The sequence below is a fragment of the Cyprinodon tularosa genome, unplaced genomic scaffold (genome assembly GCF_016077235.1).
Source record: "Cyprinodon tularosa strain WSP-4 unplaced genomic scaffold, ASM1607723v1 ctg66, whole genome shotgun sequence".
Lineage (NCBI taxonomy): Eukaryota > Metazoa > Chordata > Actinopteri > Cyprinodontiformes > Cyprinodontidae > Cyprinodon > Cyprinodon tularosa.
This window is the reverse complement of record NW_024039407.1, coordinates 1,346,008-1,488,640: the sequence shown is the minus strand read 5'-3', so window position 1 is coordinate 1,488,640 and position 142,633 is coordinate 1,346,008. Positions and strand designations below refer to the sequence as shown.

Sequence of the window (142,633 nt, the reverse complement as noted above, 5' to 3'; positions counted from 1 at the left end):
AGTCTGCTCAGATGGATTTGCTATTTCCCTCCTCATATATATTAAATCTATAAGAAATAATGATTTCAAATTGATTAATAATCCACACTTATCTCTTAATAACGTTGGTTGCTTTTATTATACCTAAAATCCTATAGTTTAAAATGCTCTTGAATGAGAGTTATACAAAGTTATCCTTCCCATACTACTGTGTTTTTATCTCTATGTTCTATTATATATCCATATATATAAAAAGTCAAGAGATTGTTTAACCAGTTTTTTTTTGTTTTGTTTTTTAAGAAAATCAATGTTACTTTAACCTGCTGCTTTTTCAATAAATTATGTAAATACTTCCCTATCAGGAAATAAGATCCTACTATTCCACTGTATTATCAGCAATACCACCAACCTCATTACTACATGGTTGTTTGACTGTCAGTTATCTCTGCTGTCAGCACAGCATTTATTGACAGATACCTCCTTCATCTCAATGTACTTTTTATCTGCTTTTGTGGTTATTTCTCATTTGCTCTACCTTTCTCATACCTTATCCAAAATAGTTAGGTTATATTGGCCCATTTTCATATTTATGCTTCTATATGTTTAAGCTCCTGGAGGGCATAGGGACCTGTTTTCATCATTCTGTTTCATTCTACCTCTATTCACCCATTCTGCAGTATTTGTTAGTTCCACCCATAACTTTATTGTCTCTGTGCTTTTTCTTGTCATAGCAGCTTCATCTGCCTCTTCCTGCTTGACTGTGATTCCATCCTGGATTGAAATATGAGCTGAGCTGCTGCCATCAATACCTTCACTTATACATTTTGGAGTTTTACCTGTTCTTTTAAGAGTGGTCCTGTTATTTTAATGTAAATATCTGTAAGTGATTTCTCTAATGGTCTGACATGGGAACTGGCTTGAAGCTTGTCTGCCTAAATGTATCTTTCCTGGATGGGGCCATGTGTGGAGCTAGTTAATAGTTGCCATTTGTATATCTACTTCTTTTCGTATGTCTGTTCCTATCTCCGTGAACCCCAGTTAGCCCTTACAGAAGGCCTCTTACACTGAGGCTGGTTCTTATAGAGGTTTCTTCCTGTTAGAGAGAGTTTTTTCCGCTCCAATTTTGCTGCATGCATGTTCAAGTTGAGAGATGGCTGAAGAGTCAACGACAAAATGCAAGTGAAAATCGTTGCCACAAGCTTATCCAGGAGGAGCAAATCCTGCAAGTCAATGACTTATTGAAATCAACTAGTTTTCCCCAATAGAAACTTTTAACCATTCTGACTTTATTGTTTCTGGAAAGTGACTTAAGATGACATGTGTTTTGACTTGGCGGTATATAAATAAACAGAAGTGAATTGGATACTATCTAGTCTCTGTTGAGCCCTTCATTGCTTCATCTGTAAATGCAACAAAATTCTTCTCTACTACCCATGTATTTCCAGAAATTATTCATTACAATGGTTTGACATTTGTCTGAACTAAAGGGTTGGGAGGAAAAGAAATTGCTCTAGCATTAAGCTCTCATTTAGTGTTGACTTTTTAATCAAATTATAATAGTGCAGATAACTTTGAATTGACACTGCACTGTTGTATGTATTCCACAGCCTTTACAAGCAGCTCAGTTGTGGCATTGTGTTTTTGTCCCTTAGGGGCAGTTTCCATTTTAACGTTCCCCTAGATTAGAACACTAGACTTTAGCTCTCAAAGTTGCAGCAGTAGTCGTTTCAAGCATCCTGTTGCTGGAGGTCTTGGGGATAACTGAGGCTGTGTCCGAACATCCTCCCCAACCCTTCAATCATTATATAAAGTGAAGACTATAAACTGTAGTGGAGTTTATAGGGCACTCGGTTAACTGACCATTCGTACAGACAACCACTCATTTCTACTTCACCTCGGGTCATGGTGCCTGCACCATCTTTGTTCTTTCTTGCCCAAAAACAAATCCCATTATGTTTTGCACTGAGACCTTTGGCAAAGCAATCTGGGATATATCTGTCCGTCAAGTGACGACCAACATAAACCCATATATTTTTCAAGGTATATTGTGGGTCCATTACTTTATCATCAACCACACATTCAGATGTTCGGACACAGCATGATATACCCAATCCTAACATTTTAAGGTATACAAGTCTCTTTCCTTTATTGACTTGAACACTTTTCACATTTGCTCTGATAACTTCAGTTGTTATCCCTACTCCAGATATCACACCCATGTGCTTTCCCATTTTCTGCCAAGCTTGGGGTTTGATCTCTTTTCCTGAAAATGTCTTGCCCCTGCTGTTTGTCTTTACCTCTACATACAACTGTCAAAAATGACCTTACAAGTCCATTTGATACACAGATTCAACCCAAGATTTAACTGTTCTATAGTTGAGGTGGAAACTCGCCTGCAGAAGCTGTTACACTGCATGGCCACAAGAGAGCAGCATGATGCAAAGATTATAAGGAAAGCACTAAGTAAAGGTTTAAGGCTGATGGTGTTACAATTTTAAAATTCAAAATTATTTTAAATTCTTAGCTGTTGGGACTGTGCCTTGGTAACTGCTAAACTCTAAATCAGAGTTTTGCTTAATTATAGTCTCTATTGGCAAATCCCCCCCTTAGGGTTGTTGGGTATCATATTCTGTCTTTTATCTTCTGTTGATCAGGCAACTCGAAAAATAAAAACAAAATACATTACTGTGGTGGCAATGCTTATTTCTAACCACACCTTCATTATGGTCACAATTTGTTTTAAGTTTCTTAAGATTATATCATTTAGTTTATTATCATGTCAATCGTGTGCAACACATTCAAAATATTAGAATTTGAGTTTTAGAATTCACAAAACCCAATCTTAAATCACAGCGATTTTATTAAGAACAAAGCCAAACTTTACATTTTTAGACGATATACTCAAACCTTATACTTAGATGGAAAAGCATCTGTTTGAAACGCATTCAAGAAAACATATTTGATCACTTTCTCCTCAACTTAATTTCTCTGTATATTTTGTCTGAATATAGTAAGTGGAACCGGAGTGAGATTCTCGAATAGAATAGAATAGAAAATCTCTGTATTGTCCCACAATGCGGAAATTCTGGTGTTTACAGCAGCAAAAAGATTATAGAAAAATTGGTCACACAAATGTGGACCTTAGAAAAGTGTATAAGAATATCATAATAGTGAAAACATAGATAAACAAATGAAATACTGAACTGTTAGGTGTTTTAACAATATAAAACTGCACCTGGAGAAAAATAACCAATATACAGCTATGGACATTTTATACATTAATGGATTTTTAAAAATAGCAGCAACATCAGAGATGTGCAAAATGACAGCAGCATGTTATTTAGCTGACTAAGGTAAAAATTGTGCAAAATCGCATGAACGTAACAACTTGTTGAGGTTGTTGGGAACAGAGGTGGTTATAGAGTCTTACAGTTGCTGGGAGGAAGGATCTGTGATAACACTCTGGTGCATTTAGGGTGCAGCAGTCTGTCACTGAAGGAGCTCTCCAGTTCAGCACCAGCTTCTTGCATGGGGTGGAAACATCATCCTACAGAGATGTTAATTAAGTTAGGATCTTTTTGTTTCCCATCTCCTGCACTGAATCCAGAGATTATCCAATCACAGAGCTCGCCTTCCTGATCAGCTTATCCAGCCGATTTCTCTCAGCTACAGATAAGCCACTGCTCCAACAGACAACTCCATAGAAGATGGCTGATGCCAAAACAGAGTCATAGAAGGTCTTCAGGATGTTTGGTTTGATTTGATGTGGAAATCTCAGCTGGTCTAAGTTGTTTGTACCGTTAAGAGTAATACCAAGGAGGAAGCTCTGAATGAAAATGATCTCTATGGAGGAAAGAAGAGCTGAAGGTGACAAGAAGACAACCTGCATAAAATAAAGTTCCTTTATTTTTGTCCTTTGGAGCTTAAATCCGGTATCCACCAAGGCACTTGTAAGGAATGGAAATGTTAGTTACATGCTTAAAGATTTTGACACCTAGTAGAAAATATATCATAGTGATATATCAAAATATATCACTATGAAGGTGTGGTGTTGCGTCTGGGAATAATTGATTTATAACCTTTAACTTTCTACCTTTCAGCATCCATTATATGATGCTCTTATAAAACCAAACGAGGCTTTTAGCCCAGCTTTGGACTGATGCTATTGAGACCCTTTTCTCACACTGGCTATCTCGTGGTCAACGGGGTAAAGTCATCCTTTAATTTGAACTATCGTTTCACAGACACCATAGCAGCTCAGCACAGGTGGATTGGTGCACATCTAACAAGTTTTTAATCAAAACCCCTCAGAATCTGTACATTTTGCTCCAGCAGTGGACCAAAGTATTCTTGCTTGTGAGGCTAATCCTGATACATTTAAACAGGAAGCCCTTCCCAGGCACAGAAAGGGCTAAATGAACTCAAGGTCATAAGTCTAGATGTCTAACAGGAAAGAGAGATTTAGGGTTATTTAAACCATCGCATAGGTTCAAGTAAATGTTTTAATTGCCAGCTACAAACATTTCAGGTAAAACTTGCACCTGATGCACTGATCTCTATTAATTCACTGGATTGCTCATAGCCTGTTGATAGTACAGGGTTAAAGTGAAGCCACCGGCCACCATATTGGTACTCCCTAGCTAGACCAGTCGCAATGTAAACTGTGTGCTACAGCATCGAACGATGATGATTTTCTCATTTTTACTTAACATTTTCAAAATAAAGATAATTTTATCACTTTGACAGTGTTTCCTAGCATAAGTAAATTACTTTAACTTATAATAAAAAAAATAGGCACATCACATTGTCATTATGAAGATAATCTCTATAAATCATATGATAAAACATATACAAATCCATCACAACAAAATTAATGTGTTAATGGAGCATAATAATACAGATGTGCCAAAAGTGCTAAATTGGTGTAAATGTAGACATTATAGTAATTACATATACACTTCACTTTTTTCGGGCCATCAGCAATCCAGTGAATAGAGATCAGTTCTCCAGACATGTAGGTTTTAAAACCAAAGCAGTTCAATAGCCTGCATTGGTAGCACCTTACATTTATATACATTTGAAAATATACACCATAAAGTTTGGGTAAACTCACCCTACATTTAAAGGTCAGTAGTGCTGGCCCATTGTGGGAGCCGGTACTCAAAGTTAAAGACCAAACCAAAATTTGTGATTGCTTCCATTGTTAGTTGCAAATTATCAGCTGTTCTTTTCAGCAATATCTAACCAGCATTACTGTGAAAAGTTCAAGAAGGTTACCAAGGATATTAATTTTACCAATGCTCTGGATAACAGGTTTTTAACTGAATCACACAAACACAGAAGAATTAGTGGAGCCAGAAAACTTTATTGGGAACATTCAGAAATGATTTAATATTCCTCTCCCTCATCTTCCTCTTCCAAGCTATCAGCCCCAACCTCCTCATAATCCTTCTCCAGAGCTGCCATGTCCTCCCTGGCCTCGGAGAACTCTCCCTCCTCCATTCCCTCACCCACATACCAGTGGACGAAGGCACGCTTGGCGTACATCAGATCGAACTTGTGGTCCAGCCGAGCCCAGGCCTCTGCGATAGCAGTGGTGTTGCTCAGCATGCACACCGCCCTCTGGACCTTGGCTAGGTCCCCACCAGGAACCACAGTGGGTGGCTGGTAGTTGATGCCAACCTTGAAACCAGTGGGACACCAGTCCACAAACTGGATGGATCGCTTGGTTTTGATGGTTGCGATGGCAGCATTGACATCTTTGGGCACCACATCGCCACGGTACAGAAGGCAGCAGGCCATGTACTTGCCATGACGAGGGTCACATTTCACCAACTGATTGGCTGGCTCGAAGCAAGCGTTTGTGATCTCAGCAACAGTGAGCTGCTCATGGTAAGCCTTCTCTGCAGAGATCACAGGGGCGTATGTGGCCAGAGGGAAGTGGATACGGGGGTACGGCACCAAGTTGGTCTGGAACTCTGTCAGATCAACGTTCAGGGCACCATCAAAGCGAAGAGATGCAGTGATGGAGGACACGATCTGACTGATCAACCTGTTCAGGTTGGTGTAGGTGGGACGCTCAATGTCGAGGTTTCTACGGCAGATGTCGTAGATGGCCTCGTTGTCCACCATGAAGGCACAGTCAGAGTGCTCCAGGGTGGTGTGGGTGGTCAGGATGGAGTTGTAGGGCTCCACAACAGCAGTGGACACCTGAGGGGCTGGGTAGACTGAAAACTCAAGCTTGGACTTCTTGCCGTAGTCCACAGAGAGACGCTCCATCAGCAGGGAGGTGAAACCAGAACCGGTTCCTCCACCGAAGCTGTGGAAAACCAGGAAGCCCTGCAGACCTGTGCACTGATCCGCCTGTAGAAAGATTCAACATGCTTAATATACAGTACATCCACAACATACACGTAAAATAAATCCCACTGCCTTACCAGCTTACGAATCCTGTCCAGAACAAGGTCAATAACTTCTTTGCCGATGGTGTAGTGTCCTCTGGCGTAGTTATTAGCAGCATCCTCCTTCCCAGTGATCAGCTGCTCAGGGTGGAACAGCTGGCGGTAGGTCCCAGTGCGAACCTCATCTGAGAAGACAGGTTTTCATTTTACCAATCGTTCTGGAATTGGGTCATTTTTCAAGAATTTCTTCATCAAGCTTACCAATAACTGAGGGCTCCAAATCTACAAAAACAGCTCTGGGAACGTGCTTCCCTGCTCCAGTCTCACTGAAGAAGGTGTTGAAGGAATCATCTCCCCCACCAATAGTCTTGTCACTGGGCATCTGTCCGTCCGGCTGGATCCCATGCTCCAGGCAGTAGAGCTCCCAGCAGGCATTGCCAATCTGGACACCAGCCTGACCGACGTGGATGGAGATGCACTCACGCTGTGAAAAAAAAAAATAAATAATGATGATGATCACAAACAAATAACCCAACAATCACACCTTTATCAGACAATAAGGCTTACAAGTAAAGCCATAAAGTAAACTATGAAGTGGTTTCTTTAGAGCTTGAGCAACGTGGATGGAGATCCACTGACTCATTGTGAAGGGAGGGGTTAAAAAAAAAATCTGACACCCTTAATAGGTTTCAAGGTCAGACCACATGGAGTCTGCAAAAAACAAAAACAAAAAAACATTTAATTAATTAATTATATGTAATAATATCCTTACTACCACACGGTTAATCACAATTAGAAGTAAAGCCATAAACTTAAATGTATGCGTTTTTTTTTTTTTTTTTGGAGTCGGCTAGTCGAGAAAAAAATAAAATAACTGTCTGCAGCGGATTATTTATTAAAATTGAGCTACATAGTCTGGCAGTTCAACCATGAAAATAAGCTGAAAGGACAAAGCCTTTGTTGGAGAGAGCCGCCCATGAGGCCTCTTCAAAAAGGCGCTGAAACAGAGGAATGCGTCACAGGCTGCCAGGCGGAAAAAGGCTAAAGTACAGCAGCCGTTGACAGGCCCATGACTCAGCTTCAATATGGGCGGACGCCTGGAAACCTCATGCTCTGCCTTCATTCGACCCATTAATAATCCAATACATTTAAGAAACATATTTTAATCCTAAGGTTTGTTTTTAATTGTCCATATCTCTCCTAGTAAGCTCGATAGAGATTACCGAATTAAACACAACCAGTTAAATAAACAGAATCATAAAGCCGCAGAATAAAACTTACCATTTTTCCAAAAATAAGATAGGCAGTATATTTCACAAAGAAGAAAGAAAGTAGTTTTCTCCCACTTAAAGACGATAAAGCGTCATGTGCAAGAGGAAACTGATGCATAAAGGGAAGCTGGGTGGCGTATTTGTAGTTGTTTCAAATACAGGGTTTGATCTGATTGGCTAGATGTCACATGACACTCATTTCTATTGGTTAAATCCAAACACCATTGTCGCATAATGTGACGACATACCCAACCCGCGTCTCTGAAAGCATAAGGATTCTTAAGTAAATGTAGATTTAACCGGTTTTTATTCATATACAGGGCTCTACATCATTTACAGATCCAAATGTGAATTCGAAGGTAAATCGTAGATTTTACTTTGTCGTTGACGTTAGACAGGAAGACACCGCCCCTAAGAGCGCCCGCTTTAGCGTCAACCTTGCCGCCATATTGTGAGTGGCATTTTTAAAAACCGCAATCTGCAACTCGTCTGTTCCGGTTTTGAATTAAAATGTGCCCGCGTTTTGCTGCAGGGCTGAATTTTCAAGCAAAATTTGAATAAAAAAAAAAGATATTTCCCGCCAAAAAATTGAACCTACTTAGACACGGTTTTGTTAATTATCAACACTCGTTTAAATCAACTAATGAGTGAACAATTAAGATGATATTTATTAATTTATATACGTGTGTTGAGAAAGTGTATGATACCCATTTTTCAGACATAAACACTAAATTATATACATATACAATTATATTATAAAATGAACATCGTTTTCCTCATATTCAACAATTTGTTTCTGTCAAACCATTTTTCTTAGCTTATTTATTAATTATTTATCAATTTACACTCACTTGAAAAGGTGAAAATATTTGTATCAATTGCAAATCAGTGAAGAGGAGAAATAGATAGATAGATAGATAGATAGATAGATAGATAGATAGATAGATAGATAGATAGATAGATAGATAGATAGATAGATAGATAGATAGATAGATAGATAGATAGATAGATAGATAGATAGATAGATAGATAGATAGATAGATAGATAGATAGATAGATAGATAGATAGATAGATAGATAGATACAGTATTTTATCATTGTGTTTGGGGTTTCTTTTACCTTAATTTGTCCAACATACAACATTTTGCTTACTCCAAAAGATTTTCAAAAGACTTTAGTTCTTTATTACATTAGGCATTTTTCACATATGTTTAGCACACTCTGTTACTATTTAATGCTCAGTATATCTTTATTATGTACCCCAATCCAAATAGGATAATGATCACTTCCCAATTAAGTGTAGTAAAATAAAAATAATAATGATTAAACTTTTTTAATCTCACACTGGAGCTATTTACCTCTGCATTTAACCCATCTCCTTGGGGAGCAGTGGGTGGCCATTGTGCGGTGCCCGGGGAGCAGTGTGGGGTTAGGCGTCTTGCTTGCAAAATCAAGAGATTGTTTAACAGGTTTTATTTTGTCAGAAAAACAATGTTTACTTTAACCTACTGCTCTTTCAATACATCATGTAAATCTCTGTCCATCAGGAAACAATATCCTACTACAGTATTTTACTATATTATCTGCAATACCACCAACCTCACTTCCACATAGTTGTTTGACTTTCAGTTATCCCTGTTGTCAGTACTGCATTGATTGACAGATACCTCCTTTATTCCAAGGTACTTTTTAGCTGCTTTTGTGGTTATTTTTGCTCTAGCTTTCTCATACCTCATACAAAATAGTTAGGTTATATTGGCCTATTTTCTTATTTATGCTGCTATATGTTGAAGCTGCTGGAAGACATAGGGACCCCTTTTCATCATTCTGCTTCATTCTATCTCTATTCTCCCATTCTGCAGAATTTGTTAGTTCCACCCATAACTTTATTGTCAAGCTGCTTTTTCTTGTCATAGTAGCTTCATATGCCTCTTCCTGTTTGACTGTGATTCCAAAACAACTTTTAAAAAAACAATCCACTGGACTTAGTTTCCAAGTTTGAAGAGGTTTTGCTTCCCATTCAGGAAGCTTTTTCAATTCAAAATGTCAGAAATAGCATTGAGCTATTTCTGTTGATCAGCCAACTCAAACAAAACTAGATTACTGTGGTAGTAATGCTTAGATTTTCCTATACTAAACACACCATCATGATGCCCACAATTTGTTAATTTTCTTAAGATTATATTATTTAGTTTATTAATTCCTTTCAGTTCGGTTTATTTCTATAGCGCCAATTCACAGGCACTTTACAGTTCTACCAGATCATATAGTCAAATTGATTAAAAGTTTTCTGTCTAAGGAAAACCAGTTGATTGCATCGACTCATTGACTGAAGGCTATCCCTTATACTAAGCATGCTTGTAGCGACAGTGGAGAGAAAAACTCCTTTTTAACAGAAAGAACCCGCCAGCAGAACCAGACTCGTGTGAATGGCCATCTGCAGAGGCTGACTGGGGTTCAAAGTGACAGAGGCAGACACAACAGAAAGCAGAGATACTAAATGCAACTGTCAAGCAGGCAGCCCCATCCAGGAAACACACAGCCAGGCAGATGAGCTCCAAGCCAGCTCCCACTTCAGAGAACAAAAGGAGCACATCCAGCCAGTCACAGTCAAAGAAACACGACTACACTTAAAAACAGGCCGAGCTAAAACATCTATAAGCAAAGGTGTTGATGGCAGCAACACAGCTGATATTTCTCTCCAGGATGGTGTCACAGCCAAACAGGAACAGACCAGATGAAGCTACTATAAGAAAAAGCAGAGAGAGCATAACATTAGAGAGTGAACTAACAAAATCTACAGAGTGGGAGAATAGAGATAAAATAAAAAAAGAATTCTAAGTCTAAGCCTATAGCAACATAACTATAGAGATAGCTCAGGATAACCTGAGCCACTCTAACTATAAGCCTGTCTAAAAAGTAGACAGTAGACTGTCTGCGTCACGGACCTAAGATGGTAGTTTGCTCCACAGGAGAGGAGCCTGATAACTAAAATATCTGCCTCCCATTCTATTTTTAGAAATTCTAGGAACCACTAGTAAACCTGCAGATTGAGAGCAAAGTGCTCAGTTAGGAACATAAGGAACAATCAGATCTCTGAGGTTAGGCTTTATATGTGAGAAGGAGGATTTTAAATTCTATTCTGGATTTAACAGGAAGCCAATGAAGATAAGCTAGGATTGAAGAGATATGATCTCTCTTTTTAATTTTCATCAGAACTCTGGCTGCAGCATTTTGGATCAGCTGAAGGCCTTTAACTACATTTTGTGGACTTCCTGATAGTAAAGAATTACAATAGTCCAGCCTTGAACTAACAAATGCATGGACTAGTTTTTGCAATATTCTGCAGATGACAGAAGAAAATTCTAGAAACCTCTTTGATATGGGATTTAAATAACAGGTCCTGATCACAAATAACACCAAGATTTTTTTTACTTTATTATCTGAGATCAATTTAATCCCATCCAAATGAAGTGACTGACTAATCAGCTTCTTTTTCAAAGACTCAGGTCCAAAGACTATGACTTCTTTTTTGTCTGCATTCAGGAGCAGAAAGTTAAAAGTCATCCAGGTTTTTATGTCTTCAAGACATATAATAACACTACCGATTGGGAGCATATATATATACAGTAAAGAGAATTGGTCCCAGCACTAATCCCTGTGGTACTCAACAGGTAACCCTGGAGCATGAGGAAGATTTGTCATTAATGTTAAGAAACTGAAATAAATCAGGTAGATAAGATTTAAATCAGTCTAGCACTGTTCCTTTAATTCCTACAAAATATTCAAGTCAAGAACATTATGATCAACTGTATCAACAGTAGCACTGAGATCTAACAGGACAAGTACAGATACAATCCATTATCTGAGGCCATGAGAATATCAATAGAGACTTTCACCAGAGCTCTTTCAGAGCTATGATGAGCTCTAAAGCCAGACCGAAACTCTTCAAAAGATTCATTATGGTGTAAGTGGTCGCACACTTGTTTGGAAACTACTTTCTCAAGAATTTTAGATAAGAAAGGAAACTTGCATATAGGTCAGACCAAAGCCAGACTTGACATTTTCATATTATTTACTCAAACCTGATACTTTGATGGAAAAGAGTCTGTTTGAAATGCATTCAAGAAAACATTGGATCACTTTCTCCTTAACTTCATTTCTCTGTATATTTTGTCTGAATAGAGAAAGTGGAACTAGAGTGAGACTTTTGTTTGTAAGCCTTTGGTGAATAAATCTAGTTAATTGAACTGTTGGTTATTTTAATGCCAACATTTGATGTGGAAATCTCAGCTGGTCTAAGTTGTTTGTACCGTTAGAGTAATACCAAGGAGGAAACTCTGAATGAAACTGATCTCTACAGAGGAAAGAAGAGCTGGAGGAGACAAGATAACAACCTGCATGAAATAGAGTTCCTTTATTTTGTCCTCTGGAGCTTTAATCCAGTTTCCCCCAAGGATTTGTAAGTAAGCAATGGAAATGTTAGTGACATGGTGGAAGATTTAGTAGAAAATATAAAAAATCTACGACAGTTTGACGCTCAGCTAGGCAAGTATTAATATCAGAGCATCACATGCTTGTGATTTTCTGCAATAATGGAGCTATGAAGGTTGGCCGTTTCCTCTTGGAATAATTGATTTATAGCCATTAGCTTTCTACCTTTCGGCATCCATTATTTCATCCTCTTGTAAAGATGAAAGAGGCTTTTAACATAGCCTTGGACTGATGTTATGGATGCCCTTTTCTCACACCGGTTATCTCGTTGTCAACAGGGTAAAGTCATCCTTAAATTTTTAACTGAGGGTTTCCCCATCGTTTCACAGACACCATAGCAGCTCAGCACAGGTGGATTGGTGCACATCTAAAAAGTGTTTCCCCCAAAACCCCTCAGAATCTGTACATTTTGCTCCAGCAGTGGACCAAAGTATTCTTTCTTGTGATGCTAATCCTGATACATTTAAACAGGAAGTCCTTCCCAGGCACAGAAAATGCTAATTGAACACTTGCTCAAGGTCATAAATCTAGTTGTCTAATCAGAAACAAATATTTATGGCTATTTAAACCTTAACTTGGGTTTAAAAACATTTGTAATTAAGCGTGCTTTATTCAATATTACTCTCCATCAAATATTTGGTTTAATTTGTTAATTTGCTCTATATATATATATATATATATATATATATATATATATATATATATATATATATATATATATATATATATATATATATATATATATATATATTTAAAATCCTATAGTTCAGACTCTTGAAACAATATAGGTTCTCCTTGCCATAGTCCTGTGTTTTTATCTCTAAGTATGGTATATATCCATTTTATAAAATCAATAGTTTTTTTAAAGTAATGTTTCATCTCCAGAATGTTGCAAAAAGTGGAATATTTTGTGCTAGGGGTGATTCTGATAAACTATTTGTTACTTCAAGGCTTGATTATTGTGATTCTTCATCAGGAAGTCCATTAACTGTGGTTAAAACCCTTCAGCTGATCCAAAATGCCCGCAAAAGGCAGTTCAGCCTGGTTCTACTGGAAGTTTCTTTTTTAAATGGAGTTTTTCCACTCCACTGTTGCTGTATGCATACTCAGGAAGCTCATGAGGGATGGCTGTAGTCAATGACTCAATGCAATCAACTGCTTTTTCTTGGAAAACTTTGATTTAATCTGATTGTATTGTCTCCTATATGTGTTGAAATAATGTGTAGTGAATTGGCACTATATTGACTTGAAAATTGAATTTAACCTACTGCTTTTCAACAAATTTGATTAATCCTTGTCCATCAGGAAAATGCTAGTATTTCACTGTAGTATCAGCAATACCTCCAAACTACCACATTGTTTGACTTTCAGTTGTCCCTGTAGTCATTACTGCATTTATTGACATACCTCCTTTATCTCAAGATACTTCTCAGCTGCTCCCCAGGTTGTAGCAGTAAACATTTGAAGCATCCTCCTGGTGAAGATCTTTAGAATAACTGGCATACCCAATCCTAACCTTTAAGGTAACTTGTCCTCCATGTAACAATATTTTTATTTCAGTACTTGAAACCCTTTTCATATTTACTTTGATCTCTTCACTCGTTAGGCCTACCTCAGGTCCCTCCCATGTGTTTTTACAATTTTCTGCCTTATTTGGGTCTTGATTTCTTTCCCAAAATTGTATCGCCGCTGCTGCTGGTCTTTACCTCTTCATCTAATTATCAAACATGCCCTTTTCGTCTGAATGGGGCCACTGACTCCACCCAAAAACCTATTGCCTTAGCTTTAGTGGAATTTGGGTACAGAAGCGGTTACTCTTTGCATGGCCACAGGAGGACAGCATTGTGCAAGATTTGAGGAAAGCAATAACTACAAGTTTACTGTTGTGAGATAAGACAGGTGACATTTTCTTTAATTAGCTGCTGAGATTGTCCCTTGGTATTCAACATACAGTACATCCCTAAAGTAGACAGTAGAATTTTTCCTAATTCTGCTCTTATTTTTGAAGAGAGGTGCCTCAGTACCCCGCCTCTCACCCCATGAAAACTCTACAGACATTACAGATTCTCTACAGCACTTTCAAAATATTCTGGGAAAACATTGTTAGATTGAAAAAAAACACCAACAACCTTAAGTCAGAGATTTTATTCAGAGCAAAGCCAAACTTGACATTTTCAGAGGACAAAGATCTCTGTTTGGAATGCATTCAAGAAAACATAACTGATCATTTTCTGCTCAACTTCATTTCTCTGTTTCTTTTAATACTCTTCTCCTTCCTCCTCTCCCTCACCCTCAATGGAGTCGACCCCAACCTCCTCATAATCCTTCTCCAGAGCTGCCATGTCCTCCCTGGCCTCGGAGAACTCTCCCTCTTCCATTCCCTCACCCACATACCAGTGGACGAAGGCACGCTTGGCGTACATCAGATCGAACTTGTGGTCCAGCCGAGCCCAGGCCTCTGCGATAGCAGTGGTGTTGCTCAGCATGCACACCGCCCTCTGGACCTTGGCCAGGTCCCCACCAGGAACCACAGTGGGTGGCTGGTAGTTGATGCCAACCTTGAAACCAGTGGGACACCAGTCCACAAACTGGATGGATCGCTTTGTTTTGATGGTGGCGATGGCAGCATTTACATCTTTGGGCACCACATCACCACGGTACAGAAGGCAGCAGGCCATGTACTTGCCATGACGAGGGTCACATTTCACCATCTGATTGGCTGGCTCGAAGCAAGCGTTTGTGATCTCAGCCACCGAGAGCTGCTCATGGTAAGCCTTCTCTGCAGAGATCACAGGGGCGTATGTGGCCAGAGGGAAGTGGATACGGGGGTACGGCACCAAGTTGGTCTGGAACTCTGTCAGATCAACGTTCAGGGCACCATCAAAGCGAAGAGATGCAGTGATGGAGGACACGATCTGACCGATCAACCTGTTCAGGTTGGTGTAGGTGGGGCGCTCAATGTCGAGGTTTCTACGGCAGATGTCGTAGATGGCCTCGTTGTCCACCATGAAGGCACAGTCAGAGTGCTCCAGGGTGGTGTGGGTGGTCAGGATGGAGTTGTAGGGCTCCACAACAGCAGTGGACACCTGAGGGGCTGGGTAGATGGAGAACTCCAGCTTAGACTTCTTGCCGTAGTCCACAGAGAGACGCTCCATCAGCAGGGAGGTGAAACCAGAACCGGTTCCTCCACCGAAGCTGTGGAAAACCAGGAAGCCCTGCAGACCTGTGCACTGATCCGCCTGATAACAAAAATTACAGGAATATATTAATTTAAACCTCCACAAATTCTTAATTACAATCATGCCATGTTCTCCAGCAAATCCCTTTTCTGCTCCAAGCAGAATGGTTAGAGTATCTCTTTATACGTTTTCTTCAAAAAGGAATATTATGAAAACAAGTTTCTCAGCTATCTTTCCAAATTTACCAACCAGTTTACGGATCCTATCCAAAACCAGGTCAATGATCTCTTTGCCGATGGTGTAGTGTCCTCTGGCGTAGTTATTGGCAGCATCTTCCTTCCCAGTGATCAGCTGCTCAGGGTGGAACAGCTGGCGGTAGGTCCCAGTGCGAACCTCATCTAAGCAGGAAAATAATAAGCACTGAACTTAACTTTAGGTTAACAGATATTATATGATATTTACACCTTTTTTTTTTAGCTTACCAATGACAGTGGGTTCCAAATCTACAAAAACGGCTCTGGGAACGTGCTTCCCTGCTCCAGTCTCGCTGAAGAAGGTGTTGAAGGAATCATCTCCCCCACCAATAGTCTTGTCACTGGGCATCTGTCCGTCCGGCTGGATCCCATGCTCCAGGCAGTAGAGCTCCCAGCAGGCATTGCCAATCTGGACACCAGCCTGACCGACGTGGATAGAGATGCACTCACGCTACAGAAGAAAAAATATTTTAAAAGTGGAGAAAAATAAAAACTCGGATACCACGTTTCACATTAATTAATAACATACATAATTATATATATATATATAATTATTTTTTTTATAATATCACAAAAGAGCACACAAATCCAATAAGATAAATAGACGCATCTCTGACATGTGGACTACATATCAAACTTTTCTTTGGTTCAGCTCATCTGTTGAGTTTTCTTCTTGCTCACTGCAGTTGTGTCTCAGCTGCGTTGCTAAGCAACGGCCCTTCACTAGGGAAAACGGTGACGTTTGTTTGAGCCCTTACATTTTTTTTTTACAAATAAATCTAGTCTTCTAACGGTATCAGAGATGCTTCATGCATATAGTAGTAAAGTCTATTAAAAACCGCAGCGCTCCCCGCGCTCTGTTCGTCCGGTGAGCAGACAGTCATTAGTGTCCGTTACTAGCTTGCATTTTTAATGGCCAGCGCCATGCTGATGGTGCATTTGATCCAGTTTCCCTCAGGATAAGGTATCACTTGGGAGTGGGTCGTGTTCTCTGCCATTGAATTACGGTCACAGCCTCCAGCTGTCACCAAAGGATGGCGACTAAAGGGGTTTTAGTCGCGCTAAAGGGGACGATAAAACCTCCGATCTTAGCATTGCCCATCGAGGAGGGGGGTGAGAGGGGGGCTCTTTGTTCAGACTGCCCGCCACGTCTCCATCCGAACCGCGCCAGAACCTCTCATTTGATCAAATATGACATTTTAAATTACATTTTGCAGGATTTTTGAAGCGTTTGTGTAAAAAAAAATTTAAATAAAAAAAATAATAAAATACAGTTTGCCTAAAAACTTCATTCATCCACCATTTATTTACTTTTTAACTCAAGTTATCAATAAATAAACCATCTAAGAACAGTAATTTATTTCGTTTTTCCAAAGCTGCTTGAAGGTTCTTACCATGTTGTTTAGCTGAAGTTGTGAGAGAGGATGGAAGAGTCTCCTCGGAGAAGGAGTCTTACAATTCGACAGTTATGGGGTCGATGTAAGAGATAATGGCGTACATGCTGATGCGGGAGCTTTATATGCGAGGAAGGCTTGGCGCCGGCAGCTTCTGCGCTCCTATTGGCCGAGTTGCTGTCACTCTAACGCTCTGAATGATTTCCCGGATTTCTATTGGAGGATTTAGAAATCTAGCTTAGTCTCCGCCCATCAACCCCACCCAGCTGGGAGCCACCGCTCCCGTTATTAAACTGCAAGAATCATGGCGTTTCTGCCTGAATGGAAAATGCTGCGTAATTTTTCAATAATGCTAAAAACAAAATTATGGGCAGGTTGAAGAATTGCATTGAAACTCATTCTGTGTTGTCTATAATCAATAAAATCCAAATATAGCCATATATAACAAATATATCCATATATATAGATCCATATCAAAATTTAAAAATGAAATAGTCACAGAGTGAATTGTATCAAAAAGCATTTAGTCAAAGTTGTAGCCTCAATAATTAGTTATCAACAGGAGTCAAACATTAAAACAGGTCATTTCTTACACTTTCTAATAAAAACGTTTAATTTTCAGATATATTTTACAATGTTCATGATACCACATGTTCCAAAGAATTCAAATATAGTATATCAGTAATATCAGTAGTAAAGAATAGAGACAATATGCGCAGTTCTCTTTTCAAATCATGGTAAAGTGATTTCTGCTCCAAAAGTCTAGAGAATAATTGCATCCTAGAAAATACAAATTCCCACTGAGAACATGTCATGTCTACAATTACTTACTGTGTCCCTTTTGGTTTTCATGTGTTTTAAAAACAGAAAAATATCTTCAAAATACAAATTTTAGGCCATGAATTAAGCTCCAAAAGAGTAATCAGAATTTGAGATTGTTATTTTTTTTTTCACATTCTTATTCATTTTATTTTCTCGAAAATTGCCTCGAGAATTTATACACTAATTTTCAAATCTTCTGCACTTCATAATGATATTTCAGAATTTGATGAACCTTAAAAGAAAAGCAAAGCATAAGTTAATCTAAAGCATTTTCAGCTTATGTGACCCGACATACAGTTAATATACAGCTTATAATGCATGTTTACATCCTGTTGTTTTACTTCCATGCATTAAAAATTCCCTGCTATGAAATGACGGGTGTGGCCTTTATCTGTTTGTATTTCCTGTCATTTGGCTCAAATCTACAGTCTTATTAAGTTAAGAGGTCAAACTGGCCTGTCTTACATGGGGGATGTAGGCCACAGAGAGCTGCAGATGCCCAACCCTTCCCCCTCCATCCCTGCTCCTAAGATTTAACGACTCCTACTAGCTGAATAAAGGAGTTGCCTGGAAACAGCCTGGTAACCACACACAGAGAGCGCCTTTATCTGAGTGACACGTGACCCAGCTTAAACTGCGGCAGCACTAGGAGGATGTGCCGTGTGCACCAGGGGGGATGTGATCTTACTCTTTCTCCCATCTCCATTTCTTGTCTCTGTAAGGGAAACGCCCTTTTCCACTCCCTGTGAGGTTGGTGTGCTGTGACTTAAAGATGGATGAGACAAAGCAGGTCTTTCTTTTTGGGTTAAGTGTTTTTTATTATCCCTAAACCTTTACCTTTCAGAGACAACAGCCATAAACTATTTTAGTCCAACACACTGTTAAGACCCTTAGTTGCTAACAACAAAATGATCTCCATGTCAACAGTGTGTAGAGTCATGCTATTCCTCATACAAAAAGAACAATCCTGCATTTGATGTGAAATGTCTACTGTTGGCCTAGTGGTTAGAGCAGTGCACTTGTGCTCTGAGAAGGTTGCACGGACCCGGTCCGATCCCCACAGCCTCCACTCTTAACCCCACACTGCTCCCTGGGCACCACACAAGGGCAGCCCACTGCTCCCCAAGGGGATGGGTCAAACGCAGAAAGTTAATTTCCCCATTGTGGGACCATAAAGGGATTTAAATTACTAACAATAAAAAGATTTTTTTGTAAAGAAACACAACAATCTTTTTATTGTTACTACAACAAAATGCTTAGTTTTTAAAAGCAGATAAAATTAGCTTATATGTTTTGGCTATGATGACACCAGATTCTCTCTTTACCTCCAATCAGTCCCAAACAGCAAAGATGTTCTGAAAATGTTTTTTTTTTTTTTTTTTTTTTTGCACATTGGTCAAGAGTATCAGTTTGTTTTGGCTTATCTGAATATTATCTTGATCCTTGTTGTCTAGCACGTAGAATGCCATTACCTTCTATAATGACAAATGAAGGGCATTGGAAAGTCCCAGCCCAGATGTTTGGGAACTAAGGGCTCTAAACTCTAGAGGAGCAGAAATTCACAGCTAGTGTTAAAAAAATAGATTAACGGGACAATAGCTTTCCGCTCCACAAATCTTAATTGAAAAGTGGCAAGATGTTGTTGAAAGGACGTTGTTGAAAGGACCTGCTTTTATATTTGTCAGAAGGTTTATCAGGTACTCAGCCAACATTGCATGGAACAAGTTCTTACATGACACTAACATAGTCTTCACTTTACAATAAAAAGGAAAGACTTAAGGAAAAAAAAGATTAAGAAAAATCCAAAAATAAGCCTTCAAAAGACTTGAGTTTGGGTTGTTGGTTCACCTACAAGTACGATAATGGCCCTGAAAATACAGCCAGAGCTATAGCGGAATGGTTTAGACCAGAACACATTAATACTTTTGAATGCTCTAACCAAAGCCCAGACTGAAACCAAAGATGAATCTGCAAAACAAAAAAGAACATGGCTTTTTCATTGATAATCCTTATTCAGTCTTTATAAGCTTCAGTTAGTTTGCAAAGCATAATGGGCAGAAATCTCCGAGTTACAAAGCAGGTGGAGACATGCCCCTTACAACTCCAACTGAAGTAAAAGGTGATTCTATGAAAGTATTACTCCATTATAAACTACTTTGTGTTAATCTATCCTATTAAATGTTAACAAAACAAAACACAAGTTACACCCTTTGCTGCTGTAACCTGATTACCTTGCAGGAAAGGTGATTTGCCTCAAGAATCGTGTGTTTACAAAACACAAAAATACATTTTGTCAGAACCCAATAGATTCATTAGCCTTGAATCCAGAAATGTTTAGAACTAATGAAATGAAGTGACATGTATGATGTCACCAAGAAGTGGGATGCTGAAGCTATGTGTGTTTTTATTTTTAAACTGGTAAAAAGGCCCTGATTTGTGCCTTTGTGGACAGGAAAGATGCTTACCGGATTTTTATCAGTTAATTTAGCTAGTTGTGAAACAACACAAGAATATGATAGCTGCTGGGATTAGCCAAAAGCTGCACCTGCAGTGGTGATTAGCTAAAAGCTGCTACTGCTGCTGTGATTGTCTAAAAGCTGCGACTGTTGTTGTGATTGGCTAAAAGCTGCGACTGCTGCTATGATTGGCTAAAAGCTGCACCTGCTATTGTGATTGGCTAAAAGCTGCAACTGTTGCTGTGATTGGCTAAAAGCTGCTACTGCTGCTGTGATTGGCTAACCGCTGAGACTGATGCTGTAAATGGCTAAAAGCTCCAACTGTTGCTGTGATTGGCTAAAAGCTGTGACTGCTGTTGTGATTGGCTAACCACTGCGACTGTTGCTGTAAATGGCTAAAAGCTGCTACTGTTACTGTGATTGGCTAAAAGCTGTGACTGCTGCTGTGATTGGCTAAAAGCTGTGACTGCTTCTGTGATTGGCTAAAAGCTGTGACTGCTGCTGTGATTGGCTAAAATCTGGACATGGAAGGCAGGTGCAACTTGGGGATTTACCCCATCACCTTCACACTTAACAGGGGCCTTTCCAGATGGATACTGAGTAGAATTCATACACGTATTGATACACGTATCAATCTAGCTTATGCTAGGTTAGTATCATGATGTAATGGAGATAATTCCACAAGATACTAATACCTTTGCTTGGCTGTTAGACCTTCAGACAAATTGTAGTTTTGTCTTCAAATTTCCGGCAAGCTTTTCTTCCTTTTAATTATATCAAGTGACATTGATTGATTTTTTTACTTCTGTCTCACCAGTTCCCTCACCAATTCTTGACCCTTCTTGTATAAGTATTCTGCTGCAGTTTTTCAGTTGGTGGTTCATTATTCTTTCACTATTGATTAAACGCATTACAGGAGTACAATGATCTTAACAGCATTTTAATAGATGAATAGCAGTTTTGCTCCTTGTGTGTACGCATTTTTTTCAGGCTTACATCAGTATCCAAGTGGCAAACATAATTGTACATAATATTCTTCTATCTATTTCCATTTTTTCTGCATTCTAATGCAGAAAGCATTCTGTAACACATGGAGAATATGCTCTGTCATATTGTTGGGTATCAGGTTGTGTCCCTGCATCAATGTAATGCAGTCAGCTCCATGCCCCGAAGGACCACTCCCATCTCTAGCATTCCCATCCTCCTCCCTTCATACTCAGCAGCTGCTCTGACCCTCCCTGCTTCACAGCTGCTGGGGAGGGAGAAGTACAGGGGGAGGAGGAGATGAGAATGTTCTCAAATATTCCTGGCTCACAGCCTCCCCTGTTTCCTGCTCGCCTCTTTCATCCCTGCTGTCATATCGAGTGTCAAACATCCTCAATCCCCTTACTTTGGATTGAGAAGGAAAAACACATTCCTGTTTGGAAGAAAAAAAAAAAAGCTGTGATTTACCATTCCATTATTCCGGCTTTCATTCCCAACAGGATTTAAGATTCCTTGTAGCATTTAAATCTGGAAATCCCTGATGGCCACTGCTCTGTACTACTTCAGATGAACTGTGCATGATTTCACATACAGGCTCCTGCTTTTCAGGCAGTTTCATTTCCTCACACAGGCCAGAACCACAAGAAGCTGCGTGAACCCAGACACGGGGAGACAGGCGGTCACGTGATCGGCCCACTGAATGACATCATTGCAGAGGATCTGGGACAAAAGAGGGAGGAGAGGAGAGGAGCTGCCATGCTGGACTGACACCATCACAGCAGACCTGTCTCTGCAACATGCACGCCCTGCATGTGATGGAAGCTTTTTCACCTGAAACATTTCATTATTTTTCTGTTTCAAATGAAGTGAGAAAATGTCTCACGCAGGTGGATGCTGATGAATAAAGGTTTTTCGTCTGAACCACCCATCACTTTAAAATTTACATTTCAAATTATTGCATGAGCTTTAAAAAAAAGGCTAAATATCTATATTCCATAATAAATTTTGAAATATAAAATAAAGTTCATATTATTTTAATAATTTTATTCTATAATTGAAATGGGTTTCTATCCAGATTTGTTCTCCTCCGATGATCTTCACCATCATCACCAAATGGCGGCGGTAGAATGGTGTTTTTTTCCACTCTGCCCAGAAGCAGATCCGCTGCCCTTCCTGCATAAATCTGCCTGCACCGCCCTCCCATTCAGCAGTTGTTGCATCGACCCCGTTGGGTACAACACGCAACGCAAACACCCCGTTTTTACAAAGACCTCTTCTTGGCATTTTTCCCCTTTCTCCTCTTCCTCCTTAAACCTCAGTCGGAAAAATGGTAAGTTTGTGTTATTATTTGTGATAAATAATCTCGACTGGAAGAATTTATGAGGGAGAATCTGATCCTAATTCAGCGCGAGCCGGTGTCTCGCTGTCACACGACGTCGTGAAGGATTTTCTTCTTTCGACGCGTAACGTTTTTAACACGTGGGTGTATTTCATGTTGCGTTTTCAATCTTAACTGTATATTTTAGTTATATTTAGAAATGAATGGAACCGTTAGTTCGTAAAAAGGATGCGCAGATTGGTGCGCAATTGTGGCACAGTTTGATTGTCATTGTTTGGAGATGAGAACAATGCACTGACTGGCTGCATTTACGCACAACGAGAGCGATAAGCAGCCTTTAAATGCTAATAAGCAACACTTTTTTACATTTTTTTCAGTAGATTTTACTTTAAAATAATCTAATGTAACTTTTTTATTAAAAAAATATGAATATTTACGTCTTTATTACAGTGGGGAGGGGCGGGTTGTGTGTTCTGTAGATGGATAGAGACTAAGATTACTTTTATTTTTCATTATTAGGATCCAATATGCAATTTAGATAAATAATTGATGCATTTGATGGTAAATATGACAGTATTCTGCTGTGTACTATTAACAAAATTCGTTGTTTTTAGCAAAATCTCCTTACCTGATTAAAAAAACATAAGTATAAAACAAATTTGTGGGGGGTTTGTGTTTTTTTTTTTTGTTTTTTTTTTTTTTTTTGTGTCCAATCATCCGCTCTGATTGTGCATCTCCAGATAAATCAACTGGAATATTCCAGACTCACCAAATGCCTGCACCCATGCACATGCAAATTAATTTGCATGTGGGCTTATGCTTGCAAAAGAGATGCAAGAGTTGGAGAAAAAGACCAGAGCATGAAAAAAAAGCGGATCAAAGACAGGCGCGGGGGTTGCTGCTGGCAGGCATTTCCATGTCCCCTGCCGATTGTGGTGCAGAGTGGTGCCTCCTCCTGCTGCATTCCCTGCAAATTGCAGACAGGGGGAGCAGTTATTTATTTTACCGAAATTAAGATGTATTTATGTTGCAAAGATGTTAATGGGTTTTATCTAAATTGGCGTGTTTTTATTTATTTTTTGCTCTACAGCGTGAGTGCATCTCCATCCACGTCGGTCAGGCTGGTGTCCAGATTGGCAATGCCTGCTGGGAGCTCTACTGCCTGGAGCATGGGATCCAGCCGGACGGACAGATGCCCAGTGACAAGACTCTTGGTGGAGGAGATGATTCCTTCAATACCTTCTTCAGCGAGACTGGAGCAGGGAAGCACGTTCCCAGAGCCGTTTTTGTAGATTTGGAACCAACTGTCATCGGTAAGCACAGTCTTATCTGGTTGGATTTTTATAGATTATGTCTGTTAAGCAACCACAAATTTAGCCTAATTTGATGCTTTATTTTCTATTCAGATGAGGTTCGCACTGGCACTTACCGTCAGCTGTTCCACCCTGAGCAGCTGATCACTGGGAAGGAAGATGCTGCTAATAACTATGCCAGAGGACACTACACCATCGGCAAAGAGATCATTGACCTGGTTTTGGACAGGATCCGTAAACTGGTGGGTAAAACCAATACCAGTGACTTTGAAAGGTTTGTGTAAATCTTTTAAGTTGGTAAGCAATTGATTTTGGTTTTAATCTTGTTCTTCAGGCCGATCAGTGCACAGGTCTGCAGGGCTTCCTGGTTTTCCACAGCTTCGGTGGAGGAACCGGTTCTGGTTTCACCTCCCTGCTGATGGAGCGTCTCTCTGTGGACTACGGCAAGAAGTCTAAGCTGGAGTTCTCCATCTACCCAGCCCCTCAGGTGTCCACTGCTGTTGTGGAGCCCTACAACTCCATCCTGACCACCCACACCACCCTGGAGCACTCTGACTGTGCCTTCATGGTGGACAACGAGGCCATCTACGACATCTGCCGTAGAAACCTCGACATTGAGCGCCCCACCTACACCAACCTGAACAGGTTGATCAGTCAGATCGTGTCCTCCATCACTGCATCTCTTCGCTTTGATGGTGCCCTGAACGTTGATCTGACAGAGTTCCAGACCAACTTGGTGCCGTACCCCCGTATCCACTTCCCTCTGGCCACATACGCCCCTGTGATCTCTGCAGAGAAGGCTTACCATGAGCAGCTCTCAGTGGCTGAGATCACAAACGCTTGCTTCGAGCCAGCCAATCAGATGGTGAAATGTGACCCTCGTCATGGCAAGTACATGGCCTGCTGCCTTCTGTTCCGTGGCGATGTGGTGCCCAAAGATGTCAATGCTGCCATCGCCACCATCAAAACCAAGCGCACCATCCAGTTTGTGGACTGGTGTCCCACTGGTTTCAAGGTTGGCATCAACTACCAGCCACCCACTGTGGTTCCTGGTGGGGACCTGGCCAAGGTCCAGAGGGCGGTGTGCATGCTGAGCAACACCACTGCTATCGCAGAGGCCTGGGCTCGGCTGGACCACAAGTTCGATCTGATGTACGCCAAGCGTGCCTTCGTCCACTGGTATGTGGGTGAGGGAATGGAAGAGGGAGAGTTCTCCGAGGCCAGGGAGGACATGGCAGCTCTGGAGAAGGATTATGAGGAGGTTGGGGTCGACTCCATTGAGGGTGAGGGAGAGGAGGAAGGGGAAGAGTATTAAAAGAAACACAGAGGAGAAAAACACTCAAACCAGAGATGTTTGTCCACCAAAGTATCAGTTTGGGCTGTTTGAATTAAACTCTTGAAATTGCCAAGTTTGACTTTGTTCTGAATAAAATCTCTGTGATGTGAAGTTGTGTGTCCTCTTTTTATTCTGTCCAAACACTTATCATAACATTTTCTTTCTATAAAAAGTGAACATTGGCGAGCCTATGAGTAGAAACAGACTTAAAATTCTGATGTAATCAACAGCATAAAAAAATGTGTACCTACAATGAACCCACATTTTGTTTATTTTGAAAATTTCCAAATCCAGTTATGTCCAAGTCCAGTTTGTCTTCATGTAAAAAAAACACCAAAAAAACCATCCAAAGTGTGATTAAATGAAACAGTTACTACATATTACATATTTGTAAGGCTTTTTAGGAAGACATTTTTTAAAAGAATCCATGGGCTGATTATGTTCTGTATTGTCTGATGGTGTAGATTTACAGCGCCCTGTCCTGCAGCAGGGGGCTGTTGTCAATGGCTCCAGGTCTGTTCAGGGAGTTCCAGAGCATTGAAGCTGTAGAATGGCTGCGGACCTCACTGAGCTGAGGGCTTTCGGATCCGGCTTTGTCTTCCTTTAAAGGACGGTAGGGTTTAAGACGCCTGTCCAAAGAAGAAATTAAGACGGCATGTTTACACTTGCACCCTTTGTAATCCAGCAATCAGAAATTATTCAACTTAACCCCAGATAATCATAAATGTGCTTTTAATATGTTGTAGTGATGACATAAATGTTTTTGCCACAAAAAAAAAAAACATAACAATCCTTATCAGCTATCATTTATCATTTACCTTTTTAAAGAAAACAATTAAAGTATTACTAGTTATATAAAGAAAAATGGCTATTTAAATAAAAAATCAAAACATTTCATGTCGGTTCTAAGATTTTAGAAGCAAGGTTTATGAAATCTCAATGAAAACACTCATTTATTGAGATTGCTTTTCTGGATTTTGTCTCTTCAGGAGCTGAGTGACGTTCAGAATATAAAATCCATGTCTGGCTTTATCTAATTAACCAGTTTAAAGACAGATAAAACATACTGGGTATGATTGATTTTAGAGAAAATTAAGCCCACGATTGGGTGTTTAAGTTCACAAATTCAACCAAGGGCAATCCTGGAGTCAGTAATGTTCATAATCAGGGAGACAGATGTAGGAATAAGAGTCTAAAAGTGCTATTAAGGGACGAAAAAGGTCATTTGTAAAGTAGTCTAACAATGATTTAATAAACTAGATGTTAATAGCAATAAACTCCAAAGTATCAGAGATTTGGCTACACATTTCATACATCGTTATTGTCTTGTTATTAAAGCTAAACCTTACTGCCAGCGGAATTTCTACTTCTTGTCAAAAAATATTCTAATTACCAATGATTCATGTTTGAACATATAAATGGTTTGAAACATACGCTATTGATAAAAACGCTTAGCCTGGTCACCGAGCAGAATTTTTTTTTTATATCTGTTTTTTTTTTTGTCAATGTATTTGTAGAGCAAAAGCACTCAGAGAGGGCAGACCTCCACCAAGTGGCTAATTTCCTCTGACATATTGTCATTTTCACCTTAAATTGTCACCTGTATTCACTGAATATTTAGAAAAATTCCTGGATCCCAATGGTGATCCAAATTACCAAAACGTAAGCAAGTATTGCCAGACACAGTAAGAAAATCCTCTGAAAAATTTAGCAAAATCAGTCCATAAATTTTCAGCTATTTTCAAAACAGACAGACAAACAGATACTGATGAAAACATAAACTCCTTGTCGGAGGTAATAAAAGCTCAGCATAAGGTAAAGGTCTTACTTACATCCCGTAAACCATTTTAAGAATAGGAAGAGGAGTACAACTTAAGCAAATGTTAGTTCATAACAGAAAACCATAAATACACCTAAGGAAAATATAGAGAGCCAAATGAACCGAACATGCTGGTGACACCAGAGCTTTGAGGTAAATATAAGGTTTTCTGTGGGATGTAAGAACTAGAACATGCTAAGATTGATGCGATAATTCCTTAAGCATGCACAACCACTTCACTCAACTTTTAAAGCTAGAAGCACTTATACAATATTTATATTAATCCATTTGATTTAAAATAGGAGTTGGAACACCTGTGGGACTGAGCCACCAATATTTAGAGGCAGGAAGGGAGACTCTTCCTACATTTAGAAACAGGAAAGCAGATGAGTGCAGATAATCTACAGTAAAGGGCCTTTAGGTCCTGCTGTGTAACAATGAAAAGGCCCTTATCCACTGCTGCTTCCAGTTCTGAGGAAGAAGGATACATGGATAATTTTAATATGTTCTTATCTATGCAAATTAAAGAGGCTGTGGAGATGGATCTTATTTCAAGCTTTGGAAAACTTGAAAAGTCACTATAGAACGAGAGAAGATTTTTAAAGTGACAGTTCCTACTTGTAGGAGTATCCAATGATTCCAACTGCAAAAATCAGTACCAGGAACCCCAACAGCAAAGCGATGGTGCCGGAGGAAGAAAGATCTGAGTCTGCAAAAAAAAAAAAAAAATATCAGAAGGCCTGAAAAAACTTCTTGTGAACTGGTACATTGCTAATCTGTTACCTACCCATATCAACAGTGAATTTGGCAGTGGTGGCAGCCAAGCTGACATCATTTGCCATGGAAACGTTGATGCAGTAGACCCCGGAGGAATTAAAAAAGTGACGCAACACCAACTGGCACTCCTCTGAAGGCTCGACCATGTTGCATTCCATGTGAATAGGTTTCAGGCATTTTGAATCTAGAATCACACTACAAACCTCTTTGGGAAAACTGTGTAAGAAAACAAAAAACACAACGAATGAGAACTCTTTTGAAGTCCCACGCAGCCTTGATTTATTCTACACTGGAATTACATCAGACATTCATTACCTTCCTTGGCAGGTAACAGTAATGTCTAAAACATTTGTGCCTTTTTGAGGTGTTGTCATGAGGACATTTTCCATTTGCACAATGTCTACTTTTTCAATTCCCTCTGAAAAAAAAGATAAGCATTATTTCTGATCATTTTAATTCTTTAATGTAATTAGTAAAAAAATATTTTTTGTTCTCTCAGGTGGATGCTTCAAAATAACTTACCAAAAATTTCAATGCCAGTACAGAAGGAACCATATCTATATATCACACAGTCGTCATCGGATGGTTGGTCTTCTGCATCCCTCTTAGCAACAACAATGGCTGAAGCTCGCCCTGAGAGCCTCGCTGTTCTCTTTGCATCTTTTCATCACAAACAGAACATGTATGTTGTTATCAACTTAAATTGCATGCATTTATTTAATCAACCTGTTGTTTCTGTGTCTCTCACGTATCTCCCAATAACAACTGTTGTACTTCCAAGCCTCAATTTCAGAAACACCTTGTGCATCAATGAAAGTCAGAGAGTAACTGCTCAGGGACGACTATGTACTGCGTAAGAGCTCTTATCTGATGAGAGTTATGGGTAAATAGCAGTAAAGTACTTTACTGTGAACAAACGCAGAAAAACACACAGAGTATGAGCGAACACAGTACTGACATGGCTGTCTTGGAATTTGCGGAGTCAGTTTTGAACAAGAAGGTAAACATTTTTCTTGTAAAGGTTTTAGGTGTTAATGTAGCATTTAAAATGCTTTATTAATACCAATGATCAAAGAAGAACCTTTTCTTTCCTCCTTCAACCATTATGAGGTAGCAGAGACTTACTGGATACCATTCTGTTTCCTGCCTTGCTGGCAACCGGCAGCTTGTTTATAGGGGAAGGAGTCTTTGCCACTGTTGCTGCTTTCTGGACATGCTGAATGATGGAGGCTGTGGAAGCTTCGCCCTCAGTGGTGTCCTCCTCAGTGTCTGAGGGACCCATGTTGATGTCCAAACCAACTGGCTTAGTGGAAACCAGTATTGGAACTGCAGAAAACCAGATGAGTTTTCAGACAGCTGTGTCTTTTAGGGATACAAAATTGTTAGATTATTTTGTTATATGTTTCTAATTATATTTTCTGGAAATCTTGTAATTAACTATATACTATATACAAAAAGGTGGACATATAGAAATATAAATATCTCTATTGTTATGATGCTATAGGCTTATGCTGCTGGAGGACATAGGGACCACTTTTCATCATTCTATTTCTCGTTTCCCATTCCCATTCTGTAGTATGTGTTAGTTTAACCCCTAACTTTATGTTCTCTCTGCTTTTTCTTGCCATGGTAGCCTCCTCTGCTCTATTCCTGTTAAGCTGTGACTCCATCCTGGAGAGAAATATCAGTACTGCAGCCAATAATGCCTTTGGTTCTAGATTATAGAGGTGTTTGTCTGCTTCTCTCTCTTTGAAACCAATCAGCCTCAGCAGAGGAATGCTCACTCTATGCCTGATTTTGCTGGAGGTTTCTTTCCGTTAAAAGGTAGTGTTTTCCTCTTCACTGATGTTGCATGGATCATCAAAGTGAGGGAGATGACAAGAAAATGCAAGCAAAATCTGCTCTCACCTCATGCTCATCCAGGATGAGTGTGTTGCTGTAAGGGATTGCTTTTGAGTCAGTGACTCGATGCAATCAGCCGTTTTTTCGTAGAAACAAAACTTTTAACCAGTCTGACTGTTTGATCTTGTTGAATTGTATCTATAATGTGCCTTGAGATGACGTGTTACGAATTAGTGCTGTATAACTGAATTGAATTGAATTGAATTATACAGTCTCAAATCATATATATTTATATATATATTTATACATATCTTATCAAGAGCTCTTTATTTGCACCTGGTAGATACAAAAAATAAAATAGATAAACAGGCAGAATCTTACCTGTGGTGCCCTGGTCATTAGCTGGTCCAGGGGTAGAGGTTGTGATGTCAGATGGCGGGTTGCAGGCCTTATCAGGGATTGCTGCCTGGATGACCACCTGAGGTTTGAATGAGCCAGAGCTTACATATGTGTGAGTGACAGTCAGCTCTCTGGATATCAGGGCTCCGCTCCCATCCCCAAAGTCCCAGTTGAAGGTGATGTCAGCGTTGCCGAGGTATGCACTGGGATCGTGGAGAGTGACTGTGAAGGCTATCGCCTTGTTCTGCATGAAGCGCAGGTCACCAGCCACAATGTCGTCAATTTGATCCAAGGAGACAGTGAAGGGGATTTGATCTAAAGAGATAATACAGTTTTAGTCCATTAACAATAACTTTGAAATTTCATTGGGTTAAGTCAACCCTTCTTTGTTGCAAGACAGTCCCAATACAACATAAAATCTTATTGATTTTAAACAAGATTTGGGGGAATATCAAAATTAATCATACTGATTTAATTACAAACACCCCCCCTGGTAACTAGGTAAATGCCCTTCGATTAGTTGCACCCCAGAACACTTCCTGTAGTCAATAAAAGGTTTTTTTCCAAACATTTAACCCCACTACTTGGCACTGTTTTTTTTTTTTTATAAAATGCTTTGATGAACCTCTTTCATTCAGTTGATGTTTGGTGGAAATTACTTCTGTTACATAATGTTAGCATCTTTTATTTGTTCCAAAACCAGCATTTAAGTATGTTTGTCCTTTGATTTGAAGTTAAACTGAGGGATTCGAAGTTGGTCATCCACCTTCATTTTTCCACTCACTATGCTCCAATGACACTAATAGTAAAACAAAGGCTCAACATGATAATGCCACTACCATATCAGAATTCTGGTTAGAGTTGGTCTGAATCATAAATAAAGATTTTAGTCATTCTTAAAGGTGCTTTTTTATTTTATTTTTTTTGTACTGCCTCATTCTGTGTTGATAATAAATTGGCGTCTTTGGGCTTTTGAGTTTTTTGGGATGTTCCTAAAAATGTTAACCAGCCTTTATTTCTTAGAGGAGGATAGTGTTACATGCTGGCCTGAAAAGAGAACTCCATACCATAACATTAAGCTATTTAATCAACTTTAAAGATTGTACCAGAACAGGGGCCAAGCGTCAGAATAGCCGGACGTTGTATTGTATTGTTTTTTCATCAGACGCATCATTGAAATATCATTTTGACATACAGGCAATGTGAAGGTCCTTCCTTTGCACCTTAGCTATTTCATGTTAGGTACTCTGTAAACCCTGCACCACTTGTCTACACTGTGTTTATGAACATACATCTGACCTTTCTGAGACCAACGTTGCACTTTTCTCTCCAGTTAAAGTAATTTTCAAGTATTTAAAACGGTATTTAATGAAGTTGTTTTTTTTTGTTTGTTTTTTTTTTAAACAAGTTCAGTGTTTTGTTTTGTTTTTAAACTTTTTTAGAATATACATCCTAATCCTCTGCACCTTCACTGGTTGATGATAGCACACATTATTCTAAGTTTCTTCCCAATTGTGCCTTCCAGCTGTTCCTTTCTCCCTGTTATTAGAAATATTTTCCCTCCCTGATGATTCCTCAAATCCCAAGTAAAACTAACACAAGGTAATTGAGAACAAGGCAACACCTGAATGCAGCCATTAGCCAACAACTCTGAAAAAGTGCAGCATCATTTCTAGGTTTTTGTCCAGCTTCAAACATACCAGTGATGGAAAACTGAGTAGAGGCATATCCTAAAGGAATAAACTTTTCTTTGCTCCGGTAGTGATAGATAACAATGTCCATGTTGTAGGAACCCAGTGGGAGCTCATCAGTGTTAATAGTCAGAGAGGATGAGGGCCCATCTGCTACCTGCCAGTACTGGCCTGCCAAAGAAGAAGACAAAAACACATTAGTCAGCAGATGTGATCCTGTTCATAAAGATTTGGGTGATTAGGTTAAATTGGGCTGTTGTTGTTTTTTTTAGGGTCTTTGGCTCCACTCACCACAGGTCTTCCACACAAACACATAGGCTGGCTTCTTGTCGTTCTTTATTGGTGTCCCGTCAGGAAAAACAGCCTCCCAGTCTGCATCCTTGGTTGGGTAAACTGGATCTGACTTTAAATACTTTGTTCCTATTAAGAGAGAAACTGAAATGGTTATGAAAACACTGTGCGTTAAAAAAAAAAAACATTTTCAGAAGGGTCCCAGTTTGTATGCTACTATTCTAATATACTAACCTTTAAAAATCAAACATAAATTACTACAAACTCGGTTTTGTAAAGCAGGAAGGCAAATTATCGCTCTAAAATGGTATAGAAGTGAAAAATATAGAAGTATATATATATATTCTTTTACTTGAAATAAGGAACTATTTTCGTGATAGGAAGGAACATCAGAATATTCTGAGTAGATGAAGTCATTAATAAATATAGATTGGGGGTTTGTAAACTTTACAATCCACATAGATAATTTTACTCCCAGTGCAGTAAATAATAAGCAGTTTAAAGATGCAAATGTTACATGACCTTTAGAAGACCTTTAAAAATGTTTTATAGTTATCTACCACAGGAATTTTTGTTTTTTTATTTTTGAATAACCTTCACTTTTTAAATGTAAAAAAAAAAAAAAAAAAAACCTAAATTAAAAGAAGTGAAAAACATATATATACAAACAGGATGGATATTTACGGAAGAGGATAAGGGCCACTGAAAAAGTCAGAATTCTGGGAAGAAATTCTGAATTTTGAAATTAAAGTCAAAATTCTGAATTTGTTTCCCATATTAAACTGATAACAAACCAGTTCCTCCTAAAAAGCTTAAAAAAAAAAAAATAAAATAAAATAAAAAAATTGGTTCTATTCAAACCTTATTTTTTGTGATCAGGAAAGCCCCCCTGATCTCTCAAGATCTTTTTAATTGCTTCTACTAATCTTTCAAGCTGCTCCCAGCAGAGAGACAGAGAGTCGAAAGTCCCTCTAGCCCATAAGCCACTCAAAAAAAAAAGCATTTCCATATTCATTTGAAGCAAGTTGAAATAAGAATTAGTTTTGCACACTTTTGAAAGCGTGCTTTTTAATGTTTTTATATGTGTCTTAAGGTCTTTGGCATATTTAAAGTGGAGAAATTGTGTTTTCCGAGCTTTATCAAGATCCTTTTATTCAATTCTATTCTACTCTATTATCTTCAGAATAAATCACATAACTCCACATATACGTCCTCTAGTGGCCATTGTAAACATATCACTTTGCAAGTCAATCTGCAATCCCTGGTTTGCATATGGAGCAATTTACTGCTCTATTTCCAACGAATGCAACAGCTGCTAATTATTTCGATTTCTCAATGAGTTCACTGACATGATTTGAAGTTAAATTCCAGCTTCTTTAGGGATGGGTTAAATGAAGAGAACACACATTGTTGTGATGTATAATTGTATTGACTAGTGTGATTTGGATCGTTATTAAGAAATGTTTATTTTATTTATTGCTATTTTTATTGTAGACATAAATCCTATTTAAAATGTCTGTCTGTCTCCCATTTAGCTTTAAAAAAAAACATTTTTAGAAGGTTACAACAGACCCAAATGTATTTAGTTTGGATTGTATCAAAAATCAACACAAACTATCGTTTTGCTGAGATGGAAATAATGTGTCAATTATAATTTTATTTATAAATAGGTATCTTAAAATGTTGATTTATGTCTATCTGTATTCACTCCCTCCACATCTTAACACTCAAAGAGGTCAAACCCTTTTTTTGTGTCCAAGCTCTTGCACATGGATCTGGTCATTCCTTTTAACATAATAGTAAACAATAATAAAATATATATATAAATATATACATATTTATAGCCATGCCAGTGCAGGGACTGACTGCAGTTCTACTGTATGGTGCCTTGGTTAAGGTCAATGACTGGCGCACCTGACATGTAACAACCATAACATGCAAATTGCTTTAGGTGAATAGATTATATTAACTAGGCTATGTATGCCTAAAAAAAATCCACCATCCTCTTTCTTTTTTTTTTTTTTCTTTTTTTTTTTTACAACTAGACTACATGGTACAAATATAACAAACTGTGTATGTTTGTTACCATTGACTACACAGTCTTCAGCCCAAACCACTTCTCCACCAGGCAGCACCTTTTGGCTGTGGGGGAACTGCAGGTCGATAGTGAACGTGACTTTGGCTCCAGTCAGTGTTGGTGAATCATTTCCAACATTAAAGGTCACCTTTCCACCTTTGCAAGAAAACAGATGGGAATATTTTTCCATCAGTGCTGCACACATGTTAAAGAGCAGCTGTGAGTGTGCAGTTCAAATCCTTACAGCTTACCTTTCCAGCAGTCTTGATATCGTGGGTCACCATCTTTCCAGGTTGGGTACAATTTATTGTTCCATGATGGGAAGCGAGTAAAGCGGTTTTTAGTCTCTAAAACACAAACAACCAGCACACTGATTACCTTGAATAAAACCGAATTTAAATTTTTTGTTGAAGTTTACTCGTTGATTTTGTTGATTTTACAAATTCTGTCCTGTGCATGAAAGGAGTCGGAGTGAATTTATTTGAGCAGCAATGAAAGTGCATGGTACCAATCTCTCTCATGTGATGCTAATCTGAGTGTGTGGAGGATTATATTACAGATAAACAGCGTTTTGGGGCAGAATTACCCAACCTAGAAATAGAATTCAGTCTAAATAAAAAAGTTTTGCTATGATAATTAAAAGGACGACAGGGAAAGGGAGACGCTAGTGATCATATCAAGTGGAAAACCCCAATATAAAGCTGGTTTTAGTCACCATGATTAGAAACATGTTGGATTTGATTTTGGGTCATTTTATGGTGACCATGTTCTTTCTCATATCTGTTACATTGCTATAGAGGAGGTTCGGTTATTCTACAAAGATGCTTTAGTTCACTGAGTTTTGCAGATATTTCCACCAAATTGTTCAAAGGTCCCATTGCAGGGTTTTAGTCAAACTCAAGTCTGTGTGTTGACTGAACTATTGCAACACCTAGATGTTTATTTCCTCAGTTCTGCAGTAGATTAGCTGTTGTGTTTAGGATCATTGTTGGAGAGATGGCCCGACGGTGGCGTCTGGAATACGTTTGGTTTTATCCAAACATAGAACTGAAGTTTTGTGGCCAGACATTTAGTCTTTAGTCAGATAAAACACAGCAGACCTGAGCCAAACTGTTATATTCTTTTCTAAAAGAGAAGATATTTTGCCTGGAAGTTATTCCAAACAAGTTATGATTATTTAGTTACATTGATCTTGTTGGGAATTGGAACAATATAAATGCTAATCGAGGACAGTAGCAACTTAGAAGGAGATTTTTATGATTTGTTCATTGTTTGGATCAATTTACTGGGATTTCCATTCCTAGAAAGATTGGCTGTTATCTTCAATATCTTTCAAAATGTTCTTGACAGTTTCTGATTGCTATTTGTTTTCCACCTTGGCTTTATCTTAACAATAACCTGACACAGAGCAATAACTTTCCCCATATCTGTCTTTTAAATAAATAGTTAAACACATGTTGATGATTTGCAGCAGTTCTAATGAATGAACAGAAGTATATTTATCTGGTCCTCCATCTGTAATGATAGTCATAGCAATGCCAAACCACCCCAACATTAGTTTATCACCCAGGATTTTCTGATGGCAATTTGTCATAGATTGTCTGGTAAGTGGAAACATTTATGGCCAGTTATTGAATCTCTGTGATATCATGTCTGGATCTCTTAATGATTGCAGTTTCAGATTCCTACCAAATAATAAAATTTCCTTCATTTCTTTCAATTGTTTAATTCTTCATCGGAATAGATTTATCTCAGGTAAATTCCTTTAAAAAAATAACAGAATAATTACCTGTACTTACTTGCCCAAGTTTGTGGAGTTACTGTCAAAAGCAGCAACAGAAGAGTGGACGTCCGCATCGTCTCGTCCCTGTGACACGTCCCCCACTGAGCAGGAGGCAGCCTAAAGCATGCCTTTATAAACTCCCTGAGGTGTTTATAAAGCTGCACCTGAACCCCCCCTCAGAACCCCCATCTGGCAAGATCTGAGGCTTTGTCTACTTACAGTGCATGTAGCTCTGGAGGATTACTGTGGCAGCAGACAAAGCGTCATATATTCACACAAAAATGTCCAATTTCCACTGAGGGGCGACGGGTAAATGCCATGAATGAGGCTAAAAAGCCAACATCTAGGAAAGCAGGATGATAAACAAGAAGCAGCTTTTTGGATCCTGTGGTTCCAGATCTTGTGTAGCCTCCAAAAAAAGTAGTAGTTTAATTTTTTTCATTTAGTTTACTACTTAACACTTAAAAACGTTTTTTTTTTTTTTTCTACTTCTTTGGAGAGAGGATTTTTGGTTTTGGAAAAAGACAGCTCTCAATGCAAAACACATTAGATAAAGTTAAATGCATCTAACTGCCTTCAAAAGTCACAGAACTATCTACAGTCTGACAGAGAATAATTTAATCTCAGCATAAAACAAGCTGTTTAATGAAATCATAAGAGATTTGGTAAAGAACGTTAAGCTCCATAAGTTGCATCTATAGGTCAAAGTAGGAGCTGAGTGGTCCACGATGACCTTTAGGGACCTGCAGAAACCAGCTGCACTGGTGAAAGACCTTGTAGACAGGATCACCACAGAACACAAATCTGTCCTTCGTTGTTATGTGGCAAAAATAAGTTGAAATGACACCACAGTTTTCACCTCACATCATGTTGATGACATGTAGATTAGACAAAAGTCTTAACTTTTTGGCCAACATGCAAAACAACATCTGACAGAAAACCAACCTCACACCACTTATTCGCCCCATGGTAGTGGGAGTGTCATGCTGTGGGGATGCATTTCTCCATCAGCAAGAGGGAAAGTGGTCAGTAGATGGATGGAATTAAATCTAGATAAATTTAGACGGTAAAGTGTTGCACTTTTAGCTTACTGTCACTTGTAAACCTGAAACGAATGAATGGTTAATGGCCAGGCCTTTGCTAAACTTACTAACATGCCAAGGAGGTAATGTGCCCTTTTGTTTTAGGTGTGTATGAACTGGAATGCATGCAAAAGCAGCAGGAGAGAAGCACTCAAGGACCAACGTTACCTACCCCTGGGTTAAAGGTTGCAAAGGCTTGAGAATACGGGTTCACAACAGCCATAAAGATACAAACATCTTTAGCAAGACTTAAAAACTGATGTTCCGAGCTGATCTGACATAGCTGGGGAGCTATTGGGCTAAGATTCAATAGCAAAAATGATGCAGGTCAAACTGTGGAAGGATTCGTTTTAATATATGTTTTCAAAGCCTGCTTTGTTGCTGGTTTGTCTCATAAATGTCATTTAAATATACTTAATACAATGAGTGGATAAAATGTTACAAGATGTGTGAAAAAATCCTAGTTTATAAATATTGTTCTGGGATGACTTGCTTAGTCTATGCACAGTTTCATTATACTATAACAAGCAAAAATATAAATATACACATGTGGTTATAAACAAGGGAATATTTAAGTAATGATTAAGTTTGCATGTATGGATACCTTCCAGTACAGTGTAAAACATTTTCTTCTACAATCATCTGACCCACTTTGGTCAGCCTCTCTGATTAGCGCTAATTACGGCCAGATTTATTTTCTGAATTCGAATCGCTCCAAATGCCTTTAAGTTCTCCACATGTCGAAAGTCTTCAGACTACCAAAAGCTTCATCTAATGCTTTAATACTTGGAGAAAATTAGTCTGTCTGTAAGCGTTGGGCGCACAGCAGGAGGTTATTATTTTGTTTGAACAATGAGTTACACATGCCCTAGGTAAAAAAAAAAAAGAGATGGAGGAATGTAAAAGTTAATGAGGATTACTGAGCCACTTGTGACTCTTTACATTCCTCCAGCTTTGTCCCAAACCACAAAACTTAAAAGTCACAATATTAAGCTTTCTATTATCTTCGTATCATATGCCTAACTACAGAGCTATTTAAACCTCTTTTCAAACAATGCAGGCATTCATAGCAAGTCCTGCCCTGGTGTGTTGCTCCTGACATTCTGCTGAGGAACGCACTGTTACTGACAGGACCGATTTCTGACACATAGAGAGATCCATCAGTCCATCCCTCCGCTTCCAGATGTAGACGATGGACATTTTCCCCTGTAAACACAGGAATTTTATTTGGGGCTTCATTAGTTGCAAATCAAATTTGTGTGCGTGCAGAATGCAAAGCTGTCCATTGGCTGAGTGAGTAATGAACTCATGTAACTGAGATGGAAACTAATACGTAAAGCATTACAAAGGATACACTCTTTTTCCTGAAAAGAGATCACTTGGGAAAAACTCTTTAAATAACATTTCATAACTTATATGCATTGAATAACCAGGAGACATGACAAAAGATTCTGATAGAAATTGTAATCTTACTCAGATTAGGGAAATTGCTTAGAATGTACAAGAGGCAGCTGCTCACCTCCGGGCTCACCTCTCAGGAAGTGGCTCCGATTAACAGTTAAAAAGGCATTTTATACATCTCCAGTCTGCCACATCATCTTATTTTACATCATACTTGTTAGTAGATGATTAGACATCCTTGGCTCCAGCCTTATCAAAATATTACACTCCGTTCTTAGCTAAAGGACACCTCTCTCATTCCATTTCCAAATCTTTGCCACATACAGAATGAAGATTATAACTGTATATCCAGACAGAAGAACTGTCTTAATTAGATTAAAACATCAGTTCCGACACGCAACAGGCAGCCAATACCAAGGAGTAATAAACTCACACATCTTTAGTGATAATTGTCCTAACAAGATACACAAAACATATTAAAGAAAGAGAGGATGCAAAAAGATAGGGTTGTACGGTAAGAGGCAGAAGCAACCGGTAAAATGAGAACACACCAAACTTAAAAGCCTGCATATTGGATATCTGGAATTATTTTGATATGTGGGAACGGAACTCTAAGGCAATATATAAGCTATGGTCAGATGGTACAAAAATGATATGGTAAAGCTTTTATGTTTTATTTTTTTGCTTTGTTTTAAGATAGTCAACACTTGTGCAAATAATTATTAAAAAATCTACAACTGGGTATCATTACATTATTGTTTAAATCAACACTCAAATGAAAAAGTGACTGAATGATCAGCTAATTTAGCACATATAGGGATTAAAGGAAATGAAATTGTAGACAAGATTGCTAAGGAAGCAAAATAAAACCATTGAAATGATGATTAACTTAAGTAAGACAGAAATTAAGAGTATCATTAAACAAAGGATGAAGGAAAGGTGGCAAAAACAATCGGAAGAAGAAAGGAGAGGAAGAAGGTTTTATAGGATTCAACGGAAAGTCGGAAAAATTAGGATAGCAGAAGGAAGCAGAAGAGACAAAACAGTTATTTCAAGACTTAGATTTGGGCATACAGGATTAAATAATACATTATTCAAAATAGGGAAACATATATCAGGCAAATGGGAATTTTGTGGACAAGACGAAAAAAGTAGAACGTGTTGTACGAAGTATGAAGAAGAAAGGAAGAATTTGGTTAGAGACCTAAATAAGGAGAATGTAAAATTGAATTTGATAGACATTCTGCAGAAAAGGTCAAAAAGTGTTATCAATATTTAATAAATATTTAATATTAACAGGAATAATTAGGATGATTTACTATATATTTATAGTAATAATATATATAAGTAATATTATAGATAGAGATTATATATATAGACAAATAAATACGAGAGTCTTTATGAATAGGGACATTCTGATTCACACTCCTCACCAGTAGGTGGCGGTAATGCGCACCGAAAAGTTGTTTACGAACCGCCATGTGCGGCAGGGGGCGCTGTGAGGAGTCAACCCACCGTCGAGTTCAGAAGGAGAGCAGCTCCTGTTTGATTGGAGGAAGTGGAGCATACACAGAAAAAGATGGCCGAAGTGATAGAGCTGCAGAAATTGAAGGTTGGTTTAAGCTTTAAATGTGTATTTTATTTTCATTTGCTGGGCTTATAAGCGGGGAATGCGTTGTATAAGCTTTGGCCATGGAAGAATATTCCGGAGTTATGGCTAAATAAAGATTTTTAAGGGTTAAAAGGATCCTCCCGCTGTGAGGGCTCCGACCGGCGTGTTTTCAATGAGCGCTTGCTAACAATTAGCCAGGCAGGAGACGAATGAACAAATACTGGGATTTAAAATTCTACCAGAAAAAATATTTCCATAAGAACCAATGGATAAAGCAATTCTCAGTTGGTTCATTATAATCAACTTAGAGCTAAATTTGAGTAATAATAAATATTGTGCCGCTCTAAAGTTGATACAACCCACATCATTTTACTCTGGAAATACACTTCAGAACGTTTGCGTTTGAATTAAATCTAAAATTGAGAACACCTTTAAAATAATTGATGAAAATGTAGCATAGTAAATGTCAATATTGATAATGAAAAATGTTGTAGGATTTATTTTTTGATCCTAAGCTTCTTTTTTAGTCCAATAATAACCATCATTGAATATGTTCCATATATTTATCTTATAAGAGGCTGCTCTAGGTAGGGTTGCTCACTAGCCACTTTGTTTTCCTAATTTCGTACCCATTTTTTATCCATACATCCCCATCTCCCTTAATATAATTTTAATTTTAAATCCTGATTCATACAGGTGATGAGTTATGATTTCAATGAGAGATCTGTTGGTGCATTAAAAAACTCACACAGACAGAATTCACACCTGCCTTTCAAACCTTTAAAGCAAAGCACTTTGTGATCTAGTTCTTTACCATTTTCTTCAGGTTTTTCATTTTTGTTGGTATTAATGCATATATTAGGGCTACAACTTACAATTAATTTACATATCGAATAATTCAATTTAGTTTATATAGTGCCAATTCACAACACGTCGTCTCAAGGCACTTTACAGTTGTCCAGGTCATACCGCCGAATGGATTCAAAGTTTTCTATCTGAGGAAAACCAGTTGATTGCATCGACTTATTTACTCGGATGCAATCCCTCACAGTAAGCATGCTTGTAGCAATAGTGGAGAGGAAAAACTCCCATTTAACAGGACGAAACCTCCAGCAGAACCAGGCTCAGTGTGAGCGGCCATCTGCTGAGGCCGACTGGGGTTCAAGGAAACAGAAACAGAGATACAGAAAAGCAGCTGTAAAAGGCGGCCCCATCCAGGAAACACACAGCCAGGCAGACGAGCTCTGAGCCAGCTCCCTGATAATCTGTCTATTATTTTCTCGGATAGCCAAAGGGTCCTTAAAGAATATTTTTTAGGAAATTAAACCAGGTGAAACTAAACTTTTCCACTGCAGGAGTTCCCGTTAGAGCATATGGAAAAAATGTCTTTATCTTAAATGCAAAATGTTGATATGATTACTGCTCTAAGTGGGTTGCTCTGTCAGCTAAAAGCATGTTTTAGAGTCTCTATACTCCAGTAAACAATTAATTAGTAGCTAAATTAGTTGATGATTATTTCAATATTTAATTAATCGTGATTAATTGTTTCAGCCCTAGTATAGAAAGATTTTTTCACATAAAAGTCAAAATTCCGTCCTAGATGTTATATGCCCTGCATTTGTGTAGATTTAATATTATGCTGTTTCTATAGATTTTTGCTCTGATTCCTGTTGGGGTCTTCAGAAATCATGACCCTCAACATTTACATTTATTCACTGCTGTTTACTATGTTGACAAAAAAAACACATCTGTTTGCAGCTTGCTGAACTGAGGCAAGAGTGCGATGCCCGAGGTCTGGAGACCAAGGGAAATAAAGGAGATCTGATTGCCCGACTCCAAGCCTATCTGGACGAACATGGTGAGGCTAAGCACCATTCACATTGTAATATTTAGCAGTTGTAAAGACATGTTTCCAGGATTACTACTAGGACTGAACTACATCAAGGAAACATGACATGGCAACATTTTGATTGAATAATTGAAGGGATTTATGAAAATAAGGTTAATTTATATTGTTATGTTTATATTTTTAAAACACTTTCAGTACCATATTTTTTTTTCTTTTAACTCTCTAAGGTCCATATTTCTGTGACCATTTTTTCTATAATCATTTTGCTGCTGTAACACCAGAACTTCCCCATTGTGGGACAATAAAGGGATTTTCTATTCTGTTAATATGTGATAATATGAAATGCTTTGTCAAAAATCACTCAGCGTACTTATAAAAATGTAAGATAAAAAAAATAAAAAATAAAAAAATAAGCCAGGCTCTGCAAATATAAATAATGTAGGATAACACAGAAACTGTTCAACTGTTAGTTTATCAGTTATGACTCTACATCTAAGCACAAAAAATAAGATGGGGTGATGTCACAGAAGCATAAGATGAAAATTAAACAGAAAAAAATAAGATTTGCCACAAATTAAGTGAATTAATCTATAAATTATTTCTTTCACCCATCACTAGCTACGGCTATTGATAATCAAATGGGTTTTGTGTTTCGGTTAATCTATAAAGAATTACTATAAAGAATCTTAATCTATAAAGAATTGCTCTAAATTAACACATTGAATAGACCAATATTTATAATTAAAAAGCAAAGAGTGGTGTAAACATGTAAATTACAAATGCTCAGAAATGGAACTTGAGGAGTTCTGTAGAAATTTACAGCTAATGTTTCTTCATTCTAAAAGCAAGGCAGATTTCTTGACAGTTTTAGCTGTTCTTTCAGCAGAAAGAACAACTCTGTTAACTAAATTAGCTAAAGTTAATTAATGGACTATTTAATCCTGTTAATAGTCCCAGCCCTGTTTATTTTATAGCTTGCTGACTGTGTTTAGGTTAATCTCTCTCTTAATAGTTTTATCACTATAAACTTGCTAATGTTTTTTTGTGTCCTTTATGTCTTTTTTCACTGTTTGAACAACAGAAGAAGACGTGGATGTAGACGAAGTCCTGGCTGAGGATTCTGTGGTAAAAGGACTTGTACTTATGTGATATTTTACTCTGCCTCCTTTACGTCTGTATCTGAGTTAAGGTTTCTGTTTTATTCAGGACTTTGGTAAAGTGGAGAGCACTGAGCCCATAAATGTGAACAATGGTTCTGAAGCGATTGAAAGTGAGCCGTAAGTATCTCAAAACAGTCTGCACAAATCTTTTTCGTTCACATTTTCGTGAACTTTCCTCTCTGTTATAAGAGATATGTCTGTCTTTGCTTTTGGGGAATCGCGGTTTCTGAAGAGATAAAGTTAAAGCTGCATATCCTGATTAAAATTCTGTTTTGTTTTTCAGGCCTGCTGAGAAGAAGGTGGTGAAAATATCTCCTCCATTATCTGCCAGTGAGGTATGTCTTCTCATTTAGAATGATTAAAGTTTTCTTTTCTGTTTCATCTAATGGAATTCACTGTATAGGTATAGGGCTGCATGGTGGTGGAAAAGTCCTGCAAGCATTACCCATCATTCAAAGTTTTAACATTTAATTAAATTTACCTCTATGCACAGATGTAACAGATTATTGTAAAAGTCAGTCAGCACATCAGTTTAGGTCAGGGAGGGGTACAAAGGAGTGTTTTCCTGCTGCCCTCTGGGAATAGGCTTTGCTGGATCTGCTTCGGGTCCAGCAGATTCTGCAACAGTTTCTTCCCCACCGCCATTAGACAGCTGAAAAAAACTCTAAACCATGCCACAGACTCTGCATCACAGTGATAACACCAAACCAAAAATACTGCATATTGGCCCCACTTATATTTAATGCTCTGAACTTCCATATCAATACATTTTTGCACTGTGTTTTTTCTCCCACACTGTTTACATTTGATCACTGCTGGACTTTCTGGAATGGAAATGTTCATTTACTTTCTGAAAACTGTACTAAGCAAAATATTGTTTTGTTTACACACAGTGTATACAAAATGACAATAAAGGTTGTCTAAGATGTAATGCGGTAGAAGGGGGAGGGTAGGCCTGGTAAGCTGGGTCTTCAAGGCGTAAGATAAAAGGCACCTCTCTGCTCTAAGAACTCAATTTCGGGGGAAGACGCATAAAACGAGTCTGGGTTTTCCTGGGAATTATGATCTTAACGTACCTTTTCTTTTTTAACAGAGACTACAGAAAAGAGCTGAGCGTTTTAATGTGCCAGCATCAGCTGAGAGCAAGAAGGCCTTACGTGCAGCAAGGTGAGTTCCAACTTTACATCACATTATGTTTGCTCACTATAGTTCTAATACTGTTGTCTTAACTGTAAACGTTTATTTCATTCATTCTTTTTACGACACAAAGCTTAGAATTTGGAAGAATTTGATCTGTCAATGAGAAGTTACTGTGGGTAGAAAACATAAATTGAGATAAAATTTAAAAACCGCAAGTGCCCGTTTACAGTTGCTTCTTTCTGTGTAGGGATTCAAAAGCTATTGCTATTTTATTAAATGACTTGCTAAGCATGTACATTTTCTTAAGGTAACAAAAGTAGCTCTCGTTTTAGTTGACAGCTGTTTGTATTGAAAAGGAGGGAAACTATTGATCCTTTAAGTCAGGGGTCTGGAACTTAAATCATTTAACTTTTAAATGCGTTTCAGCTTTGACACATCTGACTTCAAATTGGCCCCATTAGCAGAACTTTACTGCTTCTTAGGAGGTAGTTAAGGTGTTTATAGCAAGGGTTACATCTAAGAGTAGCAGAAAATATTTGATACTCGATACCTTTTTCAATACCACTTGGATAAAAAGGACAAATAGTTAAAGGCATGAAAAACAAATGAACTGGGAAGGCTCACCTTTTTCAATCTCCCCACGGAGAAACGCCTTCTCAAGAGAATCACAGACCGAAGTTCAATGAATATCCCAGAAATGTAGAAAAGCAATAGCAATTGTATTATGGATACATTCCTAATGAGTTTTGTATCCAGGTACAGCGCTACAGTATCGCTCAATTTTGACATTAATTAACAGGCCCCTCCATACATCACTTAAATGTTGATCCCTTGTTCTTTCTTTGGATCCTAAAATCCAGTTCAAAACTAATGGTGACCTATCTCTGTGTGGGCGAATGTTGATTCTTTAAAAAATGTATAATTACTTTTTTTCCCCCGACAAGCTGTTAATGATACCATCTCATTGTTTTTATTATTTCTACATTCTTTGTTTGATATTTATATTATATTCAGACTTATTTAACTTGCAGTCTGTGAAGCACATTGTGGTTTTATCTGTGCTATATAAACAGTGCTGTATAAGTGCAGTTTATTTAAATATTGCTGACTTTACCCTCTGCTTTGTTTCCCCAGGTTTGGCATGCCGTCCGATTCTTCTAGCCCGTCCCCAGGTATGTCGCTGTGAACACTAGATGTAACAAATGATATGGCAAACCTTCAGCAATTTAATTTTACTCAGAAATCGTTAAAAGTAAATAGTTATTTGAGGTCTCATAGACACATTGGAAATTATTAGGGCTAAAACAATCAATTTGATTAATTAATAAATTAATAAATAATTAATTAATGTTTATTTGATGATTGAAATAATAGTCAAATAATTTAGTAATTGGTTAATTGGAGTATAGAGACTCTGTATAGAGATTATGCCTTTAGCTGACAAAGTGACCCCATCACAGGAGAAATTGTACCAAAAAAGTATCAAAAAAAGGGGAAAAAAATTATAATAAACATTTAAAATATATTTGTGTACGAAAGACAAATTTTGCCTTTAAGAAAAAATTACCTTTTGGTCCGTCTATATCTTCTATCCAGAAGTTACCAAATGTTTCACCTGGTTTAAAGTCTGTGATCTTTAATGAATGTTTTGCTACCTGATTACTGATTAATGTATTGAAATAAACAATGAACAGATTGATTGATTAGTAAAATGGTAATTAGTTGCAGTGCTGGAAAAATATTTCCTTAAACATGCATAAATCTGTTCATAAGGAACCAAATCACAACAGACATCAGAGAAAGCAGTGCTCTTCAACCCTGTGCTTTAAGGTACGCTGCCCTGGATGTTATAGAGCTTTCCTTACTTCCACTACTCCTGTGTGATTAACAGGCCCTTTGCTGAACAAACATCTAATTCTGATGTACTAAAGAAAGAAAAACATTGAGCACCTTTAGGAGCAGACTTAAAAAACATAAAATCAATTTTTTCCTCCAACTTTTATTGTCATACTGTCCCAAGTACAGAGCAACAAAATTAACTCTCTGCATTTAACCCATCCCCTTGGGGAGCCGTGTGGGGTTAAGGATCTTTGCTCGGAGACCCAGAGTGCAGGCAAACCCTATTTTTCAGTTCTTGTACTTAATGCTGTAATATTTTGGATCATAGGAGAAATGCAGACTCTTTGTATATGCCCTTTAATTTGTGTCTTTAAATAATTAAAAAATAGTGGATAATTTTCAGTGTCTTGATCTTTTTAATAGTTTGTAATAAACCTTATTGTGTCTAATTTGCATTCTGGAGAAGGAGAGGGATCTTTTTTTTTTTCAGCTTCTCTCCAGTGAATTTGTGCTATAAAATGACAACATCTGCACTTTTCATAATGTATAATTATTATTTGTGTTTTTTTCTGAACAGGCGTTGTTGCAAACAGCAAAACTGGCGTAAGTTTTTCACAAGCATCCTCCTGCTTCAGCTTATCATTGAGGCTCCAGCTGATGCAGAGATGACGTTTGGTTGATGGCTTTTTTTGTCTAATTTAGGTGAGCGCTGACCTGCTGAAGAAGCGAGCAGAAAGATTCGGCATGAACGTTTCCTCAGTTTCACAAAAGGTGATAAAGTTTGTTCCTGGAAAAACTCCCATTTCAGTTTTCAACACTCAACTTTGGCATACACAGCAGATCTTTTGTTTTTAAGGACACCGTCAGGAGATATTTTATATTTTTTTTCACTTCAATATTCACAATTATTCTGGATCTTTAAAAAATAAATAAATCTGTTGGAGAATAATGCTTGAAAATGTTAAAAGCTTAGTTAACCTGCCTGCATGCTTCTCAAACAGTACTTTTGAGCAAGTTTTCATGGATTCATGCCTTTTATTATACATTTAAAACCCTGTTTCTTTTTTACTTAGATTGTGGAGGATGAAAAGCTGAAAAAGAGAAAGGAGAGGTTTGGGATCTTAACGAGCGCCCCGTCAGTTGGAGGAGAGGACGTTGAGGTAGAGTTTGGTTTTTCATCTGTAGCCTTTAGAAAAATTCATGAAGCAATCTGCTTATTAATGCCACCACTCCTGGGATTTTTTTTCTGCAGGCAAAGAAGATGAAGCGTGCAGAGAGATTTGGAAATGTTTAAAAAGATGATTGTCTTTTTTTTTTTCTTTTCTTTTTTTTGTAGTGTTTTGTTTAAGGCTGTACAACCGATAAAGTCTCAACGACTGGAATTTTATCAATCAAAGGTACACTTAAATGCAAGGTCATATCTGAGAGGTGGATTCTGGAAATGACTGTTTTCCCAGAAGGCTAAAAGCTAATACTGTATTTATCTGTTTTTACTCGCTATAAAATTTTGATGCATAGACCAACTTCTTTTGTTTCTTTTAAACTAATCTATAAAATTATGCAGCAATAAACATTTTATTTCCTGCAGCTTTTTCATGTTAAGAACTGGTTATATTTCTTTGACCCAAGCCAATTAATAATTTAAAAAAAGTGCTGCATAGAAGTTGAGCGATGATAGTGGCCTCAGATTAGGAAAAGTTCTGTTAAAGGTTGTTTTCAGGTTCAGTTTTTGGCCACATTAAGACATTATTTCATTACTCTGAAAGACAGTTGCAGGATTTTTTTTTATGACATCATCCAATGTAGCTAAACAGCAAATGGTTCATTTGAAAAATGTTCTTTTGTTCATGGCTTGAAAAATCAGTTTTCTGGTTGTTTACTAAATTTCAGGTGACAAGATGTTTCCTTGTATGTTTATTTTGTTTTAATTTACTTGTACTTTTGATTTAGCACACAGCCTTTTAATTCTTTGTCATGGAGGAGGCACCATGATACTACTTCAGGTTATCTGTCCATTTTATAACATTTTGAAATTTAAAATAAATTGTTTTGAATTTTTGGAATCTTCTGTCTTGTTTTCTATTTTTTCCTCTTGAATTGAAATAACCCACTCTTTGTTGGGGAATTGTTTTTATTCAGCCATGTAAGATCAAACACAGCATCTCAATTGGAATTTAAGCCAGACATTGATTAGCCATTTCAAAATTCATGTCTAACCTTATACATGTGAAATAACTGGTATTCTGTCATTTCTCTCCTCTATCCCACTAGGCTTGAGCTCACAAACTGGTGGTTATTCTGCTAAGGGCCTGCTCTGAAACATTCTTAAATATTTTAACAAACTTTCATATTTAATATGTGTTGATAATGACTGATTAATTATTGCGACACTTTTTAAAAATGTACATTAACAATCCTGAAGATGCAATAGTGCAATAGAATCATGTGATATTCTTTGAAAATTTGGTTAAAGGAAAATTTCTAGTGACTCAGCCAAAAAGACCTCTACCTCCAATTTGCCCTCCATCTCTGTTGCTGATGCTAAATAACTTTCAATCTGAAACCTCGGACATCATTGTCTCAATTGCTCCAGTTAAAGACAACTTTGTTTCTAAGAAGAAACATCTCCATGGAGAAGTACCCTACTAGCTAGAATTGAACAAAGAAAAAGTTGAAAAGCTGAACACAAAAGGCTGGACTCCCGGTTCATTGTAACATCTATAAAAGAGACGCCAGGTATCTTAAAGCTGAAAATACTAGAGAATATTTACTGTTTGAGATCATAATAAGGGTTTTTCTGTTTACAATACTGGTGTTTCCTGGACACCTGACGCCAAAGCTAAGGTTTTATAATCCATTCCATAATGGATGTCAAAGATGTTTCTCATCTGCTTTTGGATTGATTGGTTTTGGACACTATATTCTCTTTTAAGATTAGATAAAGCTATTTTAAAAGGTCTCAATTTATTTGACTTCTTAATTTCACCTGTCAGACTATGAAAAGGCTAGCATTTGGTTAGGGAAACTAAATAAAACCATGTCAACACAGTTAATCCACTATTTATTGTATTGAATTATTTTTTTAAATGAGCCCAGGATGGAAATCCTCTGAAAACTTTTTTTTTTTTTTTTACGCAAAATACCCTATGGGACCTTGACCTTAAAATGTTTGTGAAAGATTAATGTGACAAAAAAATTATTCAAAAACATTTAGGAGGCAAAAACTCTTTAATAGCAAAGCTTTTAGGTGTTTTGTAGCCTGATACCTCTGTGCTTCTTTTGAATGTCAGATTCTGTTTGTTAAATAGAATAATGAATATAACATATGAGCACACCAAATAATAATAATGCGTTTTTATTATATTTTCAAGAAATTAATATAAGATAAACATGCACTTTATAGTGTTAAACATCATTTACCTTTTAAGGTATGTTTTACAAGGCTATAAATTGAAAATCAAGGCGGTTAACAGAGACACCTGCTGTTCATCAGTGGGACTGCACCCCTCCCCTGGTGTGTGACGTATGTTCCTGTGACGCGGAGAAATTTTAAACTCTCGTCCTTCTCAGTGATGGCGGCTTCGTTTCGTTCTCTCCCTTCAACCTGTAATAACAAATGGTACTACACCCGCCAGCAGATCGAAAACAGCCCATCTCGGCGAGCTGGACTTGATCCCGACAAGGAGCTGTCCTACAGACAACAGGCAGCGAACCTCCTCCAGGACATGGGGCAGCGGCTCAATGTGTATCTTTTGTCGTAGTGCGTCGCACGTAGCGAACATTAGCGTTAGCTCGACTGCTAGCAAAGTATAGCTTCTCCCGAAGCCGGTACCACCAATAATTTGGTCATTTTATGTAGTTGTTATGGTGTTCTTGACGAAGCTTCCTCTTTGTTTGTATGTTTCATGTCTGTATAACATCTACACTGTGGATTTTAATCGACTACCGGCTTGTTAATGTTTCCCGACAACAGCCGAACATGCTAACCGCAGCTAGCATGGCCTGTGTGATCCACAGGCCTCCAGAAGGTTAGCTTTAGCTTTGTCTCTTTAAGTGTTAGTCATTCGAAAGAAGGAAAAACAGTGGAGGTAACCTTATAATATCCATAAAAATCGTTTTAAATGGACTGTCTTTAACAACTTAGTAATAACTTATGTGAGCTGTGATTTAGGTCTGAGCTGTATTGCTTAATGTTCTAGCAATCGGCTGACGGTAATTAGCTTTGTTTGTGTTTTCAAGTTCTTCCTATCTCGGAATATATTCTTAGCCGTCGTTAAAACTAATTTCAGCCTATTTCAAGAAGCTGACATTACACTTTCAAAGTAAACAGATATAGTATTTTTAAAGGCTGGTATTATAGAGTGGTTTATGTTAGATTAAAGGCTATGGGAGCTTTAACTTAAATATAAAAGGGATGATGTGTAATAAACTGTATAAGAGACAAACCCTATTTTGTCTAAATTGTTTGCATTGTTTTTGTGTTCAGTTGTCCTTAACTGTCTTGTCTCAGATCACAACTAACTATTAATACAGCTATTGTCTATATGCATCGGTTTTACATGGTCCAGTCATTTACAAGGTTTCACCGAAATGTAAGTATTGTCTTTTTCTTTTTATGTGTTCGGCTAATACTAAAGTAAATCTGATGAGCTTAAAATTTGTTCTTTCTTTAGGTTATTGCTCCGGCTGCCCTTTTCCTCGCAGCAAAGGTTGAGGAGCAGCCCAGAAAGTTGGAGCATGTAATCAAGGTGGCACACGCATGTTTAAACCCTCAGGAGCCTTCACCAGACATACGCAGTGATGTAAGTGTCGGCTGACCACGTAGCTAAACTGGAAATCCACAAAAAATAGTCTGTGAACATATTTGTTTTAATTCGGCTCAAAAATGTCTCTTTGTAATTTGTCTGCAAACTTTAATAATGACGCACAAGGCCTTTCTCGCTTTAAATTTCAGCAATCTCATTGAAATTCTAAATTTGTTTCCCCAATTCTATGGTACTTTTATCTTTTATTCCTGCCTCAGGTTAAAGAAGAGAATAAATCTGAGGTCTTATTTACAGAATTTAAGTATTTTTATTTGGGAGCGTTGGACAAATTTCTTGCCCAATCATATCTAGGAGGCTTGATGCATGGGTTGGGAGAGAAGAGTGAAAACAGAACTCTACAAGTTTCGGTTGCCCAGGTATTGTGATGTCTAGCAGATGTAAAACAAGAGTATCCGTTTGTGCTATGTGGTGGTAATTATGTAGTCTGCAAGGCATCCTCAGGATAACGAGAAAGACGAGTTGTAGGACGGGGCACCGCGTCGAGTGCTTATTGCCCGATCCTTGGTTTAAATGATTGAAGCCTTTCAGATAAACAGGCTAACATCTAAAAACCACAAAGCATGTTCTGTACCTCTTGTTTGACATCAATTAGAGGCCTCCCAGTGAGTAACATGCCTGTCCTCTCAACCTCAGGCTTACCTGCAACAAGCCCAAGACCTGGTCATTCTTGAGAGCATAATTCTCCAGACCCTGGGTAAGTTTAGAGGAAAACAAAAAAAAAAAAAGAAAACAACTGGGTCCCTTTGTTTCTCTCCAGAAACGTGTGTAGACTGTAAAGCTAACCTTCTTGACTTATGTTCACAGAAACGAAATGTGGTTAGCAGCACTGGAAAGAGACTTTTATGTCAAAAGGAACCACATCATTGTTAAATGACTGAAACCAGCTCCTTATTTCTCTTGTTCTCACACGAAGGGCCGCTTTTTCCCCACACATTACTTCAAATTTGAGATGGGATTAATAAAACAAATTTTCTGAATTTTCAGGGACTTTAATGTTACGTTTCGGGTGGAAGCTGGATTTAATGAAGGGTTCATGTGTTCATATTCCATATTCTGTGCTCACTTTACTGAACTCTTCCACCCTTTGTCACCTTTTCATTCCAGCTTTTGAAATCACAATTGATCACCCTCACACTCATGTTGTCAAGTGCACTCAGCTTGTTAGAGGTGAGTATCATATTTAAAGCTATGGATCAGGGGTCTGCAACCTGTGGCTCTTTGGACCAAATGCGCTGGCACTTATTAACTTAAGAAGTCATAATGCTTTTAGATACAGATAGGCTACTAAAACCCCATATTTATTGTTCTTTCAGCTTTACATTCATGTGGTTTTCACTGTCCAGTAAAAGAAAAACAAATGTATTAATCTTTTTTTAATATTTTTCTTCCATTTTAAAACCTAAAGTAAGAATTAAAATGTTGTTTTTATAATTGAAAAAGATTTTCCTAAAGTATTACTATATTAAAATATACCCTCCGTTAAAAAAATTTACATTATGGAAGAAAGAGTCAGAATTCAAATTTTTCTCTTTCGTTGAGCAAAATACTCTTCCGTACTTTAAATAGTGTGGCTTTAAAAGATTTTCCTCAGCTGGATTCGGGGCAGAAATGCCCCTTTGGATTGTAAAGGTTGCAGACCCCTGCTATAAATGTTTGTGGGAGAGCTTACATTCTTATTTTGACAGTAAACGGTTTTACCAGGTTTAAGTGTATTTTTGTTTTTCCTTTCTGTTATTCCAGCCAGTAAGGATCTGGCCCAAACATCATACTTCATGGCCACAAACAGGTATATGAACACTTAAATGCGAAAGCTTAATTTACAGTGCCTTTAATTCATGCCTCTGTGACCTTTTGGTCGCATACAAACAAACTTTAATGTTAGTTACTGGGATTTTATATAATAGAATAAGTGGTGCTTTTCTATAAATGATCCATAACTTTTAGTAGTGTGTCAAAATTCCCGATCAAAAAATTCAGTTGAACAAGTATTTGTTGTCTGCCATGGGAAAATCTGTTTTGGGCAAAAGCACTGAATTACATATCAAATCAAAATGAATTGTTTCGTTGTCAAATATCAATTTAAAAACAGTTCAATAATGTCATAAAATAAAGCATTAAAAAAAGAGGAAGTAGGCAACAGTATTAGATTTAAAGGTTTAAAGACAATGAACTAACCTGTCTACTGAAACTAAACCTAAAACCAGAATATCTCTGGGGAAGTGGTAGCAGTGACTGTCCTGCTTTCATTTAATTGAATAACAATGTTTTATTTATATATATATATATATATATATATATATATATATATATATATATATAGCTATAGCAAAGGGAACTTAAACAAAAACAGATTCAGGGAGGGACATTATAAAAGTCAACATACTGTGTGTTTGGTCTATTGTGTGAAATCCCAGTGACGTGCGTTCAAAGTTTTTGGGTTTCAATGTGAAAAAATTTCTGTAGATGTGCTCCAAGTATTCTGCCATTTAGATTATGCAGTTTTGATTTTACTTTTGTGTTAAAAAAAATTTTTTTTTCTCTTTTTCTCCCTCTGATTTTTGTTCCTCTTCTGGATATATGATGCCACCCAGTCTACACTTGACAACATTTTGCCTGCAGTATAGTCCGCCTATTGTCGCTTGTGTGTGCATCCATCTTGCCTGCAAATGGTCCAACTGGGAAATCCCCGTCTCTACGGATGGAAAACACTGGTGGGAGTATGTCGATCCCACAGTTACCCTGGAGCTGCTGGACGGTATGTGTTGGAATCTTATCCTGTTCTGTTTGTCATCCAATAAAGGGCAGATTAGGTTCAAAGACGGACGTGTGTATATATATATATATATATATATATATATATATATATATATATATATATATATATATATATATATATTAGTGCTGTCAATCGATTAAATTTTTTTAATCGCGATTAATCGCATCAATGCCTGAGTTAACTCGCGATTAATCGCATTTTAATCGCACATTTTTTTCCTGATTGAAAATCATTTAAATACTCTCGATGACATACAAAAAAATACATACAGGCTAGGTTTGTGCCAATGTTCTTTTTTTAAAATGAAAACAGGTCACAGATACTGATTTATGCCAAAAATAACAAATACGTAGGCAAAAAAAGGCCCTGAAAACAGGCTGATGTAAAAGACAGTCTTTACAGTTAATACAGTCTTTTGAACAAAGACAAGCATTTTACCCTACTGCTATAAAATTTAGTAGAGTTAACATTAGATGTTAATTAACCAAGGTAATAATGAACAATTTTCAATCAATACATCAAAATCAATAGACCGTCATCACTAGATGGAGGTAGTCTATACTCTAGAAAGTTACTTTTCAGCCTCTTAACAAAAATGAGAACACACACACACACCCACTCACCCACACATACACACACACACGATACCGATCTGTTGCGTACACAGACGGCAAGAGTGCCGTAGCAGGTTCCATTTCACCTCAGTAATCTGTTTTCTCAGCGTATTTCAGGTTGCTACTAGTTACCAGACACTTTACTTGTTTGTTGGTGGTGGGGCTTAAAGAAAAGGCACTAGCGTCACCCAGTGTATGAGCGTCTTTTTTCCTTGAGGAGCTCCGCTCTCGAAGCCTATGAGAAATGCATGGACTGGGGGGAAATAGCCCCGCCTTCCCGCAAGCTGCAGCGGGATGTACTTGGAAAATTGTACCATAAAACCACATAGTGTTAATCTCACGTTAAAAAAATTATCGCCGTTAAAATGGCCTTGCGTTAACGCGATAATAACGCGATAATTTTGACAGCACTAATATATATATATATATATATATATATATATATATATATATATATATATATATATATATATATACACAAAACATAATTGTTATAACGGAACTGTCTGTTTCTTAACTTGGTTTTTTAGATTTCTAAACTTAATGTTTTGCAGAGCTAACCCATGAGTTTCTTCAAATCCTGGAGAAAACACCCAGCCGTCTGAAACGAATTAGAAACTGGAAGGTATTTTTGCCTTTTTTTTTTTTTTTCTCAACGCATTTTCTATTAGCTTTTCTGCAATTTAACTTTTATTTACAATTTTGTTCTTTCTTTCCCTCCTCTCCTTCACCTGTAGGCTGGTGGTCAAACGCCAAAAGCTAAGCCTAAAGTCCAGGAGGAGGGAGACCAAAGGGACACCATGATCAGCATGATCTCCATGGTGTCGCCAGAAAGTACCGTGGCCGGCTTGATGAGTCTCTCAGCTCCGCCCTCTGCCTCCTCTTCCTCGTCCGTGGGTGACAAGGACCGGGCGGTACCAGGCAGTGCTGCGACGTGGAGCGGAAAAGGTCAGGTTGGAACTGAGCCACAACAGCCACCCAACAATGAGGTCCACACCCCAGCCAAGGTTTCACTGAGTGAATATCGGGCCAAGAACGCTGACGTCCTGGCTGCCCAAAAGAGGAAGCTGGAGAACATGGAGGCCAGTGTAAAGAGAGAGTATGCCAATGCAGCTCAGGCTCTCATTGGTCAGCAGAGGAAGCATCATCACCAGCAGTCCAGCTCCTCCTCTTCCTCTGACATCAACCCCTCACCTATAGTTCTGAAAATCCCTTTGGAGAAGGAGCGCTCCGACAAACATTTGAAAATGCGTTTTCCGATGCCGGTAGGCGGCAGCAGCGGGCATGGCGATAGAGGCCAGGATCCAGACATTAAAGTCAAAATCCGAGTGCCGGAGAAGCCAAGGGGGGGTTTGGGAGAGGAGGGCAAAAGCAGGGACAAGCACAGGGACCGGTCTAATCATCATCATCACCAACACCATCAACACCATCATTCCTCTTCACACAAACATTCATCCAGCTCCAGTGGTTCACTGGGAAGCAGCAAAAAGATCCCAAGTGACTCCTCTAGATCAAGTTCTTCATCCTCTTCCAGCTCCAGAAAGAGGACACATTCCCAAGATCCATTAGCAGGATCCCACCCTGCCTCTAAGGTTAGCAAGACCTCCAGGAACCCCTACCAGCTGCCGTCCTTGTCTTCCTCATCTGGACAAACTCTGGGTCACGCTTCTGACGTTCTGCCTTCTCTGGGCCTTTCCCACCACCAGGGTACTTTCCCACATTCAAAAGGGGACAAGATGGACACTAATGGGCACAGTTCAGCAGGTGGGACCCAGTCTAATGAGTACCAGGACACTTTTGAAATGCTGAACTCACTGCTGAGCGCGCAAGGTGTCCAGCCATCGCAGCCATCCATGTTTGAATACAGATCCCAGTACGGGGACCACCGGTTCTCCAGTGGCTCTAGAGGGAACAATCCCAGACCTCCACCCCTGCCTTCAGAACCGCCTCCCCCTCTTCCACCACTACCCAAATGAGTGTCTGATCAGGAGGCCATTTTTATGTAGATTTTACTTGAAATCACATGCATTCATTTTTGTCATGTAAAGTGTTGTAAAGAAAAAAACAAAACAAACATAAGTTTAGCTTTTTTTATTATATTCACCCAACATGTATATTTTTTTGTAAGTATCAGGGTGACAGCAGAGAAATGTAACAACACGTTTAGAGGTTTCTGGTTTTACATGCGGCAATAATGAATTTAGGAGCCTTGCAAAAATGTAAAGAACAAAAAAATGTGTATTCTTTTCCTTCTGCTCAATTCCAAGGAAATATGATGATGGGATTTATGTTGATGAAATTGAAACTGCCAGCGGATATATTTTAGCCCTTTTTTGTACCGTTTTTTTACAGTGTTATTTATTGAGTGCTTTTTAAAGAAAAACGTCGAACTTAAGGTTCCTTCCTTCCTTTTTCTGTATGCAAAGGGAGAGATGTTTTCATCAAGACTGTACAGGCAAGTTAGACAGTGCATGTCAGCAAAGCCATGTTTTTAAATTTCATTTTTTTAAAAGATTTTTAACCTGCCTCTATATCTAAGAGCTCCTTTATTTGGGTTACTTGTATGAAGATTGTATTGTGGAATCCTTTTTCTATTATTTTCATCCTAAAAATGATAAAAAAGAGATGTAATGAAGCTTGTACTGTTTAGTTTTTAAGTGTTGCAGTCATTGTTTTAAATGGTTGTAAAATGTTCATATTCAGTTATTTGTTAAATACACTAGCTTCATACACTGAACAGACACATCTTTCAAAGGTTTAATCATATCTACCCAGTCACAGTCATGAAGGACAGACATGTATTGTCATCTTTGATGGTTATTAGGATGTTTCAATGTATAATCCCTTGCGTTAACACTGTTCTGTTTCAATCGTATTGCAATTGTCTGATTGCTTCTGACATACAGATATTAATCCAAGGCTTGATTATTTTTATTATTTTTTTTTATCTATCCAAAAATGACCACTCTTAAAAAACAAAAAACGTTGCACGTCCTCTAAAACTATCTTAGATGAGCATACCTCCATCCCACGGCCTTGAACATGCAGTCCCAAGGAGAATTTAAATTGAATTCTTAAGCAAAATGGCAGATTTTTTTATTTATTTATTGGCTGTATATTTTATTCACAAAGATTTATGTGGGTATTTGTCATATAAACAAACTTGAATCTGCCTCCTATCAGTTTATGTAAAATAATGTTTATGGTGATGCAGTACAACAAATCAGCCATGTAAATTAATTGATTCCCCTCATAAATTATAAATGTACTGGAAAAGAGGCTTTTAGTTCTAACAGAAATGGTGAATGCACTGAATATTTATATTTGTGGGGGAACCTACAATGAAATTAAAGTGTTACATGTATAGTGGCGAAACTACTAGTTTATTTCCAATATATTGTCATTTAAAAAAGAATTGGGACAACTGTTTCAGTTTAAGTATTAACATGCTGTGAGAAAGACTCATTTTATATTTCATATAGGGTGAATGGAAGACACTCATGCAACCTAACAATGCAAAAAATTACAATAGCCTACGTTTCTTGTTTAATTTCTTGGTGTTTTTATGGACACTCAGGTCGGGAAATAAAATCATTGGATTTTTTTCATTAAGTTATATGTGAACAATGTTTTTGATAAAATGTGGTTGCTTTATTCCGGAAGTCAATAAATATTTTAATGAACGTGCTTGACTTTTTTGTGGGGAGAAGAAAGTGAGTTGGCAACAATTTAAGTGGCAGTTGAATGAGCCAATGAGAACCTTGATGCGTTTTTTTTATTCTGGCCAATTGGCGCCCAGATTGGGCGAGGCTACACAGAGGCAGTCGTAAAGATCTGGGAATTCGGTTCATTGTACTTCGGGACTCGTCGTCGGCGCCATCGTTATTGGAAGGTAAGCAGTTTTAAAGTTACAAAGAAGGCTCTGCCTACAGCACAGGTTCTATATGCGTTTTACGATTCAACCCCCAGGGTGTAATTGTTTGGCCGTAGTTGAAAGGGCAGTTGTTTTTGCTTCGAAGCTATCAAAATGTAGCAGTTAGCCACGATGCTAAAAGCCAGACAAAGATGGCGACTCTTCAACCGAAACGGTGACGCTGTAAGGAGGCGGATTAAAGCCTGTAGCGCGCGTATTTGGATTCCTGAAACGGCACTTTAATTTTTTATCACGATAAATGTCTTTAATATTTTATTTTCTTCAAATAATAGACCAATTAAGGTCACTTTTATATAATAAAGATACGAATGGGAAATGGTTCCGCTTTAGAATTAACTGGGTCTACAACTGAGAATAACTGCGGGTAAAAACGACTTCTAACTGGCTATTTTTACGAAATGACTAACGTATTTCGAAATATGTTCGATTTAAATATATTTCCAGCCAAATATTGGCCCTAATCAGTTGTGTTTGAGCCTATGTATGGCGCATACCAGTTTGCTGAAGGTCTGTATTTGGAGGTCCGCGGATTACAGCAGTCCCACAGCCCAGCAAACACATGGCGACAAGGAAAAATGGACTGGAGGTTGTGGTGTTTAGCGCTCATTAAGAAAATGGGGGTGATCACAACCGACACAATTTTCTGTAGATTTTATTTTACTGACTTCATAATATGTCCAAGTAGGGCTGGACGATATAGAAAAAAAGCTTATCGAAAAAAAATGCATATTGATCGATATCGATAATTATTGAAAAGATTTGAAACCATATTTTATGCGCAGCTCTGCCTGGACTTTTTATGATATTGCTAAATGATTTAATTTTAATAAAGAACACAAACACAGACTTCCAATTAAATAATTATTTAACAAACTTTTTTAACCATAACAGAATTGTTTTAAAGCTAGTGTGTAATAATTACAGGGATATACAGTCAGAAATTTAATATATTATACATAACTGTTATTTATCATCATCTATGAGCTCAGCCTCTTGACCTTAATATTTGCGTTGCCTTAGAATTCGTTATTTATAATTACATAGGAGCGGGTCTCGCAGCCATGGAGGCAGACATCTTTGCGCTACGGCAGCGCAGAGCCAACAAACTAGCGATTGCGAGATCGCCTATTACGCTCGAAAGTAACTACGGCAAGTTGAGAGAGATGAACTGAGACGGTACTGAACAATATACCCTACACAGACTAATAAAATACTATCTGTAGAATTATCTATGTAAACAAACCTCATCACTTGAGAAGGTAGGTGATGCGGACGTCGTGGAAGACATTTTGTCCCGTAACACTCGCCGTACTGTTGGGGGGGAGATGTTCATGTTGCTGCAGTCTGGACGTTAGATGTCGCTGAAAATTACACACTGTAGCTTTAAAGAAAAATAACTTAAGAGACCTGAGTTATGTTATTAAATACTGATAAAGAATAAACTAAAGTGACCAGAAAAGTGACCAAAATAAATATAACAAATACATAAATAGCCTATTTGGGTGGGAATAGTACACCACCAGCTTGTGGTAATTAAAAGATTGTAGGACTAGGCTACCATGTAAACTCCACTCAACAAGAACAAAAACCCAAATCAACTCACCCTTTAGCCTAACATTTCTATGGGGTATTTTTTCTCACCCCTATTCTTCTAGAGGTGCTGCTGGCACCTCGTTACGGTTCAGCTTAGTTTCCTGCTTTAACCTGAGTTATTACTTTGAAGTTGATGGCACCTCAGCATTTTTCTCTGGATTGTTAGAACTATGTGGGAAAAGGTGGGAATGGTGCCTGCTGCTCTTATAAATAGTGGTGTTTCAATGCTGTTGTCAGAGATGGCTGTGATCACCGCGCAAGTCAGTGAGCTCATCAGGAGTCTGCGGAAGAAAGGCTGGACGACTTCGTCCATCGCCAAACATCTGGAGACGAGTGGGATTGAAGCTTCATTGGGCACTATTCGACGTCATTGCCGAGGTTCTCCTGTGAAGAAGCAAATCAGAAAGCCACGAAAACTGACCAGTCAGGTGTTGGAAATAATTGACACGATCCTGAGACAAGATGACACGCTGCCGGCAAGGAAAGTGAGATCGCTTCTACAACGAAGGCACAACATTACGATAGGGTTATGCACAATGAGAAAGGCCCTGAAGGAACTTGGCTGGAGTTTTGGGAAGCCCAGATTTACTCCAATGACCCAGGAAAAAAAAAAAGAACTGGAAATTCTTCTGGCCGAGAGATCAGCGCAGTTGGCCGAGAGATCAGCGCAGCTGACTCAGAAAACAATACAGCTTGCAGCAGTGTCTGAGCGAGTAGCCGAGAGGGATGCCGCGATTGTCCGTTTGAAAGAGGAGAACGAAAAGCTCAAACAGGACATTGAAGGCCTCAGAACGACCAGCCACTTGGGTAACCACAGAGGGGGACTGGACATTTTACAGGAGGTGAGAGCTGGGATTGGAGAAATTCAGGCGACTTTACGTGAACAGTCAAGGGATTTCACACCTGAGAGACCAATGCCCAGATGCACATCGACACTTGTAAAAGAGTCGTCCACCTTGCAGATGTCAGAAGTTCCTAGTCAACACGCAGATGTGACTTTGCGTGATGTTACCCCCGAAGACCTCGCTAGGATACACAACCAGAGCTACGGCCAGGTGGGCAGATACGGATGCCTGCTCTTCAGGTCCATCATCACAGAGGAACATTACATGGCCTGGAGCAAAACCACCAACTGGGATGGGGTGAAGGGAAAGCGAGCGCTGCCGCAAAATGTCAGAGACTTTGTGGTTTCAACACTGCAGCAAAAGTTTCCTGATATGGGAAAGAGTGACATGAAGGACTGCATTGATAAGATCAACGAATTTCTCCGCACAACACGCAAATCATCCCAACGACTTTTAATGTAAACCTGTTCAGCATTCATCACAATAAACACATTTTCTCTCATGCACTTTGTCCACTTTGTATTGTTTTAAAGCCTAATCTGAAATATAGAAATATAGCTATTGTAGGACTGTAGTTACCATCTCCATCAGGCACAGCCTTATGAATTCATTAAAATGCAGGCCTGGTGTTTGTCACCACGCAGTGCACAGTAACGATGAAATTAGCGAAATGTTTCACAGCAGTTTACCTTATAATTTACTTTTTGTTAAATATTCAAATATTTAGACTTTAAACTAGCAGACAGGTTTTACAGCCTAATCAATAGAAAAATAACGACAAATGACTTCAGCAAGTTATTCAGATGTGACACGGTTGTTTTACACACAATTTACGTGTTTCCCGGATTCAGTTGAGAGGGTCTTAGTGCTAAAATCTTCTTAAGTACATTCTTTTGGCTTCTTCCTGTGTTTTGAAGAAAAATTACCTTTCTCTTAAAAAAAAAAAAAAAACAGAAGGGGACAATTGGCCTGGTCACACGGTTACATAACAATTAAATATAGAAATATAGCTATTGTAGGACTGTAGTTAACATCTTCATCAGGCACAGCCTGATGAATTCATTAAAATGCAGGCCTGGTGTTTGTCACTATGCAGGGCACAGTAACGATCACCTTAGCATTCAGAGTTGACGCGGTTGTTTAACAGACAGTTTACTCTCTTGTTCTCTGACAATAGCATTCAAGCACCACTATTTACAGTAATAGCGACATTCCTGCATTAAGTGGTTTGCTTAATTAATTGGCCGAGTAGGGTAATCTCTTGCATTTGATAAAACTTCTGTTAAAATCAGACAAACCAGAACAAGAGCAAGGAGGAGCACACATGAGCTGATCTAAATAAAAGAAAGAATAAATTACGTGAAGATTAATAAGTTACGTGTCAAACAGCATAATAGGCTAGTATCTGTAAAATATATAAATAAGTTAAATAAGTTATTGTACAATTTTTGATATCATAGGCCATCAAGTGATTAAAAAAAATAGAAAAACATTTAAGGCAACAATAACCAATTCAGCCACAGCTGGGACTGAACCCTCAACCTTTTGCACTGCAAAATCTGGCAAATCTCTACGTTTTAACCAGTCAGTGAGTTATGGATGTTTTAAAATGTTGGATGGGTGGACAATTGGTCCGAAATTGGAGTCCAATCGCAGCTCAAGTAGGACATTACAAGGAAAGGAGACTTATGTCCTCTGAAAGCCACTGCTGTTTTCACCTCAAAGGAGCTTTTCATTGGACTAACTATGCGGTTTGTTGGCTATATCAGCAGGTTAATAACAAGTACTGTATTATGATATTAAAATAGGTATTTATTTAAATTTTATTATCATGTTTAATCAGACCTCAAATTTTATATTTAGTTAAGAGTGAGATCGTTAATTTTCAGAGGCGCGGATGACTTGACCCTCGAAGAGAAATCTTTTTCTCCTGACTTCTATAAGAAAATCAAAGTCAGGATTTTCTCTGACTGACAGCCCTGTGGCTGCAAGGCTATCAGTCAGAGCTGCAGCACTGGGGCCTCCAGGGCACCGTCCTGTCTCCATTTCTCTTCACCCTCTACACCTTCACCTTGTGGGCTGTGTGTCTGAGGGGAATCAGCTGGAGTACCAGTCAGTCATCATAGACTTTGTGGACTGTTGTGAGAAAAAACACCTGTGTTTAAACCCCAGTTAGACCAAGGCGATGGTGATCGACTTCAGGAGACGACCCCCGTGTGAACATTCAGGGGCAGGACATAGAAACTGTGGAGAGTTTGAAATACCTGGGTGTTCACGTCAATAAGAAAGCTGACTGGACACATAACACCATAATAATAATTGGAAATAACTATCCAACATTTTAACTTTTCGTAAAAAATGTATTTTTCCCCCTACATACAGAAATCAATACTAACAAAGTATTTAAAGATAATAATTTAATATGTCGGTTCTTTGCTTTTGTACATAACAAACCGCTAATTGTTTAAAATTAATTCAGAATTATTTGGGTTATCCATAAGTACTGAACTTTGCTGAATCGAGCCACAAAACTACTGTAAATAGAAGTTTCAGTAGGGTTAAACAAGCGCACCCTTTCCGAGGCTGTCGTTCTATTGGCTGGAAAGGTTGCTAGGCGACGATCCAACTGCAATGCGAGAGAGAGCAAAAAAAATCTGCAAACAGAGCCTACGGGTTTGCGAGCGTATCTGAGACTCGTGCAGAGCGCGGTTTGTGCGTGAAGAGAAGGAGGCGGCAAGCAAGAGGAGAAAATATCTGTGCAAGAAGCATTAAATCTGAGAGAAGAAACAGATTTGAGAGAGAGCGCATGTTTTGAGTGTGAGCATTATAAGTTTTGAGTGCAAGAAGATGAAATTCTTTTCTCAAATTGAAATTATGTGCTCTTGCATTATGGCAGGATAATTCTCCCATACATGTGCTCTGTGTTGTGGTTTGAGAGGGCGGCGCTTTGTGACGGCGTGCCTGGGTCCGCAATTGCGATTAGTTGGGAGGAAGTAGTGACTAGCATAAACCTACATGCTAGGCTACAATGAGAAGGAAGGAAAACTGCTTTTCTTTATCGAACTTTTATTGACCCTCTTTTTTTCTATTGCGCCACACGTCTATCGATCGATATATATCGTTATTGAATTATCGCCCAGCCCTATGTCCAAGTCAAATATAAATGGTTTTAACTTTAGTTGAACAGAGACAGAAGTGGGGGGTCTGCACAGATCAGATTACCCTGCCTAATCGGAGCCTCCATATGCAGGAAAAATGAACATGGGGAGAAAAAAAATGGGATCAGAGATGATAAATTCCAATGCAAACAGTGTGACCAATATCTGACAGGGCCCCGACCCAGCACTAAAATGGTGGTATCTGTGAGTACTGAGAGCCAAAATTTTATTCCACTATTGTCCACTTTGTATTGGCCTTTTTCCTGCTTCACAAAGCTAGACAGCAGCTTGACAAAGCCATGATGGCAATTATTTTATATCCAAGTATGATATATATATATATACACACACACACGCACCTCAATTTCAAACAGATGGTATCGGTATTGACCGATACTTCACAGCCAGGTTTTGAGTATTGGTATCAGGGACAAAAAAAATGGCATTAGTGCAACACTGCATAAAACATTCACACATCTGGTCATCAATTTGATGCATAAGACCAAAGCTCACCTCATTAAACGGTACCCACTTTGTGATAAAGCTTGTGTTCCTTATGATGTTTTATTGGTAGATTGATGCCATCCTAGTTGGACTGCAACCTCTATAGCCTCCTACACAACTCACTGTAATTCTGGGTGTATTCCGAAACCTCTTCAACTGACCTAGCATAGACTTAATCAACAATCCAAGCTATAGTGGCACCCTAGTCGGTTCACCATTTTTTCCCCCAACCACGTTGGGTAGATGATTCGCTTTTGACAATCTGTGTGTTAAGTCCTGATTTACATTTTTTGATTTTGAATTTTTTGTACCATTTTGTTGTTTGTTTTCATGCTGAGAGTATCATAAAATGGTTTCCTTTTTTCTTTAGATTGAAATGAACAGAATACGAATACATGTTTTGCCCTCGAGTCGTAACCGGGTGACTCAAACGGCCCGGCCTCAGGAGCCCCAGGCCTGCTCCTTCACCCAACGACCATGTTCACAGCCTCGTCTGGAGGGCTTCGAGTTCTGTATCAAGCACATTCTGGAGGACAAAAACGCACCATACAAACAATGTAGCTATGTCTCTGCAAAGAATGGCAAGCGCTGTCCCAAACCTGCTCCTAAGGCAGAGAGGAAAGACGGGTATGTCAAAGATCACGTTCCATCTTCTTAGGTGCTGACTGATTCCCAAACTAAACCCTTTCAATGTATTGTGCCTTCTTATGTGTTTTTCCTCCTGCAGGGTGACGTTCTGTGCTGAACATGCTCGTCGGAATGCGATGGCTCTACGAGCTCAGATGAGAAAGGCTTCCTCGGGCCCGACTCCAGAGGCTTTGTTATCCCAGCTTAGCTGCTCCAGTCGATCTGAGACGCACAGTCTGGACGGAGGAAACTCTGAGGCCAGCCGCATTTTAGGTAAAACCTTTAGTGCGAATTCATACAAAGGTGCAGACATTACTTTAGGATCTTAAATAAAATTTGGATGCGGTATGTTTTACATATTTGGTCATCTAATCTGTCCTTGTGTTGCAGATGAAGAAAGTCTGAGTGAAGAGGAGCAGAGCCCCCTGGTGTTGGACCAGACCTGGAGAGGAGATCCAGACAGTGAGGCTGATAGTGTCGACAGCGATCATGAAGATCCACTGAAGTAAGACAAATAATTCAGATGTGTTTTGGTTATCTAACTTGTACTTAAAAACAATATTAAGAGCATTATTGTACAAGGCTCTTAACCTTAACGAAGGAAGAAAAACAAACAATTTGACTTTACAAGTACAGCATGTTTAATGTTTTTTAACTTGTGTACTGACATATGAATAATTTGTTACTGTTTTGTGTTGCAGACATGCAGGGGTTTACACAGCAGAGGAAGTGGCACTGATCACCAGAGAAAAGCTCATCAGGCTACAGTCACTCTATATTGACCAGTTTAAACGTCTTCAGCATCTGCTTAAGGAGAAAAAGCGCAGATATTTGCAAAACCGTAAACTGGAGCATGAAACTTTAGGTAAAAAACAGGCAACCAATTTCAGCATTTGAAGGAATGCAATCATTTGGTGTCCTTTCATAAGCTCTATTTTGTTTTTGATGACAGGAAGTAGTTTGTTAACAGGGCCCGAAGGTCTTTCTATCAAGGAGAGGGAGAACCTGAAGAAACTCAAGGCTCTGCGTCGATACCGTCGTCGATACGGTGTAGAAGCCCTCCTGCATCGACAGCTCAGGGAGAGGAGGCAGGCTATGACAGAAGGAGCCTCTCAGGTAAACAAATCATTACACGCAAACTGGGGAAGGCAACCATGCCTGAACCTGGAACGATGTGCTCTACACAAGGAGTTCAGTGGCTCTGAGGGTTCATGTATGACTCAGGATTTTAGCATCCTTTAAGAGAAAGTAAAGGCTTTCTGTCAGTGCAAATTCATTCTTTAAAAAAAGGTTTATCTGTTACATTTTTCAAACATTTATTTAATGTTTATCAACAGGCAAAAAGCTTCTTCACAATAAAATGAAAGTTTTTTTAGTATCTCATCTTTTCTGGTGACTTGGATAATTTGAAAATTTTTCAATACCTGAAGTTTATTTTTAATGTGTAAGGTGGAGACAATCAATGGGCGTGTTGGTTCCTACATCCTTATAATCCATTTTCTTTATAGAAGCTTATTTTGATCAGAAGTTCATGGTTAGCAGGAGGAGCTAAAATCTTGGTTTATTTTACTTTTTTGTGCCTTTTCTCTTATTGTTTTTTTGTTCAGTTTCATTATTTTGTCTTCTGATATTTTTCTTGTAGCTCCACATGAGAGCAGTGAGTGAAATATGCATAGCCTTCATCGATGGAGTCCGATGTACTAATCCCAGCCTCCCGATGGCCAGACACTGTCTCTCTCGTATCCTTCAGTTTTCATATAGAGTACAACTGTTCAGACTGCTTCAGCTGTGCTTTGCAGTGTCTTGTGTTTCTGTGTAATTAACCCCACATCTGTGAAGTCAAACTAGAGAGCTGCACCCCCCTCCTTTCTTTTCTCTCCTTCTTTTGGCTCAGATCAGAAGCAGCAGCTTGCAGTAGCTGTTAGTTTTTTTAAAAGGGAGCCTAAATAAAACCTTCCCATGGTCTGTTGATTTTTCCCAAGATAAAAGGGATTCATCAATTCAGTTGGAAGGAACATTTTCTAAATTTATATTTTTATATTTAGGAAAAAGTATATTGTATAATATAAGTACTTATTGTATTTAAGATCACATTAAAATGCAATGTTTTCTCTTTAAACTACAATACTCCTACTAGAGTTAAGTCAAATAAAAGCTTGTATTGCTGATTTAGGTTTTTTGTTTTGTTTTTTTTCTGGTTTGTTATTCTTAAACGTGTCTCTATGTAAATTTAGCTGATTGTCCTTAATGATGCGGCTCTCAGACATCTGCCAGGACAGCAATCAGGTGCTTTTTAAAATCTGCCCGGGTCTGAAAGATGCTCCATGCGACCGTACTGTCCACATGGGTCAATCCGATGATCCTCGCTGTCCGCTCCACCTCACCCTGCCGCCACCCATGTACCAGCCTGAGCAGGAACCTCCACCACCGGAGCACTTTACCCCCACCAGCAAAGATATGTACCTGAGTGCAGCAGAGCTTCAGCCCACTGAGAGCCTCCCCCTGGAGTTCAGCGACGTATGTAGCACTCACTGGGTTACAAGCCTATGATCTTTTTTTAACAAGTTTTTTAGTGAGGAATGGATGACTGATCAATAACAACCCTTATTACAGCTTGGGAAACTGCTCATAAAATTTTTTTTTTTCCCAGGAAGCAGAATGGGAAAGTAGGAACGTTCAAAATCTGACGAACTGAGTTAAAATAAACCTATGACATTACACTTCACCTACACTTCTCATCGCCTGATTGAAACATGTCTAATTCGCATTTTCTTTTTTCAACATTTTAAAAGTTCGCTTTAAGTTCGCATGACGTTTGTATGGAAACATGGCAGAAAGGCCTTAGAGGCCATTATTCAGCTTTTCTGCACCAGCTGCCGCAGTGCAACCAGATCTCATCAGGTTTTCCAGAGCTATATTATAAAATAGCTTTTATTGATAATGTATTTGGGTAAATTATAGTGTGACACGTGTCAGATCTCCACATTTTTAACAATACACCCCCAGTTAACAAGCAGCTTCCATTTTTACCTCAGTAGCAACCATTGCCCTCAACTAGATGAGCTTAAAGAGCAGAGATAAGATGAAAGCAAAACGGGTTGTATACAAAACATTTTTAATGTGGGAAAAAAATAATTAACAAATGATTCCTGGTGCATTTTACAGTTAGATACTTAATGGAGAAAACTTTTAACATTCCTTCAAGTGCAACAATAACCCCATGTTTGGAAGCATGGCTAAAGGTACGCTTCCTTTCAGAGCGTCTGATCTTTCTTTGAATGATAGATCTACATCTCTGTTGGTAGGGGCTTAAAATTGTTTCACATATTTTATTCTATTTATCAATCCTAAGTTAAAAATTTTTTGAGAAAATCTTATATTTTGTATCCAGTCAATATTTAATGCAGCCTGCATGTTAACACTATGATGCCAAAGAAACCAGCTGATCAATAAATGGTGAGATCAATGAACTCAAACTCGTTAATGGAAAACCAACATCCCTAAATCTAACAATGTTGGTTTCCTTAAAAAATAAAGTAGGACATCACCCCCATATTGTTAAAGTACATCTGTTGTCCCTCAGCTGCAAACATCTGGTCGCTTTAGCTAAAGCACAGTACAAAGAGCAGTTTTCTGCAGGATTTTAACTCTACGCAGGTTCACCTGGTATGAGAGTTCACTTTGCTAATTGTTCTAATCTGAAACTAGTCTTATCAAATGTATGCTTATTTTCAAATGTATTTAGTTTGCATCATAAATACTTAATCTGCAAATAAATTTTTATTGCTATATTTTGCATTGGGCTAATCCTTAAAATCCTCAAGTCTATTTTGTTTGGGCAGTAGGGGGCAATGGCGAGTTGTTGACCTGTGCTACTATGTTTACAGTCATTCACCATATTTGACACTTTGAACATGGACTTTTTGATGCATGTACTTGTTTTATTTTCACATATAAAGTCTTGATAAAGTGTGTGTTTTTGAAGGACCTGGATGTGGAAGGGGACGGGATGCAGGGCCCTCCTTCCCCTTTGCAGTTTGACACGGCCCTCGCCTTGGAGGACCAGACCATCAGAGCCATTGCTGAGGCTCCAATGGACATCTTAACAGGAGAAGACCCAGACCAGGTGGACCTGGACACCTCGGGGCAGGAGCTTTCAGAACGAGATGTGGATGGCATCATGGATGATCAGGTCAAATATTAGTTTCAAGTTAGACTGGTGCACTGTGATCTTTAGTAGTTACCATATTTTTCTGTCAATAAAACAAGACAAAAGCATTTTCCCCCTTCTCTTTGACTATTCAGTTATTAGCTTTTATCATTTGTGTTGTCTGTGAAATGCAATGCATCCTGGAAAAGACGGATAATCTAAATCTGTTCAAAATTTCCATTTTGCATTAGAGTGTAGCTGTTGAAGAACAATAGAAAAAAAAAATCCATAGTGCACACAAACTACTCTTCAACTATCATCTGCTTTTGGCATTAAGATGATAGACCAGACCTGCTTTCTAACCTTCTCTTTTAAGGTTCTTGGTTCTAAAATATCTCATTGTTTCCTCTGAAGTGCGTATTTAGGAACTGTTTTCTCTTTGATTCATGATCCAAAGTTAGAAGACAAGCTGAATTGTGGTTCATTTTAAGGGCTGCTCTGATGGAGAAAATTAACATTAAAAAATGTTTAGTCCATCTTAGTTCAGCTATCAGATGTATGCAAATGTTTTTCCGTTCTTGTAACTCCCTAAAAAATGTGCTGAGTCATCTTTTCCTCCCCTCAGGCGGTGTCGGACGTAGGTGGAGGAGAAGACGACGCTACTGACAGTTCAGTGCAAGACGTGGCCATGGTAGCAGCTGATGCTCCTCGATGAACCTGCTCCACAAACTGCCTTGTTTCTTTTATTAGGTTAAGCATACCGATCATTCGGTAATCTAAAATACCTGATGGTACTTATGTGTTTGTTTGATGAAATAAATGATAGGTGAGGAATGAAGCACAAACAGCTCCCTGTGTTTCTCTGCATACTTTGGTAACAACTGATCTTTTCAGACTGATAAGACATAATGATTCCTCCTGAATCTTCAAATGGTTTGAAGCACTGGTACATCACTGCTGTGGTCCTTACAACTTTCTATAGAGCAGCAAGAAATAAAAAAGCTGAATTCTTTAATAATGCAAGTTTTACCTAACAGTCACACCACAATCCTAATTTATCTCATCAGCTGCAGTTCTGGTAAGCTATCATAAGGGCTGCAGCTATGCGACAGAGCTAGTGCTGGTTGATTAAGCATGGAAATGTTTTAATTACACAGCCTCTGTTACAGGATGTAGCTGCTGACTTCACTGAGCTCTTCTAGAAAAGTGCATTAATCACAATAACTGAAAATTAGATGATACATTTTTGAAGGTTATGAGGGGGCAATGAAGATGACTAGTTACTTAAAAGTTATGTCATTGAAATGTGGATGTCAGTTACCCTGAGAGACCCAAGGATCTCCTCAATGCAATGATTCAGTTTCAACAACTCCTAAAATAAAACAATATTTCAAAAAATAGCCTTGGATATAAACAGAGACAATTACCTTTATAGGAAAGTTAATACATATTTATTTGCATCAGTTGAAACTACTCAGCATCTTACCATTTTGGATTTTACAAGCTTTCTACTTAAAAACTGAACGCTACCTTCCCTGGTTTAAGTCTGCTTTAGGTCATTTTTTTCTGATGACTTCAATGATTTAAATATTTATCACCAGCATCCAACTTTCAGATTTTTTTTGGGCCAAAACCATCCCGTGATTTATGGTGATTTTTAAGATCTATTTTCCTAATGGAGTCGGATTAAAAAGCATCTGATTTGATAATCATGTGAGATGCTGTGGTATGATCTTAAATGTTGCTTTTGATCTTTTTGGTCAAGTCTAATCAATTACATTTTTTTTTTTGCCTTGGTTGTCTTTGACATTAAATCCAGTTAATCCGAAACAGTTATGTGACAAAAAAAAAGAAAAGCTAGACTGTTAATATTCTGAGGCAGAGCTAGATGAGGGACCATGGCCACCCCCCATTTTTTATTTCCACAGGTGTCGAGTAACAAAATGCAAATACCTTGTTATCTTAAGTAGAATTTTTGGCTATTTATACTTACGTGGAGTACTAATTTTTTAGACAACTTTTTATATCTATGTCCTTACATTTTAAAAATAGTCGCACTAGTTTAGTTTCATTTAAGCTCATTTCCGTTATGGCCAGTTGGTAGAAAAAAATAAATTTTTCCTGTATTACTTTTATACTCTTAAGTAGTTAAAAAAAAATGTACTTTTAGACTTGAGTAAAAAGCTTCAGTTGATACCGTAACTTCTACAAAAGTGTTTTTAAACAGTAAAAACTATACTTCTACTTGTTTAATTAACACTAATACTTATGATACTTTGTTTATTACCATGCATGCCATTCACTCTCTGGAACATGTAGTTCCTCTCCACGCCAGATGGTGGCAGCAGTGATACCATCACATTGAATATCCTATGCTGACATAGTTAATATTTGAAGCAGAAACTTAAACACAGAAATTAATTAATCAAACTCTGTTTAAAACAAAGATATATGATAGGGATTTATCTTTTAAGAATTAGTTTACCATGTTTTATCTGTGACCGTTTGCAGTCGTCAAGGAGTTTCCTGTGTAATTAAGGATGAAGAATTACTTTACCATTTTAACTTCTATATAATGTAGAGCCATAGATTAATTTAAACAGCACAGATGTATAAATATCTGAATTGTTTAATCTGTAAGGGCCTCATGAAAATCTAGTCTTTTCTTTAGATATTTATTGGGAAATATAGATGTGCTTCATTTATTTTCCTGTTGGTTCATTATGATCTATAGATTGACCTCAAACTGGTTTCAGCACCTATTAGTTTTCAGCCACCTTTCACTGCTCAACAGTCCCTCCCTGCCAACACCATTACATTTTTCTGGAACTGCCTCAGTATGTAGTGTCTGATATATTTGACTTAATTGCTGTTTGTGTTAAAAGAAAGACCCAATCAATTAGAAGTGTAAAGATGTGTTTTACCTGATAAACTAATCTTTTTATTATGGGGATTAAAACTTTAGGGCAGCATGTAGGGAAAAAAGTGGTTTAAAAGTGGAGCCTTTAATAACTCCACCTAATTTATAACTCCCTACTAGATGATAAATGCCAAATTATTTAACTTTTTTGTTACACGATTTATATTTGAACAAGTTTATTGCATATCTGGATGTCAAAATATGTCAAAAACATAAGCCAGATTCATGTCCATTTAATTCTGGATTTCTGAAATAAATAAAAAAAAAAGGATGCAGGAATGTGTACTCTGATCCAACTCTTGACCCACTTAAAGTTTGTAGGTTTACAGTGAAGCTCTGTCTGGTACGGAAGAGTATTAGGTCCACTTAAAAAAAAAAAAAAAAGGTTACCAGATTTTTTGATTTTATTTCAGTATAATATGAGGGAAAAAAACAAATTTTTTCTCAAAATTATGACTTTGATCTCAGAATTCTGACTTTTTTTCTCAGAATTCAAACTTTAATCTCAGAATTCCGACTTCAATCTCAGAATTCCGACTTAAATCTCAGGATTCCAACTTTAATGTCAGAATTCCGACTTTTTTCTCAGAATTCTGACTTTGATCTAAGAATTCTGAATTTTTTTCTCAGGATTCTGACTTTGATCTCAGAATTCCAACTCTAATCTCAGAATTCTAACCTTAATCTCGGGATTCCGACTTTAATCTCAGAATTCCGACTTTTTTCTCAAAATTCTGAGTTTGATCTCAGAATTCTGACTTTCTTCCCATATTAAACTGAAATAAAATGTAAAAATATTTTTTTGTTTTTTTTTTTTTCCAGTGGCCCTAATCCTCTTCCGTAGTCTGTAGCCACCTTAAAGCCGGGGAGAAAATGGGGCGGGTTTGGCAGTTTTCACGCAATGACATCATTTTTCCTCCGACCCAAACACGGAACACATCTCCGAGGCAGAGGAGGGGACAGCAGCCGCTGGCTGCAGAGGAGCGCCGCTGCGACAATGAGCACAAGCCGCCTTTAAACACCAACATTCTGGGTTTGTTCGTCCTGATCGGCCATGATCCGCTGGAGACCCGCTTCTACCGAATGAGGTGAGTCTGCAATGGGAAGGAAAAGGCAGCTTATGTGTGGAAAAAGGTTCGCCTGACCGTGATTTGCGAGAAAAAAGCCTTTGCGAATTATATCCTGGTCCAACGTCATGATATTTTATCATGACTGTTTATCAATAACCGTCTTGTTGTGTTTCTCCTGTTAGTGGCTGAAGGTTTAGGGCGTTTCAGCTCTGCTGTGGAGGAGACTCAGTGTTTGGGTCTGCAGGCCCGGTCCTTAAAGAGAAAATGCTAAATTTTTACCAACACTTTCACTAATAATCGGTTGTAATCAGTTTGTTTGCATCTTGTATGATTTATTTAGCTTGGAACCAGAGAAAGAGGAACATGAGGAAGGAACTGGTGCTTGTTCTGCTTCCATCCTGCGGAGAGGAAAGGCAGCTTATTTATGATGGAAATCAGCTGCGCCTGTGATGATGGCAGCTCCTGCAGGCAGTGATGGTCCATAGTCAGAAGAAGGACATTTCTAATAGAACTCACGACTTGAGCAACAGTGAATGACTCCAATTAAATTTAGATTCATTTCTAAGAACAAAAAAATTTGCTGTAATTTCACTTCCATCTTGTGCAGGGGTGCCTCCAAAAGCTTTTTAAAGGGGCAGACAGTTTGGGGGCCACCAAAATGCAAAGTCGTCCCAGCATATTTAACCGGGGCCAGATGAGTTGTTTAACAGCGTTTTCTCTAAACTTGATATTCTTTTTAAAAAGAAATGCACATTGTGATCCTCCAACTAAAGCGGAGTTTGTCCAGCGTCATAATTTCAAAAACAGTGGTACAAGGAGAATTTTAGACATTTTATGTGTAGTTTTATTTGTGAAAACTCACAGCTGTGCCAGAAATCACTTGTGAACCCTGAAAGAAAAGAGAAATCCGAGGTGGTTCACCTTTATGAGATCAGGGTGGAGGTGTTTTGTAAAAGAGGAGGCATGTCTGTCCAGGGAGTTGCGCCCTCTGGTGGTGGTAGTGGTACATTTTAAGATTTTGTTTTGAGGATTCCTTTGGCATGGATGTAGTTTCTTGTAATGAAATGACACACTTCTTCACATTTCGCCATGTTGTAACCGCAAACCCATGTCGTTTTTCCGGATGACATGTGATCGACCAACACAGAGTAGTGCACGCTATTTGCATCCGGCCCTCCTGAATCAGTTCCTCATAGGAAACTCTTCTGCTTTTTTTTTTTTTTTCTTTTTTTTTTTTAAAGGAAAAATAGCTCAAAATCATATTAGTTAGAGTTTATCTGTGAACCTCAGATTATAAAATGGATTCTGGACTTTAGGACACAGAAAAACATGGTTTCATCTAAACCTTTTAAATTAAAGCTCTGGTTCTGCGTTGTTGTTCTGGTGCACCTCTGCCTCCTAGTGGAGATCATTTCTCCAGAGTCTATCAGGTCTTCTTGCCGTATTGCCCTGCATTTAGCTTCAGCCATCACTTCTAATCAGCTGTTCCTGCAATTTTTGAATGTTTTTCTTTTTCTCAATGCCTTATTTCCTTGCCCTCCGTATTAAAACCCAAACCTGTACAGTTTCTCATCTGAGCCATGGATTGCTGCAGCTCCTCCAGAGTTCTCTGTCCTCTTGGCATCCTCTTTGATTAATAATCTCCTTACTTGATGCCTGTACCACAAAGCGAGCTCAACGCAGCAGGATTACTCCCAGCCTATCCAGTTTAACAAAACCAAAACAATGGCAATCAGGATCAGCAGCAATACCAAGCTGGTTATAAACTCACTAACTTAATCCAGCTTGAACTGATAATGAATCTATGAACGCACACGTATAAAGGGGCGGGTTCAAGGTAGCAGACCAATTACAACCATGAGTGCAGAAGGGAGAGTGCTGTATTTCTCCCATTAAAAAAAAAAACAACTAATCCTGCAGAAATACGAAGAGAGGAAACAAAGGCTAAGTGAAAAGTCATGGCGGCTGCATGAAAGAGACATGAAATAGTGCAGCAAAGGATCGCTGACTGCGTAAACACGGAAGTCACACATCAGTGTCATTTAACGCAGCCTGCATCCCAATCGCTGTACTGCATGACTGCATATTCATCCTGTGTCCCTCAGGAGGGAAGAGGATTTGGGAGCAGAAAAACATAAAAAAAAACATAATTTCATCTGGTTTGTTCAGTTTTTCATTCAAAAATGTATTTGGTTATGATAAAGCTGGAAGCTGATGCCAAAACTTCTGACATCATATTAATGTATATGCGCACAACCACACATAGACTTGCTTGCAGAGAGGAGTTTATGAAAGTTTCTTAAATTTTAATGGTGATAACATTAAATTAAACAGATTTCTAATATGGAAAAATAAAACAGTATCTGTTCCAAATTTAAGCATCAGAATCAGATAAAGTGAAGAGATTTGAATCCCTAGAAAACAATCAATGATATTTAAACATTGACTCATCAGTGTCCTTTTGAATGTCAAAACTTTATGGAATAAATAAATTTCTTCTGCTAGTAGAGATCACTTTTTATTGCCTTTTATTTAAGTAGGCTAATTAGAACATAAAAAGATATGATGTATAGAAAATTTAAGTTGTTTAGCGGATTAATGGTGATTAATCGATTATTGAAATAATCAACTAATTTGGAGTATAGAGACTCTAAAACCTGTTTTTAGCTGACAGAGCAACCCATTTAGAGCAGTAATTATACCAAGATTATGAAAATACACAAACATTTTGCATTTAAGATAAAAAAAAAACAAAATGAACTTTTTTGTCTGTCCACATGCTTTATCCAGAACTCCTTAAGTGGAAACGTTTTAGTTTAGCCTGGTTTAATTTCGTAAAAAAATTCTTTAAGGAAGGTTTATTATCTTATTATTAATTGATTAATTAAAAAATAAATAGCCAGATTAATTGATTTGCAAAATAATCGTTGGTTGCAGCCCTAGTTAAATTATCTTAATTTAAATAGGTCTATTTGACCAATCTGTATTTATAAGAGCCGATCTCTCTGTTGATTTTTAAAGATCTTGTTTTCAGTAGTGAGTTTTTCACTAAAATGGATTCAAATGAACAATAAGTGTAATTTATGGTCGTAAGGAATAAAAACTCAACTTGTAGACATCAGAATTTTCTGAGCCGGTGTGTCTGGTCGGGTCGGGTCTGTGTTCCTGCTCGGTGCTTTTCCAAAGCTGCTTTTCTTTAATCAGGACAGCATGTTTTCTGAATGGTTCCCTGTCACGAGGAGCGGATTGTTCCTTGTTTGTTTTCACTTCATAAAGGCTTTTATCACCGCTAACACATGTGTTCGTAATGCCAATAATATCTGGGCCAATCAGAGCTTAAACCGGGTTTAAAGCGTCTACGGAATAGTTGTGGAGTTATTAAAGAGTCTGTTTTTTGTTCTGAGCTCAATGATCTCTGCACCGCTGGTCTGACGCCAGAGATGTGCTCATGCTGTTTTCATTGTCTTGTCGTTTTTTTTCTCTTTTTTTGTTTCTGAACAGAGAGCGAGTTTGACTTGAAGGAACGAGGGTGGGATGAATGTTTGAACCTCTCAGCTCGCAGAGATGGGACGAGTTTAGGCTGTAAAATATTTAGCTTTCACTGAAGATCTGCAGAAACGTTGGATTAATTTTTTAGTGTATGCTGGCTGCCTTATCCTCGTTTAATTCTGGTCCTTTCTAGATTTGATGCTGATTTCTTGTTGCAGTTTGCTGTTTTTGGCAGCTGCTGATAAACTCAGTTTATTGTGGACGACATCTGCAAATACCAAATATAAGAAACGGCTCTTTTTTAAACAAACGCTGCATTGTTTGAACCTGGTTTGTTTTATTTAGTATAAACAAAAATATTTCATCTGTGACTCTCCATTGCATTCATGTCGGATGGATTAAAACAAATTGGAGCAATAATGATGCAGGAAAAACTGGAATTTATTCTCCTGCTGATGGGGATACTTTGCAGCTGGTATTGCGGGTTACTAATGAGAGGAAAAAAATTCAACTTTTCACCTTTCATTCAGTAACATTTTTATCAACAGGGCAACATATATTTATAATTTAACTAACTACTCCTGATGTAGTTATTGTTGATGGTTGAGGAAGTGCTAAACAGAAGAATGAGGCACATTAGAGCAAAATGTAAGCAGGTAAAAAGGGAGAAAATTCAGATTCTTTTTAATACAGAGATTTGTTGGGATATTTTATGTGTTTCAGGGTTTGTTTGTGTTTTGTTTGAAATGTGCAGCATAAGTTCATAGGAGCTCCTTCTGCTTAAGGACAGTTATTTTTAGCTCAACAGATAACATGCTATGATGTATGGAAGGTAATAACAGCGATTTTACGACGTAGAAGCTGCATGGAGGCAGTCAGTAGACAGAGCTTTACCCGGTAAAGGAGGGTTTATCCAAACGTGTCTTTGAGCCGACCTGCATATAATAACTAAACAATGCTTTGGGTTGATGATATGTTTGCATTCGTGCACAATAGTAACCATCTAAAAACAACTTGGTGATAAAGTCTCCATCTCAATTCTACAGAAAAACCTGAAAGCGCAGAAGTGGGTAGTAGCTGGTGAGATTTGCATAGTTGCATTTAATAAACATTTTCAAAGGAATTTTCTTGCATCATACTTCCTACTTTTACATAAGTAATATTCTTGTGAAGTATCACTTCTCGTAGTTCGGTAGAATCTCTGGTTACTCGTTCCACTGTAAATAACCTGAGCCGTTCAGAGATCAGGTGATAAAACTATAAACAAAAGACATTGGCAGTGGGGAAAAAATATTTAGAAAAGGATTTCTTCAGCATAGATTTGTATATTTGTGACAATTTTTTTTTTTTTTATTCTAGCCTTTAAAATATCAGATCTTTCCCATAATGTCTGTCTGACTACATAATTGGTAAACATTAAATCAGACAATATGATTCAACAAGCACTTGAGTAACTTTTTTACCACCTTTTTGCTTTTATTTGAGTAATTTTTTGGATGAATACTTTTTACTTTTGCTTGAGTAATATAATGCTGAAGTAGTGCTACTTTACTTGAGAACCTTTTTTGGTTAGCCTGGGCGTTATAGGTGCTCATGTAACCCCACTATGCTTGTAATTATCCACATTTTTTGGGGATAATTCTAATAATAAAAGCAAAAAAAAAAAAAAAAAGAACACTGTAATTTCTCTTCCAGTTCTTACCAGCATGATTCAACCTGATGCATGTAACCTACCAGTTCTCTCTTTACTCTAAACAGCTTTGCCAACCTTATAATGCTCAGCCCCGAAGGGGCAGCGTAAAATAACTTTCTCTAAACTAAAGCTGAAGGAAGTCTAAGTTTAAATATGCATTTTAAAAAGTCACATTGAGGTCAGAAGGGAAAATAAAGAGTCTGATATACAGAGACTAATGCTATGTTTGCACCGCATGCATTTTCCGCAGCAAAAAAAAACGCCTGCTGGTTCATTTTTGATGCCTGCACACATTAAGATCAGACATGCGTCTTTGAACTGCATCTTTGACACTGCAGAAGCGCGTCCAGTAAAGTGTGTCCAGGTGCGTCTGATGCTTCTGCTGCTCCTGTGTTCAATGTCAGAGAGCTTTTTTGCTATATTTGCTGTTATAAGTGAGTTAAAAGGAGTTTTAATGTTTTTATGTGAGAAGGTACGTCTGAAAACATCATCTGTGGAGTAAGTTCATCAAGATTACAACCCAGTCTTTAAATATAATTCCGCTGTCAGAGCCGCAGACCCCCACATACCGGCAGTGCGCTGTCACTGGGAATCCCTCGCAGCAGCTGCCTCAGCTCAGCTCACCTCGTAGGTGTTTTTCCCCTACTGTACATTTCAACTGTGTGTGATACAAACTGCTGGCATCAGAAAAATAAAAATAAACATATTTTGCCGGCAGGTTTCACAATTTTAAGTTAATTTAGGCTTTTATAAACTGTTTCAGTTGAGTGTCCATAGTAACCTCTACATCAGCAGGGCTGTGTCCACCTCCCGCCCAGATCCCAGATCAGCTTCTCTGATTGGTTGATGTGGTGCGTCAAGCAGCAAAAATTTTATTTTCACAATGGGCTCTATGCACAGCTCCACTACTTCCTGAATTTAATGCAGCTCCTTTGTTTCCCGTCTTTCATTACTGGACGAACTGATTAATCCAGGTGTGTCTGGCCAGTTACTTAGGTCATACACACCTGGATTACTCAGTGCATCCAATCATGAAAGACAGGAAACAAAGGAGCTGCATTAAATTCAGGAAGTAGTGGAGCTGTGCATAGAGCCTATTCCAGCAGATGCTGCTTGTGAAGCGCGCGTCAGAAACTCATGAGACGCTGCTTTGGCTGCACAGATGCATCAAGATGCCCTGATACTGCTGCTCTAGACGCGCTGCAGGACCTTTTGATGCGCTTTGATGTGCATTAATCTTTGATGTTGAATGTAAAACGGTTGCTTCTGCTGCTTAAAGCTGGTTAGGTGTGAACGTAGCATAAGGAAAGCTATTGGATAACAAGATACTAATGTGTTTCTAACTGAGGGTACATGAAAAGTTAAAATTTGGCACATTTCCTTACTTAATTATTTGAATACCTCAATGGTCTGGCTGTTGACTGTGTTCCAGCCTTTTGTCGATCTGTGGCATGGATTGTGCATGGGCTCTGCTGCAGTGCTTTCTGAATAGTCTTAAAAATGTTTAGAAGTATGTTTAGGAGCTAAAAACCCTGTTATGAAAAGATTAAAAGGTATGCAACCTTCGTCAGCTTACTTTCACAAGTTTAATCCAGTTTGCTCGCTGTTCCATACAAAGCATCATTCCTTATATGGTCAAGCAGATGACTGTTTGGGGGAAAAAAAATCTGTTTTAAATATTACTTACTGGGTTAGAATAACAATAGAGAAGGTGTTTATTGTTCATTTTACTACTGTCAAGGTTTTTAGGATATCTGCTTCTTACGTATTGATTTAGGGATAAAGAGCTTTCTCTTAAGACAATAAATTCTTGAAATGGAAAACCTTTGTTTGCTTTTGTTTCTAATTTCTTGCAGTTAAAACGTTTATTTTATTGGCTGTTGCAAATTTGGGAGAGTAATCTGGATATCAAACATGATATGTCATAGAGATGAATGCCAGAATTGCTTTATTGAGTCAACATTTATCCTAAAAAGTTAAAAAATATTTTTAGAGATATTTGGGACCTTGAATTCCACCATGGAAGACGTCTACTTTTTAGAGGAATAACTGGGATGTTATGAAGGGATTTCTGGGCCGAAGGTTGAGTGCATTGAAACTCTGAAGTTGTAGATTAGTTTCCAATCTGCCGGAAGCAAAATCCAAAGCTGAAAGGTCCGATATTCTTTGAGGAACATGCTTGAACCTCAGGGTTGGGGGTTGGTCTGTGTGGAGAAATGTGGCTCCACTCTGTGAACGTGGTACGATGTTTACGCTCCGTGCCAACTTTGTTTCGTTCCTGATTGAAGTTTCTGTGAGTCACAGTGCAACGTTGAGATTGCCCATCTTTAGCTTTGCAGCATTACATCACGACAAGTCATGCCAACAACTTATTGAAGTGGAACGGGCAGCATGAGCTCTCTCTCTGTTTGCCTGTAATTGTTCCCAGATGTTCTGAAGGCATTTCTGTCCCACAGCTTGTATCAGGCCATTCGTGTTCAGACTTTATTACAGTAAGGAAACGTGGCGCAGACCAAGTGTTTAATTTGGATGCTGGTTCCGTTAACTGGTTCAGCTCATTAAAATCTTTACAGGAGTTACATGAAGGTTCCTTTATCAAGAGAAAACCGTGGTTAAAAACTTTTTTTAAGCAACAGGGTTCCCTTTAAGTGTTGTTGTTATCTTATGAAAATTGTGATTGTTTTGTGTGTGGATGGAAGTAGTGAAGGACGGCATAAAATATATAAACATCAAAATATCAGAATTTCTAAAGATAAGCTGTTGCAGACAGCAGGATTGCTATAATGGTTCTATTTATGATGTTAGCTCAGTAGTTCATTCATTTGTTCCTTCCTTAGCTCCTTCCTTCATTCCTTCCCCCCCTGTGTCTTTCATTCTTCCTTCATGCTTCCTTCCTCCTTTTGATCCTTCCTTCCTTGCTTCTTTTCTTCTTTCCCTCCCTCACTTTCTTTTCTCGCGTCCTTTCCTCCCTCCCTCACTGTGTCTTTTCTTCGTTCATTCCTTTCTTCCTCCATTCCTTCGCTCCTTCCCTCCCTGTGTCTTTCATTCTTCCTTCATCCTTCCTTCCTCCTTTTGATCCTTCTTTCCTTCCTTGCTTCTTTTCCGCTCTCCTTCCCTCACTTTCTTTTCTCGCTTCTTTTCCTCCCTCCCTCACTGTGTCTTTTCTTCGTTCATTCCTTTCTTCCTTAGTTCCTTTGTTCCTTCCTTTGTTGTTTCTTTCTTCCGTCCTTGCTTCTTCCTCCCCCATGTGCTTTCCTTGCTTCCTTCTTCTTTTTTATTTTTTTTAGAAAGTTATAATAACTCTGAATTTGTCCAAATTCAAATTTCAAACTATTAATATCAGCAGTGGTGTCAGATCTTAGGGCCTAATTAATGAAGTCATTATTCACTTTAATGCCACAGATTGAGGAGACTTGGTTTCGGTGAAACCTGATGCAGATTGTTGCCTTCCTGAAATATTTCAGTTTTATCTTTGCATCTGATGAAGCCTTTTGTTGAGCAAAATATGTCTGTGTTGATTCAGTTAATCCAGGCCTTGTAAGGTGAACGGATTATACAGATACAGGTGAAAGCCGTGTGGATTTTGTTGATAATCTTGAGCAGAAAATCAAACCCGAATGATGTCATTTAATGACTCTTACTCTCTGCATCTTCTCTGATCTGCCTTCAGAGAGATTTCCACAGTTTGATTTAAGGTTTCATGTTTTCATATATTCTCCTTATAATTTGTTTATAAGGTAGTTAACTTCTTATCACCGTAAAGAGGAGAGAAATGAGCAAAATGAAGGACTATGGTAGGAACATGGATGCCGGAGGAAGAGGCCTGAACATCTACTAAGTGCATAGAGATGAACAGACTTCACAGCTTTCTGCTTTTATTCGAAAGATTTTTCTCTTTTTTTTTTTTTTTTTTTTTTTCCTGGGAAAAAAAAAATTAATTTCCGGTTTTCATTATTTTCATTATCCGAGCACAATGATTACTAGAAGTGCAATGAAAAAGTGTAAGAAATGTTTCCCTGGATATAATGATTCAGAGGTTTTGCAAGATAATAATTTTTTTAAGCTGCATTCTTTAGATGAGTTGTACCAGATTGTGGTTGTTTGTAGAGGGCACCATGTCCCCACCCTGCACATAGCAAATTCCAGTTCCAATCCTGGGTGTAATCAGCTTGTTACTGGCCAGTCATACTGGTTTAGCGGCCATGGAGGTGGGACCCAAACTGCAACAATATAGAAGCCTGAAGTGACGTCAGTGGAAGCTTCTTCATTCGTTTTTAGGCCAAAACACAGAGGATGACCGACAGCTTAAATACAAATGGATCAAAACTGAAATAAACCATAACTAGGGATGAGACAGCAGCTTTGCATGATGGTAGAAAATTGTCCAACATTTACAGGAGCAATCAGAGCTGTACATTATTTAAAAACGGGAAATGTTTTAAAACGATCACAATGATTATTCCTATAAGTCAACATAAATGGCACCATCTTCCTAAAAGCATTTCCTGTTAGTGTACCATCCCAGAACAAATGAGCACAAACTATGCACAACCCCCCAGGGAACATTGAGTCATCTGGGGGGTTAGACATGACAGAGGCAAGTTTTCAGAGGGAAACGAGAAACTTTCATATTTTAGTTCCTTAAAGCAGTTTGCTTGATGCTTTTCCATTGGAGGCAATAATCTAAATGTAACAATTATACATTTATACATTACGCCAAGTTGATTTATTGCTATTTAACTTTTTGCACATATGCGTTTCTTATTATTAGCATAAACTATTAGGGGTTTGAATAATAAATGTGAAAAGGGTTCATTGTTTCAGAGCTCGAGAGACTCTGCAAAATAATGATTGATTTACAAAAACATAGCAAGCATGATTAGGAAGTTATTTTTTTTTTAGAAAACAAAGATCCAAAGTTTTCTGCTTTGTGAAATTCTCCTGCTTTCAAATGGTGTTTTTTTTTGTATTTTATAAGATTTTAGTTATCGCTAGTTTCGTCTGGTTTGGTCTGCCGCGGTTTCCGTAGACTCATGAACGCGCTTTTAGGAAATCCTATACACTACTGTTTATGCTCTAAAAACATTCTAAATGACTTCGTTTCGAGTAAATTATGGACGCTACCCACTCAGGACACTTGGAATACATTGGACGAGCAGTATGGAGGAATATTGACACGTTTTTTGTGGACTTTTATGGACCTTTCTGCCTCGGGCACCATAGACCTCCATTATTTGAATGTCAGCAGACAGCAAGAGGCCTCCGAGATCTCCAGATGCATTTGAGATATCAAAAAAGTACTCCAGAGTGTTGTTCAGCATGGGGGTGAGTAGAAAATGAAGGCTATTCATGTTTTGGGTGTACTATTCCTTTAAGGAAGATTAGTGCAGAATTTAAACCAGGTGAAGCTAAAACTATGTAACTTGACGAGTTGTGGATATTGACAGATGTAAATGGTTTTTCATCCTGAATGCAAAATGTTTGTATATTTTATCAGAATTATTGCTCTCAGTGGGTTGCTGTTCCACTTAATGGCATATTTTACAGTCTCTATGCTCTAATTAACAATTAATCAGTTACTAAATTATTTGATTATTTCAATAATTGATTACCGGTAATCCAATTATTTGCTTCAGCACTATTTTCTGTAGCGGCATCATTATGACAAGAAAACATTTCATTAACTAATCCTGGTTAGTTCACCCATTTCCTACTTTTTATCCACTTTTAGATCTCTGCAATGCCATTTCATCCCTATTCTTTTCTGTTCTGTACCTGTAAACCTTTTCATATTTCTGTCAAGACATTTCTTTATTTGTATTCCTTTTTAGTATTTTTCATTAATCATAGGGAAATTAAGGGATTAAAATTGTATGTCTTTATTTTCTGTATTGCTAGCTCTATCAAACATCCTGCATGTTCAGTTTTATTTTACTCTCAAAGTTTGTTTCATTTGAAACAGGCAAACTGTTAGTCAGACTTCAATGCCTTTGTATCTTAAAAAAAAAAAAAAAGCCTGATTGGTGGATTTCTAAACATATCTGTATCTAACTGGAGTTCCCTGAAGTGCATCAACAGTTCAAAAGAAAATAAATGACATTTTTAGATATTTTTCTTAATGGTACATTAATAAAACATGGAGTGGAAAAGCTGCCTTCAGTTTTTCAATGTGAAATGTGACTTTTACATCTACAAAGATGTTCCATCTTTTATGAGGAAAACCAGCTGAATGAATTTGAATATTTGTTTAAAGTTCAATAGAAAAGTAAAATGACTTCGCTCCTGCCTAATCGCTCATCCAGCTTACCTTTCAGCCTGTTGGAGTATATTTCATGGTTGGTTTCGTGAAGAAACATGTGGATTTTAGAAAATCGACTAACCTTGAAAATTCAAAGCTGGTCTTCCTGTGAAATATCTCTATAATAGGTCACAGTGTGTGGGGTTTACTGGTTGGACGGACAAACAGGACAATGATTCGGTGGGTTTGATGTCCACTAGGGGAGTGCAGACGGGTCAGAACCTCCTGCTGTCATCCTATCTACCTTCTGCACCCCAGTGCTTTGCATAAACGCCTCTGCTTTGAAGATGGGCCCGACTGGGACCGGGACCCCATGTTATCAGCATCAGCTCAGCCCTTTATCGCCTTACTGTCTGGCGCATGTTGGCTGTGTAGTTTCCATGGTTATGCACCAAAGGCGCCTCTGGAGTTTGAATTAGCATAGAAAATATTCATCAGATATCCCACAGAGCCGGCGTGATCCGACAGAGCTCCCAGCAGGAGGCCCCATCATCATCACCATCCTCATCACAACCATTTCTGCGCATGCAGCAAAGAGTCTGACATCAAAGAAATCTGCATTGTCTCCCCCACAGGCGTGATTCCTCTCCCTCCTGAATCTCCTCTGCTCAAACCTTACTGGGTATCGTATGCGTTGGTGGGAGTAATATCAGAGCAAAATACTAAAACCCAGGTTTAAAATCCTCAAGTTAATTTCCCCCAAATCCTCTGTGTCCCATGAAAAATGCGCAGTTGAATATTTAAGAGGAAACTGAGGAATCTAGGAGACCCCTTGAAAATCCACCCTGCACAGGAATCCGTGACCATGCAAACACCAGAGCTGGCTGAGCAGCGCTTGCAACAAGCATCCGATTCATCAGTCAGGCCAGAGAAAATATGGGTTGGAATGCTTCTTAATCAAAAGCTAATGCTTCATCACCACATCCCCTTCGGCTCCGCAAAAATGAAAAGATATAATAGCTGTAGAGCTGTTCTTTTACTGTGCGGAGGATGTTTTAAATAATAAAGTGTGGCTTAGGAAAACTGGGACAAAAGAAAATGGTAACTTAGGCGTATTGATTCTGGATGTTCTGAACAAGGTTCCTTTTGTGCATCTATGCAGCTTGTTTAATTTATTTTAAATGAGGCATTATTGATGATCTAAAGGCCCACACACTGAATTCAGCACCTCCTCAGTCCCTAAATGAAGAGCTCAGGTTACTGCTGCTGCAGTGTTTTCCAGGTTCTCTCCTCCATCGTCTTGGCCTAAAAATACTCCCACAGTCTTTGTCTTCCATTTAGATAAAAGGGTGTAGAGGATGACTACTGACTCCTGGAGGAGGAAGGCTGGTCTGCAGATGTGTCCAGATGTGAGCACACTGTTCAGCACCTCTGAGGCTGATTTAGTAAAGATTTTAAAAGGACTTTCTTACATATATTTCATTTATTATTCTGTTAGATTTATGGTAAAAGAAAAAAAAAAATCAACAAACTAGATAATGACTAGTTTTTTTCTTAAAAAAAAAAAAGTTTCTCCTTTTTTTAAGAAAAACAAAACAAAACAATGATGTCAAATTTATGGAAAAAAAAACATTAGACTATTTAAAAGGGGGTCATTAGGGGCATTGTTGGACTGGCTGACCAGGCGAGATGGTTTGGTCCCCTGCATGGTCGCCCTTTCAGAGGCATAGACTAGTATTGGGTATTGCAGGAATACAAAGAACCCAAATGCCTCCCCATTCCTAAGGGGCGGACCCGTTCTTCCATTTCATTTTACATGTTTTCTACCCTATAAAGCTAAACTCAACACTATTTTTAACATTTTGAATTGAAAAAGCTTCCTGGATGGGAAGCGAAACATCTTCAAACTGGGAAAAAAAGTCAAGTGGATTGTTTTTTTTACTTTTTTTGAATGACTATGACCTGGTTGACTGGGAAACTTCACCAGCACCATTTAGAACATGCTTCAAGGTGCACATTAAAACCATTTTTTTGGGAGTCGCTATACAACAAAATATATAAATCACGTATATTTGGAGCACAAGTCTGCCTTTATTGGTGCAGAAATTCAGACTTCTGCTCCTTATTCCTGTTTTTTTTTAAGGAATTAATGAAGTTTATGCTGCATCATCATTGTGACCTGAAATTATTGTCTTTAAAAGCACAAAAAATATATTTTTGCTTTAGTGGATGTATGAAAATCTGCTTCAACACGCTGGCTGTACAGAAAAAAACTGTTTTGTTTCTTTGTGTAGTTTGCTGTTAGCTGTAGGTTTATGCTGTTTTTATGAAATTAAAGTAAAATTTATAGGAATTGTCTTAAAGTGTTGGAGCGGTTGTGGAAGGCAGAGAGAGAACAATATGTTTCTGGACAGAACAGCTTTGAATCTATAATATTTCCTAGTTATCCTCAGAAGAACCACTTATATCCAGTAAATTTGGCAGAACTCGGACCTGTCTTATACAGAAGCAGCTTTTAATTCAGTCATCCTCCTTCTGCCCTTCTTAACAGCAGGTAGGACTCAGATATTTTAACTCTGCATTCCTTCTGACCACATTGGGCTTTTCTGAAAGAAGGGCATCTAAATGGGCAAATCCTCCCCTACTGTGCGTTTGAGCCATTTTTAAACAAATGCTAAAGAAAGAACACCAAAAAAAACAACATGTTACTACTTCCTGCTTTTGTCTTTATCAAACGAGTGACAGAAATGGCTCTAGTGAGAGAAGGTCCTGACCTATTGTGTCTGAACAGGCAGGACCTAAAACTGGTTTGTGACCAAAAAGTTGTTCCTATTGTTTGAGAAAAAAACAATAAGTCATAAAATTGTGTTGTAGTAACAGCGGCGAACCAACAAAGCTCTTGTCGGACCTCCTTGTCAGCACAGACGGCTCTGCTGAAAGCTGGAGTCCAGTGGTGCTCAGGTCCAGGAGCCAGTGAGCAAGAGGCCAGGTATGCCCTGGATGGGTTCATCTCCGGAAAATTTAAGCGGATTTTCTTTTATTTATTTTTTATACTCTAATAATCCCAGAGGGAAATGACTTCTCTGCATTTAACCCATCCCCTTGGGGAGCAGTGGGCTGCCATTGTGAGGCGCCCGGGGAGCCGTGTGGGGTTAAGGGTCTTGCTCAAGGAGCCAGAGTGACAGTCTGTGGGAGTGGGGGATCGAACTCACAACCTCAGGATTCAAAGCCCTATGCCCTAACCACTGCCACTCCCCTTCATTTGATTTAAGGTGATTCTGCAGGGTCCTGGATATAAAAAAAAAGGGCTCTACTTCTCCACCTTCCTGTTATCTGTTGATGATAGGTCTCCTAACCGCTCACATTCTAATAAGGCCCAGAGCCCCCACTCTCACCTTTAGTATAACTTTTAACTATAATGTGCTTCCTCTCACTGCAAACTGATAATGAAAACAGTTAGCCTCAAATTGTCTTCCCTCAGTAACAGCCCCTGCACAGAAGATATAGGATGGGCATTCACAGGGGCTGGTTAAACTGAAAATTGTCAGATTAAGGTCACCAGACCGTTTCTTGGTGTATGCCTTGTAGCTATTAGGGATGTCCTGATTTGTCATTTCTGATACGATACCCATATTGGAGCTTACAGTATTGACCAATACAATCAGCATGAACCCCACATGCTTTTATTACTCATTTTCTAGAAGGTTAGAAAAGGGTCCATCAAGTGATATTAATCAGAGAACAATAGTCAATAACAGGTTCCACAACAACTAACCCATTTGGTGTTAACCAAATGGTTATATATATTCTAAAGTGAAGTGGGGTGTTTCTTCCAGTGGGCTTTTATCCGAGCTTTTAGATACAGGCAGACATATATTGCGATTTTCGTTTATTGGCTGATACTGGTCTAATTATTCGTATTGATATTGGAACAGGAAAATCCCTAGAAGCTATGTGACGCGACTATGCGGTGCTAAAAAAAATTGATATTTCTGGTCTAGAAGAATGGGGTCTGTATCAAGGGTTGCAGCACTTAGCCCAAATTAGTTTTACTAGCCGCCTTACACTTTTATATACTTAAATAAATGACAAAGGAAGAAAATGTAAAATTGGTTCTTTAGGGAAAAAAATAAAATAAACCCTTACACTGCTACTTTTTGCATAAACTCATAAACTACGTACATCCAGGCTTTTGCTCGGTGCTCATGAGCTTCAGCAGTGCAAGAAATAAACAAAAAACAAAAAACAAATCTTATTATAAATGGCAGATTTATAAGCATTTATGTTCATCTTTAGTTTAGTGATTTAGAAATACATCAAGCTGGAAGGTACTTGAGCAAACCTGAATTACCCTTAAATAACCAGAGTCTATAACTGAAAAACTGGGTTATATTGAGAATGCCTGGACTGGTCTGCTCCCAACATCTGGCCTTGTTGGTTGCAGAAATACTCTCATCACTGCCAAGATCTGCCTGTGACCTCGTCTCACCACTCTGTCCAGTTAAATATATTTTCCAGGCATGTCAAAGGTCACTGTTTTGATGCTGAAACGAGTCACTGAGGATCTGGAGTAAGAGCGTTTGCTGACACATATGGAAATGTGGTGTGGAGGAAGACAAAATGCAGTTGTTCCTCTGGCAGGAAGCCTGGTTCTACAGCTCATAGTTTGGATGGAGGAAGGCAGCGCCTCCCTGCAACGGTCCTGCACAGATCTGAGACTCGATTTTTACGAGGATCACTACAAATGGCTTTTATTAGCAGGACCTGGAATCCCCGGGGGTCAAAGCAGCGTTAAAATCACTTCAGATGTGGAGGTTTGGGTTAAGACTAATTACACACCGCAGATGATACTGAAATGACATTTAAAATTACAGACAAAATCTGCTATAAGTTTTCTGGTCCTTTATATGTCAGCTTCAACACAAAGTTTAAATTGCAAAGTCAAGCCGAAGGTAATCCACTGGTCCTTCCTCCACTTATTATTTATTCACTTCTTTTTTTTTTTTTTCTTAATTGAACTCTCTTGCTCACCTAGCATATATATAGTAAAGAGCATCCTGCCTATATCTGATGCCCCTTCTTGCTGTAGAAAGACCTTTAAGCTTCTTGGTGTCTGGTTCGGATGGCGTCAGTGTGATGAAGAATGAAGAAACCAGTCGGCGCTTGTAAAAGCTTCACAGCTCCACTCCTACTTATGCTGCCAGTGTACCTTATATGTTTGAGCTGTTTATCTTGTGGTTGTTGAAGTGGAGCTGGATCTCACCATATGACATCTAGCAATATTAAGATGAGACAGGCTGGCTTCTCTCTGTGAAATTAGCCTTAAAGCAACTGCTGCAACTTTTAAATGTTTTGTGTGGAAAACTTTGTTCTTAATGAATAATAACGCAAAATATATATATTGATGTTGGCATTAGAGGAAGTTGATTTCATTCATTTAGGTCTTTTTCTAAAGATAAATATAAATGAAAAGGATTTTTTTAACCTAATTTCTCTAAACAACCCTTCTTTACTACATCCTAAATTAGTTTTATTGAACTTAGATCTGATGATTATGGAGGTTAGAGAACTACAGGGAACTCTTTGTCATGATCTAGAAACCCCTTTGAGGTAATCTGTTGCTTTGCCTTGCTGGAAGCATTCATCAAAAGATGGCCTCACTGTGGCCATAAAGGAGCAACAATTATTGCGATAATATTAATCCGTGTATCATTCGTTCTTTCTATTTTCAATTGTCAATCAAAAAATAAAAAATTGACTGGTTATTTTGTTTTTTGTTTTTTACGGTTAAACCAAAAACGAAAAAAGGATTTGTTTTTCATATATCAATTCTAAGCTCAGATCAAGAATACGAAATGGAAAAACGAACAGCAACGCAGAATTTGATTTTAATATTTAATCGGTACAGTTTACGTGACCCGGAAATAGCTCTTTGCGCGGCAGTGGGGTGATGAAGTGGCTACCATGGCGACGCTAGAACGCTGTTTGTTGTTGCTATTTAAAAGTACAGTGCACAGAAAAGTTTCAAGAAAAAAGTTATACCTGGAAAATCCTGCTGATTTTCTCCGTTGTCATGTCCTCCTCCTTAAGAGTCACACGCTTGGATCCTCGAGCGTAACTGTCCATGGCTGATAGGTCCGACTGCCTTATCTGGTGCAGCTTGATCGAACGTGGTGGGGGTAAGCCCATTGTTTTTTTTAGCTAAAGCTCCACCAAACTTCCGGGTCACGTAAACTGTACCGATTAAATATTAAAATCAAATTCTGCGTTGCTGTCCGTTTTTCCATTTCGTATTCTTGATCTGAGCTTAGAATTGATATATGAAAAACAAATCCTTTTTTCGTTTTTGGTTTAACCATAAAAAATAAAAAACAAAATAACCAGTCAATTTTTTATTTTTTGTTTTTTGATTGACAATTGAAAATAGAAAGAACTAATGATACACGGATTAATATTGGTAAATATTGATTAAATTTTAATTTGCCATGTCTGCTTTATTCTGATATGTGCAACGTTTTAAAAACTTAGTATTATCCAATAAAAAGCCATTTGCTATTAAAATATGCACTCGTTAATATTTGACATTTTTCATTTAAAGGTTTCCAAAAATATCTTTGAAAGATGCTGATTAATTTTTTCCACCACCTGCCTCTTTGCTGCAGGGAAAAACATTTTATGCTTTTTTTATGTTGCGCAGAACGTCACCATCAGCAAAGCAGGATTTTCAGCAGTCAGCCAATAGTGGCTCACAGGCTTCACCTTCTGACTTCCTGATGAGGTCATGGTAAGCCCTGGCTTTGATGCAAATGAACACGAGGCCTCCTTTACCTCCATTGGGGGAGTTTTTAATGCTGGCAGTGGACGCTGCACGTCCTGGTGTCACATTTCTTAAAGGTGGATTAGTTCCGCATCCTCACTCTGGGTTTTGCACATTCCTTTCCATTAAACTGTCCTTCACTCAGTGACTGTTTGTACCCCAGACTCTGATTTACAACTCAGATGAGGACAGTTTCTTCCTTTCTTCTGCCCAACAAACAGAAAGCTCAACAATGAACCATCTGCTAAAGGATATCTCCCCCACTGTCATTACAAAAGTTCATTGCAGTTCCCATTTTTTTTCTTTTTAAAGCTCATTGTTGATCTTTCTTTTTGGAAGAACCAATAAAATGATAAATAAATATAATTTCTTGATACTGAGATTAGCGTCCTCTGGAACATCAGGAGCCCAAAGTAAAAGAGCTAATAATAATAATAATACGCAGCAAAAGTCCTTTTACTCTTCAAACTGTAAAAGCTACCCAATAGTGATTTGAAAAAAAAAAAAAAACTCCCATCAAATTTCTATATACGCCTATGCCTAATACAGAGTTTCTACGAATTTCCTTTAAAGTATTACTTTAGCAGTTCAATATTTCAGAAGTTTATGTCCTTTTTAAAATAATTGAAGTTGTGGAGAAGGAAGGAAACAGGAAAGGAAGGGAAGGAAGGACAAGATCGGAAACAAAGAAAACAAAGGGAATAAAAAAAAATGATAGAATATTGGGTAAAAAAAATGAAAGAAGGAAGAACCACTAAAGACAAACGGGAATAAGGAAATTAGTTAGGGTAGAATGCAAGGATGGAAGGAAAGGAAAGATGGAAGGGGGCAAAAGGGGAAGAGAAGAAGGAAGACAAGGAGGAAGGAAAAGAAAAACGATGAAAGGAGAGATGTGGGGAAGATGCCAGGACAGGAGGGAGTGTGAAAGGATGCAAAGAAGAACAATAGTTGACAATGATTTAGGGAATAAAGTCTGGAAATCTGTACTTTTCCGACCAGGAAAATACTGAAATCAAATTCTTTACTTTTCCAGACATTTCCAGACTGTCCCAGACCAATTAACCTGTTGACAGTTGCAGGAAGCTCTCTGCCATCCCAGCTGCAGTGATTTACATCTTCAAAATCAATTAGTGGAAGAAGAGACAAACAGCCATTTATACATGGAACTGAACCATATTTAAATTCCCTCACCTGTAGCCAACACACAGTTTTGGACCATGCAAGGAAACCAAAGCATTTGGAATAACAAAACCATGTGTTATTGGGTAGAGTATGCAAACTGGAAGGCCTCATGCTTTATTTCTAAAGCTGAAGTCCTCTGAAAGCGTAACATTTGAGTTTTCTGATGTTACACGTTCTGAAAGTGACAAGAGAGGATGTAAGCCTCCAAACTGATTTATTAAAATGGTTGTTTTCTAAGTTTTCAAATTTTTCTTATTTAATTTAAATTTCTTCTTTGTTCTGGTTCGTTTGGAAGCTGTAATCCTTTGACCGCATCATCCTATCTAATCAGCTGCTCTGTGTGAGAAACTATGGTGTGACAAATGCTGCTGTTTTACATATTTTTTTTCTTTGCATCTAAAGCATATCACACGCCACTATGCGGATTGTTGGTGGAAAGTTTCTTTTTTCAAGGATGCATGTAATCGCCCCTTGATATCCTCACATGCTGCCTCTTTTCATTGGCTTTATTGAAGATCCTCACTCCAGGGGGAAGCGGATGGCAAACAGGGTGACAATAAGCCTTTTATGTTGAGAGTTATATTCTTTCACTAGTGTTAGCTCCAGGGGAACATGTGACAGGAACTCTTTCAGGTCATGTTGGCTCACTCAGACCATCAACTCTCTTAGCGGGGAAGCTACTCCCTCAGTGTCTCATTCATTTCATACAGAAGATGGTCTCTGACGCAGTAGAGGAGTGACAATCCCCTGACAATCCTTTATTCCCCGAATGAAATGTGGAGTCTCACAACTGCCAATGAGACATGGACCAAGACAGTGTAATGAATGGATTTGTGCTTGTTTTATTGAAGAGGCTGTGGAAAAGTCTTTTATTTTCTATAACTCAAATAACAGTTCTGTGATTATTTGCAAATTGAAAAACAAATATTTATAAAACAATGAAAAGTCCGTGATTACAGAGTTTAGACACATTCAAATAAAAAAGAATGAAATGTGGAAATCACATCAAAGCTATTAAGGTTTTAAAGCAGTTGATCCAAATGAAGCCAACTGCTCTGTAGTGTAGTTACATCTATGGGTTACATAGTACAGAATCAACTGATAGTTGGATATATAATCATTAAAAAGATGTTACAAATTGTTTACCAGTGATCAGGAGCAAATTAAATAAATAAACCTGATTGCCGTTTTTCAGGGGTGGATTTTTTATATTTTTTATTTCATACCAGTTAACTTTTGCATGTTTGTGTGACATAATCTGGGCTCGGGTCCCAGTTCAAAAAGCATAACATCTAAAAAAATAAAAAATAAAAGATAAAAAAATAAATAGGAATCTTCAAATAACAATCTTCAATGTTCTCCAGACCAAGGACCCCCAAACTGATGGGGGTTGAAAGAGCTCCTATGTGTCACTGAATGTGTGCATTTATGACTGAAAGACATATTCTGCCTCCATTTATCTGTTTACTACAGTGTGTTGAATTCATGTTAATGTGGATTTAAAGACATTTCAATTAGTGGAAAAAATTACAGGGGAGAATATAAACAAAAAAAAGGCAACCAAAACTTTCGCGACCCCCATGCAGTAGCTCTGTGGACCCCCTGGGGGTCGCGGACCCCCTGTTGAAGAGCTCTGCTCTAGATTTTATTGAACGGGATAGCTATCAGTTGATCAAATAATGAGATTACTTTATATATCTTAAATTAAAGTTTAATGGACAGATTTATGTGATAATTTTTTATATCTAAACAAGGATATCTGGATTCATTGATGAACTACCGTAGGTTTAAAGGCAGGATTTAATTTGAAAGACTTCAAAGTAATGTTTTGTTGTCTATATTATACATCTGAACCATATAACAATCCTATCAGAAGGTTTGAATTATTATACAATTACAGATGTACTTTGAGTTATACCACGTTAGGACACGAGTTAAAATGAAAAATGGCTTTTCTTAATTCTGAAATCAGGATTATCCGAAATAGAGCCATTTTTAAAATTTTTAATTGCCAGAATATCTTTCGTGATGTTATAAGCTGCAACAGCTCAAGATATTGTTGGTGTTTTGAAAAAGGGATCATGTTTTACTTGTTGAATAGAAAGGTCTAAAATAGAAATGTTATTAGATAATGATTGTTCAATTGAAAGCCTAAAACCAGGGCACTGCAAATCAGTCATTTATTCTGGGTTTTACTGGTCAGAGATGGTGGGAAGTTCACCCAGCGGTGAAGATCGTATCTATTTAATGGAGTGGTGAAATAAATTTAGATTGACAGCTAGGAGGAAATTTTATGGCCAAACATGTGATAGAGTGGAATAGAGGACAAGTCTGCCACATTCCAGCTGTTGCATAGGGAAGAAGAGCTGATTTGGACAATTGACTATTTAATCAAATATAGGATTCCTGGAAGAAGAAACATGTCGTCAGCATATAGACTTATTTGGTGATTTACGGACTGAGTTTGAATACTTTTTAATATCACTATTCTGCAGAAAAGTCTTTATATTAAAGCCCAAAAGTCTCCATTACATTGTCAGATTTAGAGGAGAAGTTGGAGCTCGCTACTAAAATTGCATTATAAGACCAGTGGAAACTGGCAAAAAAAAACTTGTAGTAAAAAGATGTAAAGATTGAATAATGATCCATCATCTAGGGTCCTTGTGGGGGGTGGGTTTTTTTGTGGCTTTTAAACATCTTCACTATGCCACCCACTAAGACCTATCCCACTTGATACTGTGACAACTGAATCCTCCATAGGCCAATTTTTTTCCTAGATGCTTTAAAGTCACATTTAACAGCAGACCTTTACAGTCTTACTTTTGTTCTTATATTTATTTTATTTTGACATTGACTTGTAAGTGGTTAACTAGCAATATGGTCAATACAAAATCCTTTAGTTTTAATTTTATGAGCACAGATCTACAAGAAATTGAAAAGGTGTTAGTTTTACCGTTGAGTTGGTAAAGTTAAATTTAAAGTTGAAATGTCTCCAGATAAATGGCAAAAAGGAAAGAATTAAAATTTAAAAATTAAGTGTTTAATTCAACCTAAACATTTAATGACTCATTGTTTTTTGGATATCTTGTTTTGCCATCAGACTCTATAGTTTGGCCTTCTCGATCTTTGACCTTGGCTAAAGCGGCATGCCACACAGCCTAGAAATAAAATCTCCCAGACTAGACTCACCCACACAGCTCACTCTGAGTATGAATGAAGGAGAGCTCTAGTGTCTGTTTTGATCCTCTGCGGAGAACTGCCTGTTACAAACTGCAGCTGAAACACCCACACACTCAGTCACTCTATAACATTATCACTAAATATTGCTGTTGTTGATGCATTTATTTGTTGCTTACCATGGGAAAACAGAATTTCAGTATAAATGCATGCATAAAAAAGGAACATGTTTGTAATGGTATATAATGATACATGTTTTGAGAGGGAATTAAATGGCACTCAAATATAGATTACACATGATCCTGGTTTAGATCCATTTATAAAAGCCTTAGCCCAAGGTTACTATTATATTAGCTCATAAAATTATGACAGATGGGGAAAAACTGACTATTTGTAATAAATATTGACGTGAAACTTAAACCTGATCAAATGGGGCAAGAACACTTTTATTTTCAAGAATTGTACAAACCACATGTCCATGAAGTGAAAGTTGTCTATAGCTCCTCTTATATCTCTGCTCCGACTCATCTCTAGCTCCATCTACACTACCCTTTTGAAACCGTGCTGAGAAAAGTCTGAGCACGGTAATTAGGATAACTGTTGAGTGTAAATGGAAAGCAACTGAACTGAACCGTGCCAGACCCAACTGAACCGCACTAAATCTAGTACTAGTTCAACAAATGTGCTCGGCACGGTACAGATGTGGCTCGGTTCTCTGATAACAAAAAGTGCATGAGCAGACCGTGTCATCTCACAGGTTTTCTGGCGTGTCCAGCTTTACAATTTCACCTTTTTTTTTTCTTTTTTTTTTATTGTGTCAAAGCAACGAAATAAACTATCTGCATTTAACCTTGAGGAGCAGTGGACTGCCATTATGAGCCCGGGGAGCAGTCAGGGGTTAAGGGTCTCGCTCAGGGAGCCAGAGTGTCAGTCTATGGGAGTGTGTGGGACTTGAAATTAAAACCTCCAAGACCCAAGCGCAATGCTCTAACCATTAGTTCGCCACACCTGTTCACAACACAAGCTTCTTCTCAGCCTATTAACAATAAATGGCATCTAAAGAGTGTGGTGTGACCTGGGATGATGCAGAGACAGAGGCTCTCATCGAAATACGGGCGGAGGACGATATCCAGGCACATAAGTTCCTTAATGTGCTGCCATTTTTGTTTGCATAATTCCCGCCTTGACAGCTGTAGTATCCTAGACCACTGATAGGAGGTGAGGGACCATGCTTGCATGATGTTTAAATGGTTTTATTGGTGGGAACTGACGACTCACACGGCTGTAGTGTCGTCTCTGTTATTTAGTGCCAGACAGAAGTTTTAATATCTCTTGATTTTATACAATTTTTTATTTTATTTTTACTTGGGCAGAGTATTGTTTACTGGTGCTGCTCTGTATAAAAAGCACTGTGTCATTGTGTGGTTCATGGACAACTCCTTATGCTCATGATCCTCTCTCCAGCCTTAATTGCTCGTTACACTTCTGACCAGTGCTGTTTTTGTAGATGAGCCAAGCCACACAGAGATGGATGTGGAAGGCTGTACCTCCTGAGATGCCACAGGAAGTTTTTGCTCAGCCTTCTTTTGAGTCTATGTGCTGAGGACCACCCAGGCAACTAGAGTGGGTGGTTCCACTGAAACCGGATTTGGTCCAGATTCAGCACAGTGTTGTGAAGGATGATGAGCAGATTGAATGTTGTTGAATTAAAATGTTTCTGGATCCGACCAATTACAGTTGTGTCATCTGCAAACCTCAGATGTTTTATAAACTGGTTCGCTGAGGTGCAGCCACTTCTTTATAAGAAGATGAGAACAAGGGGAGAACATATCCCTAGGGAGTGTCAGTGTTGGTGGTTCTTAGGCGCATTTACATTTTTGGCCCAGATGTTCGATTATATGATGAAGTATTAGGGCCACACTGAGGGGAAAAAAACAATTAGTATTTAATTGAAGTAATAATTCTACCCTCTTCCTTAACAGGTCAGTAAAGTCCAAATTTCCAGAATAAAGTTAAAACGTCGAGAATAAAGTCAAACTGTGGATTGAAAAGCTCTCTTTCTGAGAAGGCCAAACGGCACACGATCGAGCTGATGTCCATCGTTCTTCACGTCCACTGACATTATCGACTTTATTCTTTGGACCATTTATAACTTTTTTTATTGACAGTTTTACTTTATTGTCAACACAATATTTCAACTTCATTCTCAACATTTCTACATTTTGATTGGTGAGGAAGAAAGAAAAAAAAATTCCTCCCCTAGTTTTTTTCCTTCCTCACTGTGGTCCTAATAATCAGTTGTAAACTGATGTTTAATCAATTAAAATGTTTTTCCTTTTTATAATTTGGACTAATTTCAATAATTGATTGTTTAAAATCTGTGTTCAAAAGAATATTGTGGGAACAAAAAGGATTATTAAACTTCATTCACTCCCTATGGAGTTACTTAATATCTGAGTTACTTAATTTCTTTAGATATTTTTATTTCATAAAATTCAAAGACTTCTTTTATCTCTATAGTGACCAGGATATAAACTGCTCGGTTGTGAAAACAACTTTCAGCCATCGGCTGGGCAGATTAGAGGATAGAATACATGCTGAATAAATATTAAAATTTTATTTTAAATTGGTAAAATTGAATTCCTTTACTGATTTTTTTTTCCCCCCATATTGAGTTTACCAGCATGAGCATTTGTCTTTGAAAAGCACCCCCTGCCCTCATTCCAGACTCAGAAAGCTGTAATTCCTTTACAAATCTGGGGCAGCTCTGTACTGGCCAAACAGGGCAGACTGAGGTTTGAGTGACCATAGTTTAAAACAAATGTCGCCCATGTTGGAGCCCCCAGGCAGCTGATTCTCACTACAGAGGAAGTGAGCTTCTGGGGTTTAATCGATTCAGGTCAGATCTGTCTGCTGCATTTAGGTCAAAATGATAATAATAAAAATATCAACATTTAAATTGTAAGGATAATCCTCCTGAAAGCTGTTTGCAGAGGCTGAGGCAGGATATCACTACCTAAACTATCAACACATTCCTCCCTTTTGCAAATCACAAGATCGGGCCCTGAAGATGACCTGTGAATGCCCCTTTGAGCATGCCGGTCACAAATCACATCTTCTTTCCCCGCTTGTTGTTGTAGAAGTTATTTTGTTATCAGACTCTGCTCAATTTGTCTGGTATGTCTGGTCTGCAAGGATGAGGTGGCTTCATAAACAAGGACAACAGATGAGTCACACGGGAGGGGGTGAAAACCTGGACAGATATACATGGAGACGCTGTGCCCAGGAAGAAAAACTCCATGGTGCTGCTTAAACACTTCTTTTCCAAAAATCACAACTGTTTTCACACATGAGCACAAGAGAGACTCGGGACAGTTTGGTCTGGACTTGCCGTCTCCGTTTGCTCTTCACATTCTCTCCTGGAGATTTTCAGCAACAGCTGGAAATGCTGGAAGAACTCCAGAGAGAGTTCTGACTACTTGAAGGCGTTTTCTCTCAGCGCCGTGAGAACGGAGCATTGGTTCTGTTAGCTGGTTGTATGCGAACAACACTGTCATCAAATATAGACATAGAGCGCATAGAAGTAGGAGGCTACTATTGAATATTAATATGAGATTATTGAAGTAAAAAATACTTTTCTTTTTTAAGCTGCAGTTTTAAAATATTTATTGATCAGAATTTTAACTTTTTGTGCTGTTTTCTTTTAAGTCTTCCTGTGATTATAAGACAAATATGCCAGTGTGGTTTGATATCTGATAGCAGTATTGCTATTATTGTCAAACTAATAATTATCCACATTATATAATATCTCCTTTCTATTTTGAGACTGAAAAAATGAGCACACTGTTGACATTGCTTCTCTCCTTTCAATACATCCCACAATCCTGCACTGCATCACCATGGCTGTCACATGACCTAACAAAAATCACATGGCCAACCCCCTCCATTCAGCAACATGATGGAAATAATCATTGGTTTTTATTAGCGGCTCTATTTACTACTCAACAGATACGGACATGTTAAAAAAAAGATTTCTGATACTCCATTCAAAGAGTAAAATTCTGTTATTGGAGCTTATTATCCTTGTAGAAATGCTTGAATAAAGGCAAAGTGAGATAAATAGAGGGTAAAAGATGTAAGGGAGACCCTATTTGATGAGTTGATGGTTGTTTTAACTGTGCCTGATTATAGGTATTTGTTTAGTTTCTGATTATATAACGTCATCTCTCCGGCAACTCTTTTTGAGGCTGATTATTTATTGCCGTTTCAGATTCATCCTAAATTTCCAGTAGATTCCATTTTCCTCGCTGCAGTCACACATTATTCACACACAGCTCCTCTTGCCAAAGTGATTGAGGAAGTCAATCCTCTTAACACACAGCCTGCTTTCTTTTTAGGCCACAGAACCGCTCCGTGCGAAGTCCTGTCAGTTCATCCCGGCTGTAGGATATCCCCTCTCTCTTACGTCTCTTTGTCCGCTTTTGAACCCCCCTGCTCGCCCATCACCTTGGGCTCTTTATGGCTCGAGCCAGCAGCTGCAGGGTTAATGTTTAGCAGCAGCTCAAGCAGGAGTTGGAAGAGGAGGTGGGGCGCAGGGGAGCAGCAGAGAGGTGGGGGGCTGGTCCACAGCTGTTATAGTAGGCTGGGTCTATCGGGGTAGGAAGCCTGCCTGACTCGTCCTGGAACAATGGGAGATACAGCAGCCGCTGCATACACAGCACACATGCCCAAGGACAGGCCTGTGGTAGCTGCAGCGTAGAGGAAACCGGCTTCCTCAGTCAGCTCGGAAAGTGATCAGACTTTTCACAGGAGGGGATTTTCTCCTCCACAGCCGGGAAACAGACATGTAAGGCTGAGGCCTCTTTTCTTTTCTCACCTCCATTCTGGTGCCTTGCATTTCATTCTGCTGGAGGGAGATATCAGATGATCTGACTGGATGACAGAAAAGGCAGCAGCAGCAAGGTGAGCTGACACAGAAATTGTCCTCTAACGACACAGAGCTGGAAGCTGCTGGAGGAGATGCAGTTTTTTCCATCTAATGTGGGGCTTTCAGAGCCTGTCACCCTGAGGGGTCGTGAGGAAGCAGGTATTCCATGTGTTTAATGAGCTCTTCTGGTGGGTTAGCACCCTTGGTGTCGGTCACATTGACCGGCCGTGTGTCCTGTGTTTGAATTCAACATGAACCAGCCTGTTTAGGTTGAAGCTAACAAAGTGCCATAAATCTCCTGAGTGGGTGTTGGACGTTGCTGCCTGAAAGCTGCTCTTGCGTTTGGAGTATTTGGGATTGGGGGCTGATGCTTTTTCTCCCAGTTCTGATTGGAAGAAATCACCCCGTTTTCTGCTTTAACCTACTCTCATGCTTGCAGCCTGTAAGCTTGTTTTGGGAAGAGAAGATCTCCTCTTCCAACCTGCATCCCCATCCCCCCACCTCCATCCCAAATATCACCCGTGCACAGCGATTGGACTCGGTTCATATAGCCAAACATGAGACAGGAAGCGGCACTGAGGGAGCCCGTCAGCCTGATTCTGTCTCCCCCACATCGCTCCTCCTTCTTTGATATTTATCTGCATCTCTATTAATGCTGCAGATGGCTGCCTGGTTTTGATGTGTGTGAAAAAATGCACGACTTTGGCCTAGATTTTTTTTTTTTTTGGAGAAAGAGGAAAATGTAGTCATCTCCTGTCTTTGTTGACGCCTCCGTGTGAGGATTTAGGTTTTAGTCTCTTTGTTTACATCTCCTCACCCACACACTTGGCTTTCACAGCAAGAACTTCAGTCTGTATGCTCCTCTTTGGATTGTCAGATGGAAAGCGTGGCGTTTGACACATCTTCAGACACTCTTTCCTGCACCAAACCCCCCAGAGTTAGACTGACAGGATCTAAGCTGCTTTTGTGCATTTCTTCTCACTGCTGCAGCAGAATTTCCTTTGATTTATTGAGATCCTCCTGCTGCTGATGCTTCATCCTGTTGTGTTTGTTTCAACTTAAACTGCTTCTTCAATGAGTGTGCTATTTCAACCACTCAAATATTAACCATAGCCCTTCAAATATCATGACAGGAGTATTTCCTCTCATTTATTGTTATGATATTTTGTTGTATCTGCGTGTAAACCAACAAACATTTATCATTTTGAGACCAGTTGGTTCTCCAAACTTGCAACACTTACCTTTTTATGCCTTTTTTAATTTATTTGATATGTCAAAGGCAGAGAAAGAAGAAGGAAGAAATACAGAAGAACTCCCAAAAAACCTTGTTGACGGCCAGTAGCCTTCTGTATATTAGGTTGGATGCTCCACTGCCACACATTTCATGTGTGGATCACAAAATCAGACAAAAAAATTCAATTTTATTGCCTCAAACAAAAGCAAAGATATTGATTTGGTTCTTAAAGGGGTTAAGCAGAAATTCAGCAGATGATAAAATAAACAACAAGGCAAGGGAAGGCAGGAAACAAAAAAAATGTCTTAATGCTATAAGCTAAATAAGCAAAACTGCAAACCTGAAAAAGCTATAGTTTAGGGACAAACTAAATTAAAAGCGAATATGTTAGTACTGTATATTGTGAACAACATTAACCTATTTAAAAACCAAATATATGACTAGACTTATTTTGAGGAAATGTTGTTTAGGTTTTTGGTTCTTTTAACTCATCAGACCTGATTGTCTGTGTAACACTGACACCGATAGTTAGGTTAGATGCTCTACTGCCACTCGTTACCCTATCAGTTAAGGTTTTTAGAGATTATGCATACAAAATCTTTTAGGGTCTTGTCTAGGTCTTGGTGATTAAGACCCCAAAGCCATGGTAGGTGCATGTAGTGTTTAAGAGGTTGTGAAAAAAGAACAAGAAAATAGATTTTGTTTTAATGTGGTTTAGTTAAAAAGTTCATATTTTCTAAATATTTTGTTTTGGAAAACATGGACAATGCTGTTTTCGGCTATCATGATGCTCTAGTTTGTGTGTACTCTAACATGGCAGTGTTAGCATTTCTCACGGAAGTGCAAATTTTAGCATAATGTTACCATCGTTGATACTAAACAATTAGCCGCCATTAAAGGTGATGGCGACATGTTTAACTCCTCCCAGCCAGTAAATGTTTGCCAGCCGGTTGCCAGGTTCGCCAATTCTAATCTTTGGGTTGTTTTAAATAATTATTTTTTTTAAAGAAATTAACGCAGACAAAACCATCCAACAATTTCTTAGCTCTTTCATGGCGCTACTAGGATCTGCCAATGCCTATGTTTAGTCTCATGTGATTTCATTGTTACCAGAAACAGATATTTGTATATTTTTGACCTGTTAAAATTGATAAAACATTTGTTATACTCAATTTTTTTTCAGTCAAATATACACTCTTATTTTACTTCACTCCAGACATTCAAGATGTAAAAGTTTTACTTATGAACTATAAAAATTTCCATACTACTTCAGTTTGTTTTACATAGCATCTAGGCTGTGTCCGAACATCCGCCCTAACTCATAGATCCCTCAATCACTATATAGAGTGAGGACTATATAGTTGGCTTTATAGTGAACTCAGCTAACCGACCGTTCGGATAGACGATAACTACTTTTAGCTCCCTGGTGGTCACGTGACTCCCCCTCCCTGCACATTGCCTGCACTATTTTTATTTGACGCCGCTGTGACAACAAATCCCACGATGCTTTGCGAGGAGAGCTCTCCTAACGAAACATTTCGTGATTATCTGCTCATCTAGTGACCATGGATGATCACTACTTTTCAAGGTGCATTTTGGGAAATTTCCAGTCCACTCCTTTTTCGTCCTCTAGCGCTGTATCCAAACATCCGCCCTAACCCATAAAATCCCTCGATCACTATATAAAGTGGGGGCTATATAGTGGACTTTATAGTGACCTCGGTTGACTGACCGTTCGGAAAGATAATCACTACTTTTCGCTCCCTGTTGTTCACCTAACTCCTCCACTGCACGGTGCCTGCACCATCTTTATTAGTCGCCGTGGTAGCGACAATGGGCCGCTGGGACAGCAAATCCCAGTGGAATGCAAAGCATTCTGGGATATATCTGCTCATATAGTGACCATGGATGATCACTACCTTTCAAGGTGCATTGTTGGAAATTCCGAGTCCACTAGTTTCTCATCCACTAGACTTTTGGACACTCATCTAAAATGGTGTAACCTCTATATCTCTACTGAGCCTGGTTCTGCTGGAGGTTTCTTCCTGTTAAAAGGGAGTTTTTCCTCTCCACTGTCGCTACAAGCATGCTTAGTGTGAGGGATTGCATTTGAGTCAATGATTTGATGCAATCAACTGGTTTTCCTTAGATAGAAAACTTTGAATCAATTTGACTGTATTGTCTGGTAAATTGTAAAGTGCCTTGAGATGACATGTGTTGTGAATTGGCGCTATATAAATAAACTGAATTGAATTGAAATTAATTGAATAAAGTGATCAGGGCGGAAATTCCCACACAACCCTAGTGTTAGCTAATCAATGGGAAAATGCTAATAATGGCATACAATATTACTTCAACAACATTTAGTTACCATTTTCATTCTTTTTATTTGGAGATTAATATTTTTTTTCAATTAGCATAAAACCTACCAATAGTACAATATGTAATTTTCTTTTTATGCTTTGAAGTAGATTCTAATGTTAGCATGGAAGCTAAGGTTGTCGTTTTAGCTAATGCTATTAGATGCTCTACTTTGCGTATAGCCATCAGTGTTATAGGCAATGAAATTTTCAAAATGTAACCTATTTTTCCTCAACATTAAGTGTTTATTCTTTTCTTTTCCTCACCAGTAGGGTACACTTATACAGTATTAACATGTTGAACTGTTACAGGTTAGCCTTTTCGTTCATTCAGACCTTACAGCATTCACACATCATGCAGAGAGTACCGTATATACTGTTTTTTTTCTCTTCCTTTGCCTTATTTTTTATTGTTATTTTGTCATCTGCAGGATTTCCACTTTACCTCTTTAAGACCCAAATGTTGTTGTTTTTCTTTTGACTCATCAGATCTGATGGCATGTGTAACACTGACACAGATCAGAGGTCACAGGCCAGGTGTACAGAGCGCAGTTCAGTAACACCAGATGATCCTCTATTAAAACCCAGATTAGGCTGGCAGATGCTCAACACCTCTAATCCCATTCCAGTTTGATAAGATCCTCCAGGATCAGGCCCATATAGGGTAGCAGTTATTGCTGCCACAAAATTGTTTCTATTGGCTCTAGTGGAGTTACAGCAACAGATGGAGTGTCCTTTTTATAATCTGAACTTTCCCTTTCCTGACCTAATTAACGATGTTGATGGGGAATCCCACATTAGATTTTAAGAAGTCTTTGTGTGGTGCTCGTTCAGCCTGTGTAATCAGCGAAGGCTTAAGAGTCGGGTTCTTAAACAGCGTATCTGCTGAATTATTCATCAGAGATGAAAGCGGGGAAAGGAGAGATGGAGGAAAAGGGGTGAGATATGAGGTAGGGGGCATTACTGGGACTGATATGCCCCAAGGGGCAGCAGACCGTCGTCCTCAGCTCCCGGTTTCCTGTTTGCCTGTAGATTAGTGGAAGGTTGCAGCAGACCGCAGAGGTGACAATGACCTAAAAGCAGCAACAATAACTCTACTCACACCCACTATTGAGATTGCATTAAAAAGTTGTGTCATTGTTTTCAGCTAATGATATAAGATTCAAAAACACTGAAGAGTTAATTATTGCTTCATTGTGCTAAGACATGTTGTGTGCCTAAGTACACTGGCTCACCTAACATTTCATATCTTTATTTTGGTTGTTCAGCTATTGCACCCGTTGGCATAGCCCTGCTGGAAAACCTGTGTTTGCTTTGGATTCTATCAGCTGACCACATGAACAACAGCTCGTTTCACCATCATGGGACTAACGTAATATTATCCTTTTATTGGATTAATCTGTGTCAGGGCTCCGGACTGCAAACATTTAGTAGGTATGTTTATGTTTTATGTAGTGAGAGGAGGACCAGCCAAGTCCACCTCTGATCACCAAATTCAAAACACACAAAAAATAAAGTTTACATTTTTTTATGTTTTATTGCGGCCTAGACAAATCACAGACTTGAATCTGTTTGGATGATGTGCTGTAACCTTGATTGTGTCAACAGTGATGTGAAGGAAGCGTTGCCATATATGGAAACATTTTAGTTGGCTAGAATCACCTTTTCCCATTTATCAATAAAATCATTCAAATTTTTTAAAAGTGTCCCAAGCTTGTTTTTGTTTGATGTTATAATTTGTATGACAGGGGGGGGAAAAAATCAAATATGTAAGGTGCGTTAAGTTTTCTGGAGCGCTTTGTTTTGGATTTTGCGAATAAAAGCAGCATGTTTCAAATGGGGACAAATATAAAGCTGCTGTTTTATTTCTTACTGCAGTCATTTTTTATATGTAGTAGAGGAGCAATAGGAAATGTGTTGCAGATCAGATTTATCTGAGCGCTTTTAACTGAAAGAGATATTTTGAAGATTTTTCCTTGTTTGTTTGAAACATATCCTGGTGTTTTCTTTGCAGCTCTGTGGCGTTGTTGTCGGGGGGACAGAGGAGCTTGACGGGAGAATCCTAACAGGAGCTCAACCCACAGGTAAGACTGTTCACCTTTTTGCTGCTTTTATCATTTGCAGGTCTCTTTTATTTTGATAGTCATTTTATCAACATGAAAACAACTATTTAAACAAACCACCGGATGCAAGTTTAACTTAAAGCACAGTGAAAGGAGGGAATTTAGAAGGAACGTTCCCTTTACGGTTCCCCAAAGCCCGATCCAGGGCTTCTGCCCCAGTTAGCATTTCCTAACTTCTGGATTGTCTGGCTGAGATGACCTTGTTTTTTTTGACTAGTTCTTTTGAAAGAAACTGAACCAATTAAAAAAACTAACAGAGATCTGCTTTGTTCCTCCTTTTTCAGAAGGGAATTGGTGTCAAAAATCACATTCGCCTCACATGTAGACCTTTTTTTTTTTTTTTTGTGTGTGTGTGTTGATTTTTTTTTTTGCACTAGAGGTTACATTGCTGAACCAACTCCGGTTGACTGGGACTGTTAAATTAGAGGCTTAAAGAGTTGGTTTGATTTTTCTACAGCCTGATATTAATAGAAATAGAATTCATTGCTGACCAGATTGTTCTAGAACCGGTTTGGTGATGGAAGCCTCCTTAGATTGGGCACAAAGAAAGTTCTTTCTGAACTATACATTTTTTTAAACTAAATTAGTTTTGCTATTATGTGCTTTCCATTAAAATGTGTTACTTCCCCGTTTAATTTCCCCTGTCTGTGCTGCGCTGTCATCAGGCTTCCTGTTAGAGAGACACTTTGCTGAAAATAAAAACAAATAATCGCCCTCTGTATCGGTGGTTTCCACATATGGAAACTTAAACCAAGCCTTTCACATGCTGCAGGATGATTTGTTTAAAGGACAGTAAGGCTCTTTATTTACAGCTTGATACAGGTTAGTTGTTCCTCCAGTCTCAGGTTGCAGCATATTTGCATCTCCTTGTAGCCCCTGGTTTTTTATCTGCAGGTTTCTGTCCAGGTCATTTTCTGGAGGAACAAAAGCACCACATGCTTGCAGGCCTTGCAGGCCAAACACATGATCCCAATCTTTTTGTTCTCTGATTGGAGCTTTACGTTGCGAGCGGCGCCTTGCTGCACTTTGTTTACACTTAGCTGTGTCTGAGTGACTCGCTGCGTGCTGAGAAGGGTGCATTTAAAAAACCAAAACAAAAAGAAAGCAACCATCCCTTTTATCCGTTTGCTCCTCCACTGTCGTCCTCCTTCATGATCGCGTACTGGCAGCCTGGCTTCTGTTCTCTGGCAAAGCTCTTATTTCCCACGGTTGGAAAGGTGATTCCATGTTGGGCATTGTTTTGTGTGTGTTGATTTGCTTCATGTGGCACGGTTGTCGCCTGTTGCTGGACGGGCAGCTGTCCAGGGCGTATCTGGCTTCCTGCTCGTTGGAAATAACAGAAAAAGACACAAATTACTTTCTTTTTTTTTTATCTCTACCTTAGTTGCACTGAAGGTTGCAATACAACAGCAAAATAAAAACCCACAGCAGACTAGATCTAGACCTGGCCTTAAAGGCTTGAACTTGACTTGGACTCGTGGTCTGAGACTCCAGTTTTTATCTTCTGTAATGAAAAGCAAAACTGAAAGCATGAGCTTGTTTATTACTTAGAGACATTGGTGGACTATAATAGGACATAAAAGTTTTATATTTAGAGATGGACTGACGCATTGACCTGTGATAGTATTTTTTTACTTGCATCGTTTCAGCCAATACTTGCAGGTGTTCACAAATTCATTAGTTAAATCAGCAGACATGCCTTGAAATCAAATGCAAAATCCTTTAGGTAGATTTATATTGAACATATCACCCGATACCAATCTGGCTCAACTGTTAAATAAATTATCTATATATCTTGCCACGTGAGCAAAGTCTTTAGCCTCAATATAAACATTGTTAAAAAAAGGCAACAAAGTAAGATGTATATGAATTGACTTAATTTTTTTTTTATATTTAAAATAATCAGCAAACACAAATAAATCCATGTAAAGTGCACTGGATTAGCTATTCAATATCAGATCAAAGCACTGATATCAAAACCAGCTTATTAGTGACTATGGAGCTGATATCAGATTCAGGTATCGGTTCGGTGTATCTCTTCTAAGAGCTGTTGGCAAGTACTTGTTTCCATGACAACTGGTTCCTAACCTTGTAAGTTATATTATTGACTGTTATATTGTCACATATTTGTAATATGTCTATATTTCTAGTTATATATATATATATATATATATATATATATACACACACACACTCACCGGCCACTTTATTAGGTACACCTGTCCAACTGCTCGTTAACACTTAATTTCTAAGCAGCCAATCACATGGCGGCAACTCAGTGCATTTAGGCATGTAGACATGGTCAAGACAATCTCCTGCAGTTCAAACCGAGCATCAGTATGTGGAAGAAAGGGGATTTGAGTGACTTTGAACGTGGCATGATTGTTGGTGCCAGAAGGGCTGGTCTGAGTATTTCAGAAACTGCTGATCTACTGGGATTTTCACGCACAACCATCTCTAGGGTTTACAGAGAATGGTCCGAAAAAGAAAAAACATCCAGTGAGCGGCAGTTCTGTGGGCGGAAATGCCTTGTTGATGCCAGAGGTCAGAGGAGAATGGCCAGACTGGTTCGAGCTGATAGAAGGGCAACAGTGACTCAAATAACCACCTGTTACAACCAAGGTGGGCAGAAGAGCATCTCTGAACGCACAGTTCGTCGAACTTTGAGGCAGATGGGCTACAGCAGCAGAAGACCACACCGGGTGCCACTCCTTTCAGCTAAGAACAGGAAACTGAGGCTACAATTTGCACAAGCTCATCGAAATTTGACAATAAAAGATTGGAAAAACGTTGCCTGGTCTGATGAGTCTCGGTTTCTGCTGCGACATTCGGATGGTAGGGTCAGAATTTGGCGTCTACAACATGAAAGCATGGATCCATCCTGCCTTGTATCAACGGTTCAGGCTGGTGGTGGTGGTGTCATGGTGTGGGGAATATTTTCTTGGCACTCTTTGGGCCCCTTGGTACCAATTGAGCATCGTTGCAACGCCACAGCCTACCTGAGTATTGTTGCTGACCATGTCCATCCCTTTATGACCACAATGTACCCAACTTCTGATGGCTACTTTCAGCAGGATAATGCGCCATGTCATAAAGCTGGAATCATCTCAGACTGGTTTCTTGAACATGACAATGAGTTCACTGTACTCAAATGGCCTCCACAGTCACCAGATCTCAATCCAATAGAGCATCTTTGGGATGTGGTGGAACGGGAGATTCGCATCATGGATGTGCAACCCACAAATCTGCGGCAACTGTGTGATGCCATCATGTCAATATGGACCAAACTCCCTGAGGAATGCTTCCAGCACCTTGTTGAATCAATGCCACGAAGAATTGAGGCAGTTCTGAAGGTAAAAGGGGGTCCAACCCATTACTAGCATGGGGTACCTAATAAAGTGGTGAGTGTATGTATATATATATATATATATATATATATATATATATATATATATATATATATATATATATATAATATATTCATTTTGATCAGTTTGATGAATAAAAGGTTCTTACTAAACTTTTCCAAATCATCAGATTTGGAGAAATGTTTCTGTTGATATTTAGTGTTTGAGAGCACACAACAGAAAAACACTTACTAAATTGTAATAAAATTAAATCCACTCCAGTTATGAAACATGTTTAAAAAATAATAAATAACTGACCAACAAATAACCAAAGGAGGCACATGGAGAGGTTTAACAATCAGAATAGGGAATGATGTAAAAAAGGGATATAACAGTTTAACTCCATGTTTAAAAAAACATGGATTTGTGCAAAACAAAATCAAATCATGATCCTTTAAACACCGAAAAAAACAGGGTCATTAAGGGTTTTAAAAGACGACACTGAAAGGGGCTTGTGGAACCGACTTGTTCCTCAACTTGTTTTCAGCCTCTTCTGCTGAACAACCAAGAGCCCATGGAGGGGAATACAGGTGAAGCAAGTCAAAGAGATAGGGTGGAGCTAAGCCATTAATACATTTAACAACAAATAAGATAATGAAAAATGTATTATGTATCCCACAGGGAGACTAGGAAGTAGGGATTTTTTTTTATGTGTGAGATCGAGCTCAAAGATGAGGCTCTGAATTACCTGTGTGCCCCAGAGATACACAGCTTTACAATAATCAAGGTGTGAGGTAATTATCATAAAGGCATTAATGATCCTGCAAGGACACAACTGTGTTGAATTTAGCTCCTTAAAAAGCTTGTTTTTTACAACAGCTCTGACCTCTGTGTCAAATCTGAGGTCGCCATGCAATTTCATCCCCTGGTTAGTGGCGGTGGATTCCAGATATGGAGAAAAGGAGCCACGATGCATATGGTGGGTTGTCACAGAAGCCAGTTGGGTGGAATAATAATTTCAGTTCAAACATACAGCAGCCAGGGCTGTAATATTGATGTTCTTTTCTGTGGTTGCACATGGATTTCAAATTTTCAAAATTTAATCCAAATTTAATTTAAATTTGGATTTAAAAAATGCTCCTGTAGCAAAAGGTTGCATGAACTTGTAGAAACTAGCCAGAGATTTGATTATTGGGTTTCAGAAATCGCAGTTAAAGTCTGTGGAAGGGACGTTAGGATTATTGGCTCATTCGTTTCTGATGACTAATTTGGTTGTGCAGTCGGGTTGTAAATGAAACAATAAATGTCGCTCATGCCATCAGTCAGTTTGTGATTCTGAATCATGCATAAGTCTGCAGGCTCTTCATAATACACACAGACAGGAACAATAGTTTTTATAATGAAACGTGCTGAAATGAATACTAATGTCTGAGTGTTTCATTGTTCCTCTGTCGGTGGGTGAAGAGTGGTGCAGAGCGGCAGCTCTAAGCCTGTTTGCATTCCCCTCGTGGTTTCTCTGTGACAGACCCAGCGGCTGGGAGTCTGCCAGCCCGGCCCCGTGGAAGGAGCTCGCTGGCACTGTAGCTCAGAGACACGCCAAGTCTCTCCTCCACCCGTCAATGAGGCTCTGTGTGCAGTCTCAGGCCACTCGCAGCCTCCTTAACCACAGTCATCAAGGCTATCCTGCAGTTAAGAAAGCAGCCTCCCTCCTCTCCGCCTCTGCTTCACCCAACCCCCATCTTCCTCACTAGGAGTTTCTAGATGTTGGGCTCATTTTTATGTCTGCAGGCTTTTAGACTATATAAAATGTATATTAATCTCTTTTTGTTTTTTGTTCCCACTTATACAAATAACTAAATAGTTCAGAGGAGCAAAAGATCTGTAAAATAGAACAATTCATCAAAAAAACACATTAGTAATGAATAAAGTCATGAATGGAGCTGCGAAGCTTGCACCCACACACAGCTCAGATCAAGCAATTTAATGAAGTAGAAAATGAAGTTCAATTGGTTTTTTTATTGGGTTTAAATAGAAGTGGTGCAAGCAGATAGAAAAACAACCCAAACTGGATATCAGTTAATTTATTAATACCTTTTTAATCGAACATTTTAGGTTTTTATCCTTCCTTTTTTTAGATAATTCTATTTTTTTAACCTTTTCATCTTCTTTTTCTTTTATTTTCTGTATTTTTGCTTCTGCTTTTGTTTTTTAATTCATTTTCGCAGGGCTGAAATAATTTCAAACGGTTGACCTTTATCAACTTGGTGACTTATATCATAGTACGTTATTGAATCTGAATAAATCTTTAAGGTACACTTCTGAAAACCCTTTTATATCTAATCATTGTAGTTGAACCTAAAATCTATTCTTGTTTTAACCTTTTAGTAAAACTATGTATTAATACCCTGTCACTTACTCTCTGTGGTTGAAATGCTGATTTGTGCATAAATGAGATACAGCTTTGGGATTGGCTCCAGCAGCGTTCCCATTGAGACCTGTTACATGTACTTTGCACTTCAAAAGAAGCCACAGCAGTAAACGCAGTGCCCATGTGCACGGGTATATTTAGCCTCACTTTTGTTGTCTTTTGCTCCATGCTGTAATTTCACAGAGATCCGTGCATGCTTTCTCAGCCATCGCCGCCTGGAGCTTTGATGTGCATTAGTGAGGAGAGAAGCTGGTATTTATAACCACTTGGTATCGCTCCTGTATCCAAGGTCAGTCGGCTGGTGAAAATCTGCTTCCGTTCTTAGATGGGCTTCATTGATCAGCCCTCCATTATACGTGTAGATGTGACTGTGTTGAGTCAATCGTGGCTCAATAAGCAGCCCGGGCTTTAGATGCTACCGCTAAGGTGGGTCCGTGAGGGCTCACTATCGGCTGTGTTCAATAATCTTCCAGTAAACGCTTGGCAAACAGCTCTTGTTACACCATTGAAGGCATTTTCCCATCATGTCCGGCAATATTCTCTGTCATCTGTTTTTTTTTTTTTTTTGTCCGTAAGATTGATCCTTTAAATTCCCTGGTGCGTAGCATTTAGGATATATTTATGGAGAAAAACTATCGAATTTATTATTGAAATTATTGAAATAACCATCAACTTACTTAGTAATCGGTTTATCGTTAACTGGAGTGTAGAGACTCTACAACTTGCCTTTAGTTGACGGAGCAACCCACTTAGATCAGTAATTAAGCAAAATTGTAAAAAAAAAAAAAAAAAATTAAAATAAACATTTTGTATTTTATCCAGAATTCCTCAAGTGGATAAGTTGAGGACATGATTTAGAGACTCTAAATCATGTCTTTAGCCGATAGATCAACACACTTAGAGCAGTAATTATACCAAACTAAAAGAAAATGTAAACATTTTGCATTTAAGAAAAAAAAAACTTTTTCGTCTATCAATATAATCTATCCTGAACTCAAGTAGAACATTTTTAGTTTTAACTGGTTTAATTTCGTAAAAAAATTTCTTTTAGGAAACTTTCCTATCTCATTTTAAATCGATTAATCGAAAAAATAATTGACAGATTAATTGATTTGCAAAAAAAAAATCGTTAGCTGCAGCCCTAGTTTTAACCCAGATAAGATTAATTACTTTTTCCTTACTGGGGAATTATTCTGGGGTAAATTTCACACTGATGGATATGATGGAAAAGAACAGGCACAGAATACGCTGAACCCCGAGTGCATTTTCACCTATAGTTTAGTCTACCTTCACTCTGCAGGCAGAAGCGACTCATATCAGACTTTTTGGTTGCAGTCAGAACGAAATTGTTTTTTTCACCTCCAAAAGAATCTGAACTGTACCACTTCCATACATATTATTTAACAATATCTGTTATTTTTCAGGGCGTCATGTCACAGTTCATCCAACTCTCATGTTATCATCCACGCCTGTTCAGCACATCAGTTTCACCTTTCTGTGTCTTATTATGTAATCATAATTACAGCTCCCATTGTTCAACAACTTATAATAACACAGAGATGCCAACATTGTAATTACGTCCATTAATGGTGTGCCTTCTATGCATGCTGATCACAGGTCGCAGTCTGAAATCAGATTTTACTCTGCATGGTCAAAGTGAAAGCAATGCTTTTGCATGTTTGTCTAAAAGGAAACCAGTATCTACTTGTTCTCTCTTGGCGTGAGAACAAAAAGAACCACCAACATGCCAAGAGGGGTGATAATGTTGACAATGATATCAATGTTCAGAGGGGTACTGTGAACATGGCTAAACCAGTGCTAGGATAGAGGTTTTTGCTTCATAATTTCTTCCCCCCTCTTCATCATTAAGGTTTTAATTTGCTGTTTAGAACAGATTGAAATGGATTTGAAACAGAGATTGAGAGATTTGAAAGATCTGCAAAAGCAAAAAGTGTTTTTGGTGAAACCAGTTTTGAAGAACCCCGAATCAATGGAACCAAATGAGGCGTTTCTTTTGAACATCTTTGATCCGAGGATTGACCCAGATTCTAGCAGCAGCACTGTGTGTGGGAGTAGGGTTAAATAAACGATATTGTGTGTTCCTGGTGAAGAAAGGAACATGTAACCCAGTTTAACAGGGTGACTCAGTGTTCAGATGAGCTCAGAGGAACAAGCTCTAAATGAAAGAACAGGAGATGTTGAGAACAAGGCTTTAGTTTTGTTATTTATATACATAAATGACTTGAAATATTCAGAGAAAATCCAATTTAATGTTAAATAAAACTACAAATAATTTACCTGCATCCGAAGTACCAGAGCTGTTAATTGCATTCATTGACAGATGTCCCAGTTTTGATGCTTTAATCGTGGTCGTACTGTATGCCTGGCAGGTCTACTTCAGCAAAACTGGAGACTTTTTGGTCCTTCCTGGCCTCCAGCCACAGAATCAAGCAAATCTCATCCGCTATAATGAATCCTCAAGATGCGTCAGTTGGATCTGAGTCCACAGCAACACACCTTGCTCTCATGTTCACTAACACACTCCCTCAGGGACACACCTGGATCCCAGCCCAGCAGACTGGTGCTCGGCCGTGTGCCCTGCAGCGCGGCACGCTCTCAGAGCCGGCCAGCCGGTGTGCTCGGTGTGGGGCTGCTGCAGTTTGATCCGTGGACGATATGGACAGAAAGGCTTATCTCTGTACACATTCAGGCTGTGTGTGGATTAGTGTGGTTAAACAGTGGACCTCGGGGTACAGCAGACAACCCAGGAGCCGCCTTAGGGTAGGTTGGTCTTTGTTTTTAGTGTCACTTGGAGAAATTGTTGGAGGAAGATTACTTCAGGAGCAGCGTATTCAACCATCTACCCCTTTGAAATAATGGAGAACATTTTTCCACAACATTGTTCTGCTTTAGAACCACTAGATTAAAGGGAAACACTGTTTTTCTTTTTACATTGGGCCCTTGATTTTATTACGTCATGTTCTACTCACCCATATGGTTTTTCTGACATCTGGAGCTGTTCTGAAGATATTCCATTAGGTTATATCCAAGTAACGTCTTCCTATGGGCAACAACTTGAAGGCACAAAGCTAAACTGTTCATGATTTATTCTTTATGGTACGCCAGCATTCATAACATGTAGGTGAATCCCTGTCCCCCAGACATCCGCGGTTATATTATTTATATTTATATCTTTTACAAACAAAGCCATTGTACTCTATAAATTAGGTCATATATAGAGTATTATTGCAAGATGGCATCAAATGAAACTTTAATCCACCTGCAGCAGCACACGTTGATGAAGTCTGTGTTTTCCAAATGGTGAGAAAGATTTTAACCTCTACTTTGGATGATGATGGATAATAGACAGTTTTGTGTCGGATTGAGGCTATATTGAGCAGTCGACCATTTAGTAACTTAGTGTTTTATTAGTAGAAGATCCCACTGATCTGGAACCACTCACTCCTAACTACATTCTCCTGATGAAAAGAAGGGGTAGCCAACACCTGGATTCTTTAATAAGGATTGTATAAGGATGTATTTGAAGAGGAGAATACCTCCCATTGCTGTGTGAGTGGCAAAAATGGAACCAGAGAAGGAGGAATTTTGTTACTGGAGACATAAATATTGTGATGCATCCTGTAACTCCAAGAGAGCCCTGGCTGCTGGGCAAACCTATTCAGAAAAGAAAGGTCAACTATGTTCTTTGAGACCTAAGACAAATACAGATATTTTAGAAAGACCCGGCTCCAAGCTGTGCTTATTGACAGAAGCAGCAAGTAGTTCATCATTTGTAGTGACTTGCACAATATTGGGTATTACCGGTTATAATTTTTTTCATCATGGCTCTATAATTTAATCTAAAGGTAATTATAATGTCAGCTGCCATTTACAATTAGGGGCCAGTGTATTAGAGCCATATTTCTGTAGTTCATGAGTTATTATGTTTGTTGTCATACCTGAAAGTGGCTTCATCTGTTTAATGGGAATCATAGGTACTGTAGATGTACAGCAGAAGTGCTGATTGCCATGGTAACGTACAGTTTTTGACTGTCGTTGTCGTTTTTTGTGTTGATCACTGCGCTGCAACAAAACTGTTAAATCCTTTGAAGTGTAGAACAGCCAATTCGTCTCTTATTGAACGCACCTGATCAATAAATGCTCTGCAATCACAGAACCTCAAGTGTTCATTATTGGATCTAGGAGGACGACTCGTCAGCTTAGAGCCAGTCAGCAGCCTTTCTGTGGCTTTGGTTTGTTTTGTTTTCTTTAATTAAGAACAAGTCATTATAAGTCATGTCTTTTTCCAGTTAGGTTGCAGTTCTGGAGTATGATGGTGCTGGAGGATAATGGGTTCCTGGTTGCTTTTGTTAGATTTTTTTTTTAGATTTCAGACAGTTTTGAATAAAAACAATAAACGAATCAACCAAACACACAAAAGAGACTAACATCAAACCAAACGCCAATTTCCTAACTAACTAAATTCACCTGAACGTAAATGGAAACTTACCCCCCCCAAATAAACCTGTCGGTATACACAGCCAGAGAACTGAAATAGATCATTTCCTGCGACCCTGTTTACTATTTGCAGCAAAACATTTGATGGTTCTGTGATCACAGCCCAATTTCCTGGCAATATTAAGTGCTGCTTCCCTCTGAGAGATGTTTTACAACTTAAAGTCTACTTTGACCTGAGGAAAATAAGCTATTATTAGCTACACTAATAATGTTATCTCCTTAGACTCATCAGATGATTTGCTAATATTCACTAAAGATTCAAGTTTATACAGCTTGGAGTTGGAAAATATGAATAGGACTTGGTAAATATGGTAAAAACTATAAATTGCCTAAAAATTGTGCACACAGTATGTTAGAAAATATCTAGTTCAGAAAGTAATCCCTCCCTACGGCAAACTTTTCCTCTGAATGACTGCGCTTAAATTTAGTACAAAAAGCAGCAAAGTGTAACTTTGACCCCATTTATTATCTTTAGTTAATAAACATTCAATGATTTTTCAGGTCATTATGAGATTAATGATACTTACTGATGCTCTGCATCTACTCCTGTGTTTCTATCCAAATGTCATGCAAATTTTAAACAAACTCTTAAAATGGAAAAAGAAAAAAAAAGAAAAATTAGATGCGTTTTCATCATTTGGAGTGAGTTAACCTGTCAAGGTAAAGTGCAAAATCCTTATATGTTAACTTCAGCTTGGCTGTAAAAAAAACAGGTACCGGTAGTAAAGGAAGCAAACTGGTGTGAACAACGGATCAGTAATGAACCAAAGTTTTAATAAATGTGTTGCGATTGGTCAGCAAGTATTAGTGATGCTACATGCCATACAGAGAGGTAGAGAGGGTGATTCTAATGAGATGATGGCAGCGCAAACAGCTGATCAGGTAAATGTTTGTTCTGTCAGAACTCCTTCGAAAAATGTTTCTATTTCCTTTTTACCACATTGACTTTTTCAAAAAAAGTCCAAAACCACCTAAAGAAAGTGTAAAAACTTTAATTTGTGAAATTAATTAAGTTAATCTGAATTTAGCTGTTTCAGTCAAGCTCTTCTAACATATACTTCTAAATGAGCTTAAAAAAACATTGATGGAAACTCTTCTGATGTAACTTGAAAGGGCTGGATCCATCCCTGAATTAGTCATGTGACAAAAACGCTGCTTAATGGAACTCTGAGCTCCCTTTAAGCACAAGAGCTAACTGTAAAAATTAAAACAGATATGATACTTACATGATTAGGCATATTTTTGGTTCTCTGATGTAAGATTTAATCCAGAGGGGGGAATGTGGCCTTGAATTTACAATTAATTTAATTAATATGCCAATGTGGAGCTAAACCAGGAAGTTACAGGTAAAGCTCCTCTAGTTTCTTAAATTTTTTGGGAATTATGGGTCCAGTCAGCTGGCCTGGAGGATCTACAAAATGGCTTATTTGTCTTTTTTTCTCTCAAAAGTTTTAGTCTGTGTTTTATCCGGAATCAAATCCGTAGCAGTTTATTTTCCCCTTTCAATTTAACATAAAGATTGCTGCAGTAACGACAGCTGATTCCTTCTCTGTGTTGCAGATGAGAACAATGTCTAATGAGGCAGAACAGAGAACGTGTGATGAGGATTTTGGTTCAGAGGAGGAGGAGGGTGAGGAAGGAGACGTGGAGTCTTACCTGGAGGACAACAGCAGCGAGCTCATGGACCGACTCAAAGAGCTGGAGGTGAGTTGATTTGGCTCCTTCTAGACAGAATGAGTGAAGAATGTGTTAGCTCTGATATTCAGAACAATCAGGGAAAAAGAGGAGCAGAGGGGGATGAACATGGAGACGGTGTTAGGAAGTGACAGAGGAGGACATTGGGAATGATGAGGTTGGATAATCTGTTTTGGCGCCCCCTAAAGGAAGAAATAAGATAAAAAGTATAAAGATTTCAGGCTTTTTAACATGTTTGTAATAAATGTTTGCTATATATTTATTGACTCCTTTTTTAACTGCTTGCACCTCAACCTCATTTGTATCCCTGACCAGCTTTTCATAATCTTGTTTAGAAGATTTGGTGTTTGTCGGATGGGTTCATGCCTGTGACACATAATAACCCTCTGATCTGAACTGCTTCTTTGTTGATTTGCAGGCTGAGAACTCTGCTCTGATGTTGTCAAATGAGAGCCAGAGGGAAGCTTATGAACGATGCTTAGATGAGGTGAGGCTATACCAGAAATGATCACAGCTCGCTCCCTAAACGCAGCCTCAACACATAACTCTGTGCTCATGTTCTACTTCGTTAACAGGTGGCCAATCATGTGGTCCAAGCTTTGCTTAATCAGAAGGTAACATTAAAGTTCAGCCAAACTTCTCTCCTTTGACCTGGATTAGCGGTAAACATGAACTCGCTGTGATCCGTCTCTGAGCAGGATCTGCGGGAGGAGTGCATCAAGCTGAAGATGTTGGTGTTTGACCTGGAGAGACAGAACCGAGCGCTCTGTGAGCTCTTCCAGCAGAAGCTTCCCAATCATCCCACCGCTCACTACCAGGTAATACTCCTCACAGTTTCATGTTAAAATGGTTTACAGGAGAAAAAAAATGCTAGACTTGGGAATTATATCAATTAGAAGTTGAACTGTTTCATACACCATTACCCAATTTACACTACTCTTGAAAAACCGTGCCGAGACCGGTCCAAGCTCAGTAACTGAGATAACTTATCATGTGTAAATGGAAAGCAAACTGAACTGAACTGAGCTAACTGCAGACCAGTTCCAGAGGTTGGTTCGGTTTTACCCTGGCTCGGTTCTCTGATAACAAGAGTGCATGAGCAGAACGCGTCATCTCCGTCTGGCTGCACATCCCGATTCACACTCCATTTCAGTACTGTAGTTGGCGGTAATGCCCCTCCGGAAGTTGCTTGCCAACCAACACAAAACAGAAGAAGAACAACTATAAAAAAAACAATCGAAATCTTCTCCACGCAACATTTTGATTTGCTTGATTCCCTCCTTCTTCGTCTTCTTCTCGTGTTTCATGGCGGTTGGTAAACAACTTTTGGTGCATTACCGCCACCAACTGCTTGATTTCCTCCTTCAATACTGGCAGTAATACCGCAGATCGTCACTAGGAGGCAAGGAGTCAAGGAACCGAGATAGCATGATGTGTAAACGGTCGTCAGAACCGAGCTCGGCCTGGTTAACTGATCCGAGCTAGGACCGGTCTCGGCATGGATCGGTTTTGTCTAGAAGCTGTTCCAAAATTAGAGCTGGAACATCATTGAACTGCAAACTTTAAGACAATTTTGCAGCTGTGATAATGGCACAAATTTACAGAACATGAATACAGCACCCAGAACTTCTATGATAGTTTCTATCCATTTCTGGGTTTGTGTTCTGTCTCGCTTCGGCCATTTCTGTCCGATAGGAGAATTAATAATCATCTTGCACCTGGCTTTGTTTAGGAGTAATGGTTCAAAAGTAAAAAAAATGTAGAGACACACTGCAACAGACGACGTTCTGAGGAATGGGATGGAAACAGTATTCCCTTCAGGTCTACTTTTAATATTATTCCAGGATGCAGCATTCTGAACAACCAGCTGTGACCCTCTGTAGCTCAGAGGCTGTCACTGACGTCTTCTGGACATCTGTCCAATCGCTAGTGTTTCCCATCACGGTTTCGCCTACTGACCCAGATTGAGAAACTGTTTAATGGCTCAGGAACCCTTTGGAGTTAATTAGTGTTTGACATCCTGGGTTTTCAATATTTCCCTTTTTTTATTTATTTATTTTTTTACAATTTTCAAAACTTAAGACATCTGTTTTTATTATATGTGGTGTTCTTACTGTAGCTAAACGGGAAGAGATTCCCACTTTATAATCATCGGTTAATTTATCGCAAGTTAAATAGCTATTACATGATTCCCCCTATATACCGTAATAATGTATTTTTTTCTTTTTAAACTTTGTGCAAACCTTTATTTTCACATCCCAGGAAGGTTAACCTCTCCTTAACCTTCCTGAGATTTGTGTTCATTAAGAGTTGAGCAAAGCTCATAAAACTCAGATTTTGGGAAAGATTACATTATGATTATTAAACAGAAACAAAGGTGAAAGGATTTGGCTGGAATTTTTAGTGTAGGGTTTTAAAAAACAAAATTAGATTTTAGTTTATTTCTTAGAGTTGGAAGCAAAAACAATGAAATGGCTCCTTTCATTTTAACATGTTTGTGTGAATGCGTTGGAGGTGGCAGAGTTTATTTGACTGACTTTTATAACCCAGTCGCTGAGAGCTTCCCTATCTGCAAAATTATATTTTCAATCTGAAACCAGACTGCTGTCAGCACTGATTCTGGACCAGAGGAAGCTGAGGAAACCCAGCTGAGGCTGTAATGGATCTCAGGCGTTTCACCTGTTTCTTGTTTTGTTCCTACAGCAGCCAGATGAAGTGTCTCATTGTTGTCTGTGTATCTAATAGCCAGTGGCGTATGCAGTGTCATCCTAATCGCCCCGTGATTCTCCCATTACAGGTCCAGGCGGGATCCCTCCCAGACTGCAATGCACAGCTGCACAATGACTCGGCCAAACAGGTGGAGCCGACTCAGACTGAAGCACAAGCCAAGGTGATTATCACAGAACCCAGCAGACATTTAGCAGACACTGAGAACGGTGGGTCCACAAACCCCACCTGAGGGCGTGTCGCCTTCTGACCTTTACTCTGTTTTAGCTGAAGTTGTTAATCTCCTTCACACTCGTTTCCTGTACGCATGCTGTCGAAGGTGCATTGTTTTTTGGTTTAGGTGACCAAGCTGAATACTGTGTTGATCTTAATCTCTCTCTTTCAAAAGGGAAATGGTTTCCGCACACAACATGCCTCCCCGGGCCCCCGCGGCCCTGCCGCCTCCATGGAGGCCCTATCTCCCTTCTTCAAGAAGAAAGCCCACATCCTGGAGGTCCTGCGTAAAATGGAGGAGACAGACCCCCTGAAGTTCCACCCGTCCACCACAAACTTGTCTTTCTGTGACTACAGCCAGGTGCTGATGTCAACAGAGGCTGTTCTTGCCACTGCTGACCCCCACCCAGTCCAGTGCAAATCCCACCACTCACACTGCCACTGCTCCTGCACCGATGCTGAGACGCACCCACACGTCAACGGTGACGGGGCGGTGAAGTGTGAGGGAGCAAGCACGTGCTGTTCACACTGCAAAAGGAGTCCGGACAGCGCCCCCAAGCCATGCAGCCATGTCTGTAGTCCTACAAAAGCCAACCCTTCCATCCAGAGCCACGTTCCTGCAGCCGCCATGAGTGAATGTCACAGCAAGTCCAGAGCAGGAGAGACCAAGCAATGTACTGTCAACAAAGCCCACCAGCAGCAAGCAGGCACCTCGGTCCACTCTGTGACGGAACCGCTCCATCAGGTTTTGGAGGTGGCCGGTCTAGAACAGGACGGCTCAGAAATTGGTATTCCTGAAGAGCTCACAGGTTTCTGCGGCACCTCCGATCTAACCGGGTCCGTAAAGGAATCCATGCCAATCCCACACTGTGACACGGACGCAAGCGGCAGCGTTCCCAATGGCTTGGGGCAGTTGTCCAGCGGCGTGCCGATCGACCCCTCAGCCGTCCCTGAAAAGGACATCACAGATGAGGAAGCTTCCTCTGTGCGAGCAGGTGCCTCTGTCAGTCCGAGTCCCTCCTGCCTGAGCGACGTCAAGTCCGCTGCCATCAACTCGCCATCCAAGTTGCTGAAGTTCCTGAAAATCCCGTCCATGGGGGACAAAGCTCAGGCATCAACCTCGGCGGTTCGCCTAAGCCCGCAGCTCACACGCAACTCCAGAATCCCGTGCCGCACCAACAACTATGAGGTCTATCACTCTCCGGTTCCTTCCCGCAGAGCCACCACCACAGAGAGGTGCAAGCAGCCCCCACCCCCACCGTCCAGGTCCGAGTCCTACCCTGCCACACACTCTGCACCAACCTCCCCTCCGCAACCGGAAGATGTCTGCTCCCCACCCAAAGAAATAAGCTACAGCAGTCTCTCTGCACCAAAAACCAGCGAAGGCTCAAAGCCGGGGAATCCATCCGCTGCATCCATGGGCTATCCCAGAGCTTCTCAAAAGGTCCCGCATTACGAAAACATCTTGGATATGTCCTCCCCTAGAGAAGGGGAACCAACCCAGGGCCTTGAAAAGAGAAGCACTATTCCTTCCCAATCAAGGGTCAACGGTGGTGAGAGGAAGCTTGTTAAGTCTTTACCAGAAAGTGTCTTGAACGCCTCTCCCCAGCGAAAGCAGTCATCCTCATCGACATCGGAGTCGACGTCTGAAGACGAAGAGGATTCCGACAGTCCCGTGTGGGTCAATCATCACAGTTTGCCCAACACAGCTGGCCTCTGCAAAGCTGAGAACCAAGCAAGCTACCCAAGAACAAGAGAGAAACATGACATCGATATTAGAGAGGTCAGCATGCCAAGCTGCGAAGCCTCCCAGCCGCCGCCTCCTCCTGTCCGACGGACCGATTCCTCATCCATCCCCAAGAGGCCTAGCTCTGCTACAGGGAGATCTCAAGCTGACTCCAGTCACCATGCCTTCAAAGACCGACTGGCAGCTCTGGGAAAGCTGAGGAGCTCTGAGGATTTACAGATCAGGCCTGTGGACACTGTGGCTGAGGCTGCCCCTGGAGAGGAAAGGAGCAAGACCACAGAGAGGTCCACAGAGGTCCAGAAAGAGGAGCAGAGACATTCTAAGTACACAGATTCTCTAGACGGTAAACCTAAAAGTACTAGTGGTGGTTTGAAGTATCCCAGTTCGTCTCAGCTGTATGAACAGCCCGGAAAATCGTCGAGTAAAGAACTGTGCGTTCCCAGGCCTGAGGGCTCAAAGAGCAAAATCGGTTTGCCTTCCCCCAACTCTGATGCTCCGCAGGTCCTACGCAACAACATCAAGTGTCCCGGCTCCCTGAATCTAGCTTACAATGTCAAAAGTGGTCCGCAGAGTACAAACAGTCCTAACAAAATACCCCCCAAGTCACCATCCAAACCTTGCCAAGGCGTTTCTGTCCATAGAGGAGGGAAGCCTTCTGAAGCACCGCGTTACTCATCTAAGTCCGAGGAGAGGACTAAGATCAGCGGGAAAGGAAAGAAGAATCCGATGTACGGAGACAGCCTCCCACCTCCGCCTCCGAGACCCCCGACGTCTGAGGCGGAGAAGCCGTCGCAGCCAGCTCCCACTCCACAATCCGCCATCGAGCAAAAAGTTATGAAGGGGATCGAGGAGAACGTCCTAAAACTTCAGGAGCAGGACAGAGGAGCGCAGAGCAGCGAGGTGAAACAGAAAGCCTCAAACGGCATCGCAAGCTGGTTTGGTCTGAAGAAGAGTAAGCTGCCCGCACTGAGTCGCAAGACCGACGCCACCAAAGGAAAAGATGAGAAGAAAGAGTGGAAAATAAACATCCCCTCAGTGGGCAGAGACTCGGCAAAAATGGCCAGCAGATGCAAAGAAGGCGTGGAAGGACTGAACATTTCCACTCTGATGGAGAAAGCTGAGGGCCTGAGGAGGGCCCTGGAGGAGGAGAGGGCCTATGTGGAGAGGTCCGGCAGGGGCCACTCCTGTGAGGTGGTGATGGACCAAGCTCAGGGACAGCTGGCTGTGATGTACAGAGGGGGGCGCTCCGACAACTTCATGCAACAGCTGCTTAACAGGTGAGGCTTGCAGGATAGTGAGTTGGTTTCAGAATACAGCCTAAGAAACGAGGTTCAGCAATTTGGGGAATGTGGTTTGTTTCTTTTTACTGAGATTAAAGCAGAAACCCACACCTCCAGCCCTTTACAGGTTATCTCTGCACTTTGCTCCAGAGCCCAGTAAAATATAAACAGTGTTCCACCCAATCCTTAAAATGGGTCTAAAGGACATTTATGGGCATTTTATTTTGGTCCGTTATAATCTAGATGTGACAAGAGATATCTTTTTCTTCATTTGTTTTTTTTTTTAAGATTTTTATTATTTTTACAATAATCTCAATATTAAAAAAAAGCTTCATGTTTTTTAAGCAAATCTTTAAAGTTTTTTTTACACCCAAACGTATTCATTCATACGTTTAAAAATTAAAATGTTTTATTTTAATCAGCCATATTATTCACATTAAAAAGTCCATCCTTCATCCTGTCATTACAGTGTTGATATTAAAATAAAATAACAATTTTTAACAGTAGAGCAGGCTTATTTTGCGTGGGGCATTAAAAAATAAAAACCAAAAATCTGCAGCCTGAATAGTTCATCTTTAAACAGCAGTTCCTGTAAATGTTATTTTAAACCACCATCATATTTGCATCAGACGGTTATTTACATAGCAGGTTGCAGTTCTTCACACTGCAGATCAAATTAGCCTCTGGACCATTATAGCAACGCTACATCAGAAATATGCTGCAGCAGAGGAGGGTTGAGACCGTCTTTATTATAAGCGGGTGTGAGCAAAATGGAAACGCTGATCATACAACCAGAGCAACAACAACTCCTTTAATTAGTGCTGAATAACCGTTAAGTGACAATAAACACCAACAGTAAAACAGTAAAAAAATGTTAGTACTAAAAGCTGATAAAGCATTTCTCTGCATGTTGTATTTGCAAACACTAAAACGTATCCACTAATGAGTTAGTTTGAGAAAGAAAAAGAAATGAAAATAATGTAACAGCGACTGCCCATGTGTTTTAGATGCAGGGCAGCCATATTGGATTTTTAAGGCTTGCACATCCACAGCTTTCTGCAATTTTTTTGAATAACACAACAAGGAAAAGTCATTGTTTTATTTTAGTTATAAAATGTATTTTAAGATGTTTTGTACTTAAAAATCTTTATATCAACTAAGATGTTGCTTCTTTTAAAAATCATTCAATGTCTCAAGTGGATCTCTAAAATAATTCTGCAGGTTTTTTGATGCTGAAATGTGTTTGAAATGTGTGTAAAGGAATCTCAGAGTGTTTTTTAACTTTGCTTTGTGGTCGAATGTAGAGTTGACGGGAAGGAAGTGATCAGCCTGCCGCAGCGGCGGCTCTCCTTCGACTGTAAGACGTCCAAGCCGGTGTTCACTCAGCAGACCAGCGTCATCAGTCACACCACCAGTCATGACGACATGGAGAAGGTTCCTTTTATAGCTCCTTTAGTTTAGGCTTGATTAAAAATAAACACCCAGGACTTTGATCAGTTTATAAAAAAAAATGAAACAAAAACAATCTGTATATGAACCCAGCCTCAGAGTACAAACTTGGCATCAGATTTGTACCAGCTGTATGCAAAACCAACTGCCCTGTTTTTTTGTTTGTTTTTTATCATGCAGGGATCAGAGAGAATCAGCAAGATCACATCTGATGAAAACCTTGCAGATTCAGTTCACTCTCAGCACTTTGCAGGTACGAGACGTGAGCAGGAAGTTTAAAGGTTTAAGAAATGTGGGATGATTCCAGTGCCTCCCTGACTATGTTAAAGGCTTTATGTAGCATGTTCTTCCATTCTTCTATTGCTTCAGGAGGATAAACACATGCAAGGAAAGATTTGATTATTATAGTCTGCTTATTCAAGCTAAATGTTTGTGCTTTTTTTGTTAATCTTCCTCCTGCAGGCTCCGGTGCTTCCACATACACCCTGGACAGCGGTATTGGTACTTTCCCTCTTCCCGATTGCAGCAGCGGAGCCACAGGAAGGGGGCCATCCAAGGCGAGGGCAGGAGCGGAGCATCAGTCCTCCGACTCCCCAGGAAGATCTGGACGGAGAGCTCGCACCCTGGACAGGGAGCTGACATCGCAGGAGGAGTGCTTCGCATCGCACAAACAGCTGATCCCCACCATTCAGTACTGCTCCATGCTGGAGGGGAGGAGCTCAGCAGGAGTCATACGTGAAGGTGCCAACACTTCTTCCCCCTTTTTGTTTTTTTAATGTTTGTTTTCTTACCTTATTCCTAGCTGACCATGATAACGGTTTCTCCTAAGTGTTTTCATTCACCCTGTCCTTTCTGCAGACAAGGAGGCCCACGGAGCCAACATGTTTTCTCCTCGCTCCAAGACCTGGACTTTCCCCAACCTGAAGGCTCCAGCAGGAACTGCAGAGGTGTACCTCGCTGTTGAGGAGGAGGAGGAAGAGGAGGACGTAGTGATGTTTGGATCGCCATTTAGAGGGGTGAGCACTGTGGATTCTTTCCATCTTTCATAAATGGAACTGAGGAGAAATCTACTTTAATACATCTGCAAAAAAATAGATTCAGAAAGACACTGTAAAGTAAATTTCTGTCAGTATTTAAAGTGAAAATTAGAAAATAGCACATCAATATGTTACAGTCACCTTTTGTTTTATATTAAGCCTGGCTTTATTCTTCTTAGATACAGCAAATGAGAATCCAGATTTCCTATTTTTTTTAAATCAAATCATACTAAAAAAAAGATTTTCGATGCATAAATGCAAGCCTACCAAAAAAGAAATCATACTTTCTTCTTATGTGCTTAGGACCAATTTGGGGCTCCTTTTTCATGAATTATTGCGTCAGTGTGGTGTAGCATGTATGTGATCAGCCCATGGCACTGCTGAGGTGCTCATGAAGTCTTGGTGGAGGGTTCCAGTGCATAGTGTGTCCCAATCCTCCAAAGCAGTCTCTGGCCCCGCCCCTTATGCACCCTGAGCACACATGAAAGCGGGCAAAGTCATTACTGCACGTGATGTTTCGAATAAAAAAGCAGAATTGGGGTGAAGATCAAGCTTCTGCTCGATTTTAATGAACATATAATTCCTCGTAAATCATCCACAAATCACAAAGTTTTTTTTTATTTTATTTTTTTATTCAGTCAATTATTCTTTTCATTTGTTTTATTGCTCATCCAGGAGAGAATTTGCAACAAAAAGAGAATTTTCATTAGATATCAGTAACTGAGGGGGTATTTATTGTGGAAGATTACTTAGATTTTAATACCAATTTTAAGAACATCTAACTAACCTAATTAAACATAATCTTAGACGATATTAAAAGCTATAACTCAAAAGTTAAATGCAATTATTAAAGTGTTTAAATCACTGTTTAAAATATTCACATTTATCTAACCTTCAAAAAGAAAATGGAAATATTCCTGACTTAGACTTCATAATAAATCTATGGTTTAATAGCTTATTTTTCAATGAAACCTTTTCTATTCAGTTATTATAAATAAATAAATAAATAAATAAATATAAATAAAGGACCTTGTATAGAAAATATCACATTTATTAATTATTAATGACTTTAATATTAAAAATTCACAGATGCTAACCCAGTTTTGTGTTTTGCACCTGACACTGTTGCATAAAATGACATTAAAAATGCTTCTCGCCCCTTTAGAACATGAAAGCCGGGGGCCCTTCCTCCAGCAGAGTGGTCGACCCGGGCAGCCTGCCCGTCCCCGCCCAGCCCGGGCTGAGCAGGAGAGGAAAGACCCGCACTCCCAGCGTCCCGGAGATGAGCCGGGAGGCAGGGCTGGAGCTGCTCAGGGAGCGGCCCGAGGAGGCGCTGTCCCCGAGCCGCCCTCAGGTCCTGGAAACTCCCGAGTCCCTGAGCGATTCCCTGTACGACAGTCTGTCATCGTGCGGCAGCCAAGGATGATAACGGGCGAGGACGGAAGGAAGGGGGGGCAGGGGGCCCACCTGATGCTGCTGACACCTTAAGGAGAACAAACAAACTGTGCTTTGTTGTCGTTGGTTAGGAGTAATCTGTGGCGACTTGTCAGCTGTTGCAACTGGAAAGACGGATTGATCTCTTCTCCTCAGGATTTCTAAAACACACGTAAAGCCAAAAGACGCCCAAATAATTTACATTGCTCACTTTTTCAAAATCAGACTTGACTGTGGACACTTCTCTTGAACGGACACATAACAAGACTTAAAAAAAAAAACCAACAAAAAAAAAAAAACCGCATGGCCAAGCTAAAGATCAGCACAAGAGGTTGTCACTCCTGCTAGTCTCTCAGAAATGCTTTTATTTTCCTCATCCTGGTAGAAGAACTTTAATTGTGTTCATCATGACAGCGGTTCAGTAGACAAAGTACTGTTTTGATGCATCCGTTCATTTCTTGACATCATTTCACCGTAAAGTGTGTTAAGAAAAAGATTAGAAAAAAAAAGAACCATGGAGCGCTTAGAAAACTAAAAAAAAAAACAACAAAGAATGTTCATGTCTGTGTTCTCTGGTTGCTTAAATCATGCATCATAATGTTTAATGTAAAAATAATTTTATTGATCACATTGGTATTGTTTCACAGCCAGAGACATGTCTGTTTCTGAATCATAATGCATTTAAAAGGTAATATATACCAGCAATAATCACATGCAGAAGGAAAAACAAAAAGGCTACATCTTTTGATTGATATGTATTTTTTATTATTTATTTATTTGAAATCTTCATCTGGAGTCATCTTTACGTGAAAATCGCAGTCATCTTCGCCGAGTAGATTCAGCTCAGATCTTGTTTCACCATCTCCGCCATTTGTTTCTTAGCAAATAGAAGATCCTTACTGCCGTTTTTTCAACTTTCTAAATAAAAGTGTTTTGATTTAGTTTGTTTTTCGTGCCTTTAATTTTTTCCCTAAAGAAGTCTGCACATGCAGTCTGGAAAGGTATCCTAACCCTCCATCTATTATTCTCTCCACCATTCATCCCTCATCATTCTATCTATACATCAGCTTGTTTATCATCCAGTCATTCCTCCGTCCTTCTTCTTCCTTCCCCTCTATGGATCATGCAGGTCCAATATTTAATGTCTGCCCATTATGGAAATGTGCCATAAATAAATCATAAAAGTCTTGCATTTCGCTTTTAAAAGAACTAGGACTCAGTTTTTGACATGAGTAATGTGTTTGAAACCAGTAATTGGTTTAATAGTCTATTCTGCAGCACTTACAGACGAGTTGTAGTGATGTTACAGGCAAATAGCTTAACATTAAGCATTAAAGACTGATCATAGAAGACATCTGCATTTCTGTGCTTTGCTTTTATGCACTTAAAGTCCAATTTACTCCAAAATTCAGATAAATGGGATACACTGGACATATGAGGTTCTAATTTAATGTTACTGTGCATTTAATTATTTTTATGTTCTCATGTTAGTTTTAGCTCTGGAGTATGTCTTAAAACCAGCTTAATGCTGCCCTCTTAAGGTTGAACGATGACTGTTGCAGTTGAATTTTCCCATTTGTTCAAACTGTGCATGTTTTCATAATTTCCTGCGTCCAAATATATACAGCAAACTTATTTGCGCCTCTGCTGCCTTGCTGTTATGAACTTGAATTTGGCAGCTCAAACGATAAAACCTTCCTCCACCTCAAAGGTTCTGTCCTGACGTAATTAACAGTGTCCCTCTGCTTACCGCCTGTGCTTTAATATGGGGAAGCTAGCTGCCACTTTCTCTCAACCTGAACACAACCTCACTATATTAGCCCCGCCCCTCAGGGTTTCTCTGCAACAACCCCTTTGGTGGCATCTTTTTTTTGTTTTTTTTTTTGGGTGAGTTGCACTTTAAGTTACTGTTTGGAAATTCATCTACTGGGACTAAAAAAACATTTCAGATTCAGGTGTGAAGTATCAATATATTTACCTTAAAATGTTGACTAAATATATTGTTTTATTTTCCCAGGCAAACACTTTGGGGGATTTTAACCTGTTTTCTTTCCTGCTTTTGTAAAATCAGTTTCGATAATGGGTAAACAGACAGCTTCCACCATGGGTGGCCTGCTGATCAGCACTACAGAGGAATATTTAATCCCATTGAGTTTGTCCGTTTTCTCTCTTGATCAGAAGTTTGAAACCCTTTTTCTAAATCCTTTATCATGCCAGTGAATCTCCTGCAGAGACAGCCCCATGTTTTTAAAATGTATTTGAACCAAACTACCTCCAGTCAGAGGTTAGCAATGTTTTTTTTCTTCTTGTTCCCTGTTCTCCAACCCAGTTTATATCTAATTCACTAAAGTTAACCCACAAACAAAAAAATCCTAGTTTTTTTACGTAGAGCAGAAGAAAACTGTTTTTCTCAACCCAAGCTGACAACTTTTCATTTTACACCAAGAATGCGGAATAGAAATTAAATGCATAGACATGCAGCTGACTGGAAAGGAACCTGCTTGACCACATTTTGCAAAAATCCATGTTCAGTGTTGGCTCTGTTGAATGAGCCTCTTGAAAGGGGTTTAAATTAGTTTCTCATTGTTTGGAGCAATGACTCGTCAAGCATTAAGGAGTTCCAACAATTTAAACTCTGAACTTCACACAGATACAAACTAGTTTAGATAATTGTTTTATACAAATAATCTTACACAATTCTTCTATGAACTGATCTAAAGAATAAAACAAAACGTTCATTACTTTGTTAAAGATCTAGCTTTTGGTTAGAATAGTTTTCTCAAATCAGCCTGCAGTGAATTTAAATACTATATCCATCCTGTATTTTATAATTGAATTTTTTGAGTCCTGACTAAACGAAAAAGGAGGAAGATCAAGTCCATTCAACACATTTATTGAGCAAATGTATCAAATTAGTAGTTTCCATTATACATCAAAAAAAAAAAAAATCTTCACAGTTTACACTTACAAAGAAAAAAAGGAATTTTGCACTGATGCCAAATTGCCTGGTTAACATCATCATTTGGCAGAGTTATGCTTCAACAGCAGATTATAGGGAAGTTTTACAAGAGGCCGGTTCCAGAAAACCGACCTGTTATACAAGCTGGGAAAGAATTAAGAAAATGGGACAGATGGCACAGTCTCCCAACATGTCTAAATTCATAAACCCGTCCATCCAGAGACTGTATGTCCATCTAGTTGGGTTTAATGTAATGTTGCGTCTTTTGTATGAACATTTCTAAACACAAAAACAGACATTTGATTTAACTAAACAAAAAACTAAGACTTTTTCTTTAATTCATGGAGCACTAATCTTATATTTCACTACAGTGAACTGAGGAATAACTATAAATAAGCAATCAAACAAATTAAACTGTATTCAGCTTCCATAGCTTAAATGAGCTTTTAAAATGAATCCGTGTTAATTTATGGCACTAAATAACAGTAATAGAAACTTGATCAAGCGCTGCTCAGCTTCAGGGTGTTTGTTAAGCAACGCTCCCCTCTACAGGCCAAGCTGGATCACTGCAGTGTTGTTTTTCCATTCACAGCCAGGGTGGAACTACCAACCAAAGTATCACATTTGTACAATCAACCCTGGTTATTTTTCAAAAAAAAGTCAAAGAAACCCCCCCCCCTAAAAATTAAAACATAAGACCACATAAGAGTTTAGATTGAGAAAAGGAGAGAGTAAAAAAGCACCAAGTGCATAGCAAATTGTGCCTTTTCTGATTTTATTTCTACTGCTACTCCATCCACTTTTACTTCTTTTCCTTCTTCTTGTCCTGGAAAAAAAAAAGAAACAGTTTCATGGCAGATCATCACAGAATGCTGGAGTTTAAAACCTTTTTGAGTTTCATCAAAATTAACGAAACCCAGTGTTTCCAAAGTGAGTCAACATGTCAGCCGAGGGAGATTGCTGTGGTTTATAGGATGGAATCCAGCCTGGATTGTATCTAGAGCTGCACCAACAACTCCCTCCACTCAGCTCACTTGAAGAAAACTCCCAAGTAAACTCTTTTTTTCAGTATCAGAGAAGCTATTAAACATTTGCAGGAAGCAGAAATGAAAGATGCCATTAAAAGGAAATCAGACTTAGGGGATAGGATAGTTGCTTTTAATCTTCCATCCTCAGTCCACTAGAAAAGCTGCTAACCTTTTAGAAATCTAACAATTAGGGTAAGCATTATAATTTTGGGCTTGGATATGTTTGGGTTATGACATCAAACACATGATTTTTAATGTTAAAATGTTGTATTCATTTTGAAATAGCGGTTAAACCCAATTTAACACTAACTGCTCTCAAACACAGACAGTTAAATGGTAATTTATACAAATTTTGTTTGTAAAAAAACAAAGCATGCTTAAACTATCTGAATGCTGTTCTTATTGTTGTTAAGAATTATTGAAGAGAAGCTAGAATAAGCTCATTATTGCACAGTAGAGCTTCACAAAATGTTAAGATATTAGTGTTATTAAACTCCATCTACTACCTCTGTGTTCCTTCATTAAAACGTTTAATCTCCTTGATGCAAAGAGGAGCAGCTGAGTTTTCACTTCTCTTATCATATTTAAGGTATAATAAGGAGCCATCAGGTCACAAACGGAAGAACACAGTCAGCTTTGCATGTCTTTGGTTCAGAAATTAGCCACCCACCTTCCACTAACCCCGTATATGACGGATTGAGTTGGGAGATTAAACTCACTTCACCTGCCTTTATTAGAAAAAGATTAAAGTTAATGTCTTTTAACCATTTTCCAGGGTTTTTACCAGTGGTTCCCAACCCTGGTCCTCATGGACCCCTGCCCTCCATGTTCTAGATAGGTCTCTGTTCTTTAAAAAAATAAATAAAATAAAAGAATCTTTTTGGCGTGAGGCCACTCTGTGCCTCACGCCAGCTGACCTGCTCCTCCTGGAGGTACCGAGGTCCAAACAGAAGCTCAGAGGAAACAGAGCTTTTTCAGTTGCTGCTCCAAAATTGTGGAATCATCTCCAACAATCCTCCTTGACGGCTATTTTTTTAAACTCTTCCTAAAACCTATTTTCATTCTTTTGCTTTTAACACAGCATGAAACTCTCTGTTTTTGTGTTTGTGGCTTGTTTTTATTGTTTTTTTTTTATCTGGTTTTATTCATTTATTTTATTAGATTTGTTTTATTCTTTTAAATTTCTTTGTTGTTTTTATACAATTTTAACTTTACCTGATATGTACAGTAAATTCTGGCAGCTGCGGCTGTTTTAAAGGGCTTTATAAAGAAAGTTTATAAAGCACACCTAGTTCAAATCAGGGATCCTCCTTTGTAGACAAGTGCTGCAGAAAACTGTTAATCATTCCTTCTTTTCTGATGTGATGCAACAAGGAAACACCTAAAACAAGCAGGGCAGGGGTCCCTGAGGAACATGGTTGGGAACCACTGGTTTATACATAATAAAAATTTACTTTTAAATATTTTCATTTGTTGTTTTATAAATTTTATGCAGGCTGGATGAACAAAATAATTACACATTTCTGTTGGTTAGGTTAAGAAGTTATAAGAAGATCTTGTCAAAATTGAGATTTCAATTTCAGACAAACAAAAACCAAAAAAAAGGCCCTAAATCATTTAACATGCATGAACTGTGTCTTTAGATAAAATGGGTTATGTCACTTTATTTTCATGAATAGTTTGCTGAGTGGCGGCAGAAGTTATTTACTCTGAGTAAATAAGACTGAAAGTATGAACAAATATCTACTTTGCGTCAGCCGAGTGAAAAACATTTTCATATGAAACTCCAGCAATGCTCCATCATCATTTGGTAGATTTTAAGTCTTTCTGAGAAAAGGTTTCTGTACCTTATCATTCATGGCCAAGATGATCATCAGTTTTCTGAAGATTGTGATGAAATCCAGGAACAGGTCCACACAGTGCCTTCAGTGACAAAACAGACACATTAGGTTCATTTCTACAAATGGTGACTTAACTACAGCACAATGCTTTTGCATGTCATTTGGTTAGGTAAATAAGGTAAGAGGGTGTGAGTGAAGCATGTCAACAGCAGATAGAGGTCCTCACCACACGTAGTCCTTATCTCCATTCTCTGCTTTCTCAATGATGAGCTGAGTGTCGAAGAGGACAAAGCCGCACATGACGAGCAGCCCGAGGTACAAGTGGGCCTGCGAGGGAGATGGAGACAAAGAACCTGATGAACCGCTAAAACAGATACCATTACCCAGGAAAACACTGTAGAAGATTTGGTTTTAATGAATGATAATTTGCTTCCCTATATGTACAACCACAGAACTTAAAGGAGCATTGCACAACATTGAAAGGTAAAGATTATTTTTCTTTCTCATAATGCCCTTAAAATTTAATTAATATCTGAAGAAGAAAGTAAAGCTTTTTTTCCAGAGCATCGAAAATCTGCCAAATCGTCTGATTGGGACGGATTAAGATGGGGATAAATATTCAGGCAGCTTTCATCAAAGATGGAGCTCAGAGCTGCTGTGGGAATGGGCGTCCTTTTGCTACAAAGGTAAGATGCTCAGTTCAAAGCAACTTTCTTACCTTGGCTTAAAATACAGCTCAAATAAAAAAAAATACATGTGCATTCCCTATGTTGCTTAATTTTTAGTTTTCAACATAATGTATACTATAATAAGAGAGATGGAAGCAGTGTGCTGTGGTATAATAAGATTATGAATAAAGAACAGAGTTTCTCTGGAGCAAACCCTAGTTTGGTAAACAGGAGGAACGTGAGAGGTGGCTTTTTATGTTTAATCAGTCAAAACCCTTTAAAGAGCAACAGAAAGACAGAACAAGCCTTTCATTGTTTTGACTGTAGGAGGAAATTTGAGTACCCAGAGAAAATCAATGCATGCATGGAGAGAACATGTGACCTAAATGAGAAAAGGTTGGCTCCCAGGACTGCTAAATGTTAGCATTTCCCTAGGAATGTTAAAAACGTTAACCCACTGGACTTTGTACATCTAACTGAACACTCTGGAGGCTATTTCTACATTAAACTGATAATCTAAACAATTTATATGTTAAATGCAAGTTCAGGCATTATGGAAAGTAAACCCACTAAAGTCTCTAAAAAGGAAAAGCTGCTGCAGAAAACATCTAGATGCAGGTGAGAGTAGAGCTCCTGTCCAGGGAGAAGTAGAGTAAACTAATGGAGCTGGAGGTCAAAGAGCTTCTTGTAAAACATTAATTTGTTGTGAAACATTTATAAATGTTTCCATAGATATTCATTAGTTTGCTCATGTTTTACACTGTCAAAACTGATAACTGATCACATGTTAAAAATTCCCTGAGATGTTTCAATTTGCCTTTAATCAGGAGGTAAATACAAAGATGAACCCGCTCCTCTCAATGGAATTAGTATTTTTCCCTTAAAATAAGATATTATGAACTTGAAATAAGATAGGGTTGCTTCTCCTTATTATGTTAATTCTTATTTCAATGGCACATTGTTTTACTAAGTGGCTAAAATCAAGTAAAATATGCTTATTTAAAAAAAACCCGACATACTTTGGTTTAATTTTCGCAGTGTACCACATATAGTTAAAACAACTGATATCTATGTTGATATTGTAATATTTAAAGTCCTCCATTTCAGCATTAGCACCACTTGGGTGACGTTCACTCAATTGCTACATAATAGTTACACAACATAACATTTTGCATTATGATTAAGACTTGCAAATTAATCAGAATTTGTTTAATTCAGCATAAATATCCTTATTATCAGCTGCAATCTTAATCTTCTCGTCATTCTCTCATGAGGCACTCAGAATAATGTCTGTAGACTAAACAACCACTAATCAGAGGTTCTTGTCTCTATGAGAAGAGAAGATACAATTTAATGAATACTATTTGAAGTCGGGAGTGTTTTATACGTGCGTTAAAGTCTTACTGAGATGTTTTGACAGTCCAGATCTCAAATTTATTCTTTTAAAACTCTTACAACCGATAGATCCTTACATCTTTAATTAAAGCAGAGACTTATTTTAGTTATTCTAGCTGGTGCATATCCAATCACCAGAAGACAATTTGTCTTGTTTAGTCAGCATGTTGTTAGATAAAACAATCAGTCATTCAGGATGACACGGTTATTCTTCTCTCGATATGGGTTTATATGCAAACATGAATGTGATGAGTAATAACAGTCGAGAGCTACAGAGCGACAGGAGGTGAGGTAGAAAAATCTCAGTGTGCTTCTCTAATCACCTTGAACAACATGACAGATCCGAAGAAGAGGTTCATCAGAGACATCAGGAAGAGGATGGAAAGGCCAGACATCAGTGTGCCTAAGACAAAAGGAAATGGGTTCAGGGTGAATGCATAACACTTTTTTTTTTTTTTTTTTTAAGTGTTCTTGTCTTGTTTGATAAACTTTGCTTCATATTTATTATTGTGTTTCTAGAATGGATAAGAACAGCAGCAGAAGTGTTCTTTACCTCCCAGGAACAGGTAACTTCTGCGTTTTGCATAGAGAGCACTGAGAGTGAAGCAGATGAAAATCACTGAGGTTCCCAAGAAGGCCGTCACGATGATGCTGGAAGGAACCAAACCAGGACAAGGACTGAGTAAATTCAGCTGTCGAAAGCTCTGAAGGCTTGTCTTAATGTTTGACAGGTGCACTTTTTAACTTCCATTCTACGGGCACACATTAATCTCTGACATACCTTGGATTGATAGCAATGACAAAGTCCAGTGTGGGGCCAAGGCCGACACCTGGAGAAGGAAAGACGAGTGTCAACACTGCTTTAAACCATGACACAATTACAGGTTAACTGCACAGTGTCTCCAAATGAACAAAGGAAATCTATCAGCCTACCTGTGAGGAAGGCAAATGCAGCGAGGATTCCCAGTCTCTTCTTCTCTGTTTCAGGGCTGTGAGGTGTCATGGCGAGCCAGAACATCATTGCCAGGGAGCCGAGCACAGAGAGGAATCCGCCCTGGAAAACCGGCACAGAGCAGAGTCATCTTACAGCCGTAAAATATGTTGGCAGATTCTTACTATGTGTATAAGTTGCTTTTATCCTTTAAAATAGTTTAATGCTTTTTTTTACTCACTATGTGATTAAAGTTGGAAAGAAATTTGAAAAGCATGAATCCACGCTTAACAGGGAGACTTCCTCTCCACTGTCACTACATGCATGCTCAGTATAAGTGATAGAGTCTCATCTGCATGATTTGATTGAATCAACTTAAGTTTCTAGAGATGTTTGTTTTCAAATGGAGCAACAAAAATAAACTAAAGTAAATGAACAAGTAGGCCTCTAGGAAATGTTATCACATGATTCATCCTTATTTTTTTTTATGCGTTACAATTTGATTATCATACAGAATCACTCACACAACCCTTTGGCTACTTGAACTAGAGAAGTTTACAACATGTATAAGGATCTTATTGTGAAGGTTAGAAGAATGTTATGTCTCAGTACATCTGTTGCATAGATGCATTTGTCAAAATATAAAATGGTCATCAGTTTTCTGCACACAGAAAACATTATTTCAGCTTTTTCCCTTTGAAGTATAATTAGATCACCGGACTTTTGGGGAAGGCAGGCGGAGACTGATGGCAAATTTATCAGCTCAGCTGGATAATTTGCATAGTCTACAGTACCGTGCCTGTCTTTTTTTGAAACTGCTCACACATAACGGATTTGCACAGATGGCACACAAAAACAATGCTTTTAAGCGCTGCTGTGGTAGTTTGCATTATGATATCACTGAAGAAATGCATCTTAAATCAGAAAATAAGACTTATTTAATAATCAATCTTCATTAGACAGATATTAGACATAATCTAAGACCCAATAATCATGAATTATTTAAAGGTAGATTTATTACCACACAAAATGTGGCTTCCTCAGTTTGCTTTCACTTTTCAGAAATAAATGAAGTCACCATGTTTAGAAATATCTTCACCTAAACCAGTCCAGACGTGTCAGCCCGACTACACTGGACATCTGAATGTTTATATTCGCCACTAATCTATCAGTTACAGAGGTTGGAGGTGCAGCCTGAGTGGACTGTCACTTTTTAACTGGAGCTAAGGACAGAGGCCTTATCTGGACAGATCTGCCTTCTCTACACATATCTATCAGTAACCTTGGCTGCCCATAAACCTGTCTCTAGGCAACTTGTTTTCAATCCACAAGATCGTTTTTAGTGATGGTTGACTGCTGCACGATCACAAAGTTTTGAAACTGCCACAACCCATCCTCATTGGTTTCTTAATAATACTCAAACACTCAAATCTAATCTAGTCCACTGTTTGCAAATGATAATATACAAAGTTAACCCATTTTTTCTTTTAAAAAATTAACTTTAAATGGTCATTACACTCTGGATGGGGGCGTGATCAGCAAGACTTTTAGCCCATTGAAAATTAACTTTAAAGGTTCTCATTAAACAGAAGGAAAAATTAAGTTTGCCCCATACATCCAACTCAATTGCCCCGTTTTCTCGTGACTTTAAAACCTCAGCCCGCTTCAATTCTCACCTACCTGCAAGAGACGTGTGACAACGTGAACATATGAGCCCGCGGCTGCCACAAACATACAAACAGCCAAGCTGGAGTACACATTCTTTAGGTGCACCTGGGTTGAGTGAGAGCTGCAATGAAGAGCACAACAGAAAAGGTATGAGAGATGGCGACACCAGTTAAAACATATGACCGTCCGTCACATACCGAAACGAAAGCAAGCTTACATACATTTGGGAGAACCTGAAGAGTGCATCAATGTTGATGTTGCGGTCAAACACGTTCATGATGAGATCAGGTATGCAGGATCTAAAGGTTGTTTTGATCCAGCGATGTCACCTGTAAAGTGAAAAATCGAATTAAAATTCTACTTTATTAACCTGTAGTTGTTATCAAACACCCATAAAGCTGGATATTAAATCACTAATTTCTTACTTGTAAATAAGGAACTATTTTGTAAAACATACACACACTATGGCTTTTGAGGAATCTGTCTTTAAAAAAGGTTGGGATGGTAAATCAATTTAATGAAATTATATTAATGATGATAGAGAATACTTTTTATATCCCGTATCTCATCTCTGTTTTTAGTCATCTCTCATAAGAGTTGCTATCTATTGCATGGGACTGCAACCGAAAGGCTAAATACTACTTATCATACAAAATATAAACTAACAACACTTAAATATAATCAGCCAACAATAATTGCATTTAAAAAACTCTATTGATGCAGTCATATAAATGATAAAGATGGTTGTTTAAATAGTCTCTGAGTAAATTGACATACATACATATATAAACATATATTAATATCAATTAATGTCTTGATGTAGGGCCCTTATAAGCATTTTCTGTTACACTTTAAGTATTCTGAATTGCAACAATCATGATTTTAACTGCCGTAAATAACGATTCCGTTCCATATTATATTCTCAAAAATAAAGAAGCATTTCAAGTGTCAATCACAACTGTAGCTAAGTACAAAATCAACATGCTAAAAGCAGTTTAAACAAGACGGTAAACTACAGGTTATTATCAAATATCAATGGCTGACTATCCAATATCCAAATAGAGAGAGCTAAGAAAAGACACACAGACTAGCTAACGTTTAAACTCGGCTGGCAGACGAAACTAAACGACTAACTATAAAAATGTACCCTTCTGGGTCTAATAATACAATCAAGAGAATGCTGATATTGCATCGAAAGACTACTGTAAAGAGAATGTTCTAATCCAGCCACCCTTAAATAACGCCGTTAGCTTAGCTACAATGCTAACGGTGGCTAAATCTGTCAAAACAATTCGACGTCTTCGGGATTTTTCAAACGGAAGTCCGTCGCTAAACCGTCGGTGAGATTATAGCTATCATTAAAACTCACCAATACATAAGAACAACGACACATGGATGTAACACACCTACCTGGTAGTACGTTCAGAGCAGTTGGGGAGCTTTCCTGGGGAGCTGCTACAGTTTGTTAACAAACCAGTACGTGTCAGTCAGTTCTGGTTAGCCTGCTGATGTCACCATGGAAACACCCAGAAGACTTCGCCGCGCTGAAGTCGGTGTTCGATTTGTAGCTTCAGTAAAGCGCAATTTCACAGTGAAGCACTAGAGGCCATCTGTGATCGGCTGTAGTATAACAACTAAAATGCTAAGGTTGGTCCACAGGAAATTTTATTTCACCAATTCAATATGAATTAAAAAATACAGTTGGTGGCTTGTAAAAACTCAATTCAATTAATGAAAAACTAACAATATTAAGTTCTTGAGAGCCCCATAATCGAGATTTGTGAACTCAAAATAAGTTACGTATCAATCTGGTTTATGCCAGGTTACCCTTAATCCTTAATCGGGATCTGGCTAGAAATCATAACATATAGACAAACGCATTTTACGCTTACAAAGGAGATTTTAAGCCATCTCTGTTGCCAGAACATCACTAAAACCTGGGATGAGCAATAGTCTTTGGCAGCAGTGGCGCTTCCAGAAATGTTTCATTGAGGGGGCCAGATGGGGCCTCTAAAAATCTGGGAGTGGAACACTGAAACTACTGAAACTAAAAGCCATAGTTTCAGGGTTTGAATCTACTGTTGTGGTAAACCTGCCTGTAGAATAATAAAAACCTAAGTAAACACCCACTCATATCTTGGTTTATTGTGTGATTTACTAATGTTGCGTCACTGACTGTGAATTAAGTCATGAAATGCTAAACTGATGCTACTAAATTTACAATGGTGAGTGGGGTGGCCAATGGGGTGGCCAGGGTATTGCACAGCGTGTTGCCACTGTTTGGCAGAGCTACTGTAGAAGAAATTTATCAGTGGAGGACCAATGCTTGGAAAAAAAACAACAACCAGGGCAATCAATTTGTATAACAAGTTAGCCACAGAGCCAAAGTTGTAGACCACTGATTTAACAAATGAAAACCGTTATCTTATCAGTCTGCTTATCTTGTTCTGTATGTCTGCTTCTGTCTCATTGAACCCCAGTCGGCCTTCGCAGATGGCCGCTCACACTGAGCCTGGTTCTGCTGGAGGTTTCTTCCTGTTAAAAGGGAGTTTTTCGTCTCCACTGTCGCTACAAGCATGCTTAGTGTGAGGGATTGCCTTCGAGTCAATGAGTCGATGCAATTAGCTGGTTTTCCTTATATAGAAAACTTTGAATTAATTTGACTGTATGATCTGGTTGAATTGCAAAGTACCTAGAGATGACATGTTGTGAATTGCCACTACATATATAAACTGAATTAAAATTGAATCTTAATATGGTTGAAGCTTTAAAAAAATATTGAAATGGTCTAATGGACTTATCAGTCCATATTCAGTCTAACTTTGTCAGTGCATCATCATAAAAAAAATTATTTGGCATTACACTGTAAAAAAAACTGATCTAGAAGAGTTAAATATTTATAAAGTCAGTACAGTTACCCACAATTTGTACATGTAAATAAGATTATCAGCTAATGAAATGAGGATTGTTGCTCAAAACATAAGATACCTCCAATCTGTTATAATACAGCTACTGAAGCTATAGTCGTACTAACTGTGCCATTCCCTGTCTGCATACTTTCATAAATGATTAAATCAAAGCAACAAGAGCCTACAAGTAATTTTTAAAAAATCTAAAATAACCATGTTAGATTTTATACACTTAAATTGAAGTTGGAAATTGAACCATTCAAATCTTTTCGAATTTAAGATCTCAATTCGAGACTAGTTTAAGTAACTGACCTTTCTTTGAATAGTTTTTTTTCTACAGATAAAACCTTTTAATTGTAAAAATGCCAAAAATACCATTCAAAAAGCAACATTTCTTTAAAAATAATAATAAAAGGGCATATTAAAAAACGATGTTTAACAATTTCTAAGCGGAGTTAAAAGTAATATTTAATCAGTATTGAATATTTTGCTCATTCAGATTATAACTAGTGATTACAACAGTTCGGCAGACTAAACTAGTCCTTACGGAAGCTACAAATCTGACACCAACTTCAGCCTCATATAGAAGCAGTGACGTCCCTAATTGACGCGTTCAATAAAACACAACAACCAATATATTTGTCGCTTTTGGGGGGTTAAAAAAGGCTCGTGGAATCAAATTTATGTTTTTTAGAACAGAGCCTCTATTTATTTGCGAATATTTCCCCCACTTCCTGGAATGTTGCTCAGAACGTCCACCTAAAATGGCCGTCGCTTCAATGTAACCTGAGAAAGAGAAAGAACACAATTAATCACCTAACTCTAACATCTGTTTCTGTTTTTAAATGTCAAATATTTTCTCACAAAAGGTTTTAGTTTTACCTTATAAAAAATATAAGCTATTTAAGAATTTATACTAGCAGGAAAGTTGAGTTTATGACGTGTGGCGTGTAAAATCCTAAGTATCACTTTCATTTTGAATTAATTTTCATAAATTGAGATTCAAGTTTAATATAAAGCATAAAATTTATGTAAATGTTGATTTATTTTTAGATGATACAAAAAAGTAATCACAAAAATAGATTTTAACTACACTACTGATGTTAATAAGCAATATC

At 38.7% G+C, this 142,633-nt stretch overlaps 9 protein-coding genes across 14 annotated transcripts; 5 read left to right on the top strand and 4 right to left on the bottom strand.

Moving 5' to 3' along the window:
* Positions 1-5,324: 5,324 nt before the first annotated feature.
* LOC119799521 (tubulin alpha-1C chain) lies at positions 5,325-17,108 on the bottom strand. 2 transcript variants are annotated; one of them, XM_038309461.1, is made up of 4 exons: positions 16,973-17,108; positions 6,642-6,864; positions 6,417-6,565; positions 5,325-6,342 (listed from the first exon to the last, which is right to left on the bottom strand). In XM_038309461.1, the coding sequence occupies exons 1-4, from the start codon at positions 16,973-16,975 to the stop codon at positions 5,368-5,370; spliced, it is 1,350 nt and encodes a 449-aa protein (XP_038165389.1). In that variant the 5' UTR covers positions 16,976-17,108; the 3' UTR covers positions 5,325-5,367. The 2 variants fall into 2 exon arrangements, with proteins under 2 accessions (XP_038165389.1, XP_038165388.1); XM_038309460.1 differs by lacking the exon at positions 16,973-17,108 and adding an exon at positions 7,662-7,812.
* tuba1a (tubulin, alpha 1a) lies at positions 14,276-17,111 on the bottom strand. Its single transcript, XM_038309462.1, has 4 exons — positions 16,973-17,111; positions 15,807-16,029; positions 15,574-15,722; positions 14,276-15,384 (listed from the first exon to the last, which is right to left on the bottom strand). Exons 1-4 carry the CDS (start codon positions 16,973-16,975, stop codon positions 14,404-14,406), a joined length of 1,356 nt encoding a protein of 451 aa, XP_038165390.1. The 5' UTR covers positions 16,976-17,111; the 3' UTR covers positions 14,276-14,403.
* A 5,295-nt stretch (positions 17,112-22,406) lies between these two features.
* On the top strand, positions 22,407-25,333 carry tuba1c (tubulin, alpha 1c). The gene is made up of 4 exons (XM_038309463.1): positions 22,407-22,564; positions 23,664-23,886; positions 23,980-24,128; positions 24,221-25,333. Exons 1-4 carry the CDS (start codon positions 22,562-22,564, stop codon positions 25,199-25,201), a joined length of 1,356 nt encoding a protein of 451 aa, XP_038165391.1. The 5' UTR covers positions 22,407-22,561; the 3' UTR covers positions 25,202-25,333.
* Positions 25,330-36,072, bottom strand: pmelb (premelanosome protein b). Its single transcript, XM_038309459.1, has 12 exons — positions 35,918-36,072; positions 34,370-34,465; positions 34,128-34,274; positions 32,042-32,170; positions 31,760-31,921; positions 30,042-30,374; positions 28,944-29,144; positions 28,341-28,478; positions 28,134-28,236; positions 27,829-28,034; positions 27,660-27,750; positions 25,330-25,851 (listed from the first exon to the last, which is right to left on the bottom strand). The coding sequence occupies exons 1-12, from the start codon at positions 35,973-35,975 to the stop codon at positions 25,689-25,691; spliced, it is 1,827 nt and encodes a 608-aa protein (XP_038165387.1). The 5' UTR covers positions 35,976-36,072; the 3' UTR covers positions 25,330-25,688.
* A 3,781-nt stretch (positions 36,073-39,853) lies between these two features.
* LOC119799512 (SAP domain containing ribonucleoprotein) lies at positions 39,854-48,042 on the top strand. Its single transcript, XM_038309447.1, has 11 exons — positions 39,854-39,996; positions 41,755-41,854; positions 42,927-42,970; positions 43,052-43,122; positions 43,289-43,340; positions 44,099-44,172; positions 45,280-45,317; positions 46,562-46,587; positions 46,687-46,755; positions 47,058-47,144; positions 47,237-48,042. The coding sequence occupies exons 1-11, from the start codon at positions 39,964-39,966 to the stop codon at positions 47,276-47,278; spliced, it is 636 nt and encodes a 211-aa protein (XP_038165375.1). The 5' UTR covers positions 39,854-39,963; the 3' UTR covers positions 47,279-48,042.
* Positions 48,043-49,519: 1,477 nt separating this feature from the next.
* ccnt1 (cyclin T1) lies at positions 49,520-57,883 on the top strand. Of its 2 annotated transcripts, none has more exons than XM_038309397.1 (9): positions 49,520-49,729; positions 50,495-50,576; positions 50,658-50,786; positions 51,444-51,504; positions 51,915-51,977; positions 52,551-52,596; positions 53,402-53,565; positions 54,755-54,825; positions 54,938-57,883. In XM_038309397.1, exons 1-9 carry the CDS (start codon positions 49,557-49,559, stop codon positions 56,174-56,176), a joined length of 2,028 nt encoding a protein of 675 aa, XP_038165325.1. In that variant the 5' UTR covers positions 49,520-49,556; the 3' UTR covers positions 56,177-57,883. The 2 variants fall into 2 exon arrangements, with proteins under 2 accessions (XP_038165325.1, XP_038165324.1); XM_038309396.1 differs by having other exon boundaries at positions 52,542-52,596.
* Positions 57,884-57,970: 87 nt separating this feature from the next.
* kansl2 (KAT8 regulatory NSL complex subunit 2) lies at positions 57,971-69,858 on the top strand. 2 transcript variants are annotated; one of them, XM_038309399.1, is made up of 10 exons: positions 57,971-58,092; positions 64,605-64,861; positions 64,962-65,134; positions 65,252-65,366; positions 65,563-65,726; positions 65,814-65,977; positions 66,504-66,600; positions 67,125-67,378; positions 68,847-69,053; positions 69,637-69,858. In XM_038309399.1, exons 2-10 carry the CDS (start codon positions 64,611-64,613, stop codon positions 69,724-69,726), a joined length of 1,515 nt encoding a protein of 504 aa, XP_038165327.1. In that variant the 5' UTR covers positions 57,971-58,092; positions 64,605-64,610; the 3' UTR covers positions 69,727-69,858. The 2 variants fall into 2 exon arrangements, with proteins under 2 accessions (XP_038165327.1, XP_038165326.1); XM_038309398.1 differs by having other exon boundaries at positions 64,962-65,164.
* A 2,983-nt stretch (positions 69,859-72,841) lies between these two features.
* nckap5l (NCK-associated protein 5-like) lies at positions 72,842-129,057 on the top strand. Of its 3 annotated transcripts, none has more exons than XM_038309302.1 (13): positions 72,842-73,019; positions 106,133-106,202; positions 118,095-118,238; positions 118,648-118,716; positions 118,805-118,843; positions 118,928-119,047; positions 121,027-121,119; positions 121,345-124,193; positions 125,501-125,630; positions 125,826-125,898; positions 126,108-126,386; positions 126,504-126,661; positions 127,848-129,057. In XM_038309302.1, exons 3-13 carry the CDS (start codon positions 118,095-118,097, stop codon positions 128,106-128,108), a joined length of 4,215 nt encoding a protein of 1,404 aa, XP_038165230.1. In that variant the 5' UTR covers positions 72,842-73,019; positions 106,133-106,202; the 3' UTR covers positions 128,109-129,057. The 3 variants fall into 3 exon arrangements, with proteins under 3 accessions (XP_038165230.1, XP_038165229.1, XP_038165231.1); XM_038309301.1 differs by lacking the exon at positions 72,842-73,019 and adding an exon at positions 100,233-100,559; XM_038309303.1 differs by lacking the exon at positions 72,842-73,019 and adding an exon at positions 100,640-100,683.
* A 2,099-nt stretch (positions 129,058-131,156) lies between these two features.
* tegt (testis enhanced gene transcript (BAX inhibitor 1)) lies at positions 131,157-140,169 on the bottom strand. The gene is made up of 10 exons (XM_038309304.1): positions 140,017-140,169; positions 138,828-138,935; positions 138,619-138,727; positions 136,941-137,061; positions 136,789-136,837; positions 136,561-136,658; positions 136,331-136,410; positions 134,171-134,271; positions 133,951-134,026; positions 131,157-131,901 (listed from the first exon to the last, which is right to left on the bottom strand). Exons 2-10 carry the CDS (start codon positions 138,881-138,883, stop codon positions 131,878-131,880), a joined length of 714 nt encoding a protein of 237 aa, XP_038165232.1. The 5' UTR covers positions 138,884-138,935; positions 140,017-140,169; the 3' UTR covers positions 131,157-131,877.
* Between the last annotated feature and the right edge of the window lie 2,464 nt (positions 140,170-142,633).

Coding starts and splice junctions, on each gene's coding strand:
- LOC119799521 (XM_038309460.1), bottom strand. CDS start 7,769: ATGCATCAGTTTCCTCTTGCACATGACGCTTTATCGTCTTTAAGTGGG. Junction 6,566..6,641: donor TTTGGAGCCCTCAGTTATTG/GTAAGCTTGATG, acceptor CTGTCTTCTCAG/ATGAGGTTCGCACTGGGACC. Junction 6,343..6,416: donor TGGACAGGATTCGTAAGCTG/GTAAGGCAGTGG, acceptor ATCTTTCTACAG/GCGGATCAGTGCACAGGTCT.
- tuba1a (XM_038309462.1), bottom strand. Junction 15,723..15,806: donor TTTGGAACCCACTGTCATTG/GTAAGCTAAAAA, acceptor TTTCCTGCTTAG/ATGAGGTTCGCACTGGGACC. Junction 15,385..15,573: donor TGGATAGGATCCGTAAACTG/GTTGGTAAATTT, acceptor TTTTGTTATCAG/GCGGATCAGTGCACAGGTCT.
- tuba1c (XM_038309463.1), top strand. Junction 23,887..23,979: donor TTTGGAACCAACTGTCATCG/GTAAGCACAGTC, acceptor TTTTCTATTCAG/ATGAGGTTCGCACTGGCACT. Junction 24,129..24,220: donor TGGACAGGATCCGTAAACTG/GTGGGTAAAACC, acceptor CTTGTTCTTCAG/GCCGATCAGTGCACAGGTCT.
- pmelb (XM_038309459.1), bottom strand. CDS start 35,975: ATGCGGACGTCCACTCTTCTGTTGCTGCTTTTGACAGTAACTCCACAA. Junction 29,145..30,041: donor TAATGACCAGGGCACCACAG/GTAAGATTCTGC, acceptor GGTTTTCTGCAG/TTCCAATACTGGTTTCCACT. Junction 25,852..27,659: donor ATCATTGGATACTCCTACAA/GTAGGAACTGTC, acceptor TTCTTTGGACAG/GCGTCTTAAACCCTACCGTC.
- LOC119799512 (XM_038309447.1), top strand. CDS start 39,964: ATGGCCGAAGTGATAGAGCTGCAGAAATTGAAG. Junction 45,318..46,561: donor TTCTTCTAGCCCGTCCCCAG/GTATGTCGCTGT, acceptor TTTTCTGAACAG/GCGTTGTTGCAAACAGCAAA. Junction 46,756..47,057: donor TTTCCTCAGTTTCACAAAAG/GTGATAAAGTTT, acceptor TTTTTTACTTAG/ATTGTGGAGGATGAAAAGCT.
- ccnt1 (XM_038309396.1), top strand. CDS start 49,557: ATGGCGGCTTCGTTTCGTTCTCTCCCTTCAACCTGTAATAACAAATGG. Junction 51,978..52,541: donor GTGCACTCAGCTTGTTAGAG/GTGAGTATCATA, acceptor TTTTCCTTTCTG/TTATTCCAGCCAGTAAGGAT. Junction 52,597..53,401: donor TACTTCATGGCCACAAACAG/GTATATGAACAC, acceptor GATGCCACCCAG/TCTACACTTGACAACATTTT.
- kansl2 (XM_038309398.1), top strand. CDS start 64,611: ATGAACAGAATACGAATACATGTTTTGCCCTCGAGTCGTAACCGGGTG. Junction 65,727..65,813: donor ACTGGAGCATGAAACTTTAG/GTAAAAAACAGG, acceptor TTTTGATGACAG/GAAGTAGTTTGTTAACAGGG. Junction 66,601..67,124: donor GGCCAGACACTGTCTCTCTC/GTATCCTTCAGT, acceptor TGCGGCTCTCAG/ACATCTGCCAGGACAGCAAT.
- nckap5l (XM_038309302.1), top strand. CDS start 118,095: ATGAGAACAATGTCTAATGAGGCAGAACAGAGAACGTGTGATGAGGAT. Junction 118,844..118,927: donor AAGCTTTGCTTAATCAGAAG/GTAACATTAAAG, acceptor GTCTCTGAGCAG/GATCTGCGGGAGGAGTGCAT. Junction 124,194..125,500: donor ATGCAACAGCTGCTTAACAG/GTGAGGCTTGCA, acceptor GGTCGAATGTAG/AGTTGACGGGAAGGAAGTGA.
- tegt (XM_038309304.1), bottom strand. CDS start 138,883: ATGAACGTGTTTGACCGCAACATCAACATTGATGCACTCTTCAGGTTC. Junction 137,062..138,618: donor TTGTCACACGTCTCTTGCAG/GTAGGTGAGAAT, acceptor CCGGTTTTCCAG/GGCGGATTCCTCTCTGTGCT. Junction 131,902..133,950: donor TCTTGGCCATGAATGATAAG/GTACAGAAACCT, acceptor TTTTTTTTCCAG/GACAAGAAGAAGGAAAAGAA.